The sequence below is a fragment of the Salmo salar genome, chromosome 12 (assembly GCF_965601325.2).
Source record: "Salmo salar chromosome 12, fSalSal1, whole genome shotgun sequence".
Lineage (NCBI taxonomy): Eukaryota > Metazoa > Chordata > Actinopteri > Salmoniformes > Salmonidae > Salmo > Salmo salar.
Genome location: NC_138302.1, coordinates 79326215 through 79441271, shown reverse-complemented (window position 1 = coordinate 79441271; position 115057 = coordinate 79326215). Strand labels below are relative to the sequence as shown.

The 115057-nt window shown below is 42.5% G+C and overlaps 3 protein-coding genes and 1 long non-coding RNA gene across 4 annotated transcripts; all 4 read right to left on the bottom strand.

The window, feature by feature from the left end:
• Positions 1-6940: 6940 nt before the first annotated feature.
• Positions 6941-16703, bottom strand: mx (Interferon-induced GTP-binding protein Mx). Its single transcript, NM_001139918.1, has 12 exons — positions 16470-16703; positions 13939-14076; positions 13581-13735; positions 13303-13441; positions 12979-13177; positions 9632-9710; positions 9255-9377; positions 9032-9170; positions 8559-8717; positions 7819-7895; positions 7377-7670; positions 6941-7290 (listed from the first exon to the last, which is right to left on the bottom strand). Exons 1-12 carry the CDS (start codon positions 16657-16659, stop codon positions 7066-7068), a joined length of 1917 nt encoding a protein of 638 aa, NP_001133390.1. The 5' UTR covers positions 16660-16703; the 3' UTR covers positions 6941-7065.
• A 13963-nt stretch (positions 16704-30666) lies between these two features.
• On the bottom strand, positions 30667-31178 carry LOC123725636 (uncharacterized). The gene is made up of 3 exons (XR_006758179.2): positions 31045-31178; positions 30885-30919; positions 30667-30756 (listed from the first exon to the last, which is right to left on the bottom strand). It is a non-coding gene; the product is annotated as an uncharacterized LOC123725636 (long non-coding RNA).
• A 1766-nt stretch (positions 31179-32944) lies between these two features.
• Positions 32945-80294, bottom strand: synpra (synaptoporin a). The gene is made up of 6 exons (XM_014133436.3): positions 80154-80294; positions 79926-79991; positions 35050-35177; positions 34135-34333; positions 33742-33933; positions 32945-33643 (listed from the first exon to the last, which is right to left on the bottom strand). Exons 1-6 carry the CDS (start codon positions 80169-80171, stop codon positions 33386-33388), a joined length of 861 nt encoding a protein of 286 aa, XP_013988911.1. The 5' UTR covers positions 80172-80294; the 3' UTR covers positions 32945-33385.
• Positions 80295-93693: 13399 nt separating this feature from the next.
• nampt2 (nicotinamide phosphoribosyltransferase 2) lies at positions 93694-114489 on the bottom strand. Its single transcript, XM_045691770.2, has 11 exons — positions 114217-114489; positions 110727-110865; positions 108076-108179; positions 107786-107914; positions 104823-104981; positions 102899-103029; positions 102461-102686; positions 100155-100274; positions 99918-100058; positions 96121-96246; positions 93694-95322 (listed from the first exon to the last, which is right to left on the bottom strand). The coding sequence occupies exons 1-11, from the start codon at positions 114262-114264 to the stop codon at positions 95149-95151; spliced, it is 1497 nt and encodes a 498-aa protein (XP_045547726.1). The 5' UTR covers positions 114265-114489; the 3' UTR covers positions 93694-95148.
• Positions 114490-115057: the final 568 nt, after the last annotated feature.

Here is a 115057-nt window from a genome sequence, read left to right as displayed (position 1 = left end):
AGTCCATAGCATCAATGCCTTCCTCTTGCAGGAACTGCTGACACACTCCAGCCACCTGAGGTCTAGCATTGTCTTGCACTTGAAGCCTGGTGCGTGGTGCTGGTACTGGACGTACCAGACTGGGAACACGCACCTCCAGGCTAGTGCGGGGAGCGGGAACAGGACGAGTCGGACTGGGCTGACGCACTTCCGGGTCCGCACGAGAGACAGGAGCTGGAAACCCAGGGCTATGGAGGCGCACAGGCGGTCTTGATCTTACCTCCTGCACAACCCGTCCTGGCTGGATGGAACTAGTAGCCCTGTACGAGCGGGGTGCTTGTACAGGGCAGACTGGGCTGTGCAGGGGCCTGATGGTAGCCGTGCGTAGAGCGGGAGTTGGGTAGCCTGGTCCTCGGAGGCGTACCGGCGACCAGATGCGCTGCGCAGGCATCCTCCTACCAGGCTGGATGCCCGCTCTAGCACGGCACCTGCGAGGGGCTGGAATAACACGCACCGGACTGTGCGTGCGTATGGGTGAGATGTTTAGCTGAGAGCGCACTATGGCGCTCTCCACCTCATACGCTCCTCCATATAACCACGGGTAGCTGGCTTCCGGCTCTTCCTAGGCCTAGCCAAACTACCCGTGTGCCCCCCCCAAAAAAATTATTGGGGGTGCCTCTCGTGCTTCAACGCCAGTCGTGATCCTCGGAAACGTTCCCAGTCCTTACCAGCCATTCTCCATGGGCCCTCTCCGGCCATAACTTGCTCCCATGCCCATTTCTCCCTTTTGCTCAACTCAAATTCCCTCTGCTCCTTCTGCTGCTTGGTCCTGGTTTGGTGGGAGATTCTGTCAGGGATTTCGTCGTCGTCAGACGATATGGCGAAATCATCGTCGGAAAATGAAGACCAATATGCAGCAGAGTTGAGAGTTCATTTTGAACATTTAATAAACTCAAAATGAATATACAAAATAACAAAACGCACTCACGATATACTGGACAGTCCTGTTAGGCTCACTCACGCTAAACAAGAAACAAACACACCCAACTAATATAGGACTTCCAATCAAAGGCAACACCACACAGCTGCCTTCAATTGGAAGTCCACCCCAATTAACCAAACATAGACATACAACCAACTAGATCAACATAGAAATACGTAGACAAGGAACAGTGCCCAAAAACCCCGGAATACTAAATCAAATGCCCTTTTAGAAAAAACACCACCCCGAGCCACATAAAACAAATACCCTCTGCCACATCCTGACCTAACTACAATGACAATTAACCCTTATACTGGCCAGGACGTGACATACTCACGCATTGACGCGGTCAGCAATCTTCTGCCACGCCGGCTCACATTCTTTTGCTGCTGCTAATGTATTGCTTATTTTCTTAAATATATATACTCATATTCTGCATACGCATTCATTAAGATTTCTAACTCCACTGGCGAGAAGTAGGAGGTTTGAGCCCTTTTTTCTCCTGTTGCCATGATGAATCATGTTCTCTGCATTCCATTGATGATGGCTTTTTATCTCCTCATGCACATGCTTTACTTAGGGTTAACTTAACTCAGAGTTGATTGAACTAATTGTTATCACCTGTTCTGAAACCGAAAACTCTTGAGATTGACAGCTCAGAGTTAGTCAACCCAGAGTTCAGGTTCAAACTCAGAGTTTGTTAAACCTGCTTTCTGAAACAGGGCCCAGGTGAAATATTTAGTCAGATTGGCTAGCTACTTGTCATTAGGCTTTTAAAGGGGATATCAGCAGTTTCTAGAGCCATCTTTGGACTGTTAAATTAATGATATGTACCCATTGATTCTTGAAGATATACCTTATAAATACCTTATGAGCTTAGTTCAACCGTCATACCCCACCAGAACCCCAAATAAAAGCTTGTTTTACTCCAATGTTTGTAAACAAAGTAAATGTAAACAAACACAGTATAGCCTCAAACTATAGCATGGATGGTCAGTCCTTGCATCCATAGCTCTGGCTATGAATTTGAGAGTGGTATCATTTCTCCAGCCCCATCCCATAGCGTTTTACCCAAACTGGAACATGGAAGATGCTTTATTGTTTCTACTGCTGATTTCAGCTTCAAGTGCTTTTCATTTGCTTCATATTGTAACCTGCAATAGGCTCTATGTGAGTGCAGTATAATGAACAGACTGGCTCCTACTACCCTGACCAAGGGCTTTTGGTCTTGCTGGCAAAGGCTAATTACCTTTCAGTTAGACCAAAAGACCTGAAGGCTCTTGTTCATAACGCAACAGTTTGTCATGAGAAATGGAGTTGTCAGAGAATTTGGTCTTTCCTTTGCAGGTAAAGTACTATTGAAAAACAGATTAAAAGTAGACAATACGGTTGCTGTGTTTCTTGTTTTGCTAAGCATATTTACCATAAATACCAATAATAATAATAATAATAATTAGGTGGGTGCTTATACTTGTCGTATATTGTGTCATTCTGCACCATGTTATTTTTATTGTTCATAGAGCCCAGCAGATCTAGTTCAGGAGGTTAAAGACGTCTTCAATTCTGAATGTAATATGTTTAAAGGGATTTCCTTTCTGACAATAGCAAACAGCAGATTAATTTAGTCACATCAATAGATTATAGGTACATTTTGTCACATCAATAGATACCAGATACATTTAGTCACATCAATTATTACAGACTAAATGTAATTGTATTGTTTAGTGTTACCAGTAATGGAGTATGTAACATTTGATGTTTGATATCTACAGTATGTATGTATGTTATCCAGGCCAAGTTCTCTGTGTCTTCCCTGTTAGATGAATGTGGTAGAAAAGGTCGGTTCCCCACCGCTCTTTTGAGGAGGGGACCATCGTCATGTCTGGGGCATGAGTTTGCCATCAAGCGACCGTCATCTTTTGGAAAGAAGCAGCTGGAAGACATACTGGCTAAAGGCAGGGGACTTCAAATTTGAAATGAGTATGTGTAAATGAGTTATAATAAAACCTTTATTATAACACGAAGAGAGTGGTATGAGATCTCTCTCTCTCAACCTCTCTCTCTCCACCTCTCTCAACAATGGACAACAGAGCGCAGCAGGAAATGTCAAGGTAACAGACGTCCAAACCCCTTCACTGTCTGGGTTCCTATCTGGTGTATCTGGAATGGTATGCGTGTGTGCGTACTTTTCCCGTATCTTCCTAACATTCCCTCTTCCCTCACAATTTCCTCTACAAAGTCGACAACATGTAGATAAATGTCTCTGCCAAATGACTCAGAATGGCCTTTAGGGTTTATAGCAGCAGTCATCATTTCGTTGTCACTTAGGTTACAGGCAAGTGGTGGAACTTGCATTACCAATTTCCCACAACTGGTTGGGAGTGCAGTTCTGCTCAGTGCGCAGTGGATGGTAGTTCCATCCCTCTGTGAATGAGTACAGGTCTGTCTGAAGGCGTGACAGGTACACATACTCTTCGTGTTATAATAAAAGTTTTAACCAAGCATGTTATAGTGTATGTTTTTATTGAAATGACACATTGAATAACATTGCAATCAATCAAAGCTGTTGTTGTCAACATATTTTCCACTCCATTGTTACGTTTTGCAATTTAGCAAAGCCTAACAAATAACACATTTATCATAGCCTTTAACATGTTTGTAATTGTTTACAAACAGCAAATTATACAACAAGTATTCACATACAAATGCAACAACAATAATCAAAGCTCATGAACAGTCTCATGGTGACTTCATTGATAACTCACAATGCCAGCTGTCAATTTCCATTGCATGGCATTGACTACCTTTGCGGTGAGCTTTAGCTCTGATTAATAGATCGTACTACAAAACTGACTCCTAGTTTAGTCTCTTAACTTCTTTGAAAAATAATTAACCACACAGGACACCCACTTCCACATTGGACCCTTTCAGCCTTGATGAAAAGTGGCGTTCTGCGATCAAGGAACATTTTCTGAAAATGTAAAAGATATTTGAGGTGGGTTCTGGTGAGAGAAACCAAAACCGCATTGGCCAGCACGCAAGCAGTAAGTGTGTGTCATATATTAACAATTACCTGTTTCCATCACGGACTCTCAGAGCTCTTTGGCTGTGGCAGGAGCTGGTGCCAAGACAGCCTGCTGTTGATAGGGAGGCTGTGAAGGCTGGGCCTGCTGGATGGCAGTCAGCAGAGAGGGAAACCAGATAAGCGTGTCCAATGAATGACCTTAAGTGACTGATTAGATAGAAGACTATTAAGGATGATCTGAAAGGTGCCTCACTAAGGACTTTTGCAACAGGAACAGGGACGTAAGGGTAATAGAATGACAGCTGGGACAGAGGAGTGTTGGCAGCTGTGTAAACAATTAAAACAATTACATTTCAACACTAAACTTGAAACGAAAATCAACACTTTCATGTAATTTCAAAGTGTACAAGTAAGCTAACTCATATGTTAAGGTTAGATGTCTTAGTAAAAAGTGGGCAGGCCCCCCCCCCCCTCCACCTATCAGACAATCCTGCAGGTGAAGAAGCAAAAATGTACATTCAATTCTCTGGTAACAGCTCTGGTGGACATTCCTGCAGTCAGCATGCCTATTGCACAGTTTCTCAAAACGTGAGACATCTGTGGCATTGTGCTGTGTGACAAAACTGCTAATTTTAGAGTGGCCTTTTATTTTCCCCAGCACAAGGTGCACCTATGTAATGATCATGCTATTTAATCAGCTTCTTGATATGCCACACCTGTCTGTTGAATAGATTATCTTGGCAAAAGAGAAATGCTCATTAACAGGGATGTAAACAAATTTGTGCACAACATTTGAGAGAAATAAGCTTTTAGTGTGTATAGAACATTTCTGGGATCTTTTATTTCAGCTCATGAAACATGGAACCAACCCTTTACATGTTGCTTTTATATTTTTGTTCAGTGTATAATCAATGGTATACAAGGATGTACCCTTATTCTCTTGGGACATTCATTGGGACCTCTTCATCTGCAGACAGGGTTTGACGGCTCTGCATCTGAGGATGAAAAATGTTGTAATAGGATTCTGATTTGGGTGACAAAATCCTACAAGACTTATCAAAAACCTATAGGATAAAAAAAATAAAAAATATCCGTCTGTCTGCATATTTCAAGAGATGGCATATGAGGTTTCTGTGAGATACCCGATTGGTTGGACGATGCTTTTCTTGTCAATCATCCTGAAAAAACAATCAATCCTACAATCAAATCAAATGAAATTGTATTTGTCATATGTTTAGCAGATGTGTAGCGAAATACTTGTAATCTAAATGTTGAAAGAGTGTGGGCGACGGAGAGAAACAAAATGGTGCCATTTGAGGTGGGCGCTGGAGATGAGGGTGTGAGCAGGTGAGTGGGGTGATGTGAATGTTTGTGTGCGTCTGTATGTTTTTGTTTGTTTGTGGATGTTTTGTATTGTTCAAAAAACATCAGGAAAAAAAGTAGTCCAATATAGGATTCCAATAGGATTCTGGTAGAGGTGATACAAAATCCTATAGGACTGCAAGAATCGTATAGGGTCTGATAGGATTACTTTTGATTCCCAATAGGAAAAAAGTAGTCCAATATAATTCCAATGTGATTCTAATATAGGTGACACAAAATCCTATAGGACTGTGAGAATCCTATAGAATCCAATATGCTAACTTTTTATTTCCAATAGCAGAAAAGTATTCTAATAGGATTCCAAAAGGATTCTGATAGAGGTGACGAGATCCTATAGGATTGTGTGAATCCTATAGGATTCTATTGAAAAAATCAATAATCCTATAGGATTGTTTCACAAGGCCTGAAATGATGTGGAAACAATGTTGATTCAACCAGTTTTTGCCCAGTGGGTAAGTTGATGTTCTGTGGTCCCCTGTGGTGGTTAATTTCTGTCTTATCAAATGAGGAGAGACAAACTTAATACACAAGTCAGAGTTATACTTAAACTAAATCTTTAATAATAAGAGCTTTGCAATAGCAATGACTTTCAATGATTCACCATTTCTAATGAACCGTTGAGAGTGGCAAAACAAAAGTACAAATTTTATATATTTTATAGCCAAAATACACCCCTTTCAACCTACATGACGAACAACAGATACATAGAATGGTCACAAGGTTAAGATTTCCAACTGGATAGCCATCTCTCCCTGGTACGGTATAGAACAGAAACAGTAACTCATGTTCTCTGGAATGCTTTTTAGGTTTTAGCACCCAAAGACATTGTTAATCTCCTCTGTGTCACGCCCTGGCTATAGAGAGGGTTTTATTCTCTATTTTGGTTAGGCCAGGGTGTGACTAGGGTGAGCATTCTATGTTCCTTTTTCTATGTTCTTTATTTTCTATGTTTTGGCCGGGTATGGTTCTCAATCAGGGACAGCTGTGTATCGTTGTCTCTGATTGGGAACCATACTTAGGTAGCCCTTTTTCCCTCCTTGGGTTGTGGGAAGTTGACTTTTTTTATGGCACATAGCCTTTAGCTTCACGATTTGTTGGGTAGGGTTATTGTTTTGTTCGGCGTCTTTCTAAATAAAGAATATGTACGCTCACCACGCTGCACCTTGGTCCTCACCTTTCAACCAATGTGACACTCTGTCAGTGTTATCTCATAGAGGCCCATCCTCAGTAGAACACACACACAATAGTTAACAGAATACTCTATTCTGTGGAATAAAACAACCATTATAATGCAATACAAGCATTATAACAATCTTGCAATTTCCCTGACACCCCACAGGCCCATCCAAACATGATAAAGAGGAAGCACGTTAAATAACAATACAATATATTTTTTATGAAATATAAACTATAAACCACAAGTGAAAATATCAGAAATAAATTATACATTGACTGTTAATAAAAAGATTCCTTCTCTGTTCCCAAATGCTATCAGGCAGCTTTCCACTCCACCAGGTAGGCTAGCTGCATTTGAGTTTAATATTATAAACAAAAAAACGATAACAAAGAACTTGATTGCATAGTAACTTTATTATAAGTTAGATAACAGAATCTACCCCAAACCCCAATGCCTACTTCCATTGACCAAGCTATCTGAAATTAGACCATCCTAAATGTTAACAAGCAGCTGTCCATACTAGAACTCCACTAGGTAGCTGCGTGCCTTCATCAGACGTTTGAGCTTGCTCTGCAGTGAAGCCCTCTTGCTGCCGATGTCGATGTCCTCCTTCAGCAGCTGCTCGATGTTGTCCTTCTCCTGCAGAGTCTGAAGCATCTCCCTCTGCAGCTGGGAAGCAAACTCCTGCAGAACCAGGTAGCGGATCACCATGGGAATCTGATCAGCCAGACGCTGACTGGCAATCTGGCAAAGAAAAAAAACATCAGCTCTTGGGCATGAGACAATGAACTTCCTTTAACAGTAGCCTACTGTAAATACTCCTGACTTACATTATAATAGGACTTGAGGTGCAGCATCATCTCCCGTAGGGCAGCATGGTTGTCATGGCCGTTGACAGTACTCCTTACAGAGAAAACAGATAACACTTTCTGACTCCCAAAAGAAAGGGAAGGATTTTTAACTAACTCTCCCTCCTCCAACTCTTCCTCCTCCCTCTTCCTCTTCCTCAGGCTAGAGCTGTAGGTGATGTCCTGTGTGTACACTATCAGCTCCATCTTGAACTGAGTCCTCAACATGGACTCAGCCGTAGACTCCTTCTCCTGCTTGATTGTCTCGATCTTAGTCTGAAGGCCAAAAAACGAGTTATTCAATGTGTTATTTCCACATCTTGTTTAGGTTTAACTTGATGGCCAGCTGTGGCAATTTTAGTTTATGCTTAAATCGTAACATGAATATGGAAAAGTATATAGAAACAGTTATGAAAACAGTTACCTTTGCTGTTTTCAGGAGAATAGGGAAACCTGTGAAGCTGTTCTGAGCCAGCAGTATGAACGCCTTCCTAGCAACATCTAGAAGAGGGAAGAAACACTACTGTGATACATACAGATGTAGGATCTTAATTTGATCACTCTTTTGTTGCTAAGAATTTTCCTGCACAGCAGGAAATGCAGATGAGCTTCATGATTTACATAACTTCACTGAAAACACACAATAACACAAGGTTATATTAACGGTATTGCACACACACACATAATTGTTTATTTGTATTGTTTCTATATTGTTGTATTTAACATTTCTGTGACTGTCCTTGTTTATCAGTGTATCACTATTTTGTTACTTGTCATATTATGTGTTTCTTGTGGACCCCAGGAAGAGTAGCTGCTGCTTCTGCAAAAGCTAATGTGGATCCAAATAAACAAATAGGCATTTTGCCTGTAGGCTAATTTTGGCCGGCTAATAGCCTAACCACCAATCAAGCAACATTATGGACTAAACGTTAAAATCCTGTTGCTGCAGGAACATTTTGCTGCAACAATACTGGTCAAACTAAGATCTGACATGGGTAGGACTCAAAACTACTACCAAACTCAAAGATAGACTACATTCTTGGATGGGAAAATGTAAATAATTTTGTTGGCTTCATAGTTGAATCAAACACAATGACTGGGTTTCAGGATAAGTAAAAAAAAAACATTAAAAAAAAAAAAAGATCTATGTACTCAATACTGTACCTGATAACTCTTTCAGCTTCTTGACTGCTGGTTCCTCCAGTTGTTTGATCTGGTCTTTCACCATCACCTCAAAGGTCTTGTAGTTGATGAACCCTGGGAGCTCCCTTCCACGGTACGTCTTCTCATAATCAGCCACTTCTTTTTCAATCTTCTTATTAACTGCAATATGAGGCATCCACATTAACCTGTTGCTTAACCTAAACGTGTGAGTGTAAACATTCAATGTCATTTTAGATTTACAAGAAAGATGCAATGAGGCTACATTATTTTTATACATCTTAGTGCAGTATGTTAACGATCTACAACTTTGATATGATATTTTGTTTGTCTTGAAATATCTGGGCACTACATTTGACATTTTGATGATGGATGATACAGGAAAAGAATACATATTGACATAAATGGCAACTCTCGGTTACCAAACTTCCTGACGCAGTATTTATGGCCAATGTTTATGAGAATTGTGTACTCACAGTTCTTTCCAGAGCGATCCAGTTGTGCCTTCCATTTCCCGAACTCTGTTCTGAGTGTGGAGAAGATGTTGATGTCTCCACTTTTCAGCTCCTCCCCAGTGCTCAGGTTAATGACATCCTGGGTGAACAAAGTCACTTTCTGCCACACGGAAAGAGGAAGCATCACATGTCAGTGTATCCTAAGAATGAGGGACTATGATGGCTTTGAGCTTCAGGGACTCACATCGATCAGAAAATACTGCCGTTCTTTTGGGTCTTCAGGGGGTCCGGTACCACATTTCTCCAGAGTGGTGCGTGTCTCCTCCAGCTTTTCCTCAATCTGCTCTTTTAGACGAGGCATGGATTTCTAAACACAAAGAAAGACATTCAAACAAGGCATATAGCAATACACCCTGAAAATAATCACTGTATATTCACATAAAGCCGAGAGGTACAGGGACATCATAATGTAATTAAAAATCATACACAAAACATGTTTGTGTATCAGTTTTTTGAATTCATCCACAATCCAACTGGGTACTCGAAAACAACAAGAGACCATTAATTAAAAAACAAAGGTATAGTATAATGTGCAGCAAATGTAATGGAAGAGGAATTCACCTCGATATGTTGCACTAGTTCAAGAGTTAATTTCTCTGCCAGTTTAGGGATGGTGGCATGCCCCTCATCATAAAGAGTGCTATATAAAGGACAGAGAAAATGTGAAAACACAATGCAAACCTTTCAGAAAATGTTGATGCATTTGTCAGACAATAACACAACAACAACAACACAGATCTGAAAATGATAGGGGAGACAGCCTAACAACTCAGACACACCGGTAGGATTGTCAGATGTTTTCCGTCCGACAATAGTTAGCAACTCTGAACAGAATGTCGCAGTCAATCTCTTTTGTGCTCACACAGAAAAGACCTTGAAGTCATTAGCCAGTCAGAATTGTTCAAATAACTCAAACCAGAAGGTGGCAGTAGTGTTGCTTGGCGATGCATGTCTGTGTGTGTTGCTTTATGGTCTAGTCCAGGTATTCCCAAACTGGGGTATGCGCAATGCCGTTGGGGGTACGTCAAAGAAAAATGATTGATAAAAAAATGTTAAAAATTATTCTTCACATTTTTAAACAGTCCATTTATATTTTACAACAGGGCTATACTTTGGGGTGAGGTTTTTTTCTCGCCTGAGTAGCCTCATTTCACTGCCAAAAATAAAATTAAACCATCTAGTTTAACTTTGTTAAAGCAAGGCCCCTGAACTCTCGTGTATTTTCTGCACAATGCAATGATATGGGCAGCAACCATGTAACGCTTTTACAACATACAGAAGTGCGCTGGTTATCAAGGGGCAAAGTATTGACACGTTTTTTAGAATTGAGAGACGAGCTTAAAGTTTTCTTTACTGACCGCTTGCATGATGATGATTTTCTCACACGACTGGCCTATCTGGGTGATGTTTTTTCTCGCCTGAATGATCTGAATCTAGGATTACAGGGACTCTCCGCAACTATATTCAATGTGCGGGACAAAATTGAGGCCATGATTAAGAAGTTGGAGCTCTTCTCTGTCTGCATTAACAAGGACATACACAGGTCTTTCCATCATTGTATGATTTTTTTGTGTGCAAATGAACTCAAGCTTACAGACAATGTCAAATGTGATATGGAGAAACACCTGAGTGAGTTGGGTGTGCAATTACGCAGGTACTTTCCCGAAACGGATGACACAAACAACTGGATTCGTTATCCCTTTCATGCCCTGCCTCCAGTCCACTTACCGATACGTGAACAAGAGAGCCTCATTGACATTTCAAAATGCGGTTCTGTGAAAATGTAATTTAATCAGAAGCCACTGCCAAATTTCTGGATTGGGTTGCGCTCAGAGTATCCTGCCTTGGCAAATGCACTGTTAAGACACTGATGCCCTTTGCAACCACATACCTATGTGAGAGTGGATTCTCGGCCCTCACTAGCATGAAAACTAAATACAGGCACAGACTGTGTGTGGAAAATGATTTAAGACTTAGACTCTCTCCAATACAACCCAACATTGCAGAGTTATGTGTATCCTTTCAAGCACACCTGTCACGACCTCCGCCGAAGTTGGTCACTCTCCATGTTCGGGCGTCGTTCGAAGTCACCGACCTTCTAGCCATCGCTGATCCACTTTTCATTTTCCATTGGTTTTGTCTTGTCTTCCATCACACCTGGTTCCAATTCCATCAATTGCATGTTGTGTATTTAACCCTCTGTTCTCCCCCATGACCTTGTCCGTAATTGTTTCTTGTAGTGCTTGTGCACGGTATGCTGGTATTACCGGGTTTTGTTTGATCCATTGATTTGTATTGTTCTGTTGACGGTGGTTTATGGATATTAAACGACACCGTTGTAAATCAGTTTTCGCTCTCCTGCGCCTGACTTCTCTGCTGCCAGTACACACCTCACTACAACACCCTTCTCGTTAACCTGTGGTGAGTTATTCACAATTTTCAATGAACAAATAAGGTTTTATATGTAAGATGGTTAAATAAAGAGCAAAATGATTGATTATTATTATTTGTGCCCTGGTCCTATAAGAGCTCTTTGTCACTTCCCACGAGCCGGGTTGTGACAAAAACTCGCACTCATTCTTATGTTTAATAAATGTATTGTATAGTGTGTGTGTGGCAGGCTTACAATGATGGCAAAAAACAACATTTGAGAGTGCGCTGACCCTGGTGTTAGAGGGGGTACGCAGCTGGAGGTTGAATGTTTGAAGGGGTACAGGACTATAAAAAGTTTGGGACCCACTGGTCTAGTCAATAGCTAGCTGCGCTAATGTTGCTATTGTTGTAGAAACCCCTTGTTGATACTAGCCAGATGGCACCAGCTAGATAACTAGTTAGCAATATTTTAATTCGCTCTCCATAATTGCATACTACCCATAGATACATTTTTAGCTACCTGGCTAACGTTAGCTACATTGTTAGCATGATTCGCTAGCTACCTGTTGTGCTAGCTAGGTAAAGTAATGACACTGCATTGATACTCGGCATCCAGCTACAGGCAGCTGCTTCATGGAAACATATCCATTGTGATTTAATTATAATGTTACTGGCTATAGTGGCCAGATAGCTAGCTTGGTAAAGCATTTAGTGTTGTGCGCATTGTGCTGCACTTATTACCACTCCCTTCATTTCATATGAGGTGTGTGTGTGACTGCCTTGCTCAGTTAGGAAGCTAACTAATAATCTAGGGCACATTATCAAACCTGACAAAAAAAAAACGTATTCAAGCACAAAAAAAAAGAACAATTCTCATGAAAAGGTTGGTTGAGACCGGAAAAAGTGCCCTATTTTTTTTTTCTTTTTTCTTGTCACTCCCCTCACAAAAAATTATAGCAGTTTTGAAACTGCAGTAAAACTGCAGTCGACTGTAGTATTTTGGACGCAGTCGTTACAGAATAACTGCAGTGTACTGCACTGTAACTGCAGCTACACTGCAAAATTACTGCAGTAAAAAAACGGGTTATTTTGAATGCAGTATTTGCAGCATACTGCAGTTATACTGCACTCTGACTGCAATCGTTTTTCGTAAGGGTCCAGTCGCCTCCCCCACGTGGAGGACCGTGCTCTCTGATTGACTCAAAGTCAAGTTGTCGGCCACTGCTGAGCATTGCAATTCTACAAGTAGATACGGCAGTTTCATCGGTACCAGGTCGGTACACAGCAGGTACGTATTTTATTCTAGCAAGAGAAGGAACGGCCTCATACTATGATAAGTACCTATCGGCAGTCTATAGGGTCTCAGATTCTCAGTGTGTTTCATGCTTAAGATGGTCTGGCTCGTTGGCTGGAATCTTTGGTAAATCTTGTTATCTTGTGGGGTAAAGAGCAATAATTGGCCGCAGAATGTTCTTGACTAATTGTTAGCCCTCTGTGTACCAGATTTAAAGCACACTTCAACCCACAGGACCAACCTGAGATGAAGGTGCTCTTTGAAGAAGGCCTTCTCCCTCTCTGTGGCCTCGGTCAGTGAGACTTGCTCCATGATCTCCTTCTGGCCCCTGCACTTGACTATCATGTAGCCCTTAGTCAGGTGGATAACCTCATTATGAACTATGTCCACCACCATCTCTTCTGTGCCTTTGTCTACCAGGTCAGGCTTGGTCAGGATGCCTGTTCAATGGGAAACACACACAAGTCTCACTCATTAAATTCAACACAAGTCCACATGGTTTATAATCACCATTACACAAAAGCTTGCTTCATAATAGTTGAGTAAATAATAAAGTGTGGAATACCTAATGTCCTTCCACCTTGAGGGTCCACCTCTTGTGCCATCTTCAAAGCCTCTGTGGTTGCAATGTCAACGTTGCATGGCACAACCACCAAGTTGATTGTTTCTTGCTTTGTGATGAACTTGCGTATCAGATTCTTAATCTGGAAATGCCAAAGATTATTATACTGTACATAACGTGTGGTGGGGGGATACGTGTCATTTTGGCTTCTGCTCTAAAACTGGGGTGACAAATGAACAGTGGTTCCCCACTAATATTGGGGGTGGGGTGGAGGTATGTACCTGTTCACCAATGTTCTCAGGTTGACCTTTGACAGCTACCCGGGCGATGCCTGGCAGGTCGATGAGTGTGAGGTCTGGGACGTCAGGGGAGCCAATCTCCAGGCTGATGAGGTCATCACTGATACCCACCCCCACACCTGCCATTTCATCCTGGGCTGGAGGGGGGAACAAGAATACAGGTGCCTTAGAAATAGTTAACTGTACCAACAGTTAATGATATTATTCATGGTTTTAGGTATACATGAAAATAGTATGTTAGTGAAGAATAGTGACTCAGTTTAGACACTTGAGGTAATGAGAGTGGGTGTGACCACAATGAGAGTGGGTGTGACCACACAATGACAGTGATCACACCCACCTTTCCGAATTTTCTTCTCCACATCAGAGGGGTCCTCAATCTCCTCCTCACGGTCTTGGTAGCGGATTTTTCCGTGCCATTCCTCTCCTTCTTTCTTCCTCTTCATCTTCAGCTCGAGAGGGCATCGTGTTACAATACCTGTCAGAGTTGACAGAGGAGGAGTTAGACAGTGTAAAAGAGATTAAATGAAACTGCAAGAAACCCAGAGAAAAACAGCCCATATTCATCACCCTGTCAGAGAGTTCATTGGAAGAAGGGGAGTGAGAGAGAGAAGAAAAAAGAGATAAGAATATCAACTTACAGTGCCTTCGGAAAGTATTCAGACCCCTTGAAATTTTCCACATGTTGATATGTTACAGCCTTATACTAAAATGAATTAAATAAAAAAAAATGTCCTCAGAAATCTACACACAATAACCCAAATGACAAAGCGAAAACATGTTTTTTGAAATTTTTGCAAATGCATTAAAAATAAAAAACAGAAATACGTTATTTACATACGTATTCAGACCCTTTGCTATGAGGCTCGAAATTGAGCTCAGGTTCATCCTGTTTCCATTGATCATCCTTGAGATGTTTCTACAACTTGATTGGAGTCCACTTGTGGTAAATGTGATTGATTGGACATGATTTGGAAAGGCACACACCTGTCTATATAAGGTCCCACAGTTGACAGTGCATGTCAGAGCAAAAACCAAACCATCAGGTCGAAGGAATTGTCCGTAGAGCTTCGAGACTGTATTGTGTCGTAGGCACAGATCTGAGGAAGGGTACCAAAATATGTCTGAGCATTGAAGGTACACAGTGGCCTCCATCATTCTTAAATGGAAGAAGTTTGGAACCACCAAGACTCTTCCTAGAGCTGGCCGCCCGGCCAAACTGAGCAATCGGGGGAGAAGGGCCCCCGATCAGGCCTTTATGGTAGAGTGGCCAGACGGAAGCCACTCCTCAGTAAGGCACATGACAGCACTCTTGGAGTTTGCCAAAAGGCACCTACAGACTCTCAGACCATGATAAAAAAGATTCTCTGGTCTGACGAAGATTGAACTCTTTGGCCTGAATGCAAAGCGTCACGTCTGGAGGAAACCTGGCACCATCCCTAAGGTGAAGCATGCTGGTGGCAGCATCATGCTGTGAGGATGTTTTTCAGCAGTAGGGACTGGGAGACTAGTCAGGATCAAGGCAAAGATGAACGGAACAAAATACAGAGAGATCCTTGATGAAAACCTGCTCCAGAGCACTCAGGACCTCAGACTGGGGAGAAGGTTCACCTTCCAACAGGACAATGACCCTAAGCACACAGCCAAGACAATGCAGGAGTAGCTTCGGGACAAGTCCCTGAATGATGTTGAGTGGCCCAGCCAGAGCCCAGACTTGAACCTGATCGAACATTTTTGGAGAGACCTGAAAATAGCTGTGCAGCGACGCTCCCCATCCAACTTGACAGAGCTTGAGAGCATCTGCAGAGAAGAATGGGAGAAACTCCCCAAATACAGGTGTGTCAAACTTGTAGCATTATACCCAAAAAGACTCAAGGATGAAATCACTGCCAAAGGTACTTCAACCAAGTACTGAGTAAAGGGTCTGGATACTTATGTAAATGTGATACTTCAGGTTTTATTTTTAATAAATTAGCAAACATTTATAAAAACCTGTTTTTGCTTTGTCATTATGGGGTAATGTGTGTAGATTGATGAGGGGAAAAAACTACTTAATCAATTTTATAATATGGCTGTAATCTAACAAAATGTGGAAAAAGTCTAGGGGTCTGAATACTTTCCAAAGGCACTGTACATATCAACTATAACATCAGAACCTAAACATAGAAACTAGCAAACACAATTGCATTTTATCGATGGCAAATTTAATGCACAAAAATACCGTGATGAGATCCTGTATCTGTGACCAACAGATGGATATCTTTATTCCTAGTCATGTGAAATCCATAGATTTTGACCTAATTTATTTATTTCAATTGAACTGTAACTCAGTAAAATCAATTAAATTGTTGCATGTTGCGTTTATATTTTTGTTCAGTAAAGTTGATTGCAACATACTGGCCGCGTACTCATATTATATATTGGATTACCTGGCATTTAGGGGCCTACTTTCCCACTGCCCTCATCTCACCTGTTTCATCAGAATCTAAATAACGTTTATTCGCCAAGTACATTCATATGGGGCGGCAGGGTAGCCTAGTGGTTAGAGCATTGGAGGTTGCTAGATCAAATCCCCGAGTTGACAAGGTAAAAAAATCTGTCTTCTGCCCCTGAACAAGGCAGTTAACCTACTGTGCCTAGGCCGTCATTGAAAATAAGATTTTCTTTCTTAACTGACTTGCCTAGTAAATAAAGGTACGAAAAATAAACATGTACCTACCAGGAATTTGACATGATGAAGCCACAATAAACACATAATTTACACTATCAACATGTACACTATGTAGAAAAACAACAACTACAGGCACTGTTAACACTATAAACTACACGATAAATGATGCACATACAGAATGTTCATGAATTATCACTCACCACTCCCCCTTGGCAAAGCCACCCCAGATAGCGCCTCCAGCACGGAGCTCTTCCCTGAACTCTGGTCCCCTATCACCGCGATGGCTGGCAGCGCAAGGTCCTTCTCTACGCCAAGGGAGCGCAGGGAGTCGATGAGGTCAATACAAGGACGCACCTTCTCCTCATAATGTTGGTTCAGCGTATAATTCATGATTTGCGATAAAAAAAAATGGTTAATACACTGCAACTGCAACTGACTACACTGCAACTGACTACTGGCTGTACAGGTTCTGTAGAAAGAGTCATCCCTGGGAAACGATACTTATCCATAATATAGTTTCACTTTCATTTCTCCAACACAAAAGTAACCTGAGTATTTCATCTCACTCGATTTTACATACATTTTTCAAATATCAATAGCTCAACCATCCTGAGGACAGAAAGTAATTAATTGACTTGCAGCCTGTACGTGTTGATGTGAAACATTAAGTATGTCTTAAACTGTAAACCACGGACAAAGTGGCAGAGACTCAACAATATGCAGATTAACATCATGCACACAGATAGACTTATGAGTATAGCATTTCTGAGCAATAGGAAAGGTCACATTTTGTTTGTGTGTGTTGGTTCAACATTTTATAAGCATGTTCCCTAATAGACAGGTCGGAACCAACATGGCTGAATTCCTCCTCCAGGCAGCGAAGAGACCTGACCCCTCTGGAGGTGCAGGTGTAGAGGGACCTCGAACTGATGCTAAAGTATGCACTGGACAGACGCGGGAGTCTAGGGCGGTGTTGTGACTTTACTTTCATTAATCTGATTACTTTTATTTATTTAATCCACTAACTACATTTAATTACTACCCAATTAAATTAATCATGTAACAATTCATTAGGGTTTGGGGCACCACGGAAGAAGTTGGTTTAGAGAGTTACCATCTCCCGGATTAAACTCTATAAGGTCTTTACTTATTTCATCTATAAACAGTCATCTTATTAATCATTACCTCTTATCAAATCATCATTCTGACCAGACCTTCTTGGATCTGAAAAAAACCCCAGCCTAACTCATTATTCAGTACTACACAAATTGGTTTAATTATTTATTTACTAGCTAACTAAATAATAACACAGAATAAACATACACCCTTTACATGAGACAAAGGTTGCTAGTGGACTGACAAAATGATGGCTTATTAAGCAGAGATGGAGAGGAGGGGAAAAAGAGAGAGACAGAGAAAAAGGGACACATTCTATAACTATTCTCCCATTAACCATATACTTTGCACACAAACCGCCGCCCGTTTGGAATAAGAGGTCATGAATGTATTTACTTGTGAAATGCCTTCGTTCGTCGTTTATCTCAGTCGGAACCAAGCCTTCTCAGAAAGTTGTTGGCCTTCTAGCTTTATGGCTCTGATTGTCCGAAAGGGGTCTCCCCTTTCCCGTCTTCTACTGTTGTTCACTCTGGAAGATAACAAGCCATGTTACCGGTTCCCATTGGTGATAGTCTCACTTAGACTCGCTTTTCTCGATATCTGACTTAAGACAGCTAATCAGCTGTACCAGTGATTGTCTGAGGTAAGCTTCTCGCCTCTTCCTGCTTGTGTTGTTATTCACGATTCGAACCACGATGGACAGATCTCTCTGGTCCAAAGGAAGGTGAGTTAATTTCTTCACCTCCTGTTGAGGTTCAAAGCGTCAACCAATCCAAACGTGCAGCTCTCTGCCTCACGTTTCCTGGTCTTAAGGTTGATTCCTCTTCCAAGCCTTTATGCACTCTTGGTCAAAAGGGGCGTTCTGACCTCACCCAGGGCGTGGCTACTTAATGTGTAAAGGATATGATTAGAAGTTCTCATATGACTCCTAAAATCACATTCCTATCTTAACAAAAATACCTCCTTCATTTACCATATCCTATGCCCGACATATTGAATGAAAACTTGACAGATAAAGGGGGTATCCTTTCCAAGTTACAGTATTTGGTCCATACAGTTTTTAATAACATCACAAAATGAAAAACAATATGACATTCGTTTTCTACATCTCCCCACTGACCATTTCCCACATCATTACGTTAGAAATAATATTTTTGCCAACTTTTACTTTAACTACATTCCCAAAGAAAATAATGTACTTTTTACTCCATACATTTTCCCTGACACCCAAAAGTAGTCGTTACATTTTGACAGGAAAATTGTCCAATTCACACAATTATCAGGAGAACATTCCTGGTCATCCCTACTGCATCTGATCTGGCAGACTCACTAAACACAAATGCTTCATTTGTAAATTATGTCTGAGTGTTGGAATGTGCCCCTGGCTATCCGTCAATAAAAAAAAGAAAAGAAAATTGTTGCGTATGGTTTAATATAAGGAATTTGAAATTATTTATAGTTTTACTCAAGTATGATATTTAGTACTTTTTCCACCACTGGATGTGGCTGGGGGTTACAGCATTTCTTTCACATGACCCATCAATTTAGACAAGTGTGTCTGGGTAAGCATCATGTAACATTTATAAAATATCTGGACACTTTCTGTTTACCTGGAATTTTTCCTTGTTGTAGGCTACTACCACTTTTAGTCTTAATCTTTACTACACTACTCACTGTTTAGCACATGTCCTCACATGTGAATCCTTAGAGATGGGTGGGGCTGGCTTAGTCTCTCTAGACAAAGGCATTCCTTTGGTTGAAACTAAAGGGTAGAGAAAGAGTTCTCTCCTGCTCAAATTTACGACCGAGTGTGGAGGTGTCAAAACCATCCAGCAGCTCCCCCTCTCTCCTCTGTGGGAAAGAGAGAGGGAGAATTAGAGCAGAATTAGGCCGATACCCACTAATTATCAAAATCCAGAAAAGAGCCGTTAAATTCTACAACCACCTAAAAGGAAGTGATTCCCAAACCTTCCATAACATAGCCATCACCTACAGAGAGATGAACCTGGTGTAAGGGTCCTGTGTGTAGCTGGTGTAGAGAGTCAGGCGCAGGACAGCAGATATGAGTAATCAATATACTTTACTCAAAAAGACAAATATAAAGAAGTAACATCACGAGCCCACAAAGATGGACCGAATTACAACAAACAATCACTCACAAACACAACATGGGTAACAGAGGGTTAAATAATAAACAAGTAATTGGACAAAGACAGAACAAATGAAAAGTGGATCGGCGGTGGCTAGAAAGCCGGTGACGTCGACCGCCGAACGCCGCCCGAACAAGGAGAGGGACCGACTTCGGCGGAAGTCGTGACACCTGGAGAAGAGTCCCCTAAGCAAGCTGGTCCTGGGGCTCTGTTCACAAACACACCCCACAGAGCCCCAGAACAGCAGCACAATTAGACCCAAAATCATGAGAAAACAAAAAGATAATTACTTGACACATTGGAAAGAATTAACAAACAAACAGAGCAAACTGGAATGCTATTTGGCCCTAAACAGAGAGTACACCGTGGCAGAATACCTGACCACTGTGACTGACCCAAACTTAAGGAAAGCTTTGACTATGTACAGACTCAGTGAGCATAGCCTTGCTATTGAGAAAGGCCGCCGTAGGCAGACATGGCTCTCAAGAGAAGACAGGCTATGTGCACACTGCCCACAAAATGAGGTGGAAACTGAGCTGCACTTCCTAACCTCCTGCCCAATGTATGACCATATTAAGACACATATTTCCCTCAGATTACACAGATCCACAAAGAATTCGAAAACAAACCCAATTTTGATAAACTCCCATATCTACTGGGTGAAATTCCACAGTGTGCCAGCACAGCAGCAAGATTTGTGACCTGTTGCCACAAGAAAAGGGCAACCAGTGAAGAACAAACACCATTGTAAATACAACCCATATTTATGCTTATTTATTTTCCCTTGTGTACTTTAACCATTTGTACATTGTTACAACACCGTATATATACACAATATGACATTTGTAATGTCTTTATTCTTTTGAAACTTCTGTATGTGTAATGTTTACTGTTCATTTTTATTGTTTATTTCACTTTTGTATATTATCTACCTCACTTGCTTTGGCAATGTTAACACATGTTTCCCATGCCAATAAAGCTCCCCCCCCCCCAGTCTGAGCTGACCCATTCTGATCCTCACAGGACTGTCATGACAAACGCCACAAAAATGATTTATTGTTTGGTTGTGTTCATTTTGTAATTATATAGTCCCCCCCAAGTTAATAAATACATGTTATTTGACCTAGAAATTGTATTTCTTTACAGATGTGATAGCCAGACCCAGCCAATCAGGATAAGGTTTTCCCCACAAAAGGGCTTTATTACAGACATAAATACTTCTCAGTTTCATCAGCTGTCTGGGTGGCTGGTCTCAGACAATCCCGCAGAGGAAGAAGCTGGATGTGGAGGTCCTGGGCTGGCATGGTTACACTTGGTCTGCGATTGTGAGGCCGGTTGGACGTATCTCCAAATTCTCTAAAACAATGTTGGAGGCAGCTTATGGTAGAGAAACGTACATTCAATTCTCTGGCAACAGCTCTGGTGGACATTCTTGCAGTCAGCATGCCAATTGCATGCTCCCTCAAAACAGAGACATCTGTGGCATTGTGTTGTGTGACACAATGCCATAGCACAAGGTGCACCTGTGTAATGATCATGCTGTTTAATCAGCTTCTTGATATACCACACCTGTCAGGTAGATAGATTATCTTGGCAAAGGAGAAATGTTCACTAACGGATGTAAACAAATTTGTGCCAAAAAATTGAGAGAAACAATATTTTTGTGCTTTTGAAAAAATTCAGGGATATTTTATTTCAGCTCATGAAACTCAGAGGTGAGTGATCGCTGTCCTGATATCCAGAAGCTCTTTTTTGCCGTAAGATACGTTTGCAGACACATTATGTACAAAATAAGTTACAAATAACGCGAAAACCCCCCCACATAATCGCACAATTGGTTGGGCGCCTGTAAAACTGCTGCCATTTCTTCCGGCGCCATTTTGAGCTTGATCTTGCTTGATCTTAAGTTTCAGTATGAATACAACTGCTCTGCTCCCCTCAATGCTCTGAAGAAGAAGGATGTGTCTTGGGCTTTCGAGGACTTGAAGGAGGCCCTAACCAAAGCACCAATGCTACTCTCCCAAGGCTTCTACCTGCCCAAAGTACAAACAGATGCCAGTGACATCGGACCTGGTGTTGTTTTGACAAGAGATTGATGGCGATGAGCGAGTTATTGCCTATGGATCAAGACTGTTGAATTCTGCCGAGAATAATTACTCTGTCTCTCTGCGAGAGTGCCTAGCAGTCATTTGGGCGGTGGAAAAGTGGTGGTCTTTCCTTGAAGGGAGGAAATTCGAGGTCATTACTGACTACTCAGCCCTGGCCTGGGTGTTCAACCATCCAAAGCCCAATTCAAAACTGGTAGATGGATGATCAGACTACATTTTGACTTCCATGTCACCTACAGAAAAGGACAGTGCAACATTGTTCCGGATACTCTTTCCTGCACCCCGGGTTGGGAGGCAGAAGCAAGCCACGGTCTGCTCCAGCCAAGCATCTGGCAGTCACAAATGTTCCCTCCCCTTGGACTGGTCTGACATAGCTTTAGCTCAGCAGTGTAAACCTGAGGTGCAGACCATAATGGCGAAGTCCAGGGCGGAAGGCCAAGACATGGACGCATTAACTATGCCATTGAAAATTGGTATCTATACCTGGTAATCCCTGTTGGACAGGGAGGTCAGAAGTTTAAACTGTTCATCCTACGTGGGATGAGAGAGCAGTTCTTGAGATACTTCCACAACAGTCCCCTTGGTGGACATTTAGGGAGGCTAAAAACCCTACTCAAAGTGCTGGAAGTTGCCTGCTGGCCCGATGTGAGGAAGGATGTATGGGAATACACTAAGAGGTGCATTACTTGCCAGAAGTACAAGCCTCGACTGACTAAGCTGTCGGGTCATCTACAGTCTACTGCAATCAAGGAGCCAGTATACATGTTGGGACTGGATATCATGGGCCCATGACTATTGTAGCAAATGGGTTGAATTGTTCCCCATGCGAGAGGTGAAGACCCCAAAGATAGCCTCCATTCTCACTGATGAAATATTCACCAGATGGGGATGCCAGCATATCTCATCTCGAACAGAGAAGCACAGTTCACCTCCCTCCTTCTCAAACAGGTTTGCCAGCAATGGGGTGTTGTCCAAAAGCTCACTACACCGTACCATCCACAAACAAATCTGTCAGAACGCATCAATCGCACATTGAAGACCATGATAGCAACCTTTGTGTAGGACAAGCACAACACTTGGGACAGCTGGTTGCTTGAGTTTCGCTTCTCCATCAACTCTGCCTGGCAGGAGTCAACAGGTTTCACACCTGCAGAAATTGCTCTCAGACCAAAGCTGAAGGGTCCGCATGAAAGGCTCATCAGCAAGTCACCTGATCCTGACCAGAATGCCCACTCACTGCTCGGGAGGAAACAGCTCATGCTGAAGTAGGTTAGACACAATGTCTCTAAAGCTCAAGAAAAACAAGGGCGTTACTACAATCCAAAACGCCAACAAGTTGCTTTTGAGTGTGATGATCTGGTGTTGATCATAGCCCACCCACTGCCCAAAGCTGATGCTGGTTTCCAGCCAAGGTTCCAGCCATCTCTGCATGTCTGGCAGACATATCAGTGTGGATGACGGATCACCACCTCAAGCTGAACCTCGGCAAGACGGAGCTGCTCTTCCTCCCGGGGAAGGACTGCCCGTTCCATGATCTCGCCATCACGGTTGACAACTCCCTTGTGTCCTTCTCCCAGAGTGCTAAGAGCCTTGGCGTGACCCTGGACAACACCCTGTCGTTCTCCACCAACATCAAGGCGGTGACCCGATCCTGTAGGTTCATGCTCTACAACATTCGCAGAGTACGACCCTGCCTCACACAGGAAGCGGCGCAGGTCCTAATCCAGGCACTTGTCATCTCCCGTCTGGATTATTGCAAGTCGCTGTTGGCTGGGCTCCCTGCCTGTGCCATTAAACCCCTACAACTCATCCAGAACGCCGCAGCCCGTCTGGTGTTCAACCTTCCCAAGTTCTCTCACGTCACCCCGCTCCTCCGCTCTCTCCACTGGCTTCCTGTTGAAGCTCGCATCCGCTACAAGACCATGGTGATTGCCTACGGAGCTGTGAAGGGAACGGCACCTCCATACCTTCAGGCTCTGATCAGGCCCTACACCCAAACAAGGGCACTCCGTTCATCCACCTCTGGCCTGCTTGCCTCCCTACCTCTGAGGAAGCACAGTTCCCGCTCAGCCCAGTCAAAACTGTTCGCTGCTCTGGCACCCCAATGGTGGAACAAGCTCCCTCACGACGCCAGGACAGCGGAGTCAATCACCACCTTCCGGAGACACCTGAAACCCCACCTCTTCAAGGAATACCTGGGATAGGATAAAGTAATCCTTCTAACCCCCCCCTTAAAAGATTTAGATGCACTATTGTAAAGTGGTTGTTCCACTGGATATTATAAGGTGAATGCACCAATTTGTAAGTCGCTCTGGATAAGAGCGTCTGCTAAATGACTTAAATGTAAATGTAAATGTAAGAGGCTAGACCCGTCAACTACTTTGTAGCCCTCCTTAGCCAGCCTGTGTCGTGAATGAGCCTAGTCAATATGACCTGATGACTCATCCAGTCCTCAGACAGAACTCTGCTAACACTGAAACAGGCCTCAACCACAAGCAGCTGGAGAGCAGCAAAACCCAGTCAAGGGCAGAGAGGAAATGATTGGTGCGGGTAGACTGTAGGCAGATGATCCTCTGCTGGACAGCGGAGGTTCATCATATATGGCGACACCCCCGTCAAACCTCGGGCCCCTGGGGTGAAGCTGGCAGAGTTGCCTGATGGCGCGTGGGCCATGAAGTGTCTGAGATTATGCTGCGCTTATAAAAAATTGTTCTTTACGCTGAACATATCCAGCGTGAACAGCGAGATAACACGCAGTAAGAGCCAGGTCACACCAAAATAGTGCAGAGCGGAATATAAATATATATTAGATTGCTCGTTGGTGTTGTACACAAAAATAGCCCCTGCTGACACGTAGTATACCGTGTCACAAATGACCCGCAAAGTGTTAATAGTAGAAATAAGTGAGCTAACCTCTGTGGCAAGCAGGGATAGACCAAGAGGGGTGACCCGGGTTGAGCTCCACTGCTAACTCAGCTTAGGATAGGAAGACACTGAGGCCCCCTCACTGGGAAAGAGGCTCATACTGCAGGATATTCCAGGCCTACAACGTGCGATGGGAGTTGACCCACCCTGTGTGGTCAAGAGAAGATCCACAGGCAAAGACAACTGGCGCATGAGTGAACCTAGTAGAACCGTCTGGGAGGCGGACTGTACTAGTTGGTTTGATTTTGTATGCCATCTGTTTTATTTGTTAAATGTGCAAAAAAAAAAATCCTTTCTTCTATTAGCTGCGTTGGATTTAGTGCTTACCGACTGTTATCACCATACCAAATGTAACATATTGTCACGTCCTGACCAGCAGAGGGAGGAATTGTGTTCGATTTTGGTCAGGACGTGGCAGTAGGGTTGTGTTGTATGGTTTTTCTAGTATGTCTGTTTCTTTGTTGGTCTGTGTGGCTCCCGATCAGGAACAGCTGGTTATCGTTGTTCCTGATTGGGAGTCATATATTAGGAGTGTGTTTTTCACCTGGGGTTTGTGGGTTGTTGATTTTGCACTGCTAGTATTTGTTATAGCCTGTGAAACTGTCACCTGTCGTTCTTCGTTTTCACTTTATTCTAATTAAATATAAAGATGAGCATTTACAATGACTGCCTACCAAAAGGCAAAAGGCCTCCTGCGGGGAAGGGGGCTGGGATTAATAAAAAAAAATAAAAATAGGACAAAACACACATCACGACAAGAGAGACAACACAGCACTACATAAAGAGACCTAAGACAACAACATAGCATGGCAGCAACACATGACAACACATCATGGTAGCAACACAACATGACAACAATATGGTAGCAACACAACATGGCAGCAGCACAAAACATGGTACAAACATTATTGGGCACAGACAACAGCACAAAGGGGCCTGGATAATTTTACTATGTTACGTCTAGTCTATGAGACCTGGCTGCAATAACCAACAGGTTTTTTAGGTAGGCTGTCCTCTTTTATACCTCTAGATGTCCCTATCTCAATAAATAAGGGATGAGTCTGGTTTTTCTATCAGTAGAATAGCCTGGACTGGAACAGATACAATATATATCTAAATGGGTGATCAAGAAAATGCACAGCCTTTTATACTTTTAGGTCCTGCTGCTGAAAAGTGTAATATCTTGCAATTGGATGTCTAAAGTTGCCTTGTATGTAGACAAATCAGTATGAGGATGCAAAATAGTATTTATACTTGAATGTTGTATTTTCATCAACTGTTAAGTACATGTCCGTTGCTTTTTATGGATTTTGTATCCATGTCTCGTGTGCAAAACAAATTCCCATTAAGGGCATACAGGTTTCATTAACATAAATTTATTTAAAGGGATTACTTTTATGTACAGTCGTGGCCAAAAGTTTTGAGAGTGACACAAATATTAATTTTCACAAAGTCTGTTGCTTCAGTGTCTTTAGATATTTTTGTCAGATGTTAACTATGGAATACTGAAGAATAATTTCAAGCATTTCATAAGTGTCAGTCTTTTATTGACAATTACATGAAGTTGACGCAAAGAGTCAATATTTGCAGTGTTGACCCTTCTTTTTCAAGACCTCTGCAATCCGCCCTGGCATGCTGTCAATTAACTTCTGGGCCACATCCTGATTGATGGCAGCCCATTCTTGCATAATCAATGCTTGGAGTTTGTCCGAATTTGTGGGGTTTTGTTTGTCCACCCGCCTCTTGGGGATTGACCACAAGTTCTCAATGGGATTAAGGTCTGGGGAGTTTCCTGGCCATGGACCCAAAATATCGATGTTTTGTTCCCCAAGCCACTTAGTTATCACTTTTGCCTTATGGCAAGGTGCTCCATCATGCTGGAAAAGGCATTGTTCGTCACCAAACTGTTTCTGGATGGTTGGGAGAAGTTGCTCTCGGAGGATGTGTTGGTACCATTCTTTATTCATGGCTGTGTTCTTAGGCAAAATTGTGAGTGAGCCCACTCCCTTGGCTGAAAAGCAACCCCACACATGAATGGTCTCAGGATGCTTTACTGTTGGCATGACACAGGACTGATGGTAGAGCTCACCTTGTCTTCTCCTTTTCCGGATGCCCCAAACAATCGGAAAGGGGATTCATCAGAGATAATGACTTTATCCCAGTCCTCAGCAGTCCAATCCCTGTACCTTTTGCAGAATATCAGTCTGTCCCTGATGTTTTTCCTGGAGAGAAGTGGCTTCTTTGCTGCCCTTCTTGACACCAGGCCATCCTCCAAAAGTCTTCACCTCACTGTGCGTGCAGATGCACTCACACCTGCCTGCTGCCATTCCTGAGCAAGCTCTGTACTGGTGGTGCCCCGATCCCGCAGCTGAATCAACTTTAGGAGACAGTCCTGGCACTTGCTGGACATTCTTGGCGCCCTGAAGCCTTCTTCACAACAATTGAACCACTCTCCTTGAAGTTCTTGATGATCCGATAAATGGTTGATTTAGGTGCAATCTTACTGGCAGCAATATCCTTGCCTGTGAAACCCTTTTTGTGCATAGCAATGATGACAGCACGTGTTTCCTTGCAGGTAACCATGATTAACAGAGGAAGAACAATGATTCCAAGCACCACCCTCCTTTTGAAGCTTCCAGTCTGTTATTCGAACTCAATCAGCATGACAGAGTGATCTCCAGCCTTGTCCTCGTCAACACTCACACCTGTGTTAAAGAGAGAATCACTGACATGATGTCAGCTGGTCCTTTTGTGGCAGGGCTGAAATGCAGTGGAAATATTTTAGGGGGATTCAGTTCATTTGCATGGCAAAGAGGGACTTTGCAATTAATTGCAATTCATCTGATCACTCTTCATAACATTCTGGAGTATATGCAAATTGCCATCATACAAACTGAGGCAGCAGACTTTGTGAAATGTAATATTTGTGTCATTCTCAAAACTTTTGGCCACGACTGTATACTGAACAAAAATATGAACGCAATTTGTAAAGTGTTGGTCCCATGTTTCATGAGCTGCAATAATAGATCTCAGAAATGTTTTATACACCCAAAAAGCTTGTCTTTCAAATGTTGTGCACAAATATGTTAACATCCCTGTTCGTGAGCATTTCTCATTTGTCAAGATAATCTATCCACCTCAGGTGTGGAATATTAAACAGCATGATCATTACACAGGTGCACCTTGTGCTGGGGACAATAAAAGATCACTAAAATGTGCAGTCTTGTCACACAACGCCACAGATATCTCAAGTTTTGAGGGAGAATGCAATTGGCATGCTGACTGCAGGAATGTCCAACAGAGCTGTTGCCAGAGAACTGAACGTTTGTTTCTCTACCATCGTCGTTTTAGAGAATTTGGCAGTACGTCCAACCGGCCTCACAGCCGCAGACCATGTGTACCCACGCCATCCCAGGACATCCACATCCCGCTTATTCACCTGCAGGATCTGAGGGGGGGGAGGAGGGGTGCTGAGGAGTATTTTTGTCTGTAATAAAGTCCTTTTGTGGGGAAAAACTCATTCTGATTGGCTGGGCCTGGCTCCACAGTGGGTGGACCTGGCTCCCAAGTGGTGGGGTCTATAGATTATGGCCTAATGAATATATGTAAATTGACTGATTTCCTTCTATGAAATGTAACTCAGTAAAATCTTTGAAATTGTTACATGTTGCGTTTATATTTTTGTTCAGTATATATGGCACTGAATATCATTATTCTCCCTGAATAGCGTTAGAATAGCATTTGTTTCTGATGAGTAAGAGAGGGGGAGAGTGTGGCTATTTGTTTCACTTGATATCATTATAAGACAGTTCCATTGAGTCACACTGTATAGCCCAATGGGAGCACCCTGCTGCCTGGAGATTGACTGAGATGCCGTGTCTTCTAAGGAAAGAACATTGCCAAGTTAATGAGCTATAGAGATGGAGCATAATTTACTAGTGCGTGCACCACACTCAGTCAACTGACTGCATATCACTGTCTTGTCTCTGTTGTGTAAAGCAGCATAGTGCTCCATAAAATGCAGTCTTTTGTCATTGTATCTTCATTTATTTTGAGGTTTGCCTGTCTTGGACCTATTGAGCAAATACTGTATGTTGCTTATAGAGTTGGTTGTGTAGTAACCTAGGCTACAGTGTAGCTGTCCGGATCTCTGGCAGCAGATCTGAAGTGACAGACAGGCTGATGATGAGGAGCAGAAAGTCTTTGAGTGCTATCCTCCTTTCCCTATCTTTCTCCAGTTCATCATCAATCTCTTGTACTTTGGCCTCAACTCTTGACTGTGCAAGAGATGACAAAATGCTAACATTATTGAACATGCTGGAACCCCCTCTGTCGTAAATAAATCAAATATGTTCCTTGAGTGAATTTAGGAGATTAGGCCTATATGATTTGCAACGTTTCTGTCCAGTCATTACAGTGTTTACACTGTCGCAGATGTCTCTCTGGATATAATTATTTTACCCTGAAACAGACACACCCTGACATCTGAGAATATACATGTTCTATTCTATACATATTCTATTCATAATCTCGGATGTCAGGGTGTGTTGGGATAAAAGAGTGATATCCAGAGAGAGACATCAGTCTTGTGTGATGGAGAGAAGAGACTGCAGAGAGGAGTTAAGGCCTCTTGGCTGGTGTGCATTGGTCCTGTTCTTAATGGCCACAACCTATTGGAGCAGGGAGACAAGCACAGATACAGCACCACACTGCATTTAGTCAGGAAGGCCATGCTACTAGCTCAGTGTGCCCTTTTCCCTCCCCAAAAAACTCCAGAGATGCAGTGCACCTCCACAACCACAGCAGGGCACTCTGATGCCTTGATGATGATGGTGGTCAGAGGGTAGTCACTCGATGGCCATGCTAGAATGGACCTAAGACTTAGTAAAGTAGTCTGAACTGATGACAAAATACAGGTGCTCAACTGGAGTCACATTCTTTTGAGTCAATATTTTTGTTCAGTATAGATGTACTCACACAGTTTCAGGCTTTTACCAGGGTAAGATAAGTTACTCACAGTTTCAGGCTTTTACCGGGGTAAGATAAGTTACTCACAGTTTCAGGCTTTTACCGGGGTAAGAGAAGTTACTCACAGTTTCAGGCTTTTACCAGGGTAAGAAAACAGAGGGCACATGACTACAGCCCTTCACTCTCACTGCACTAAAGTGCTTTTACCAGTTTCTTGAATTTCTCCAGACACATTCTCTTTGGGAAAGCTTTTCTTCCTTCATTTCATATTCGTACCATTCAATTTCTTAACGCAACATGTAACAATTTCAACGATTTTACTGAGTTACATTTCATATGAGGAAATCAGTCAACTGAAATAAATAAATTAGGCCTTAATCTATGGATTTCTTATGACTGGGAATACAGATATGCCTTTGTTGGTTACAGATACATTAAAAGATATGGGCCTCACAATGGACCTCAGGATCTCGTCACGATATTTCTGTGCATTCAAATTGCCATCAATAAAAATCAATTGTGTTCGTTGTCCGTAGTTTATGCCTGCTCATACCATAACCCAAATTCCACCATGGGGCACTCTGTTCACAACATCAACATCAGCAAACGACACCCACACGACACCATGCACGTGGACTGCAGTTGTGAGGCCGGTTGCACTTACTGCCAAATTCTGTAAAACGACATTGGAGGCGGCTTATGGTGGATAAATTAACATGAAATTCTCTGCCAACAGCTCTGGTGGGCATTCCTGCAGTCAGCATGCCAATTGCACGCTCCCTCAAAACTTGAGACATCTGTGCCATTGTGTTGTGTGACAAAACTGCACATTTTAGAATGTCCTTTTATTGTCCCCAGAACAAGGTGCACCTGTGTAATGATCATGCTGTTTAATCAGCTTCTTGATATGCCACATCTGTCAGGTGGACACATTACCTTGGCAAAAGAGAAATGCTCACTAACAGGGATGCAATCAAATGTGTGCACAACATTTGAGAGACATTTTCCATACGATTTTTGTGCGTATGGAAAATTTCAGGGATTTTCATTTCAACTCATGAAACATGAGACCAACACTTTACATGTTGTGTTTATATTTGTGTTAAGTGTAATTACCCTGGTAAAAGCCTGAAACTGTGAGTAACTTCTCTTGCCCTGGTAAAAGCCTGAAACTTGGTGAGTAACATCTCCATGACCACTCCTCTGTTGACCCGGCAGAGCTGTAAAAAGAGCAGCACAGAGAGAGAGACCCCCAATCAAACAATTGTTTGATTTCAGATGCAGCAATAAAAACACATAAGCTTACAGTAGCTGAGTGACAACGAGGCAGCGACCATACTGTACCTACCTTCAATGGAGGACAGCTGTTTGGACACTTTAACCCTGTTTCAAAGAACCAGGAACAAATAGTAATCATCAAACTGATAGCAATGGCACACTCCCACATAGTCCGACTTGGACACTGGTATAGAAAGGTTAACATGTAATGGTACAATAGGTTCACATACCTGTTTGACACCTTGGAAGCTGTATTGACTAATGTTTGAAATCCTATTTTACTTGTGTTCTTTGGTTTAATGTTGAACCACCCGAATTAACAGGAAGCTTTAGTGTAGAACAGGTCACTTGGCAACAGGTGTTCTTAGGCAAACATTAGCCTTACTGTGACCAAGCCCGCTTAGGTGCTGTTTGTTAGGGGCAAAGTAATAGTCAATCTGAGCTCCAGATTGGATAATCTTAAATACGGAAGTGCTGTTCCCTGAGAATAGCAATAAGGAATCTCTGTTGTCAGGTCAGATGCTCATCGTTAGATTCCCAAGTTAAACTAATACATTCAGCCAGATACCTTTCATTCCAAAGCTTGGGGACAAATGACTGCTGGACTCATTACCCAGGGATTCCTGTCTGCTGATTCAGGTTTACTGGACACTGATCATTTTCTTTATTGAGACACAAAGTCTTGGATTAGGTTGTTTGTTTGCTAGTAGAATTCCTTCACTCTGGTAATGGTAAACAAAGGGCCACAGACTTAACTGCCTGCCTCTCTCTGGGAAATGCTGTTTCTGCTCAACCATCTGACAGACGTTCATTGCCCATCCTCCCATCCCTATGGTAACCAAGCCGAGGTGTGTTTAAAGGTGGTGCTCTACCTGGGGCATTGGGTCGGGGCAGGGTAAGGGGTGAATCAGGTACCTCAAGTACCTCTGTACTGGAGTTAGGCCAGTATCCCTAATGGGCCAGGCTGTCTACCCATGTCCCCTAAGACACTCCTTGTGCAAACATCTGTTAGAGAGAAAGAGAATATACCATGAATATGGATTTGTCCAACATCTTTATTAGCATTATTCAAAATGCTTGTAAAATATCCTCCACCCTCAGTAATCATAAACAGATTACAAATACTGGTAAATGGTTTTCAAATTATAATGTTACACGGACAGAAGAGCAAGTACATACATGAACGTTTTTTTTGTTACCACATGCTTTGACGCTCAAGACACATGGTTAATTCATTATCATCATCAATATCGGACATCGTCTCATTAGACTTATTTTTATTCATTGCACAAACTTTCAAAAAGTTGTACAAACCTGAATTACTTTGTTTATAGAATTCAAGACAGAGAAAACATGACAGATAAAATGGAGGGTGTTCAGGAATGGTTATACAGACAAGCTTGGCTGAGCTCACTGTTTTGCAACTAAGTTCTTCTGGCCCTTTTTCACTGGGGCCTAGCTAGCTGAATCAAGAGCGACCATTTGTAAACAGAGCGGGTACAAACACTTTTCCCATTTAAAATTGTTAACACCAACATCAAAAACTCCCCACAAATCAATACATAAAACCCATTTATGATCAAGGGCATCTTGTGTAATGAAAGGTTATATGGCAGACAGCGAACAATTCTTCCTTAGTGCAGTGAAATGAAACTTGATACAATTTAAATAATCATTCTAAATATAAAAAATAAAAACACATTTATATAGTGTTATGATTTAATAATATTGTTATGATGATTCTGGTTATTTTAAAATGTAGGATTTCATAAAAAAAAAATAAAAAAAAACATTATATAGAGTATTGTCACGTCCTGACCATAGTAAGTTGTTATTTTCTATGGTAGAGTAGGTCAGGGCATGACAGGGGGTGTTTGTCTGTTTTTGTATTTCTATGTTCAGTTTCTATGTTTTGTATTTCTTTGTGTTGGGACGAGTATGGTTCCTAACCAGAGGCAGCTGTCTATCGTTGTCTCTGATTAGGAACCATACTTAGGCAGCCTGTTTTTCCTGTGGGTTTTGTGGGTAGTTGTTTTCCGTTTTGTTCATGTACCTGACGGAACTGTTGGCTGTCATTTTTGTTTAAGTGTTGTCATTAAAAGAAATATGAGTACTTTACACGCATAGAAACACATAGCACAACTTCATGCACTTTGTCAAGACTATATAGGAAACTTCAATAATTATACAATTGTAGACCACATTTCTCTTCCACGACCATACAAACCAGTTTGAAAAAGCCACAGGCAATACAACATTCACGAAAACAACATCTAAAAACGTAACCAAATTCTAGACTTTGTACAATACTTCAAAATACAACGCGTGGAACTGTATCAATCGACAACTTACCTTTTCTGGCACCAGAATATTTTTACCTAAGAACTGCATGTAGGTCATTTGGACACATTTTTTATGTTTTGCACAAACAGGACACCAACAACGTGATGCATCAGAGGATCAAACTGAGCTAGACCCTCATGCCCCCTCCCTCATTTCAACCCCTTCCTTCCTTAACCCCTGATTGAATTTGCCCTTATAGAACACTGATGTGCCAATCAGACCGCAAGGCTACATCTGATTGGAGTAGGAGGTGGGTTCGCCCACAGGACTGTATTCTGATGCCTGCTCCCGGTCTCCCTGGCCGCTGTAGCCTCCTGACTGGTCGAAGCTGCCCTGGTTGTAGGGCTGCTGCTGGCTGAAGGTCGCGGCCTGTTTTTCGGGCGGTGCTCCAGCGTACCGAGCAGGTCCTCCCTTATGCCAGCCAGTCTCCTTGAAAACAAACCAGATGTTTCCTGCCCACAGGACGAAGTTTAGGAAGCCAAACACCTGGAGAGAGACAGAGTATATCACAACAAAACAAACCATACATGTGGTGTGTGTGTTGTGGTGCAGTGTGGTAGTGTGTGGTTCACAGTCTGTCATACCACAGAGGTGTTAAGGCCTGACCAGCGGGGTCCTTGCACTGAGCCACACTTGTTGGTCATGACCTTACAGGCAGACATGAGCTCCTGCACCTCATCTGGATCTGTGGCCACCTTGACGTCTGACAAGGCCTGAGCCCAGGCCGAAGAACTGACCAGCCACATGAAGGCGAACACCACGGTCACTATGAAGTCCTGAGAGGGGAGGGGGACATGTTACTGAATAGTGATCAAGTTACTGTTTGCACAACCAGCAGATGTGAAAGGTGCAGGGACTGGGTACAGTATACTAAATATATTGCAGCATGGAAGCAGTACAAACACATAGCATACTATCTTATTCAAAAGGAAATATAATCAGTGGAGGTTTGAACACGGAAAAGGTGAGCAGCTCACGATGAGAGGGCCTCGATTGTTCTCGTGGTACTTGTTCTGGAAGAAGATGTAGACTATGGTGGCCATGAGGGAGTAGAGGAAGGCGAACACAGCAATGGTGACGAAGAACTCAGCTGAGGAAGAGTAGTCCCCAATGAGGAAGAGACTCTCCCTCCTCCTCCCATCACACAGCGGAGCCTCAAAGGACACCTGGTGCAACCTGCCACAGAGTGGAGAAAAGAGGAGTCTAAAACACCTGTAGCCACTCTTTAAACAATAGAGAGATTAAGTCTGTTAAAAGACATCAACAGACTGCTGATGATCTTATTTTGTGTGTCTCGAGTGAATATTAGCAAAGCTACCACTGAAAGCATTTTAGACATCTTGTCTGGTGCTAATCACTATCACTTTGTTTGGCTGCATAATAGCTTTCAGAGTGCCACACAGATGGATCTTAATTGGCTAGACTAAATCTTGCATATGGTGTTAGAAATTACATCTGAAATTGTCTCAAATATTATCCCGCTAGGCTGGTGTTGAAACGCCCACGCGTGCACGCACACACATACACACAGAAACTACATACAAACTACATACAAATCATGCAACTAAATATTAAAATCATGGTATCAACACACCAAGGCATAGAACTAAGGACACTTGGAATTGGAACTGCAAACACGTCCTAGAATATAGCTTGAAATACAAAGGCATAAAAACAACTAAAGTCTAACTAAAGCGTGGATGTAGACAGCAAAGGAATTTGAATGAGGTGCAACAGAGTTGGAGATGGCTCCTATTCTCTTTGGGTTCATTAAAAATTCAAAGGGCCGCGCTGGAAATTGAGAAAAAATACCTCTAAACCAAATGTGCTCGTATTGGTCCTCGAGTTGCATTACTATTATGTGTCTTAAATGTTACTAGAAAGTGTCTTACCTAAAAGGATAGGCAAAATCGATGCCAATACTGAGGTTGCTGCTGGCCTTGTCAAGCTGACAGTCAACACTAACCCGCAGCTGTCCACTGTAGCCTCCACATGTCGCAAATGCAAAAATGGCAAAAAGCTGTTGAGAGACAAACAAACAAAAACAACAAAATTATTGAATTGGAACTCTGTTCAGGAGTAATTCGCCTGATTATTTAAAGGCCCAATGCATCTGTTTTTTAAAAATCTCAATATCAAATAATTCCTGGTTAACAATTATGTACATGTACCTTACTGTAATAGTTTTCCATTACCGTAAATTCCGGACTATAAGCCGCAACTTTTTTCCCACGCTTTGAACCTCGCGGCTTAAACAATGACGCGGCTAATATATGGATTTTTCCCGCTTTCAATTTTTATTTCTCCAAAAAAACACATTCTGTGACGTGCTCTGTTTTTTGGCGGCATGAAGCTTTCATTAGACCAATGAAATTGCCGAACGGGTTAAGGTCAAACAGTGACGAGAGCGACAATGACGACAACGATCCAATATCGGATGAAGCAATTCTGAGGCTATTCAACTCCGACACCGAAGGAGATGACTTCAGTGGTTTCAGTGCACAGGAGGAGGAAGATAGTGACCAATGACTTTCTTGGTAGGCTACTGTTTACTGCAAATTTTTTATTTTTTTTGTTACAAGCCGTGTTTCGTTAAAGCCTATTTATTTTTGTTACAAGCCGTGCTTCGTTAAAGCGTATTTATTTTTGTTACAAGCCGTGTTTCGTTAAAGCCTATTTATTTTTGTTACAAGCCGTGTTTCGTTAAAGCCTGTGTAAAGTTAATTTGTTTCAATGTACCGGTAGGCACCTGCGGCTTATAGACATGTGCGGCTTATTTATGTTCAAAATAAGATATATTTTTTAAAATTCAGTGGGTGCGGCTTATATTCAGGTGCGCTCAATAGTCCGGAAATTACGGTAAATGGTCAAAAAGAAACAATATTAGCTGTTGTGGAAGGACCACCAGAGGGCAGGCTGGGCTCACGGATAGTAGCCCAAGAAGAGAGAGGAGGGAACCAGCAAGAAGGGGGGAAGATAAACTATCTCTGGAGAATGGCTACGGAGAGAGAGGTGCTATCCAAGAAGACCAATTAAGACAGTGACGAATATGTGATTGTTGTTATAGTTTGAAGATAATCGTAATGTGATCCTGTGTCATCTAAAGAAGATGTATGTTGTTCCTTTGGAGATTCTCATTGACTGTGTTGGAGTGTTTGTATTGTCAGAAATCCCTCAATAGAGAACTGTGTTGAATCAAGAAAACCTACTCTGGACTCGTTTATTCCACCTTTATTCCACTTTAGAGTGACACCAAATGACTTGGTCCGCTCACATTGGTGGAGAATGTGGGCACTAGGTGGACGAGTGACACAAGGATAAGTGAGTAAATCAAGATTCTTCCAGTAGACACAGAGGAACTATTCAAGAATGATGGACAACGCCCTACTACAACAGTTGATCACGGCACAGCAGACAACCATAGAACTCCTGCAACGACAGCTGAGTGGGCGAGAAGAACCTAGAGTGAAGCCTAGAGCGGCTGCTCATGCCATCTTACCTCGTCTCTCCAAGGAGGATGATATCGAGGCCTTCCTCATGACCTTCGAAAGGACGGCCACCTTGGAAGAGTGGCCGCCCACAGAATGGGCGAGCGCATTAGCCCCTCTTTTGATCGGGGTGGCCCAGGAAGCCTATTTTGACCTGGATTCCCGCGAAGCTGCGGACTATGGGCGACTAAAAACTGAGATCCTGTCCCGGTACCAACTGACTGCCAGAGATAGAGCTGTAAAGTTCCATCAGTGGACCTATATGACGGCCAATCCCAAAAAATGCTGCCTGGGTCTGTCCGAAGCGGAATACCTGGGGTACACCGTGGGGAATGGGAAAATACACCCACAGGCAGAGAAGACCAGTGCAATTCGGGACTGGCCTCGACCCCAGACCAAGCTGGACGTTCGGGCCTTCTTAGGGATAACGGGATATTATCGCCGTTTTATCCCTGGATATGCAACCATTGCCAACCCCCACAAACCTCATCAAGAAAAACTTGCCAAACCAGGTAGAGTGGAAAGATGAGGCGGAGGAGGCCTTTCAATTGCTAAAAGAGGGCCTGTGTTCTGATCCCGTCCTACAGGCTCCGGACTTCTCACAAGAGTTAATTGTACAGGTAGACGCCTCGGATACGGGGCTCAGGGCCGTACTAGCTCAGGGTGAAGGCGAAGCAGAGAGGCCGATTTTCTTTATAAGTAGAAAGCTCAGCGATCGGGAACAGAGATATGCTACCGTAGAGAAAGAGGCCCTAGCCATTAAGTGGGCCCTCGATTATCTCCGGTACTACCTACTGGGTCGGAGGTTCGCATTAGTTACGGACCATGCGCCCCTCACGTGGATGGCTGGGCCGGATCGAAGAACGGGAATGCAGACGCGCTGTCCCGACGCGACCAAGACGGTGCGTCTGGCGCACGACCCTCCGGTCCGGTCCTGAGGGGGGAGGTATGTGGAAGGACCACCAGAGGGCAGGCTGGGTTCACGGATAGTAGCCCGACAAGAGAGAGGATGGAACCAGCAAGAAGGGGGAAAGATAAACTATCTCTGGAGAATGGCTACAGAGAGAGAGGTGCTATCCAAGAAGACCAATTAAGACAGTGACGAATATGTGATTGTTGTTATAGTTTGAAGATAATCGTAATGTGATCCTGTGTCATCTAAAGAAGAAGATGTATGTTGTTCCTTTGGAGATTCTCATTGACTGTGTTGGAGTGTTTGTATTGTCAGAAATCCCTCAATAGAGAACTGTGTTGAATCAAGAAAACCTACTCTGGACTCGTTTATTCCACCTTTCCACTTTAGAGTGACACCAAATGACTTGGTCCGCTCACACTGTTTAGCAAAAAACAATTTCACAATCAAGAATTTAGCTAAGAGTGGTCTGAGTGAGAGGCCTACAGTATGTAACCTGAAAACGATCTGTTTTGGCAGAGGCTTGGAACTGTCTTTATTGGTACATTAAAGGCCTAGTGCAGTCAAAAATTAGATTTTCCTGTGTGTTATATATATTTCCACACTGAGGTTGGAATAATACTGTGAAAATGATGGTAATGTTTTTTTTGTGTATGAGCTGTTTGAAAAGACCACCTGAAATTTCAGCCTGTTTTGGTGGGATGGAGTTTTGGCCTGCATGGTGACATCACCAGGCGGGAAATTAGTTAGACCAATAAGACAGAGATCCAAACCTCTCTGCCAATAACAGCTGATTTTCAGTTTTCCCCTAACTAGTGGTAGCGCAATGACTGGAAGTCTATGAATATCTGCATGCTGCTAACACTAGTTAGCATTGGCTCGTGAAACTCCACGAGTTCATCTGACTCTGGGGAAGTAGATAATGGGCCTCATTGCCAAAATCCCGAAATATGCCTTTGACTGAAAATGATTTGATAAGCCGATAAAAATGGCTGCATGGACCTTTAACTTATACCGCCGGTGAGGTCACCAGGCAAGCCAAAACTCCAACCATGCAAAACCTGCTGGTTAGAAGGTCCTGTGTAAATTGTACTTTCAACCAGCAACTATGAGGAAATAACACTGATGAAATCTGTTCACACTTTTACAGTGTTAGTTTCATCAGCTGTTGTAAAATATGATACAGAACACAGGAAAAACAGCATTTTGAATGAAATGGGCTTAAAATGACTCATCTGTTGAAAGTCTGAGAGGGCATTGTGATCACTAAGAACACAAGGGCCTTGTTGTAATTTCCTCCCAATTATTTATGCATCCATCAGTTGTTAAGTCAAAGATAAACAAGAACACCAAGCGTGCAGCTCTAATCCCTCCCAAGGATTTTGTTGGTCTTCCAGCAGGCAAAGCAGTGCTCAATTTCAATTAGGCCCCCTCCCACACATACAGGTAATTCATATCCAGCACCACTCTCTCTGTAGTGGATTCTCACTGCAGTTAGACAAAGAGGCAGTGACATGGCTACGGCTACTGACAGCAATGTCTGGAGTACCCACCCACCAAAGAGTGAGAAAGGTTGAGATAGCGAGACAGGCAGAGAAATAGGGAGAGAGAGAGAAGAGAAACTATTTTCAACGTGAGGGACCTCTGTAAGTTACAGGCCTGATGAAGTACATTAGCCAAGCACTGAGAACAGAATGGGCTCATACTGAGAGGTTAGGCCTCTCACCGCCTGCTTGCAAAACTAATACAAAAGCAAAGTCTCATCATGAGTGGGAATTAGATTTCAGTAGATGACTCAGATGCCAATGTTCCGTTATGAAACAAACAGACACAGGAGTATTATTAACACTTGGACCTGGACCATTCCAGCAAGGATAATAGGGTATCAACATGCGGCATAAAAAACATCTGACAATATCAATCGCTCAAATCAGCTATCTGCTCCTTCAACCTGTTCCCCATTCTCATTGAGAGTAGCTACAGCTATAGTTCCAGACACGTCAGGTGTCTGGACACAACATGCAATAACAAAATACATTAGGTTTCTTTCACAAGACACCCATACAGCAGACGGCAGTCATTAGTACTGTACTGACAGACTGGAGAGAGAGAGAAGTCAGCGTGACAGAGACATCCTCAGTATTCCTCTTGCGCCCAATGATGACCTCATCACCCGCTGACTCAGAGAAATTCCTGGACATCATTAGACTTCCGCTCCACTTAGCATGCCCACAATAGGACCACAACTTCTCCTCTCCCAGAGGTGGCTACAGAGACTGTAGATCCATCTCTGAAAAATGACTAGTGCTATGGAGACATGCATACACTGCCACACATACACATGACATAACATGCATATGCACATACATCAACAAACACACACACACACTTGTCCAGTCTGTTGGCTGAAATATATATCAGGTTTGTTTCTATGGGGATCCTCCAAACAGAGCCTGAGAAATAATTCCCATGCTGCAACTGAGCCAAACACTCGACTACCATGAGAACTAGGAAACTTAGATTCACATGTATAAGCACTACTCATCTATAGTCTCATTTTCAGCCCTGCATCCAGAACTAGTTATCATTAGCAAGCTCATAATATAATATTTCTGTGCAGACTGAATGATCCTCTATGTCTAACATTTTGTTAAAATGAAGCCACCAGTAATAGAGCAGAGGAAAGGGGAGAAGGGAAGGATTGAGAGAGGCTCACTGTAAATATTCTCTTGGTCAAAAATAAGGTCTATATAACAGGGAAACAATTGAAAGGATGAATAAAGGCACCGATGAGGGTTTACAGGCAAGCTGTAAGTAGGCTAGAGCAGGGTTTCCCCCCAATAGGTGCACATTTAGTTTTTTTGCCTTAGCACTACACAGCTGATTGAAATAATCGAAGCTTGATGATGAGTTGGTTATTTGAATCAGCTGTGTAGTGCTAGGGCAAAAAACAAAACGTGCACACAGCCGGGGGCCCCAGGACCGAGTTTGGGAAACCCTGGGCTAGAGAGAGAGCAAGACATGTTGGAAAGGCTCAGCACTGCCTGCACTGAGAGAGGGTTATTAGTAAGCTCTCATATCTAGTCACTTCAAAGGACAACACAGGCATTTCTCCTCAGAAAGACATGTGGTGGGACAGCAAGTCAAACCAGGAAGATAATGTAACGAACGGCAGGTAGGGAAGTGAACCCGGGTGTCTGTCGTGAAAGGCAAACACCCTAAACATCCCGTCAATAGGGTTAACCCACTTGGTGGGAATTGTAACGTGGCTCATATAGCGAGGATCGCTACAATATCTTACAGAACAATCGGAAACTGATGCTGGATTGAAGTGTCGCACTAGGAATTACACATCTCCATTTACATTGCACCAACTTTAGTTGATCATGCAGAACGGTACACAGCCTAATCACTCTGTCAACTTATCTAAATCTCAACATTTTTGCAATTATTTCTTAAGGGAGAGGCATGATATTCTCTTATCATTAGGACCTCAATGCTGAAATACATCTGTTGAATTTCATTAAACATTTTGTAACTGAATATCTGACCACACCTAATCAACTGCAGTATGTAGAGTGTAATGAAAATGGAACTTACCGGTGCAAATATAACCATACACATTTGAAAGGAAAATTACAATCCAACTTTGTTACACAAAATTATTTCTAGTAGCTCTCACTCTCATCCCATGAAACTGAAGAAGATGCTCCCCAAAGACTGAACAGGGTTGTGTGTTTTCTACCTCTCTCTCTTTCTCCCTCCCTCCCTTTTTCATAAAGTAAAACAACGAATACTGTGAGAGAGAAAAGTGATATGAAAAAAGCGAGAAACACGGGATAAAGAGAGAGAGATATGGATATGATGTCACCTATCAGTTTCTTTATTCAGTGTGTTCTCTTCTTACCCCAGCTGAAGATAGGACTCCACACACACACACACACACACACACACACACACACACACACACACACACACACACACACACACACACGCGCACACACACACACACACACGCGCACACACACACACACACACACACACACACACACACACACACACACACACACACACACACACACACACACACACACACACACACACACACACACCAAGCTGTAATACACACAAAACCATACCATGGGAAACCCCATACCATGGAAACCCCAGAACATGCCATAAACAACCTCACAACATCAAGAACCCACAAAACTACAACATTCTGAGCACCACCAGCTAACGTTCTCTTCCAATGACATTGATGTACAGTACCAGTCAAAAGTTTGGACACACCTACTCATTCAAGGTTTTTCTTTATATATTTTGATTTGTTTAACACTTTTTTGGTTACTAAATGATTCCATTTGTTATTTCATAGTTTTGATGTCTTCACTAATAATCTACAATGTAGAAAATAGTAAAAATAAAGAAAAACCCTGGAATGAGTAGGTGTGTTCGAACTTATGACTGGTACTGTAAGTGCACAGAAACACCACTCAAACCAGACCTAAATGAGTCTGAGGAAATGCTGTCATTAGAGAAAACAACAGCCATAATCACAGACCCAACAGGGAGAGTTTCATTAGGCAAGAATTATAATTCTGTAGCAGTTGAGGAAGACCAGCTGGAGTGGGGCTTGAGCCAGCAACCCTGCAGTAACAGGGCAATCACACAACCTACGCCATAAAGATCCAGACCTCTTGCCAGTGGCTGTACTATGCTTACAGAGGTGTTATAAAACTGTGATGTCTAAGATTAAATCATTGAGGGAGATATGAGAGTTAGTAGGGAGTGGGGTAAGACAAGCCATTTTTTTTACAGGGAAATATAGTATTCTTTCTAACAAAGATGTCTCTATATACACTACATGGCCACAATTATGTGGAGACCTGCTCGATGAACTTCTCATTTCAAAATCATTGGCATTAATATGGAGTTGGTTCCCCCTTTGCTGCGGTAACAGCCTCCACTCTTCTGGGAAGGCTTTCCACTAGATGTTGGAACATTGCTGCGGCGACTTGCTTCCATTCAGCCACAAGTGCATTTGGGTGGTTGGGCACTGATGTTGGACGATTAGGCCTGGCTCGCAGTCTGTGTTCCAATTCATCCCAAAGGTGTTTGATGGAGTTGAGGTCAGGGCTCTATGCAGGCCAGTCAAGTTCGTCCACACCGATCTCAACAAACCATTTCTATATGGACCTCGCTTTGTGCATGGGGGCATTGTCATGCTGAAACAGGAAAGGGCCTTCCCGAAACAGTTGCAACAAAGTTGGAAGCACAAAATAATCTAGAATATAATTGTATGCTGCAATTCCCTTCACTGGAACTATGGAGCCTAGTCCGAACCATGAAAAACAGCCCTAGACCATTATTCCACCTCCACCAAACTTTACAGTTGGCACTATGCATTGGGGCAGGTAGTGTTCTCCTAGCATCCTCCAAACTCACATTCCTCCATCGGACTGCCAGATGGTGAAGCGTGATTCATCACTCCAGAGAACGCGTTTCCACTGCTTCAGAGTCCAATGATGGTGAGCTTTACAGCACTCCAGCCGACGCTTGGCATTGCGCACGGTGATCTTAGGCTTTTATGCGGCTGCTCAGCCATGGAAACCCATTTCATGAAGCTCCTGAAAAACAGTTATTGTGCTGACGTTGCTTCCAGAGGCAGTTTGGAACTCGGTAGTGAGTGTTGCAACCGAGGACAGACGATTTTTACTCGCTACGCACTTCAGCACTCGGCGGTCCCGCTCTGTGAGCTTGTCTGTCCTACTACTTCGCGGCTGAGCTGTTGTTGCTCCTGAACGTTTCCACTTCACAATATCAGCACTTACAGTTGACCGGGGCAGCTCTAGCAGGGCAGATATTTGACGAACTAAATTGTTGGAAAGGTGGCATCCTATGACGGTGTCACATTGAAAGTCACTGAGCTCTTCAGTAGGGGCCATTCTACTGCCAATGTTTGTCTATGGAGATTGCATGGCGGTGTGATCAATTTTATACACCTGTCAGTAACGGGTATGACTGGAATAGCCAAATCCACTAATTTGAAGAGGTGTCCACATACCTTTTGTCATATAGTGTATTTCAGGATGTTGTGTATCCCTGGAAATAATCAGAATTAATGTAAACAATACAGTTTTGAAAACATAGCTTGTCCAATAAAAGAGGTCTCTTGGCACAACTTACCCCAGGTTTGGGGTAAGTTAAGCCACAGGACAGGGTAAGTTACACTGCCTACACATTTCTGTAATGAATGAAATTGCAGGGACTGACACCGGAGATGAGAAGCAGGTACGGGGAGTCAAACATTCAATCAGGAACAGACATGAAACAAGACAGGAGCAGCGTCAGCACATGGGTATACAAGGACATATGACAATCAATGCAGAAGCAGGGAACAGGGCGGGGAACCAGACAGATATAGGGAAGGTAATGACAGAGGTGTTTGAGACCAGGTGAGTCCAATAATCGCTGATGCGCGTGACGGTGGGAAGGCGTGCGTAATGATGATTACAGGAGTGAGCAATGCTGGGGAGACTGGCGCTCGAGCGGGAGCAGGCATGACAGAAATATTACCAGTAGCTATTAAAAACCATGTCTATCTTTAGTTCCCAAACACAATTCAACACAATCACAATAGTTTTTTGTCTTAATCATATTAATCATATTTTAACACAGGCTTAACACCTAGCAAACACTTTGTACTTTTTTTTTACACTTGTAACATAGGCCAGGACCTGTTGTTACCTCATATCCTAGCGATAATGCCTAGCATTACGCCTTGGAAGAAAACACTTCAATTTTGTCAACTTGCCATTGGCGCAACATACCCCATGCCATTGGCTCAGTTTACCCCAAGGCAAACATTTTGACTATATTAGCCCACACAGCTACAATGATGCACTTTCATGCTAGGTTTAGGACCTCATATTGAAGCTTATAGAAACCCCAACTGCTAAGTAGAACACTCTTATCTACTTTGGTTTATACACAAGCATCATGAAATCTCTAACACAATACATTAATTTGACTTGGTGAAAATACTTTTTGGGGACCTAACTTGCTTACCACTTTTTCCATGTGGTTTTCTTCCTTCACAGACTCCATTAAATGATGACCTCTTCCTAAATATTTGGTCAAATTATTCATTTTGTGTATGCTTTCCTAGAAACAACTTCCCCCTTTTGCTCAACTTACCTCACTCTCCCCTACTGAAGTACCTTAATAATCATCATCATCATAATAATAATAAAACCGAAGGGAGTTGTTGGTAGAATGAGAAACAATAACATTTAATGTGATTTAGCACACATCCTGTCCTTATAGTAGTAATGCAATAGCTTTGTGTGCTCCCGAACCCTAAGGCCCAAGGGACTGCAGCAGAGGAGGCTGGTGGGATGAGCTATAGGAGGACGGGCTCTTTGTAATGGCTGGAATGGAATTAACGGAATGGAGTCAAACGTGGTTTCCATATGTTTGATGTATTTGATACCGTTCCAATGATACTCCAGCCATTCCAATGAGTCCGTGGCTGAATCTGCTTTAAAAAGAACACTGAAAGCTTCAGGAAACTGAAAATTGTCCTTCATCTGAGGTCAGGACTAATGGGGTGTTACCAACTCTATCTGGGACTATAGGGAGAAATCACAGGCTGTGACAAATGCAGGTCTGCAGTTTAATATCGCATAGGTTATCATTGCCATTGTAAAAATACAAAGGTGAAAAACTGTGGTTCCATGTATTCATTGGTATCGGGTATACTTCGTGACGTAATGACAACTAAATTAAAGACATAAAGAAACAAAAGCCCCCCTCCAACATCACAAGACCATCTCTTTCCTAGAACCAACGAGGGAAACTGAAAAAGAGGCCGTCCACGGAACACATGTTGATGGAAACTTGAATCAGGCATCAACAAATCAGACATAGGATGGAAGAAATAAGCGAGAACTGCCCAGAACAGAGTGTGATGGACAGCAGTGGCCCATGGCCTACGTTCCCTGAGGAGCGATGGGCCTACAATTTGTTGGATTATTACTTTGTTTTTGCCTCCGTGGCTTGAAGAAAGTATGTTGTACTACTTCAGATATGCACTGCCCAAAAAAACTTTCATTTCATGTATTAATTTGTATCTGGTATACTTCATGACGTAATGACAACCAAATTAAAGACAGAAAGCTTGCAAAAGATCAAACATCCCTTTGAAGGAACATCTCCCTTTCTGTAGTTCTCCAGTGAGATGTTTTTTAATACCTATGAAAAGGTATATAGAAGTTATACCTCATGAGACAGATTAGTGTTAAAAAACGTGGACTTGGACTTGGCAGCTTGGACTTGGACTTGGCAGCACACAGAAGCTCTGCTCCAAACTCAGCCTTGAACATCATGTATCATCTCACTATCTGTCTCAAACCAGGTACAGTATATGTATCCAGATCCAATGATAAATTATGTAACACATTTTCTCTGCCATCACATTACAATCTACCTCCCATGAAAGTACTGAAGAGAATGACCCTTAGCTGCTGTGGGCCTGCAGGTCTGGGATTGGAGGTGAGGGCCGAGGGCTGAGGGCAAAGGTCATGGAGATAGCCTGGGGAAAGAAAGTGTGTCAAGCTCTCCTCCTACAAAGATATTGATCTTGAAGAAAGTTTTTCACAATGTATAATGAACAAGGAGGTTTTCTTGGTTTAGAGTAACAGATGAGTGCAATATTTTGTAGACAGAAGGAGAACTAGATACATCCCAAACATCCCTACATCCCCTTTTACTTCACCCGGGCTGCCTCTTCTAAATGAAAAACGTATCTTCGAGGAGGTCAGGAGGAGAACATGTGTCACGGATCAGACATACTCTCCAAAAGCCCCCCTCCAACATCACAAGACCATCTCTTACCTGGAATCCACAAGGGAAACGGAAAAAGAGGCCGCCCACGGAACACGTTGATGGAAGGTTGAATCAGGCATCAACAAAACAGACATAGGATGGAAGAAATCAGAGAGAACTGCCCAGAACAGAGTGTGATGGACAGCAGTGGTCCATGGCCTACGTTCCCTGAGGAGCGATGGGCCTACAACTTGTTGGATTATTACTTTGTTTTTGCCTCCGTGGTTTGAAGAAAGTATGTTGTACTACTTCAGATATGCACTCCAAAGATGCATCTCAATAGTTCTTTCCTTGTATCCTCTCCTTCATACACACTGATCTGAAAACGTATAACTGTAACTACTGCTCCCTGAAGGAGGGAAAAGAGGTACAGTGCCTTCAGTAAGTATTCAGACCCCTTGACTTTTTCCACATTTTGTTACGTTACAGCCTTAACCTTAAAATGTACCAAATAAAAAAAAATGTATCAGCAATCTACACACAATACCCCATAATGTATTGTCCTGAATATTCGTCATAGGAATCACTCGGATTGCCTGCTTCTGGAGACGGGACGATATTTCCTGCGTCAAAATGGGCGCTCAGGCCTTGGGAACAGTCGATGTGATGACACTGCAGAAGCATGGGGGACGCACAACAAATTGCAGCCTGTACCAATGTTCACTCTAATTCCTTTCGGCACCGAGCAAATTTCAGGTCTGCTGAGCACAAACTTGAACGTTGTGAAAATTCTGTGAACACTGTGGCTGTAACCACCTTAAGTTCCAGTTTTAACAGTGGCCAAGTAGGCTACTATGGCTATTTGATCATAATGTAGGTCCTACCAGAGTGGCCAGTAGTGAAAAGAACTGAAGTAAAAATGCTTTAAAGTAGTACCTAAGTAGTTTTTTGGGGTTACTTTACTTTACTATTTATATTTTTGACAACTTTTACTTTTACTTCACTACATAACTAAATACAATTATTTACTTTTTACACCTTACATTTTCCCTGACACCCAAAAGTACTCGTGACATTTTGAATGCTTAGCAGGACAGGAAAATGGTCCAATTCACCCACTTATCAAGAGAACATCCCTGGTCATCCCTACTGCCTCTGATCTGGCAGACTCACTAAACACAAATGCTTTGTAAATGATGTCTGTGTTGGAGTGGGCCCCATGCTATCTGTAAGTAAATAAAAAACAAGAAAATGGTGCTGTCTGGTTTGCTTAATAAACCCCAAAAAATTATGAATAAACGTCCCTTTTTCAGGACCCTGTCTTTCAAAGATAATTCGAAAAAATCCAAATAACTTCACAGATCTTCATTGTAAAGGGTTTAAACACTGTTTCCCATGCTTATTTTAGAATATTTGAGCAGCAGCAGCTGAAAAATGAGCTCCTACAAATATTGAAATTTACATGGTTTTTAGAGTGAAGTACATCGGAAAAAAGCAAAAGAAAACTGCAAGACTGAATAGGAGAAAAAACAAGCAACAAACAAAGAAGATAGGCTTTTGAAAAATAACTATTTTTCATAAAATTGTAGTTATCTTAGCTAGCTGAATTGTTTAACAGTTGCTAAGCAGTTGCTAGGGACTCTTTTGGAAGAAGCTAGCTAGCTAACGAAGAACAACAAAGAATATCTAGTTAACAGAAGAAAAGAAAGAGAAAATCAGGACAGAAGAAAAAGGATATCAAAGTGAAACAGTTCTCTAAAGACACAAGAGACAATAATACAAGAAACAACACTTCTGTAGCTTGTCAACTATGTGTCTGTCTATCCCTGTTCTCTCCTCTCTGCACAGGCCATACAAACGCTTCACACCGCGTGGCCGCTGCCACTCTAACCTGGTGGTCCCAGCGCGCACGACCCACGTGGAGTTCCAGGTCTCCGGCAGCCTCTGGAACTGCCGGTCTGCAGCCAACAAGGCTGAGTTCATCTCAGCCTATGCTACCCTCCAGTCCCTAGACTTCCTGGCGCTGACGGAAACATGGATTACCACAGATAACACTGCTACTCCTACTGCTCTATCTTCGTCTGCCCACGTGTTCTCGCATACCCCTAGAGCATCGAGCCAGCGGGGTGGTGGCACTGGAATCCTCATCTCTCCCAAGTGGACATTCTCTCTTTCTCCCCTGACCCATCTGTCTATCTCCTCATTTGAATTCCATGCTGTCACAGTTACCAGCCCTTTCAAGCTTAACATCCTTATCATTTATCGCCCTCCAGGTTCCCTTGGAGAGTTCATCAATGAGCTTGACGCCTTGATAAGTTCCTTTCTTGAGGATGGCTCACCTCTCACAGTTCTGGGTGACTTTAACCTCCCCACGTCTACCTTTGACTCATTCCTCTCTGCCTCCTTCTTTCCACTCCTCTCCTCTTTTGACCTCACCCTCTCACCTTCCCCCCCCTACTCACAAGGCAGGCAATACGCTTGACCTCATCTTTACTAGATGCTGTTCTTCCACTAATCTCATTGCAACTCCCCTCCAAATCTCCGACCACTACCTTGTATCTTTTTCCCTCTTGCTCTCATCCAACACTTCTCACTCTGCCCCTACTCGGATGATATTGCGCTGTCCCAACCTTCGCTCTCTCTCTCCCGCTACTCTCTCCTCTTCCATCCTATCATCTCTTCCCTCTGCTCAAACCTTCTCCAACCTATCTCCTGATTCTGCCTCCTCAACCCTCCTCTCCTCCCTTTCTGCATCCTTTGATTTTCTCTGTCCCCTATCCTCCAGGCCGGCTCGGTCCTCCCCTCCTGCTCCGTGGCTCGACGACTCACTACGAGCTCACAGAACAGGGCTCCGGGCAGCCGAGCGGAAATGGAGGAAAACTCGCCTCCCTGCGGACCTGGCATCCTTTCACTCCCTCCTCTCTACATTCTCCTCTTCTGTCTCTGCTGCTAAAGCCACTTTCTACCACTCTAAATTCCAAGCATCTGCCTCTAACCCTAGGAAGCTCTTTGCTACCTTCTCCTCCCTCCTGAATCCTCCTCCCCCTCCCCCCCCTCCTCCCTCTCTGCGGATGACTTCGTCAACCATTTTGAAAAGAAGGTTGACGATATCCGATCCTCATCAAACGACACCGCTGGTCCTGCTCACACTGCCCTACCCTATGCTTTGACCTCTTTCTCCCCTCTCTCTCCAGATGAAATCTCGCGTCTTGTGACGGCCGGCCGCCCAACAACCTGCCCACTTGACCCTATCCCCTCCTCTCTTCTCCAGACCATTTCCGGAGACCTTCTCCCCTTCCTCACCTCGCTCATCAACTCATCCTTGACCGCTGGCTACGTCCCTTCCGTCTTCAAGAGAGCGAGAGTTGCACCCCTTCTGAAAAAACCTACACTCGATCCCTCCGATGTCAACAACTACAGACCAGTATCCCTTCTTTCTTTTCTCTCCAAAACTCTTGAACGTGCCGTCCTTGGCCAGCTCTCCTGCTATCTCTCTCAGAATTACCTTCTTGATCCTAATCAGTCAGGTTTCAAGACTGGGCATTCAACTGAGACTGCTGTTCTATGTGTCACGGAGGCTCTCCGCACTGCTAAAGCTAACTCTCTCTCCTCTGCTCTCATCCTTCTAGACCTATCTGCTGCCTTTGATACTGTGAACCATCAGATCCTCCTCTCCACCCTCTCCGAGTTGGGCATCTCCGGCGCGGCCGACGCTTGGATTGCGTCCTACCTGACAGGTCGCTCCTACCAGGTGGCGTGGCGAGAATCTGTCTCCGCACCATGCGCTCTCACCACTGGTGTCCCCCAGGGCTCTGTTCTAGGCCCTCTCCTATTCTCGCTATACACCAAGTCACTTGGCTCTGTCATATCCTCACATGGTCTCTCCTATCATTGCTATGCAGACTACACACAATTAATCTTCTCCTTTCCCCCTTCTGATAACCAGGCGGCGAATCGCATCTCTGCATGTCTGTCAGACATATCAGTGTGGATGACGGATCACCAGCTCAAGCTGAACCTCGGCAAGACGGAGCTGCTCTTCCTCCCGGGAAAGACTGCCCGTTCCATGATCTCGCCATCACGGTTGACAACTCCCTTGTGTCCTCCTCCCAGAGTGCTAAGAACCTTGGCGTGATCCTGGACAACACCCTGTCGTTCTCCACTAACATCAAGGCGGTGACCCGATCCTGTAGGTTCATGCTCTACAACATTCGCAGAGTACGACCCTGCCTCACACAGGAAGCGACGCAGGTCCTAATCCAGGCACTTGTCATCTCCCGTCTGGATTACTGCAACTCGCTGTTGGCTGGGCTCCCTGCCTGTGCCATTAAACCCCTACAACTCATCCAGAACGCCGCAGCCCGTCTGGTGTTCAACCTTCCCAAGTTCTCTCACGTCACCCCGCTCCTCCGCTCTCTCCACTGGCTTCCAGTTGAAGCTCGCATCCGCTACAAGACCATGGTGATTGCCTACGGAGCTGTGAAGGGAACGGCACCTCCATACCTTCAGGCTCTGATCAGGCCCTACACCCAAACAAGGGCACTGCGTTCATCCACCTCTGGCCTGCTGGCCCCCCTACCTCTGAGGAAGCACAGTTCCCGCTCAGCCCAGTCAAAACTGTTCGCTGCTCTGGCACCCCAATGGTGGAACAAGCTCCCTCACGACGCCAGGACAGCGGAGTCAATCACCACCTTCCGGAGACACCTGAAACCCCACCTCTTTAAGGAATACCTAGGATAGGATAAAGTAATCCTTCTAACCCCCCCCCCCCCCCCTTAAAAGATTTAGATGCACTATTGTAAAGTGGTTGTTCCACTGGATATCATAAGGTGAATGCACCAATTTGTAAGTCGCTCTGGATAAGAGCGTCTGCTAAATGACTTAAATGTAAATGTCTTATTCAATGAACCATAAACAATTAATGAACATGCACCTGTGGAACGGTCGTTAAGACACCAACAGCTTACAGAGGGTAGGCAATTAAAGTCACAGTCATGAAAACTTAGGACACTAAAGAGGCCTTTCTACTGACTCTGAAAAACACCAAAAGAAAGATGTCCAGGGTCCCTGCTCATCTGCGTGAATGTGCATTAGGCATGCTGCAAGGAGGCATGAGAACTGCAGATGTGGCCAGGGCAATAAATTGGAATGTCCGTACTGTGAGACGCCTAAGACAGCGCTACAGGGAGACAGGACGGACAGCTGATCGTCCTCACAGTGGCAGACCACGTGTAACAACACCTGCACAGGATTGGTAGATCCGAACATCACACCTGCGGTACAGGTACAGGATGGCAACAACAACTGCCCGAGTTACACCAGGAACGCACAATCCCTCCATCAGTGCTCAGACTGTCCGCAATAGGCTGAGAGAGGCTGGACTGAGGGCTTGTAGGCCTGTTGTAAGGCAGGTCCTCACAAGACATCACCGGCAACAACATCGCCTATGGGCACAAACCCACCGTTGCTGGACAAGACAGGACTGGCAAAAGGTACTCTTTACTGACAAGTCACGGTTTTGTCTCAACAGGGGTGATGGTCAGATTTGCGTTTATCGTCGAAGGAAAGAGAGTTACATCGAGGCCTGTACTCTGGATTGGGATCGATTTGGAGGTGGAGGGTCCGTCATGGTCTGGGGCGGTGTGTCACAGCATCATCGGACTGAGCTTGCTGTCATTGCAGGCAATCTCAACGCAGTGCGTTTCAGGGAAGACATCTTCCTCCCTCATGTGGTACCCTTCCTGCAGGCTCATCCTGACATGATCCTCCAGCATGACAATGCCACCAGCCATACTGCTCGTTCTGTGCATGTTTTCCTACAAGAAAGGAATGTCAGTGTTCTGCCATGGCCAGCGAAAAGCCCGGATCTCAATCCCATTGAGGACGTCTGGGTCCTGTTGGATCGGAGGGTGAGGGCTAGGGCCATTCCCCCCAGAAATGTCCGGGAACTTGCAGGTGCCTTGGTGGAATAGTGGGGTAACATCTCACAGTAAGAACTGGAAAATCTGGTGCAGTCCATTAAGAGGACATGCAAAGCAGTACTTAATGCAGCTGGTGGCCACACCAGATACTGACTGTTACTTTTGATTTTGACCCCCCTTTTGTTCAGGGACACATTATTCCATTTCTGTTAATCACGTGTCTGTGGAACTAGTTCAGTTTATGTCTCAGTTGTTGAATCTTGTTATGTTCATACAAATATTTACACATGTTAAGTTTGCTGGAAATAAACGCAGATGACAGTGAGAGGACGTTTCTTTTTCTGCTGAGTTTAAGGAATTTGAAATTATTTATACTTTTACTTTTGATACTAAAGTATATTGAAAATCAAATACTTTTAGACCTTTACTCAAGTAGTATTTTACTGGGTGATTTTCACTTTTACTTGAGTCATTTTCTTTTAAGGTATATTTACTTTTATCCAAGTATAATAATTGGGTACTTTTTCCACCACAGAGTAGCCTACCATCAACAACAATTTTAAAAAATGCATCCCATAACATTTTTACATGGACATAGATGTTCTATCACCCAGTCTACAGTAGAAGTAAATGTGTGGTGTTCAATGTAGGCCTACATTCCATGAGACTTTAGAAAAAAAACATGAAGTGCCTGACATAAACCTGTTTATCCACTTGTCATCCAGACAAGGAGGTGACTGAAAAGGTTGTGTTGTTTGATGCAAGAAATCATTTTACAAAATAAAATTAATTATTATTCCCATACTGTTATTACAAAGATTCAGACAGATTATGCGACCCTCTGCCTTTTAGCTACTTAGCTTTGTAATGAATACTCAGGAAGAAAAAGGTGTAGATTCACATGCAGAGCGCGGCAGGTGTTTATTTCGCCTTCGCAGAAGGCAGGAATCGTTGTCACAGGCAGGCAATGGTCATACACAGGTAGGCAAACAGGCAGGTGAATCAAAACTAGGACTGAAGGCTATAACTAGTTCTCACAAATGAGTTAGGAAAAGGCTTAGTAGAGTCAAAATGAACAATACCTCACAAAGGCACAAACACAATGAACTGAACTAAATAAGGAGCTGATGAGACCAGGTGAGTAACTAACACAGGTGAAATCAATGAACAAAAATGAAAGACAGGGCTACGTTTAACAACACAAAGAAACAGGGCTACGTTCACGAACACAACGAAACACAAGGTTGACTAAGAAAATAAATACAGAACCCTACAAGCTTATTCAAGACGGTCTCAAAATACAACACTGCCCCTTTAAGACATAAAAAAGCTCTTTACTTGACTCACTTTCGAAGATGGCTAGAAATGCATATATTTTGTGCTCCTGTAGGATGCAACCACTCCCCCATTGTTGACTAGAAATTTGCTATAACTGGGCTAATAACTCACTAACTAGCAAATAATATGAACAAATGTGCAGAGGTGGCTACATGCAGCTCTCGCTTTGATCTCAAAACAAGCACATCTACTCCCAACCGCTCATGCTGTAAACACAGTCCAGTTCAAAGTGAACGGCACAGATCCATATATGGCAATGGCTATTTGCATATAGGCCTACTGCAGTTATGGCAAATGGCCTGTGTAGAGTCGTGCCGGTCAATACAATAGAATACTACAATGTCCTCTGCCTACAACAAAATCTCTTGCACAGTTAGTTTTGCATACTAAGTCTTGCACAGTTTTGTTTCAGTACATTGAAAGTGGCTAATATTGTGTTGATTCAAGCACAATTTCTACAGTAGAGTGAAACTTTGATAGTGTTAAAGTGGCAATATGTAACTTTTTGGGCGAACTGACCAAATTTCCATAGAAATGTGAGTTATAGATTTAGCATCCTACTTCAAAGCAAGTCTAAGAAGCGGTAGATCTGTTCTATGTGGCTATTGCTATGCTTACCTTGCTTAAATTTAGTTTTTGCCTCTTTTACTTTCAGTTTTGTACACAAGCTTCAAACAGCTGAAACAACAATATTTTTGGTTATGGAAAATATATTTCACAATGATTCTCTACACCAGGTATTCCCAAACTGGGGTACACGTATGCTGTCAGGGATACGCCAAATAAAAATGTGATTCACATAAAAATATATACATATATACACTGCTCAAAAAATAAAGGGAACACTTAAACAACACAATGTAACTCCAAGTCAATCACACTTCTGTGAAATCAAGGTTTGCTGTGTCTGTCAGCATAGTGTCCAGAGCATGAAGGCGCTACCAGGAGACAGGCCAGTACATCAGGAGACGTGGAGGAGGCCGTAGGAGGGCAACAACCCAGCAGCAGGACCGCTACCTCCGCCTTTGTGCAAGGAGGAGCAGGAGGAGCACTGCCAGAGCCCTGCAAAATGACCTCCAGCAGGCCACAAATGTGCATGTGTCTGCTCAAACGGTCAGAAACAGACTCCATGAGGGTGGTATGAGGGCCCGACGTCCACAGGTGGGGGTTGTGCTTACAGCCCAACACCGTGCAGGATGTTTGGCATTTGCCAGAGAACACCAAGATTGGCAAATTTGCCACTGGCGCCCTGTGCTCTTCACAGATGAAAGCAGGTTCACACTGAGCACATGTGACAGACGTGACAGTCTGGAGACGCCGTGGAGAACGTTCTGCTGCCTGCAACATCCTCCAGCATGACCGGTTTGGCGGTGGGTCAGTCATGGTGTGGGGTGGCATTTCTTTGGGGGGCCGCACAGCCCTCCATGTACTCGCCAGAGGTAGCCTGACTGACATTAGGTACCGAGATGAGATCCTTAGACCCCTTGTGAGACCATATGCTGGTGCGGTTGGCCCTGGGTTCCTCCTAATGCAAGACAATGCTAGACCTCATGTGGCTGGAGTGTGTCAGCAGTTCCTGCAAGAGGAAGGCATTGATGCTATGGACCGCCAGTTCCCCAGACCTGAATCCAATTGAGCACATCTGGGACATCATGTCTCGCTCCATCCACCAACGCCACGTTGCACCACAGACTGTTCAGGAGTCTGTTGGCGGATGCTTTAGTCCAGGTCTGGGAGGAGATCCCTCAGGAGACCATCAGCCACCTCATCAGGAGTATGCCCAGGCGTTGTAGGGAGGTCATACAGGCACGTGGAGGCCACAAACACTACTGAGCCTCATTTTGACTTGTTTTAAGGACATTACATCAAAGTTGGATCAGCCTGTAGTGTGGTTTTCCACTTTAATTTTGAGTGTGACTCCAAATCCAGACCTCCATGGGTTGATAAATTGGATTTCCATTGATTATTTTTGTGTGATTTTGTTGTCAGCACATTCAACTATGTAAAAAAAAAGTACTTAATAAGATTATTTCATTCATTCAGATCTAGGATGTGTTATTTTAGTGTTCCCTTTATTTTTTTGAGCAGTGTATATATTTTTTATTCACATATTCAAACAGTTCATTTATATTTTCCAATGGGGATATACATTTGGGTGAGTTTTTTTTGTCACCTGAGTAGCCTCGTTTCACTGCCAAAAATAAATTTCAACCATCTAGTGTTCAGCGAAATAACAACACAATGTCAAATACAGGTAGCCTAGTCAAATAATTAACATCCAATCACATTAACCGTTACTCTCTCGCGGGAATTCCACTAATGGTTCGTATGTAGCCAAACGTAGCTGCTGCTCATGTTGGTATCTGTACTGATGGCGCAAAAGCCATGACAGGGAGACATATTGGAGTGGTAACGCACGTGCAAGCAGTTGCTCCCGACGCCACTTGGGTACACTGCAGCATCCACCGAGAGGCTCTTGCTGCCAAGGGAATGCCTGACAGCTTGAAAGACGTTTTAAAGCAAGGCCCCTGAACTCTTGTGTATTTTCTGCACTATACAATGATATGGGCAGCGACCATGTAACGCTTTTACAACAGAAGTGTGCTGGTTATCAAGGCAAAGTATTGACATGTTTTTTTTTAAATTGAGAGATGAGCTTAGGGTTAAAGTTTTCTTTACTGACCATCATTTTCAATTGTCTGACCACTTGCATGATGACGAGTTTCTCATATGACTGGCCTATCTGGGTGATGTTTTGTCTTGCCTGAATGATCTGAATCTAGTCTTACAGGGACTCTCCACATCTATATTCAATGTGCGGGACAAAATTCAGGCTATGTTTTGAGAAGTTGGAGCTCTTCTCTGTCTGCATTAATAAGGACAACACACAGGTCTTGAGTGAGTTTCCATCATTGTATGAGTTTTTGTGTGCAAATGAACTCAAGCTGACAATGTCAAATGTGATATAGCGAAGCACCTGTGTGAGTTGGGTGCACAATTTCGCAGGTACCCAAAACGGATGACACAAACAACTGGATTCATTATCCCTTTCAAGCCCCTGCCTCCTATCCACTTACCGATATCTGAACAAGAGAGCCTCATCGAAATTGCAACAAGCGGTTCTGTGAAAATTTAATTTAATCAGAAGCCACTGCCAGATTTTTGGATTGCGCTGCGCTCAGAGTATCCTGCATTGGCAAATCGCGCTGTTAAGACACTGATGCCCTTTGCAACCACGTACCTATATGAAAGTGGATTTTTGGCCCTCACTAGCATGAAAACTAAATACAGGCACAGACTGTGTGTGGAAAATGATTTAAGACTGAGACTCTCCAATACAACCCAACATTGCAGAGTTATGTGCATCCTTTCAAGCACACCCTTCTCATTAACCTGTGGTGAGTTATTCACAATTTTCGATGAACAAATACGGTTTTATACATAAGATGGTTAAATAAAGAGCAAAATGATTGATTATTATTATATTATTATTTGTGCCCCGTCCTATAGGAGCTCTTTTTCACTTCACACGAGCCGGGTTGTGACAAAAACTCACACTCATTCTTATGGTTAATAGATGTATCATATAGTGTGTGTGTGGCAGGCTTACAATGATGACAAAAAACAACAATGGAGAGTGAGCTGACCCTGGTGCTAGAGGGGGTACGCAGCTGGAGGTTGAATGTTTGAAGGGGTAAAGGACTATAAAAAGTTTGGGAACCACTGCTCTACACTATACTAGTTTGTTTTGTCACATAAACTGAAATTAGGCAAACTATTAGAATTTTAGCAACCAGGAAATGGTGGACTGATTTCTGTATAGTGGCACTTTAACAAAATGGGAAAACTCTAAAAAGTTGAGTGAAGTTCAATCTTGTGCTTCTCTGAGCAGGCTGAGGGAAGAGGAACATTGGCAGTCCGAGGGAAGAGGAACATTTGCCCTGTACCCTGATGTCATTGTTTGCATGATCCAAGGCGACACTGCGCATGCGCACCATTGGTCGGAGCAGACAGCAAGCCTCCCGTGATCTGAAGGGGCGGGACGTTACCTTATGCACTGGGAGAGATTGGTTCTTCTTCCATTCCCCGACTCTTGACAACCGTGTGTCTAAATGTGGAGAAGGGGCACTTTTCATCGAACTCACATGCGGGAGACACAACACTTTTGACACCCGTGAAGACTGCTTAACAAGTCAAATAATAAGTTGCATGGACTTACACTGTGTGCTATAATAGTGTTTAGCATGATTTTTGAATGACTACCTCATCTCAATACCCCACACATACAATTATATGTAAGGTTCCTCAGTCAAACAGTGAATTTCAAACACAGATTCAACCACAAAGACTAGGGACATTTTCCAACACCTCGCAAAGAAAGGCATCTACAGTATTGGTAGATTTCTCAAAAGAATAGCAGACATTGAATATACCTTTGAGCATGGTGAAGTTATTAATTACACTTTGGATGGTGTATCAATACACCTAGTCACTACAAAGATACAGGCCTCCTTCCTAACTCAGTTGCCGGAAAGGAAGGAAACCGCTCAGGGATTTCACCATGAGGCCAATTGTGACTTTAAAACAGATACAGAGTTTAATAGCTGTGATAGGAGAAAACTGAGGATGGATCAACAACATTATAGTTACTCTACAATACTAACCTAATTGACAGAGTGAAAAGAAGGAAGCCTATACAGAATATAAATGTTCTAAAACATGCATCCTGTTCGCAATAAGGCACTAAAGTAATACTGCAAAACATTTGGCAAAGTGCTTAACTTTTTGTCCTGAATACAAAGGGTTATGTTGGTGGCAAATCCAATACAACACATTACTGAGTATCGTTATGGCTATGCTTGTAATCATTAAGGACTGCAGAGTATTTCAGAATAAAAAAGAAACAGAATGGAGCTAAGCAGAGTCAAAATCCTAGAGGAAACCCGGTTCAGTCTTCTTTCCACCAGACCCTTTCAGTAGGATAATAACCTAAAGCACAAGGCCAAATCTACACTGGAATTGCTTACCAAGAAGACAGTGAATGTTCCAGAGTGGCTGAGTTTGACTGAAATCTACTTAAAAATCTATGGCAAGACCTGAAAATGGTTGTCTGCAATGATCAACAACCAATTTGACAGAGATGGAGAATTTTTTAAAGAATAATGGGAAAATGTTGCACAATCCAGGTGTGGAAAGCGCTTAGAGACTTACCCAGAAAGACTCTGTAATCGCAGCCAAAGGTGCTTCTACAAAGTATTGACTCAAGGGTGTGAATACTTATGTAAATTAGATATTTCTGTATTTCAATTTCAATACATTTGCTAAAATTTCTAAAAACATGTTTTGACTTTGTATTTGTAGAGTATTGTGTGTAGTAAAAAAAACGTAAATGTTTTCATCAATTTTGAATTCAGGCTGTAACACAACAAAATGTGGAATAAGTCAAGGTGTATGAATACTTTCTTAAGGCACCGTACAAGACAACCAATGTGAGTATCTTTTAATTCATTGGGGCAACCCATCTTCTTAGCCTTCATCGTTTTGGTCTCATTAACCATCTTACTTATTGCTATAGCCAGGCTAAGCAATTCGAACAATAACTATGTTTGTGATTAGGACATTTCTGAGAACCATTCAAACTTCAGCAAACAACGTCCAGTGGGTGAGCATGCTCTACCACTAAGGGACAGTTAAGTTGGTGCAACGTAAGACAGTCTCATGTTCCAATTCTTTGTTTTAATAGCGTGAATCGTTCCTCTTCATACAAATGTGGTGGAATAATTGAAAAAATAAATCCAAGCCTTACTCTTATCACCTGTGGAAGGCAGGGCTTCCAGCGAGGCACAAATTTTATTGGCCTTGTCAGGCGTGATTGTAGATCCTTCAACCGAAGTTGCAAGAGTGCAACTTCCCCCATGGTATGTTGTACCGAAGTTGACTAACTGGAAGGGAAACATACTTTCTTTCTCCAAGACAGAGGTAGAGTCCCCCCAAGAGGTAAAAAGAGAAGCAGCAGTACTTCCGCTACAAGTCCCTCTCCATGCCTCTCAGCAGCACACACCATTTCCTCTTCTCTATCTTGTTCTCTCCAAGCCCATTTTCCATATAAAGCTCTTTGCCTGCAGGCTCCTCAAAACCATGATCACCATAATCAGAGCTGACACCTACGTAGTATGCAGCTCCAGTCTGCCATTACAGGCAGCTGGATGGCCAGTTTACCAAAAGGAGGCGAGATTACAGTTTGAGAGGCTAATTAAATTTGGTATGCCATTATCAGATTATACAGCTTGACCTCACACATTCACCCGGGTACAAGCATCAACATTGACTTACACGTGCACACCTACAGAATATGAGTCACATATATACATGCACAAGTGCAAACATGCACACACATCTGCACGCATTCATAGACACATGCAGTAACAGTCAAAAGTTTGGACACCTATTAATTCAAGGGTTTTTCTTTATTTTTACGATTTTCTATATTGTAGAATAATAGTGAAGACATCAAAACTATGAATAACACATATGGAATCATGTAGTAACCAAAAATGTTTTAAACAAATCAAAATATATTTTATATTTTATATTTTTCAAAGTATCCACCCTTCGCCTTGATGACAGCATTGCACACTCTTAGAGTGTGCAACGCTGTCATCAAGCCAAAGGATGGCATATTTTTTACATTATTATTTAGGAATGAAGATATATCTAGGACATACATAACCTTGGGAAATCAAATTGGTCAATTAATACCTCCGTGTTACCATTCATTTTCATTTCATGACAATGTCACATACACTTCCCCTGGATTTTTAATATTCACTTTCATTGAAGATACACACATCCATGGAAATACCACTTCTGTCATATATTGCATCTCTTCTGGCTAAAAAACTATTGTAGAGTGGCTTGCGCAAAAGAGATCCGTATCAGATTCATCAAGACATTTCACTTTAATAAGCCTAAATGAGGCATTAAAAACTATTAAAAACGAGAGTAAAAATGCATGCTTGAACTGATGTATAATAACTGAACATCTCATTTACTGTACACTACCACAGCCATTATTATCAGGTGATCTGTGCACCTTGTGGTGGTAAATGGACATTGAGGAAAGGTAGTTGGAGGCGTAGTAGCTACACTGGACAGTTCAGTAGGGTTTCCAGTGTGGGAAGTGTTTAATAGAATTGTAATGTGTTCCTGGTTAGGCCGCTGCCTGAGACAGCCTAATCTCATCTCCTTCTTTAATTAACTGAGCTGCTCATAGCCATCCAGCTACTACTGCTTCATATATCCACAGTGTGTGTGTGCATGTCAAATCAAATCACATTTTATTTGTCTTATCCACCGAATACAACAGGTGTAGACCTTACCATGAAATGCTTACTTACAAGCCCTTAACCAACAATGCGGTTCAAGAAATAGATTTAAGAAAATATTTACTAAATAAAATAAAGTTAAAAAAAATATATAGAATCAAAAAGTAATACAAGAAAATTACATAACAAGAATGAGGCTATATTTATTTATTTATTTTTATTTTATTTCACCTTTATTTACCCAGGTAGGCTAGTTGAGAACAAGTTCTCATTTACAACTGCGACCTGGCCAAGGTAAAGCAAAGCAGTGCGACAAAAACAACACAGAGTTACACATGGAATAAACAAACACAAACATAACACAATAGAAAAATCTATGTACAGTGTGTGCAAATGTAGAAGAGTAGGGAGGTAAGGCAATAAATAGGTGAAATAATCACAATTTAGCATTAACACTGGAGTGATAGATGTAGATGTGCAGATGACGATGTGCAAGTATTGATACTGGGGTGCAAAAGAGCAAGGGGATAAATAACAATAGGGATGAGGTAGTTGGGTGTGCTATTTACAGATTGGCTGTGTACAGGTACAGTGATCGGTAAGCTGCTCTGACAGCTGATGCTTAAATTAGAGAGGGAGATATAAGACTCCAGCTTCAGTGATTTTTGCAATTCGTTCCAGTCATTGGCAGCAGAGAACTGGAAGGAAAGGCAGCCAAAGGAAGTGTTGGCTTTGGGGATGACCAATGAAATATACCTGCTAGAGTGCGTGCTACGGGTGGGTGTTGCTATGGTGACCAGTGAGCTGATATAAGGTGGGGCTTTACCTAGCAAAGACTTATAGATGACCTGGAGCCAGTGGGTTTGGCGGCGAATATGTAGTGAGGGTCAGCCAACGAGAGCATACAGGTCGCAGTGGTGGGTAGTATATGGGGCTTGGTGACAAAACGGATGGCACTGTGATAGACTGCATCCAGTTTGTTGAGTAGAGTGTTGGAGGCTATTTTGTAAATGACATCGCTGAAGTCAAGGATCGGTAGGATAGTCAGTTTTACGAGGGTATGTTTGGCAGTATGAGTGAAGGAGGCTTTGTTGCGAAATAGGAAGCCAATTCTAGATTTAATTTTGGATTGGAGATGCTTAATGTGAGTCTGGAAGGAGTTTACAGTCTAACCAGACACCTAGGTATTTGTAGTTGTCCACATATTCTAAGTCAGAACCGTCCAGAGTAGTGATGCTAGTCAGGCGGGCAGAAATCGGTTGAAGAGCATGCATTTAGTTTTACTAGCATTTAAAAGCAGTTGCAGGCCACGGAAGGAGTGCTGTATGGCATTGAAGCTTGTTTAGAGGTTTGTTAACAGGGGATACCGGAACCGAGTCAATGTGCAGGGGTACATGTTAGTCGAGGTAATTAGGGGGTACTGGTACAGAGTCAGGGGTACAGGTTAGTCGAGGTAATTAGGGGGTACTGGTACAGAGTCAGGGGTACAGGTTAGTCGAGGTAATTAGGGGGTACTGGTACAGAGTCAGGGGTACAGGTTAGTCGAGGTAATTAGGGGGTACTGGTACAGAGTCAGGGGTACAGGTTAGTCGAGGTAATTTGTAAAGTGAATATGCATAGATAATAAACAGCGAGTATCAGCAGTGTAAAAACAAAGGGGGGGGGGGGGGTCAATGTAAATAGTCCGGGTGGCAATTTCATTAATTGTTCAGCAGTCTTATGGCTTGGGGGTAGAAGCTGTTAATAAGCTTTTTGGTCCTAGACTTGGCACTCAGGTACCGTTTGCTGTGCAGTAGCAGAGAGATTAATCTGTGACTTTGGTGACTGGAGTCTTTGACTATTTTTTGGGCCTTCCTCTGACACCGCCTGGATGTCAGGAAGCTTGGCCCCAGTGATGTACTGGGCCGTACGCACTACCCTCTGCAGCGTCTTATGGGGCGGTGATGCAACCGGTCAGGATGCTCTCGATGGTGCAAATGTAGAACTTTTTGAGGATCTGGGGACCCATGCCAGTCTCCTGAGGGGGAAAAGGTGTTGTCACGCCCTCTTCACAACTGTCTTGGTATGTTTGGACCATGATAGTTCGTTGGTGATGTGGACACCAAGGAACTTGAAACTCTCAACCCGCTCCACTCTCAGCCCTGTCGATGTTAATGGGGTCTGTTCAGCCCTCCTTTTCCTATAGTCCACAATCAGCTCCTTTGTCTTGCTCACATTGAGGGAGAGGTTGTTGTCCTGACATCAACCTCTCACACACGTGTGCGTGTATATATGTATGTGTGTGTGCGTGTGTGCGCGGGTGAGAGAACCCCAATCACCCAATCACAATTACTAGGATCATGAAAAAAGACATCCAAATTCCACAAACCTGTCCTTAATGAATCATAGCTGGAAAAAGGTAAAGCTCTAGTCAGGCCATCCCATAGCCCTGCTCCACGGCAGCCCTGCCCTCTGTCCTCTCCACGGCAGCCCTGCTCTCCTGCTCTCTGTCCTGTCCACGGCAGCCCTGCTCTCTGTCCTGTCCACGGCAGCCCTGCTCTCTGTCCTGTCCACGGCAGCCCTGCTCTCTGTCCTGTCCACGGCAGCCCTGCTCTCTGTCCTCTCCACGGCAGCCCTGCTCTCTGTCCTGTCCACGGCAGCCCTGCTCTCTGTCCTGTCCACGGCAGCCCTGCTCTCTGTCCTCTCCACGGCAGCCCTGCCCTCTGTCCTCTCCACGGCAGCCCTGCTCTCTGTCCTCTCCACGGCAGCCCTGCTCTCTGTCCTGTCCACGGCAGCCCTGCTCTCTGTCCTCTCCACGGCAGCCCTGCTCTCTGTCCTCTCCACGGCAGCCCTGCTCTCTGTCCTCTCCACGGCAGCCCTGCTCTCTGTCCTGTCCACGGCAGCCCGGCTCTCTGTCCTCTCCACGGCAGCCCTGCTCTCTGTCCTCTCCACGGCAGCCCTGCTCCCTGTCCTCTCCACGGCAGCCCTGCTCCCTGTCCTGTCCACGGCAGCCCTGCTCCATGTCCTCTCCACGGCAGCCCTGCTCTCTGTCCTGTCCACGGCAGCCCTGCTCTCTGTCCTCTCCACGGCAGCCCTGCCCTCTGTCCTCTCCACGGCAGCCCTGCTCTCTGTCCTCTCCACGGCAGCCCTGCTCTCTGTCCTGTCCACGGCAGCCCTGCTCTCTGTCCTCTCCACGGCAGCCCTGCTCTCTGTCCTGTCCACGGCAGCCCGGCTCTCTGTCCTCTCCACGGCAGCCCTGCTCTCCTGCTCTCCTGCTCTCTGTCCTGTCCACGGCAGCCCTGCTCTCTGTCCTGTCCACGGCAGCCCTGCCCTCTGTCCTCTCCACGGCAGCCCTGCTCTCTGTCCTGTCCACGGCAGCCCTGCTCTCTGTCCTGTCCACGACAGCCCTGCTCTCTGTCCTCTCCACGGCAGCCCTGCTCTCTGTCCTGTCCACGGCAGCCCTGCTCTCTGTCCTCTCCACGGCAGCCCTGCTCTCTGTCCTGTCCACGGCAGCCCTGCTCTCTGTCCTCTCCACGGCAGCCCTGCTCCCTGTCCTCTCCACGGCAGCCCTGCTCTCTGTCCTCTCCATGACAGTACAGTGACCCCATATGTGTGCTAGCTGCTGTGAAGCATTCTGGATTCTCCCTGGGGTGGCATGGCATCAGTGGAGCACAGACTGTGTCCAGCAGAGCCGAGCAGGATGCTAGGCTAGGAGAGGCCATTCCAAAGCACAGCTACACTATACTGGGTCAGGGTCTCTCCCTTTTCTTAACACCCCATTACCCCAAGTATACTGTCAGTCTCTTCTCATTTCCTAATCTCAAGCACAAAGAAACACAGCAGGAGGGCATAAGAAAATATATTCAGTGCTTTTAAGTATGATATTGCATTTAACGCTCACATCACACTGTTTTGGTTGAGAGGGATAAGGGGCTTATGAAAAGCAACATGCACGCACACATGCACACGCGAACACACACTTACACGCATACACATTTCACATTTACACACACAAACACAACTGAGAATGAGAGAGAGAGAGAGAGAGAGAGAGAGAGAGAGAGAGAGAGGAGAGAGAGAGAGAGAGAGAGAGAGAGAGAGAGAGAGAGAGAGAGAGAGAGAGTGCAATTCCAACATCACATTATGGTAAAAACCTTCCAAGCCCACTCCTTTCCCCTCCCTCCCTCCCTCCCTCCCTCCCTCTCTTTCCTGCAGCTGCCTCCATTCCCTATGATTTCAGTTGTTTACCCCTCTCGTTTATGGCAGAGGCCTTTGAACAGGAGAGCGTGGCATTGTGAAGGGGAGTGTGTGCTAAGCCCCGCACCCCTGTGTGTTTATCTGCCTCTCCCAGCTGGGCTCCTGGGGGAGGGATGAGGCCTGGGAGAGAAGCTGGGATGAGGGCTAGGATGGAGACTGGGAGAACACTGGGAAAAAAGCTAGGATGAGGCTAGGACAAGGGCTGGGGAATGATTAGGTTTTTTGTCCTTCTAGAGGAAATTCTATCCTCACAGATCACCACAGTTAGTTACACATACACACAACAAGGTACATCCCTCACTCCCATGAAAACAAACATACGAAAGCAAGAGAGAAAACAAGGAGAAGTGAAAGTGAAATGGTGAGAACTGAGGAGAGAACGAGTGAGCGTAAGAAGGAGTGTGGGGGTTGGCAAACAAGGAAGTGGTAGATGGAGAGGGATCAAGTGCAGAATAAAGATGGAGATCATGCTAAGGACACTGTGTATTCAGTCAGTCTCACTGAGGAGCCTCAGCACAGCATTCATCAGCAACACTTATGTTCCCTCAGGCACCGTAGACGCTGCTATCCACCTGCTCTATTCAAGACGTAGGCGTCGCAGCATGAAGTACCCACTTAGGGAACCAAAAGCCTGAAAAGCCTGATATCTTCTCTCTACAACTGCAGAAATCTGGGACAGTCTTTATCAAGAGGAGAGGGAAAGAGAGGACCATGTCTGCAGCCCTTTTAATGTTTTGAACCACCATTACAATACTCATATAAAGGGTCTACACAACCACCCTGAGAGCCAGGAACCCAGCTATTACAACATTATTACCACTTGGGTTAGAAGAACTAAACAGGGACATGATCCTTGCTACAGCACCTCTCGCCTACTGTTAAAGCGTACACTTCAGTGTAACACACTCAAGCTGTTGTGTTTGGTAAGTGTCTATATGGGTATGTGATGATAAAGCATAGCCTCTGAAGAACGTACAAACAACACTGCCTATCAAGGGCTTTCCCCCCACATGTGTTTCCATGCTGTGCCTGTCTCCAGTGATACTGTGTCTGTGTGTGTGTGTCTGTGTGTGTGATAAAAATATCCCTTTTCTTCCACTCGAGCGGAAGCATTATCCACAATGCACAGTTCCCTCCTACATGGTCCGTCAGTGTGGTAACATGAGCAATTTTACGCTAGCAAGTTACAAAATAAAACGCCAACCGTCTTTCAAAAACAGTCAGAGACAACCGGGAGAATAAACTAAATCGCATTTACGCTTGCGCTTAATCAAAGACAAATGCCCAATGTAGAAAGCTACAAACAGATCTGTTTTGGAAAAACTATTTTTTTCTGCCTTTAAATGGTCTTGACCATGGTGAGCCTCCATTTTCAATGAGGTCCTTTTTGTTCATAGTCCTCTTATTTATACCCATTTAGTCTTAAAAGAGGACAATCTCAGATATGCAATACTGTACTTCAAAGTGATTTAGTGACATAACTAGCCCAACATACACTGTGAAAACAATCTGATCAAGACACTATGGTAGAATCAAGTTTTCATGGAAGTTGATTGTGCTACATGGTGAATGCTTTGTGCCCTGCTTAACCCATCTCTCTCTCTCTCTCTCTCTCTCTCTCTCATATATTTCTGCAAGCTTGACTGACCACAAGCAAGCAGAAAATCTCAATTTATTTTATAACAGTGCTTCTTCATGCTCCTCTTCTCCTCATGGGGTTTCCATGGCTACTTGGTCAGGTGACCTAGCAGGAGCCCATCCCCTGCCCTGCAGTCACTGTCACAGCAGTTAGTCAGCCTCGGCCACCCAACAGGGATATGATACGACTGTGTGTGTGCGTGTTAGTATGCATACACCACCCAGCAGTGGTACAGTGTTAAGTGTGTGTGGATGGTAGGACAGCAGATAGTTATTTTTTTGTAAATATATATATATATATATATATATATTTTTTTTTTTTTTTAATATATTTTCCTTTATTATTTTCCCCTAACCCTACCCCCCTTCCCCAAAATGTAGGCTTCTACTTCCAGCTTATACATAATATATACATTTTAAGGACACAATGTATTTTACAATTTTACAATAGTCATCCTTCAGCTAGCGTCAACCCCTCCCATCTATCTCTGAAGACCATCCAGTTTGATTTATATTTGCCATATATTTCTAACTGTGTTGTTTCACAAGTTCTGAACCCATATACATTTCACGGGCACAATATATTTTGCATTAGTTATCTTATTGTTTTTAGTCCCACCCTTCAGCTCGACTCAACCCCTCACATCTATCTCTTAACACCATCCATTTTTGATTTCTATTTGCCATATATTTTTCAACTGTGCTGTGATGTTTCACAAAAGTTCTGAACCTTTCTATTCTCATAGTTTCTACAGATTGTAAATGAAAGATAACAGCAGTTATTTTTTTGTGTGTATGTGAAAGTGAATATTTGTGCAAAAACCTATGAGTGAGAGTTCCAGTAATTGTATTATATGTAAGAGTGGACACTTTTAGCTGAATGCCACTTTACATTCATATTACTGGGCATGTCAAATTCTCTCTCTTTACTAAAGAGATGAGACACAAAAGTGTGGTGTTCACACCTACAGTATATGCCCACTGGACCCAGATGTCAATTCAACTTCTATTCCACATTGGTTCAGTGAAATTTCATTAAAATGATGTGGAAACAACGTTGATTCAACCAGTGTGTGCCCAGTGGGTGTTCACCTTGATGAGGCTGTTAATACTATTTGCTTTTAACACAATGGTATATGTTACAGAGCTACAAACATTCCACAAATAGAGTGCTTTTTGGGTAGTGTAATTCTGGTTAAAAAATTTGAAAAATATTTATTTCACCTAATTAAAACATTCTGTTATAAAGAGCGTAAAGAGCATAAAAACATGTGTTCACTTACTATAGTTAAGTGCCAATTAAGTGCCAAATAAAGCAACAGGGTTGACCGTAACAGGGTTGACAATTTTATCTTAAATCAGCCATAAATTCCTTTGTGATAGGGGGAATGGAGGCAACAGGGAGGGGCAATTGAATGCAAGCGTGACAAAAACATTAAATTGTTAAAAACAAAATCCTGCCTATCTATCTATGGGTAACAGTGCTGACGTGTTACGCTTGACACACTCAGTTTTCCACCAGAAAAAAAAATGAAAATGGCCAAATATAGTAGAACCAGCTCACCTGCTTTAACACAGTGATTTGACTAATAGATGTCCAATGTGTCTTCTGAAAGTGTTTTTTAAAGAACAGTTTCACTATATTAAAACAAGAGTTCCGTTCACGTAACATGGTTAACCTGAGGATCAAACATAAATTAATCACAAATCACATTAAATAAATAATAATCTTCAGAAATTACTTTGTCAAAGCAACAACATAATTAGGGCTTTACAATGATGGTTAAAACTTGGGAAAATGTTTGGGGTGGTGGGTTAAAATATTCCTAGAAGACGGAAAAGGGCGACATGTCAAATTTGCTGATTTTTGGCATTTTAGCAAGTCTTTATTCATACAAAAAAATCTGATTTATTGAATTTGACCAACCACATCCGAACTTTTCACATCAGATCTTTTTCAGAGCTGATCTGATTGGTCAAAAGACCAATTAGTAAAAACATATATCAGAATTGGGCTGCCTGTGTAAATGCAGCCCATGTGGTTTATATTAAAGGGACTTCATTTAATAAAACAGGCTTTTAAAATGCAATATTGGTGCACAATTTCTACTCCAGACCATTAGACTACACTCTCCAACCTTTCCCCTGTAGGGTTTCACCCGCTGATCGATGTTGAGAAGAGTGGCATTGGGCATGATCTCTGCTCCTCGCTCCGACGAGAGGCCGTGCCAACAAAAAGGAAGGGACAGGCCAACCTTCTCCTGCCTGACTCACAGACCGAGACGAGCCCAGAGACGTGAGCACCCCTCTGACATGATGGGTTAGCATTAGCAGAACTAAGTTACAGCCTAAAGCTCCATCCACATCACATGCGGACTGTGGAGACACATACACACACACGCATACGCCCGCCCGCCCGCCTGCCCACGCACAGACAGACAGACAGACAGACAGACAGACAGACAGGCAGACAGGCAGACAGGCAGACAGGCAGGCAGGCAGGCAGGCAGGCAGGCAGGCAGGCAGGCAGGCAGGCAGGCAGACAGACTAATATTGTAATATTGTAGTATTGTCCATTTTATATTGCAAATTTGAATTAATAGAGTAATAATGTAATAGTATTTTGTATGATGTATTACGTCATTGTTTTAATCCTGTTTGGACCCAAGGAAGAGTAGCTGCCATAACCACGGTAAGTAGTTTGGGGGTGAGGGTGCAGCAATGTGGTACGACAAATACTTCCTCCCCCAAAATATTATTTTATTGATGAAATAACGCAGTGCAGCTGCCTTAGCTTCACAAGTAATCAGGTGTGTAGTGCTGGGGGAGCGCGAGGGAGTGGCGCTCCCTCAATTTTTTCAATTTGAGAATGAAAAGAACATTTATTCTGATCAATTCTAAATAAATTATATTTAATAACCACAAAAATTCCATGAAAAATGATAGAATGACAAACTAAATAAATATGTAGGCTACAGCAGCATAGAGGAAGTTAAATTATGGTTTCTTCCCTGTCTTCTGTCTGGCAAATGATGAGGAACTGTAGGCTACATGTGTGCACTGCAGAGGCCCATTGGAGGCCTGACAACTTTAGAACTTCAGAATATTTTAAAAATTTCACCTATCTTTCTTGATAAAACTCCACCGACCTGCTCTTGTGCGGTGGAACACAGAACGATATGTGACCATTTGCTTACAGCGACACTGTTCTGCCGAGGACGCCCAAACACATGGCCACAGGGGAGGCAGGTAGCCTAGCGGTTAACAGCGTTGGGCCAGTAACCGTTGGGCCAGTCACTGTTTTGAATCCCCGGGCCGACTAGGTGAAAATCTGTCCATTTGCCCTTGAGCAAGGCACTTAACCCTAAATGCTCATGTACAGATGAAGTCGGAAGTTTACATACACCGAGGTTGGAGTCATTAAAACAAATTTTTCAACCACTCCAAAAATGTCTTGTTAACAAAATATAGTTTTGGCAAGTCGGTTAGGACATCTACTTTGTGCATGACACATGACATTTTTCCAACAATTGTTTACAGACAGATTCTTTCACTTATAATTCACTGTATCGCCTACCTTCAAACTCAGTGCCTCTTTGCTTGACATCATGGGAAAATCTAAAGAAATCAGTCAAGACCTCAGAAAGAAAATTGTAGACCTCCACAAGTCTGGTTACAGCCTTGGGAGCAATTTCCAAATGCATGAAGGTACCACGTTCATCTGTACAAACAATAGTACGCAAGTATAAACACCATGGGACCACGCATCCGTCATACCGCTCAGGAAGGAGATGCGTTCTGTCTCCTAGAGATGAACGTACTTTGGTGCGAAAAGTGCAAATCAATCCCAGAACAACAGCAAAGTCCTTGTGAAGATGCTGGAGGAAACAGGTACAAAAGTATCAAAATCCACAGTAAAACGAGTCCTATATCGACATAACCTGAAAGGCCGCTCAGCAAGGAAGAAGCCACTGCTCCAAACCGCCATAAAAAAAGCTACAGTTTGCAACTGCACATGGGGACAAAGATCGTACTTTTTGGAGCAATGTCCTCTGGTCTGATGAAACAAAAATAGAACTGTTTGGCCATAATGACCATCGTTATGTTTGGAGGAAAAAGAGGGAGGCTTGCAAGCCGAAGAACACCATCCCAACCGTGAAGCACAGGGGTGGCCGCATCATGTTGTGGGGGTGCTTTGCTGCAGGAGGGACTGGTGCACTTCACAAAATAGATGGCATCATGAGGGAGGAAAATTATGTGGATATATTGAAGCTACATCTCAAGACATCAGTCAGGAAGTTAAAGCTTGGTCGCAAATGGGTCTTCCAAATGGACAATGACCCCAAGCATACTTCCAAAGTTGTGGCAAAATGGCTTAAGGACAACAAAGTCAAGGTATTGGGAGTGGCCATCGCAAAGCCCTGACCTCAATCCTATAGAACATTTGTTGGCGGAACTGAAAAAGTGTGTGCGAGCAAGGAGGCCTACAAACCTGACTCAGTTACACTAGCTCTGTCAGGAGGAATGGGCCCAAATTCACTCAACTTATTGTGGGAAGCGTGTGGAAGGCTACCCGAAACGTTTGACCCAAGTTAAACAATTTAAAAGCAATGCTACCAAATACTAATTGAGTGTATGTAAACTTCTAACCCACTGGGAATGTGATGAAAGAAATAAAAGCTGAAATAAATCATTCTCTCTACTATTATTCTGACATTTCACATTCTTAAAATAAAGTGGTGATCCTAACTGACCTAGACAGGGAATTTTTACTAGGATTAAATGTCAGGAATAGTGAAAAACTGAGTTTAAATGTATTTGGCTAAGGTGTATGTAAACTTCCGACTTCAACTGTAAGTCGCTCTGGAAAAAAGTGTCTGCTAAATGACTAAAATGTAAATGCCCCTGTAAATCCCAAGAGCCTGACCCTCTCTGAAGTTGCTGTAGCCCTGCTTGGAATCCTTAGCCTATATTAACTATTGGTTGAGACGCAGGGCCCGTCAGGATTGGAAATGGGCCAATTCTATGTAGTAATGATTTATGTTCACTACTTGGTCAATTGATTTGATGATTCAATCTACGCAAATAAAAAATATGAATTGATGGTTCAACCCTTGGTTTTCCTTTATTCTCTAATAGATATATTGTAACCATGTGTTCAAGCTAATCAAATCAAAGTTTATTTAGTGCTGTCCTTTCAAAACCACTAAATCATTTAAAATAACACTTATCAAGATATGTTGCCTACGCTTAATAGTCCTACTTATCACTTATTATTATTACTACAAATAGAAGATTATCACTTCTCACAATGGTGCTCGTTTAGTAAAGTTAGATCAATGCTGAATCAAATGTCTTGCTAGATCACATAACGATGAATTCGTATTAGAGGTCGGCCGATTATGATTTTTCAACACCGATACCGATTATTGGGGGCCCAAAAAAACGATACCGATTAATTTTCGTATTTATTTGTAATAATGACAATTACAACAATACTGAATGAACACTCATTTTAACTTAATACAATACATCAATAAAATCAATTTAGCCTCAAATAAATAATGAAACATGTTCAATTTGGTTTAAATAATGCAAAAACAAAGTGTTGGAGAAGAAAGTAAAAGTGCAATATGTGCCATGTAAGAAAGCTAACGTTTAAGTTCCTTGCTCAGAACATGAGAACATATGAAAGCTGGTGGTTTCTTTTAACATGAGTCTTCAATATTCCCAGGTAAGAAGGTTTAGGTTGTAGTTATTATAGGAATTATAGGACTATTTCTCTCCATACGATTTGTATTTCATATACCTTTGACTATTGGATGTTCTTATAGGCACTTTAGTATTGCCAGTGTAACAGTATAGCTTCCGTCCCTCTCCTCGCTCCTACCTGGGCTCGAACCAGGAACACATCGACAACTGCCACCCTCGAAGCAGCGTTACCGATGTAGAGCAAGGGGAATAACTACTCCAAGTCTCAGAGCGAGTGACGTTTGAAACGCTATTAGCGCGCACCTCGCTAACTAGCTAGCCATTTCACATCGGTTACACCAGCCTAATCTCGGGAGTTGATAGGCTTGAAGTCATAACCAGCGCAATGCTTGAAGCATTGCGAAGAGCTGCTGGCAAAACGCACGAAAGTGCTGTTTGAATGAATGCTTACGATCCTGCTGGTGCCTACCACCGCTCAGTCAGACTGCTCTATCAAATATCAAATCATAGACTTAATTATAATATAATAAACACACAGAAATACGAGCCTTAGGTCATTAATATGGTCGAATCCGGAAACTATCATCTCGAAAACAAAACGTTTATTCTTTCAGTGAAATACGGAACCGTTCCGTATTTTATCTAACGGGTGGCATCCCTAAGTCTAAATATTCCTATTACATTGCACAACCTTCAATGTTATGTCATAATTACGTAAAATTCTGGAAAATTAGTTCGCAACGAGCCAGGCGGCCAAAACTGTTGCATATACCCTGACTCTGTGTGCAACGAACGCAAGACAAGTGACACAATTTCACCTGGTTAATATTGCCTGCTAACCTGGATTTCTTTTAGCTAAATATGCAGGTTTAAAAATATATACTTCTGTGTATTGATTTTAAGAAAGGCATTGATGTTTATGGTTAGGTAGTCGTGCAACGATTGTGCTTTTTTCGCAAATGCGCTTTTGTTATATCATCCCCCGTTTGGCCAAGTTGGCTATCTTTGTTAGGAAGAAATAGTCTCACACAGTTCGCAACGAGCCAGGCGGCCCAAACTGCTGCATATACCTGACTCTGTTGCAAGAGGTGACACATTTTCCCTAGTTAAAATAAATTCATGTTAGCAGGCAATATTAACTAAATATGCAGGTTTAAAAATATATACTTGTGTATTGATTTTAAGAAAGACATTGATGTTTATGGTTACGTACACGTTGGAGCAACGACAGTCCTTTTTCGCGAATGTGCACCGCATTGATTATATGCAACGCAGGACAGGCTAGATAAACTAGTAATACCATCAACCATGTGTAGTTAACTAGTGATTATGATTGATTGATTGATTGTTTTTTATAAGATAAGTTTAATACTAGCTAGCAACTTACCTTGGCTTCTTTCTGCATTCGCGTAACAGGCAGGCTCCTCGTGGAGTGCAATGTAAAGCAGGTGGTTAGAGCGTTGGACTAGTTAACCGTAAGGTTGCAAGATTGATCCCCGAGCTGACAAGGTAAAAATGTGTCGTTCTGCCCCTGAACAAGGCAGTTAACTCACCGTTCCTAGGCCGTCATTGAAAATAAGAATGTGTTCTTAACTGACTTGCCTAGTTAAATAACGTATTTTTTTTTTTTTTTTTATCGGCAAATCGGTGTTCAAAAATACCGATAACCGACTGTTATGAAAACTTGAAATAGGCCCTAATTAATCGGCCATTCCGATTAATCGGTCAACCTCTAATTCATATTTTATATAACAGAACCGAATAGCATAGCAGGCTGTTACATTACTGTTACACCAAAAACACCTTATTTCTAATGAGATTTTAGGATGGTTAGCTGAAGCTGCATAGTCAAAAAAATGTATGAACATGAGCCAAAACTCAGAGCCACTATGCAGGATATACAGTGCATTCAGAAAGTATTCAGACCCCTTCAATTTTTCCACATCTTATTAAGTTACAGCCTTATTATAAAATTGATTAAATTGCTTGTATTTTTCTCATCAATCTATACACAATAGCTCATAATGACTAAGCAAAAATAACAATATATATATATATATATAAAAGAAATTGGAAATATTACATTTACATAATCACAATTACACACATTTACAAATATCCCTTTACAAAGTACTTTGTTGAAGCATCTTTGGCAGCGATTGCAGCCTCGAGTATTCTTGGGTATAACGCTACAAGCTTGGCACACCTATATTTGGTGAGTTTCTCAGATTATTCTATGCTATAGCTCAGCATTCAACACCATAGTACCCTCCAAGCTCATCATTAAGCTTGAGGCCCTGGGTCTCAACAATTGCAATTGGGTCCTGGACTTCCTGACGGGCCGCCCCCAGGCGGTGAAGGTAGGAAAAAAGCATCTCCACCTCGCTGATCCTCAACACTGGGGCCCCACAAAGGTGCGTGCTCAGCCCCCTCCTGTACTCCCTGTTCATTCATGACTGCGAGGTCCTGCACGCCTCCAACTCAATCATCAAGTTTGCAGACGACACAACAGTAGTAGGGTTGATTACCAACAATGATGAAACAGCCTATAGAGAGGAGGTGAGGGCTCTCGGAGTGTGGTGTCAGGAAAATAACCTCTCACTCAACGTCAACAAAACAAAGGAGATAACCGTAGACTTCAGGAAACAGCAGAGGGAGCACCCCCCCATCCACATCGACGGGACCGCAGTGGAGAAGGTGGAAAGTTCAAACAATCTTGTTTCTCATGGTCTGAAAGTCCTTTAAGTGTCTTTTGGCAAACTCCAAGTGGGCTGTCATGTGCCTTTTACTGAGGAGTGGCATCCGTCTGGCCACTCTACCTTAAAGGCCTGATTGGTGGAGTGCTGCAGAGATGGTTGTCCTTCTGGTAGTTTCTCCCATCCCCACAGAGGAGCTCTGTCAGAGTGACCATCGGGTTCTTGGTCACCTCCCTGACCAAGGCCCTTCTCCAGCGATTGCTCAGTTTGGCTGGGCAGCCAGCTCTAGGAAGAGTCTTGGTGGTTCCAGACTTATTCCATTCAAGAATAATGGAGGCCACTGTGTTCTTGGGGACCTTCAATGCTAAAATTTCTAAAAACCTGTTTTCGCTTTGTCATCATTATGAGATATTGTATGTAGATTAATGAGGAAAATGTAATTTTTAATTTTTATTTCTTTCACCTTTATTTAACCAGATAGGCCTGTTGAGAAAAAGTTGTCATTTACAACTGCGACCTGGCCAAGATAAAGCAAAGCAGTCTGTCACAAACAACACAGAGTTACACATGGAATAAACAAACGTACAGTCAATAACACAATAGAAAAGTCTATATACAGTGTGTGCAAATTAAGTAAGATTAGTGAGGTAAGGCAATAAATAAGCCACAGTGGCGAAATAATTACAATATAGCAATTAAACACTGGAGTGATAGATGTGCAGAAGATGAATGTGCAAGTAGAGATACTGGGGTGCAAAGGAGAAAAAAAATTAAATATGGGGATGAGGTAGTTGGGTGGGCTATTTACAGATGGGCTATGTACAGGTGCAATGATCTGTAAGCTGCTCTGACAGCTGATGCTTAAAGTTAGAGAGGGAGATATAAGACTCCAGCTTCAGTGATTTTTGCAATTTTTTCCAGTCATTGGCAGCAGAGAACTGGAAGGAAAGGCGGCCAAAGGAAGTGTTGGCTTTGGGGATGATCAGTGCAATGTACCTGCTGGAACGCGTGCTACGGGTGGGTGTTGCTATGGTGACCAGTGAGCTGAGATAAGGCGGGGCTTTACCTAGCAAAGACTTATAGATGAACTGGAGCCAGTGGGTTTGGTGACAGATATGTAGTGAGGGTCAGCCAACGAGAGCATACAGGTCGCAGTGGTGGGTAGTATATGGGGCTTTGGTGATAAAACGGATGGCACTGTGATAGACTACATCTAGTTTGCTGAGTAGAGTGTTGGGGGTTATTTTGTAAATGACATCGCTGAAGTCAAGGATCGGTAGGATAGTCAGTTTTACGAGGGTATGTTTGGCGAATGGAGTGAAGGAGGCTTTGTTGCGAAATAGGAAGTTGATTCTAGATTCCATTTTGGATTGGAGATGCTTATTGGAGAGTTTGCAGTCTAACCAGACACCTAGGTATTTGTAGTTGTCCACGTATTCTAGGTCAGAACCGTCCAGAGTAGTAATGCTAGTCAGGCGGGAGGGTGCGGGCAGCAATCGGTTGAAGAGCATGCACTTAGTTTTACTAGCATTTAAAAGCAGTTGCAAACCACGGAAGGAGGGTTATATGGCGTTGAAACTCATTTGGAGGTTTGTTAGCACAGTGTCCAAAAAAGGGCCAGATGTATACAGAATGGTGTCGTCTGCATAGAGGTGGATCAGAGAATCACCAGCAGCAAGAGCGACATCATTGATATATACAGAGAAAAGAGTCGGCCCAAGAATTGAACCCTGTGGCACCCCCATAGAGACTGCCAGGGGTCCGGACAACAGGCCCTACGATTTGACACACTGAACTCTATCTGAGAAGTAGTTGGTGAACCAGGTGAGGCAGTCATTTGAGAAGTCAAGGCTATTGAGTCTGCCGGTAAGAATGCAGTGATTGACAGAGTCGAAAGCCTTGGCCAGGTCGATGAATAAGGCTGCACAGTATTGTCTTTTATCGATGGCGGTTATGATATCGTTTAGGACCTTGAGCGTGGCTGAGGTGCACCCATGACCAGCTCGGAAACCAGATTGCATAGCAGAGAAGGTACGGTGGGATTCGAAATGGTCGGTGATCTGTTTGTTAACTTTGCTTTCGAAGACCTTGGAAAGGCAGAGTAGGATAGAGATAGGTCTGTAACAGTTTGGGTCTAGTGTCTCCCCCTTCGAAGAAGGGGATGACCGCGGCAGCTTTCCAATCTTTGGGGATCTCAGATGATACGAAAGAGAGGTTGAACAGGCTAGTAATAGGGGTTGCAACAATTGTGGCGGATAATTTTAGAAAGAGAGGGTCCAGATTGTCTAGCCTAGCTGAATTGTAGGGGTCCAGATTTTGCAGCTCTTTCAGAACATCAGCTATCTGGATTTGGGTGAAGGAGAAATGAGGGAGGCTTAGGCAAGTTGCTGTGGGGGGTGCAGAGTTGTTGACCGGGGTAGGGGTAGCCAGGTGGAAATGCATGGGAGATTATTATTTACCATAAAGTAGTGTGAAAGTATCAGGTTTTGACGACTAGATGCCGCTGTTCCTGCTATACCAACAAACTCTTTTATCCATTTTGCTGGTCTCTTGTGTTTATTAAATAGATCACAACGTTTCTTTTGCAACTTTGGGTAGAACACGAATAGATTTGGCTCATGATTGGTACACTAGGGCTCCTGAGTGGCGCAGCAGTCTACGGCACTGCATCTCAGTACTAGAGGTGTCACTACAGACCCTGGTTAAATTCCAGGCTGTATCACAACCGGCTGTTATTGGGAGTCCTAGGGCTGTGCACAATTGGCCCAGCGTCGTCCGGACTAGGGTTTTGCTGGGGTAGGCTGTCTTTGTAAATAAGAATTTGTTCATAACTGACTTGCCTAGTTAAATAAAAAATTATGAAAATAAATTGTGTGGTCATCCTCACAAGTCCTCCATGAAAGCAAATCCTTTTTGTCCTTCTCTTAGCAACCTAATACTGACTGACTGCTGAGGGCCCTATCCTGGCAAACAAGGATAATCTGGGGCAAAAATACACTCATAGCTTTCAGATGCATAATAATGCACTTCAGTCAAATTCAACTTCTTCCTATTTTGATGATCTTTGAATACATTTGGACATATGACTTGAGTAATAGATTATCACACACTCCTCAGGATTCAATATTGTGCAGAATGACCAAGACACCGGCCATCAGAACTGCTAATAAGAATCAGTAATAGTAAAGGTACTGAAGATTACTTGGTTTTACTTACATCTCGGTCATCTCTTTTTTTTCTGACCCTGGCCACTCCTACAAATTAAGCTGAACCAATTTAACCACTCTGTGCATCCGAGTGTGCCAGTGGGTTGGCTGTCTCTGTGTCACTCTGCTCCTTATGGGAAAGATGCTGTTTCCTCCTCTAGTCCTCTGCATTGTTTCAACACACTCATAGAGTGAAACTGTCGTCTCTATGTCACTGTGACACCACTACATTCTCAGAGCTCTGTCAGCCCTTGCCCCAGAAGCCACCAAGTTCAAGCTGTTTGCGTGTGTGTGTGTGTGTGTGTGTGTGTGTGTGTGTGTGTGTGTGTGTGTGTGTGTGTGTGTGTGTGTGTGTGTGTGTGTGTGTGTGTGTGTTCTGCAAACAGTCACCATATACTGAAACATCAGTCAATTATTGACTGTCTACTGTTATATAAAAAATAATACTTCAATTCAACAGCTGACCCCTGAGCCATGTCACTGTTGTAATTTAGATAAGTAGGCCTAAATAACATTGTAAAAAGTCAATACAATTTTGAGAGCTACTTATGATGGAATTGTAGGCGGCATATGATAATTTTATATCCCTTCATGTTTTTATATTGTTGTTATTTGTAAATTGACAAATTATATAATGCCACAGTCACCCATGATTACAATGGAATTATGGAAACCAAATATATACCAGTGACTTGCAGTGTTTTGACGTGAACCCCTGATAAAGACAGCTTGCTGTTGAAACGTTGGTCAATACATCATTGCATCAAATCTACTAGAGTGCTGCTTTTCCTTTACTGTTTATCCATATGTGACAGGATGCAATTTATTCCACGAGACCTCGCACACGCACGCACATACACACACACACGAGCTCTGACTGACTGAACGTTTTGGATCACCTGCCTGCTATTTTAGACTGACCCACAAATATCACCGTGAATAACCGTTATACCTAAACAACCAATGTGACCAGACCAGCCTCCCAGTGAATACGAACTAGTAGCCACACTAGCCTTACGTAATAGAGCAGCAATTCATTACATAAACTTGAACCATTTGGTCAATGTAAAGCGAATTGTTCACACACTGATTGAACGTGCGCTGGGATGGTTCCTCGTCAGAGAAAGTGGAACATCACTATAGACGACACAGAACGCAATTATGAAAATAAAAAGTTTCACCTGAGAGTAATGGAAATGAATGAAAACAAAACGTACAGGATAGCCTAACGCTACTCTCAAAAACACAACAAGCCCGCTTAGGTAGGCAAAACAAAGACTCAATTATGAAATCGCACAGGGGTTCAGTGAGCAAATGCAAATATGACTGTGCAATGTATACAGCTAGGCTGTATATCGGCAGACACTAATAGATAGGATCAATAAATTGACTGGCTACTGTAAACATGTTATCGTTCAGTTAATTCAAACAAAACAAATAAGTGTTTCTGCAAACACTCAACTTACCCATTCCAAAACGCGGATAAATCCAAGGGGTAATTTAAGCACTTGAAACGTTCCAACAGACACGAGCTAAGGGAATAATGACAACAACAATGACATGAAAACAAAAACGATATTGTTAATCAAATAGCCATAACTATTAGTATATCATTTGACAAATTTGAATAATTGCCTTTTAACGCACATTATTTTGAGACCTGACAAAACCCCATTTACAATCAATAAACATACCTGGTTAGGTGATTCCATTTTCAAAATACTTATCTATTTGTTCAGTAAGGCGTAAACAATTTTACAGTGCTACCCAAACCGACTGATGTCTGTGCCTCGCGCAAAAGACTCTCGGCTTTAATTGCTACTGCACGGAAAAACCCGAGCTTTCTTCGGCTTGTTGAATAATAAAACTCTATAGAGACAGACTGGGATTGGCTTCACGGAAATAAACGATGGCTTCCACATTTGCCGATTGTAACGGCCTCTCCTCCCCACGTCGGAGTTGGTTGAGGGGATGTGATTGCATCTCTCGTGCATTAATGTTGGATCGAGGCACCACACATTGTAAGGTCGTATAAGTAGAAATATACAGTACCAGTCAAAAGTTAGAACACACCTCCTCATTCAAATCAAATCAAATTGTATTTTTCACATATGCCAAATACAACTAGTGTAGACCTTATAGGGAAATGCTTACTTACAAGCCCTTTAAACCAACAATGCCCTTTTAAGAAAATGTGTATTATGTAAAATATACATACACTACCGGTCAAAAGTTTTAGAACACCTCCTCATTCAAGGATTGTTATTTTCTACATTGTAGAATAATAGTGAAGACATCAAAACTATGAGATAACACATATGGAATCATGTAGTAACCAAAAAAGTGTTAAACAAATCAAAATATATGTTATATTTCAGATTCATTAAAAGCCACCCTTTGATGACAGCTTTGCACACTCTTGGCATTCTCTCAACCAGCTTCATGAGGTAGACACCTGGAATGTATTTCAATTAACATGCGTGCCTTCTTAAAAGTTAATTTGTGGAATTTCTTTCCTTCTTAATGAGTTTGAGCCAATCAGTTGTGTTGTGACACGGTAGGGGGGTACACAGAAGATAGCCCTATTTGGTAAAAGACCAAGTCCATTTTATGGCAAGAACAGCTCAAATAAGCTAAAAGAAATGACAGTCCATCATTACTTTTAGACATGAAGGTCAGTCAATACAGAACATTTGAAGAACTTTGAAAGTTTCTTCAAGTGCAGTCGCAAAAACCATCAAGTGCTACGATGAAACTGGCTCTCATGAGGACCGCCACAGGAATGGAAGACCCAGAGTTACCTCTGCTGCAGAGGATAAGTTCATTAGAGTTACCAGTCTCAGGAATTGCAGCCCAAATAAATGCTTCACAGAGTTCAAGTAACAGACACATCTCAACATAAACTGTTCAGAGGAGACTTTGTGAACCAGGCCTTCATGGTTAAATTGCTGCAAAGAAACCAGTTCTAAAGGACACCAGTAAGAAGAAGAGACTTGCTTGGGCCAAGAAACACGAGCAATGGACATTAGACCGGTAGAAATTTGTCCTTTGGTCTGGAGTCCAAATTGAAGATTTTTGGTTCCAACTGTGAGACGTGGTGTGGGTAAACGGATGATCTCAACATGTGTATTTCCCACCATAAAGCATGGAGGAGGAGACGTTATGGTGTGGGGGTGCTTTGCTGGTGACACTGTGTGATTTATTTAAAATTCAATGTACACTTAACCAGCATGGCTACCACAGCATTCTGCAGCAATACGCCATCCCATATGGTTTTGGCTTAGTGGGACTATCATTTGTTTTTCAACAGGACAATGACCCAAATCACACCTCCAGACTGTGTAAGGGCTATTTGACCAAGAAGGAGAGTGATGGAGTGCTGCATCAGATGACCTGGCCTCCACAATTACCGACCTCAACCAAATTGAGATGGTTTGGGATGTTGGACCGCAGAGTGAAGGAAAAGCAGCCAACAAGTGTTCAGCATATGTGGGAACTCCTTCAAGACTGTTGAAAAATCATTCCAGGTGACTACCTCATGAAGCTGGTTGAGAGAATACAAAGCTGCCATCAAGGCCAAGGGTGGCTACTTTGACGTATCTAAAATACATAATATATTTGGATTTGTTCAACACCTTTTTTGGTTACTACTTGATTCCATATGTGTTATTTCATAGTTTTGATGTCTTCACTATTATTCTTCAATGTAGAAAATACTAAAAATAAAGAAAAACCCTACAATGAAAAATCCTGTGAAGTGCCATTAACCCTTGTGACCATCACTCTAGCCCATTCAAGATGAGCCTGTCATCTTCTGCCCATCTCAAATGGCTGTGCTTTGTGCAGAATAATAACACCCAAATCACCATGGCTCTAAAAGCATCAAAAGTGACTATAAATACACTTACTATACAAAACATTAAGAACACCTGCTCTATCCGTGACATACTGACCAGGTGAAAGCTATGATCCCTTATTGATGTCACTTGTTAAATCCACTTCAATCAGTGTAGATGAAAGGGAGGAGACAGGTTAAGGAATGATGTTTAAGCCTTGAAACAATTGAGACATGGATTGTGTGTGTGTGCTATTCAGAGGGTGAATGGGCAAGACACAATATTTACGTGCCTTTGAACGGAGTAGTACGTGCCAGGCGCAACAGTTTGTGTCAAGAACTGTAATTCTGATGGGTTTTCCAAGTTATATTTAGGCAACTTCTATTACTTGAAGGCTACATAAATTATGTGGATTCTTATAGAATTTGACAAATAAACCTAAATTGCCAAGAACAAAACATTCAGAGAGCATTGCAGATAGAAATGGACTAGATGTGATTCTCTATATTCCCATTGTACATGCATGGTTCTGAGTATTCTGTGGTACTGAAGGATCCCCTGTGTGAAGCCCAGGCAAACAGTCAGCATGGCCAAGGGCCAATAGGAACGTGACTCAGACTCGCTGAAGCCATAATGTTATGTAATGTGGAGCAGGGACTGTTTCCAAGACTGAGTTGTACTCCTGTTTAGTCACAGTGTACAGTCATATTTAAATGCATGGGTGAAGTATATTTTGCCTGACATAAAAAAATGTTGATTCTCTGTGTGTGACTATTGTGATGAAACAGAACCCTGTTTTTCCTTGTCTTTTTCTGATGATATGATCATACCTTTCTATGCGATAGCCATTCCTAGCCAGCCCGCTGGAGGTTGAGCAATTTGTCTTCTAATTAGCCAGCCGAGGCAGAGAGAAGAGAGCTGGACTGTAAACTACCTGCAGGCAAGATGATGGTGAGCGAGGATTCCTGAGTCTACCACAGAGATTACAATTCCAATAGAGACGAGTGAAAACCAGGCTGACAGCGTGGCTAATTTTACAACATCTCTTCTCTCACTCCACCCCTCCTTCTCCCCTTGTTTTACTCTCCTGCTCACACACATTCCTCTCTTCTCATCTCCTTTTCTCCCTCTCTCTCACTCTCTCTCACACTCTCTCTACCTCTCTCTCTCACGCTCTCTCACTCTGCCTGCCTGAAGTGCTGTCCTAGCGATTAGGAAACTGTTAGATCTGATTGGCTAATCTTCGCACCACAGACAATCTAAAGGAAGTCAGCAGGAAAAATAGAGGATCTCATGCATACTTTATCCATTTAGTTGGATGTGATTTTTTTCACGAGCCAAGTCACAGGCAGCTGTGTCTGAAAGGGATGCCTGCCATACGTTTTTAGATGTTGAGAAAATGACAAGCTTGCCAGGGTCAAAACAATGGTCAATACAATGATTGACCATATGGAGATATTGACGTTGACTGATATTGATTTAGATAATCACTTATCCACAGAGCACAGGTGCCATCTCAACATATCTAATAAAAAATGTCACGATTCTGTGTTTGTGTGTGTATGTTTCTTTTCATGTTAATAATAGATATCCTTCAGCCAAGTAACTACATTTTGTTTGAATATTAATTAAGTAAACTCAGGCAAACACCTCTATACTCATTTGGGGCGGCAGGCAGCCTAGTGGTTAGAGCATTGGACTAGTAACCGAAAGGTTGCAAGATTGAATCCCTGAGCTGACCAGGTAAAAATCTGTCATTCTGCCCCTGAATAAGGCAGTTAACCCACTGTTCCTAGGCCGTCATTGAAAATAATAATTTGTTCTCAACTGACTTGCCTGGTTAAATAAAATATATATATTTTAGATCATTACCAGACCAGACCACAGCCTCCAGAGTGGTCATGTCACCACCTGAAGATTCAGAGGGGCTTTCTCCCCCCAAATGTGCAAATGGACGTTTTGCCCCTCTCAGGAAGAGCCACTGTTCATTTGAAGGAGGCTGCATGTGACCATTCCAAGGTCAACTCGCATCGCTCTACCAGCACATAGTGCCACCACCCTTCAGAGAATGCTGGGAAAAGGCTGCAAATAGATGCAAAGCAACTGAAGGGATTTTTTGCAGGGATCGCAGCTGTGTCCGCTCACTCACACTCGCTCTCTTCCTGCACTTTAAGATTCTGAGAAGAGGTGAATAGGGGTGATTCTGTGACATGATAACTGTCATGTTAAAGTGATGCCCACCTTCTGTCTACTGTAGCTCTTAAGGGGAGTTGTCTTATCCCTATCAAAATCCTCTGGGGGTTTTAGGGGAGACTCCTTGGTGCTGGAACAGGATCCGTTAGGTTCCCCTGGATGGGAGTATCAAGGAGAATCTGTCACACACACTGGCAGGTATCCAAACTCATCACACATACTTTGACAAACTGCAAATGTGCTGCAGAGGCAGAAACGAGCACACCTGGGTTCAGTACCTGGGGGACCAGAGAGTGACAGAGCAGTGTGTGTGTGTGTGTGTGTGTGTGTGTGTGTGTGTGTGTGTGTGTGTGTGTGTGTGTTTGTGTGTGTGTGTGTGTGTGTGTGTGTGTGTGTGTGTGTGTGTGTGTGTGTGTGTGTGTGTGTGTGTGTGTGTGTGTGTGTGTGTGTGTGTGTGTGTGCGTGCGTGTGTGCGTGCGTGCGTGTGTGTGCGTGTGCGTGTGCATGCGTGTGTGGGTGGGTGGGTGATAAGAGAGACAGAGGGAGAGTAAAATTCGATAATTCAGAAACTGGTGGGATTGTTATAACCATCTTAATATTAATGCTGACTTGAAAACAACCGGCAACTAACTTCTACTACAGTAGTCAAAATGACTGGAAACATTGTTTGTCAACTCCTCGCCATAAGGGCGGGCCAATTAAAACTACACAGTAAGAGCATCAACAAACACATTAAGGTTTAATTAGAAATTAACCAGCCACAAGGATCTAAACTTCTGTGTCTCTAATCAACATTTGCCTACGCAGCCAGTGCATTAAATCTCCAATTAAAGTGTTAATAACATAAAAGCTAAACTAAATGATCATATAAAGCTTTGACCAGTGGCAGTGTGGGGTGTCTTTGTCACCATAGTTACAGTGTCTCAATTAACCCACTGTCAAGAAGACATTACAGTCATAACGCCCCCTGCTGGTCACACAAAAAGAGGTGGAAAATATCAGAGGCTTTAGTTGAATAGCTGGGGATTATACAGACTTCAAATTGTTTTTCTTCAGCCTAAGAAAGAGTCTGTAAACGTACAGTTATAATCCTGGGATGACGATGGCAAAGCAAAAATATCCCTAAAAGGGGGATATGTCAAGGAAATGTATTAAGAGTGAAGGATTATGTTGTGTGTTCCTCTCTGGTTTTGGGCAGGCAGTATTATAAGAAAGTACACAGTATCCATTAGTTCAGTTTTGTCACGTCCTCTTCAGTTTAGTCTCATCTTCCTCTAGGGCAATAGACCAAAAGTGTGTTTTAGCACATGTGCTGACCAGCCACAGCACAGCACTCACACCTGCGTACCCCAACACGTGTAGCCTACTGGAGAAAAGCAAATCAGTCCTGCCTCCATAACCACACCTGATACAGCAACACATGTATCATCAGGGACATGAAACCATTATTTTTCATAGATTTAACCATCATCTAGAGATCTGACAAGAGGTATTATATTCATATTCATTGAGTCTCTACTGTGGAGTACTGTTATGTTCATCATACAGGCAAATAAACACACAAAAAACAACTGTAAGGTGCTAATCTCGGGTAAACCAGAAGTAAAATCTTGTGTAATTTTGTCAACTTTGCAGAATCTGCCCACGAGAGATGAGTACTTTGATTTTGCTCTTCCATCATCATCATAGAATGGAAAGTCCTTATTTTATATATTTTTTACTTCAGACAACTGCATGATATAAATCATATACAGGAAACTGTCAATGATATCTCCCTCGACCCATTGCCTATCTGAATAAGGATCTCTTGCGTTGAGTTTCCTAGACACTAGATGGCAGTTTTACTGTATGGTGTGCTAAGTTCAGGGCTGCTTACCTTTATAGACCCCTGCAGAAGGCCTTACGTTGTACGATCATTTTCCCCATGAAAAGTAACTGTTAACATACGTTTTTCCATCAATAAAACAAAGGTGTGGAAGCACGATCACATACAACACAGCGTCTCACACACTAGGAGTTCGGCATTAACTGTAGCCTACTTTTAAAGGCCCACCGCAATCAAACATTGGATTTTTCTGTGTTTTATATATATTTCCACGCTATGAGGTTAGACTAATACTGTGAAATTGTGAAAATTATGATAATGCCCTTTTAGTGTAAGAGCTGTTTGAAACCTGAAATTTCAGTCTGTTTTGGTGGGATGGAGTTTTGGCCTGCCTGGTGACATCCCCAGGTGGTAAATCAGATAACAGACTAATAAGACAGAGAGTTCCAAACCTCTCTGCTAATAACAGCTAGTTTTCGGTTTTCTCCTCCCCTTCAGACCACTCAGAGACAGTCCTGGCAAAATTTGTGTTTCTTTTTGACCATTTTAATTGAAAACAATCATCGGACGGCACTTTATTGTTACCCAGAAATTGAGATAAAAATGGCTGCATTGGACTTTTAAATGGTAGATCTACCACCACTGATGCCACCGTTTTCTCAGGAATGCAATGCTTCACATTTTTAAAGCAGGTCATCATATCTTACCTAGCTATCATTGTAATTCTTCAAGAGACCAATGACCGAATGACCAATGGAGAAAGTGTTAATTTAAAAGGGAAAGTGTGCCTTTGTCATGACCTTTTTTCAGATCTCTCTCTGTGTGGGTGAGTGATGTAATGAAAGACAGTTCCAAAGCAGGCTGAGTTAAGCTGGTGGAGCAGAGCAGTGTTGCGGTCTCTGGGTGTGGATGGAGCAGACAGCACAGTGACACTGGGAACAGTTACTGTTCTTCTCCTCTGTTTAAGCCTCTTTCATATCGCACCTATTGGAGGAATTATAGCAGAGAGTAGGCCAGTCACCTATCCACCTCCTACTGTAGGAAAACAGAAACCAGTGTAACTCTCAGAGCAACAACTGTACAACTGGCAGGTGTCCCAGAGAACGTCCAATGTTTACAATATTGCATAGTCTGTCTATCGTTTCCAATGGTGAGCTTTGGGGTCAATAGTATATTTTAATGAAGATCAGAGGAGCATGTATTTGATTGTCTCTCTGCTTGTCTATGTCCTTCCTCCCCTCTCTACTGTGTGAAACCACAGTTTTTACCTCTATTCTTTTCATAGGTATTCAGAAAGTTCTGTGCATTGCCTTGAGGCATTCATGGTCTATATAGTAGTGTTTGATGGGCTAGTATCTGAACACCTGTGTGTGCTTTGCTGTTTAACAGTCTCACTACATTTTTCTTCATGGGAAGAATGGGAGATACAGTATTTGACCTCTGCGATTTTGCTTATTTTCTGCAGTGAAATGTCATGGCTCAGTCATTTTGGACACCATCACATTTTTCATAGTTAGTTGTCAAACCTACCATCATGCGCCTGCAAAAACACAAAGAAATTAAACACGATTAGACACTGAAACAAAAGCCGGGCATTTGGAAATATGTCTGGTTAAATGGCATTAACCCTGGTCTCATTCTGCACCAGTAAGACAGCGTACATAATCAGGATTAACATTAGCACGATAGGGAAAACACTGACAGAAAGAGAACGAGAGAGAGGGAGAGGGAGAGGAGGAGGAGCTGTAGCACAGTCTATGATGATGGCCTCAAACTAAGATTGGTGATATGCAGTAACACATGTATGAAATACTCATAAACAAACGTGCATTCAGCCACAAACACATACACACATATTACAGTAGACCCACAGCCATTTCCATATGGCTCTGAGTAGACCTACACACGTCATTTGAGCTCTTGCCACAGATTGAAATACAGTGAAAACAGTCAGGTAAAAAAAATCTGAATCGCTTACCCAGGTGCCTCTGATAGACAGAGCTGTTCCCACATCTGTCATTGGTCAGTAGATTGCTTCTGAGGGCACCAGGAGAAGTCGACTCTATGAAAACAGGTTTAGCCCACATGTTGCTAGGCAACTAATCCAGTGGGGACGGAATGGGTCTATTGTTGTGACAATGATGGACAATTATCGGATGCTTATCTCTTTGAAGACGTTTTCCAGTGCATTGTTTGCAATTAAACAAAATGCATTTATCCTAACACTGTTCTTTACTTGACAATATGCACTTTTTCATGTCACAGAATATTTGAATATGTGCTTTCAGCTTTGGGCCATGACTATGGTCACTTTCAAATTCTAATAATTAGATTAGATTAGTTTATTAGTTACATGCACAGGATTGCAGATGTAATTGCAGGGTACCGTGCAATTCTTAAACTCAGAGCTCCAACAGTGCAGGTAAAAAAAGAGAAGTGAATGAAACAATAATAAAAAAAAATATAAATACATATTTACAACTGTAGCAATGATAAATGTCCATTGGGGGGTTGGGGGTGGGGGAGCATGTAGCTTGTTGGTGGCTATTCAGCAGCCTGATGGTCTGGGGGTAGAATCTAAAGGCCAGTCAGTCCGTTTTTGGCATGATGCGCCTATACTGCTCCCGTCTGAGTGATGAAAGTGGGGAGAACAGGCTGTGGCTCAGGTGACTGAGGTCTTTGATTTACATTTACATTTTAGTCATTTAGCAGACGCTCTTATCCAGAGCGACTTACAGTAGTGAATGCATACATTTCATTAAAAAAAATTCTCCGTACTTGATGATCGATCTTCTTGGCCTTCCTACGACACCAGTGTGCAACCAATGGTGTGTTCGACTGAGCGTAGCACCCGCTGTAGAGCCTTGCGGTCAGCGGTGGTGAAGTTGATGTACCAGGCTGTGATGCAGCCCGACAGTATGCTCTCGATGGTGCTCCTGTATAACACTGTGATGGCCCTCGGGGACAGGGAGAATTTCTTCATCCTCCATCAGGGTCTACATCAGAGTCGGCGAGATGTAAGCTCTATAGTAGGAAATGATCACTGGGTTTTGATGTTCAGTGATTGTTTGCTTTGTTTGTGTGACATCAAATGGAGGAGCAGAATCTTCTGAATCCTTAGTTATAAATTACCATGGAAACTCTCTGCTGCCCTCTTAATTGTTTTGATGTCAAATTTTTATTTTGGAATGTACAAGGCTTATGTCTGGACTGGACTGGTTGTATAGTTGTCATCCAGCCATGGTGCACCAATGGCGTAAAGTACTGTACTTAAGTAAAATACTTTGAAGTACTATATTTTGGGTATCTGTACTTTAATATTTAGATTTTCACAACTTTTACTCCACTACATTCCTTATGTACATTTTACTCCCATACATTTTCCATAACACCCAAAAAGTACCCGTTACATTTCGAATGCTTGGGCAGGACAGCAATATGGTCCAATTCACAGACCTATCAATATAACACATTGTCATCCCTACTGCCTCTGATCTGGCAGAATCCCTAAACATAAATACAGCATTTGTAAATTATGTCTGAGTGTGGGAGTGTGCCTCTGTCTGTCCACACATTTTTTTATTCAATCGTGGAGTATTTTAAGGGTAACTTTCAATTTTACTTGCGTCATTTTCTCTTAAGGTATCTTTACTTTTACTGAAGTATGACAGTTGAGTACTTTTTCCACCACTGTTCTGCACCCTGAAGGACCCATGATGTGGAAATGGCTTTGCACATGACAAGATGCATTTGTAGGCTCAATGCCAAATGGGGTATGAAGCCACCTGGGTGAACCCTACTGCCAGTGTACAACTGCATGTCAACTATCACATCGTTTTATGTATCCCTTAATGCATTGTTCAACCACATCATTGGGTAAAAAACATCACTAAATATTCAGAAATAAATCAACTAGATGTTTTCCAGTGATCAACTGCAGATGCCAGAGAGGCTCGTCCTTCCTAACTCCAATGATTTTTATTATATATTTTTTTATGTGGTTATCTGCTGCTGTCAATCTCCATCGGAAATTAGCGCTGGGAAACATACAACGACCAGAGCCTCTATCTACTCTGCAGGTATCAGGAGATGGGAGGCCAGATAGAGGCTACCCTGTGACTCCAGAGCACTGATAACCTGGAGACAGGCTGCCAAACACATCCAGTCAAATAAAGGGTGATTTTTCTCATCATCTTCTCCTCACATAGCCAGTTCTGTTAGCTGGCTGCACATCAACACACTGCTTATTCAGTCTGGGAACAGAGACTGTGTTAATTAACTGACTGAGGAGAATCACAGACACTAGCGGTTCTGGGTGGGGGTCAGGGGGGGCCAGTGCCCCTGTGACAACAATTTTGGACCCCTTGTGGCCCCCCTAAATGTGGAGTATGAAATAACTTTTACATAACAAATTTTTGCTATCTTTTTTTTTTACATCCATTATTAGACAGTGGCAACGCGGAACATGGTCTTTTGCCTGCAATGCAGTGAAGAAAACGATATGACAACAATAACGTCTAATATAACTGGCCCCTCTAACAGTACAACTGGCCCCAGCTTGGCCCCCCCCAGTTGAAATGCTCTAGAACCACCACTGTTCACAGAGGGAGATTTGGGTGGTATTGCGAGCTATGGTATCATCAATTCAATTCATCCCTCAAACATAAAGATGGTAGCTAGAGAAGTAGTCAAATGTTACTCACTCACTTACTGTACATTTCATTTCACAACGGTGGATAGGTTTACTTGAGTACATTTAATATGAATTATTTAATGACAAAAATGTGCTTATAAATATGACAAATATTGAATAATTAAATGGGTATGTACATTTCTGACAGAATAGAAGGATAAGGAATAGGGAGTGTGATTTTTACTTGGAAATAACAGACCAGTAGGGGCTCCCTCTCATCACCTACCATAGAAGTTGTGTAGTTGCTACTATCCAACAGTAGAAAAGGATTCCATGACAATAATGTCTTTTTCCTTAAAGTCCCTCTTAAGCCAACTGAAATATGTGCCTGTCCTACCCCCACAGATAGGCTTAGTCATAGTATTGCACACCATTCTGCAGAGACAGTGTTTCACCGTGCTGAGCTGGAATCTTACTGTAACCTGAATTGAGCAAGCTGATTGAAGTCTATCATTGGCAATAATTGCTAAGATGGGACAATTTTGTGTGAAAAAAAGGTAGTCTATCCTGGGAACCAACACTTCTGAGAGAGGAGTCTTGAAACACACAGGCCTACATGGTTTTAATAAATGGGAAATTATTATTCTTTAGGGTCGGTCTGTGCTGGTGGAACACACCAGGGGATGGGTTTGATGTGGTTCTCTCGCCTCTACAGAGCACACAAGTCCAGCGCTATGAGTATCTCCCTGTGGATATGATGTAACTCATATTTACTGTAATGACAGTGTGCTGAATACAGGCTCTGGGATTCTCTCTCTAAAAGGATCTGTACAAAACTACCAATGGACCTCCTCCTAACCTGTTCTTCTCCAGCAACGTAAATACACACACACACACACACACACACACACACACACACACACACACACACACACACACACACACACACACACACACACACACACACACACACACACACACACACACACACACACACACACACACACACACACACACACACAGCATGCTGGCGTCTACTGAAAGTGAGGCAGTTATTACCTCAACCATTCCCTTAAAGCAAAGGCTGTTGTGTGGGAATTTGTTTCACAGTACAATTTGTTTATGCATTCACATTTTGATCTATCACTCTACAAATGTGTTTTAATGGGAAAACCAATGCATGAAAGTGCATCAATCATAAGCAAGTATGATGAATGCTTGGTATGTCCAAATAGAATGACTGACAGGGTTCATATCATTACATTGTCTTCAAATCATGTCTATAAATGGATTGATCTCTGCAGGTGGTACAGTTTGTTCTGTGGGTTTAAGAAAGCTTGGTCTCACACTCAGTAAACACGGCTGTTGTCAGCTCAAGTATAAAAAGTAGGACTTTTCTGGACTGAGGTCAAGTTGGCTTTGGCCACATCCGGTGTGTTCCCTATCCCCTGATCACTGTGAGAGAAAGCAGTAAACGAAACTACAAGTCTAGCAAGGGCAAAATGTAAGTTGGCACCAGTTGTCCTAATACATATTCAAGTCAAGTGGCTCTCTTTTGAACACACAGTCATGTTCTATTTCAGTTCAACCTTTAGTAATCTGGCATAAGCATGACAAACACTCCTTAAAAGACCTTTGGCTGAAATTGGAGACATGCTGGTACTCCCAGAGCTACTCTCTAACGATTGATGTTACAATGCTCTGAATGCTGGGAAACCAGAGGCATTTTCCCTAACCATCACATCACATGCATCAACATATTAAACCAATTTACTTTGATCAACAGTCAAATTATATAATCATGATTGGTTGGTTAATATTACAGCTTGTATGCCCTTTAAAAAGCCCTTTTAAAAAGGAGTTCATGTAACAGAAATAGCTTCATCATTTGGGGTGAAATGGGGTGAAAAATGCTCCCTGGTGAGCCTGCACACTCCTTTCCTGAAGAGGATTTTTTTAGGCTCCAGTTCTCTAGAGCCCTGTTATGACAGCTGTGCAGTATCATAGGGCTAACCAAAAGGGCACCCCTCTATTTATATCCAATCAAGAGTTGGTAGCTAAGCAAGTAACACTCATGTTAAACTTTGGACCACTTACCATCTAATACCAGATTTGTTCACGTGTGTTAAATAAAGACCACTTACAGTTATGGACCTTTACTCTTGTTGAAATGATCATATATTGTGGGCTGGGATTATCTAGTGGTTAGGGCTGCAGCCTTCACTGTACAGTCATGCCCAATGTCCACCAGATGCTTATGCGTATTTATTTTGCCAGATGTCTAGCCCACGTTTTCCATTCTTGACCCACGTGCTTCGCTTTCAACTTTTAAAAGCTACCTAGTTGAAGTCTGTGTATACATCCGTTTGTACCACTGCACAGTAAAGCAACGCATGAGTTCAAAATATTGAACGCATGCCGTACACAGAATGCACAGCAGCCTAGTGCGGCACCCCCAACAAGGCATTACGGGCTTCACCACTGTAATTGAATGACTTCCGCTGGAATGCAAACAGTTTAATGCATCTGGTGGACATGAGGCATTACACTGTGTGTTGGCGTAGGTTTGAATCCGGTCCACTACTGCACCATTCCTAATAATAAATACCTACAGCTAGGTAATTAGTGTACATGATTTACCACTATTCACATCTTGGAAATCTTAAGGAACAAATATTTGGTTGGTGTTACTTAAGATCAATATCATAGGGCAGAAGAAAACACTAAATCATTTTCAGTCAAGAACATTTTAGTCAAGAGCATATTTATTTTTTGTCATACAATATACATTTTGTAAAACTCAAAAACAAACTAATGATGTCACATTTAATTAACTATAAGCAGACCACACTTTTCTGAAGGTATTTACACAATAATAATAATAATAATAATAGTATACCATTAGTATCAATCTTCATGTACAGTAACAATATAATTTATATAGAAAAAGAGGTAGGGTCAACTGCTTCTTGCCCAATTAAAATCAGAACACTAAAATTATTTTTGCTTCAAATAATATGGGGCTCAAACGGGCTAAAAGATCAAAACCACAGTATGGTCTTACTTAACCTGGGTCTTAATTAACCTGGGTCTCCACCAGACAGAAGAGCAGTCTGGGACAGCACCAGTCACGCAGACCAGCATTTAATGTACATCACAGACAATTAAAGGCATCCGAAGCAAATCGATTCACAAAAGAAAGTACTTAATTTCACCCTGAATTTGTACAGAGAATGGGGATTCAAATGGAAAGGAAAATAAAAACCCAAATGACTGATTTGAATGGAAATGGTTCCTAAGGCAGGAGAACAAAAGTATGAGGTCAGACAAGTCCGGAGCCCATACATTTCAATAGTCTTTGATGTAGTCTTAGGAAGCTTATGGTCAACATAAATAGCACACAGTTATATCAATCAATTAGAACAAAAACCCCATCACGTTTCTCTTACAGAATCCCAATTTGAGACCCACGTGCATAACTACATTTGCATGTATACAACACATGCACACCAGTCCTAGTGACATCAACACACAAAAGTCGAAGTTAAAAATTAAGATGTCAAGTTAGGATTCTGCAAAGTGCAGCATTGCTATCATGGCTAAAAAAATGTCAAACAGAATCAGTTAATGTACTACAAAAATTCTGCTTAACATGGAAGACTAAAAACAAGGATGAGTCAATTCTAAAACCAACCAACTCTAGTGAAATAGAACAGTAATATCAGCTCTTCAAAGCCTGCTAAAGAGCTTAATCAGATGAATCCTTCCACTCTACAGGTGTTGCCATGAAATACCCGATATCATATGTTGCCCGATAACACAAATAGTGATGCATATTATGTGCTCTTCAGACACATAGAAGTACAACAAAAAGACTCATGGTCTAAACCATGAGACAGCAGGTCAGTCATTGGTCCAATGGGCTGATGTGTTGAACAAGGAATTACATTTAGGTTGATGATCAGTAGTCCATTATGTGACTCTAGTGTGCTGAAGATTACTGCATCCCAAATTTTAAAATAAAGTTTGCTTATGGTGCAGCTCCAATAACACCATTCTTATGTTCCCTGACAATCAGAGCACCCCTCTAATGGTGAACTGTAGTAGGCCTTCTGGCAATGAGTAAACCCAGTTCATTATACGTTATGCCTCCAGTTTACGGACAGTCAGTGCATTGCTTTACAGGTGGGTGTGTTGGTTGCTTAATGCACCCCGTTCATGATGTGTTTCTGGTGCAGCTCCAGGCTCTTGGGCTCGTCCTGGTTGTGTTGGGAAGGGGTGATATCGTCTTCCTGGAGCCGAGCATTCTTCCGGATCTCCTCCAGAGTGTACTCCTGCACGATGGAGCCATTCTCAAACACAATCACCAGCATGTCCTGAGAAAGACACACCAGAGAGTCAGTGAAACATGAGACTACGAAAGAGACAAGTGTGTTAGAAAATGTAGACTTAAACAACTGTTGACACTGTTGACACAGTTGTTTAAGTCTACAGCACGCGCTCCAGCAGGTATATCTCTCTGGTCACCCCTAAAGCCAACTCCTCCTTTGGTCGTCTCTCCTTCCAGTTCTCTGCTGCCAATGACTGGAACGAACTACAAAAATCTCTGAAACTGGAAACACTTATCTCCCTCACTAGCTTTAAGCACCAGCTATCAGAGCAGCTCCCAGATCACTGCACCTGTACATAGCCCATCTATAATTTAGCCCAAATTACTACCTCTTCCCCTACTGTATTTATTTTTTTTTATTATTATTTTGCTCCTTGCACCATATTATTTATATTTTAACTGAACTTTCTTCAAATTATAATTCTACCATTCCAGTGTTTTACTTGCTATACTTTATTTACTTTGCCACCATGGCCTTTTTTTGCCTTTACCTCCCTTATCTCACATCATTTGCTCACATTGTATATAGTCTTATTTTTGTCTACTGTATCATTGATTGTATGTTGTTTTACTCCATGTGTAACTCTGTGTTTTTGTATGTTGTCGAACTGCTTTGCTTTATCTTGGCCAGGTCGCAATTGTAAATGAGAACTTGTTCTCAACTTGCCTACCTGGTTAAATAAAGGTGATATAAAAATAAAATAAAAAACAGTTATCACACAGAGGTGAGCATGTGTGCTCCATTCCTCCCAGGTGAAACATCTTCCCCTATTTAAGGCCTCACCTCCTCTGGCTTGCCCACCCCTCGCTCCACAGTTTCAATGAAGCCATCAGAGTTTCTCCTAAGCGACAGAAGACCTCTCTTTGACCCCTTGGACGGGTCGGTCACAGGCTGCTTGTACACATCCATCTAGACAAAACAAACACACCAGACGGAAACATGTTAACCCATTAAAGATTTTGCCATTTTAGATTCCCAAAAGATGTCTCAATGCCCTCGTTATTAGATCAAATGAAAGGCTTAGTGGGTAAAAATTGCTGCTTTTCATCTTCATTCAAGCACTTAGTGACTTCAGTATTCACACCCCTTGACCTTTTCCACATTTTGTTGTGTTACAGCCCAAAATTAAAATGGATTAAATTGAGATTTTGCATCACTGACCTACACACACACAATACCCCATAATGTCAAAGTAGAGAAATGATTTTAGAAATGTTTACAAATTAATAAAATCCTGAAATGTCTTGAGTCAATAAATAGTTCAACCCTGTTGTGCAATAATAGTGTTAAACATGATTTTTCAAAATGACTACTTCATCTCTGTACCCCACACATACAATTATCTGTAAGGTCTCTCAGTAGACCAGTGAATTTTAAACACAGATTCAACCGCAAAGGTTCAGTGGCGTGTATTCATGGATGCCAAGGGAAGCCAGGCTTATTTGACTGACTTTTTTTTCTCTCATAATTTTCAGTCAATTCGGAAGTAGCTGAATCTCACTGGAGAAATTCAGAGCGAGGGAAACAGCGCCTCTCTGTCTCAGTATGTGTAGCCCATGTATCTTATGCGGTCTGGACCAAAAGAGTATGACATGTTGTGGCCGTAGCATTTGATTGATGCCAACAAGCATTTGGCCTCCCTTGATAAAACAATTAGCCAATTAGCATTGAGCTGAACTGTGGGTTGACCTGGTGCAGCGTTCAACTAGTCTACAAGTAGCATGAGTAAAAAAATATATATGTTTCGCGCCCACACACACGATATTTAGCAACATTGTTTGGACTAAATTGTTTTTGCTATCTTGAAGTTAGTTTTCAGTGTATTAAACTACCGTAACATAAATAAGCCGCACATGTCTATAAGCCGCAGGTGCCTACCGGTACATTGAAACAAATTAACTTTACACAGGCTTTAACGAAACACGGCTTGTAACAAAAATAAAAAAATAGCAGTAAGCTTTAGTTGTCTTTTTGCACTGAGTCAATTCCTCACGCTGCTGTTTCCAACGTCTTATCATCGACTCATTAAGACCAAGCTCCTGTGCAGCAGCTCTATTTCCTTTTCCAACAGCCAGATCAATCGCCTTCAACTTGAAAGCTGCATCATATGCATTTCTCCGTGTCTTTGCCATGATGAGGGTGACAAAATGACTACCGTAATCAGAATGATGGGAAGTTTGAGAGCGCTCGATTTAATCTAAACAGTAAACAAAAAAGTTGTTTGACCTTAACCCGTTCGGCAATTTCATTGGTCTAATGAAAGCTTCATGCCACCAAAAAACAGAGCACGTCACAGAATGTTTTTTTTTTTTAAATTTGAAAGTTGGAAAAATCCATATATTAGCCGCGTCATTGTTTAAGCCGCGAGGTTCAAAGCCTGGGAAAAACGTTGCAGCTTATAGTCCGGAATTTACGGTAAGCATATATAGCCTTGTTAATTTTTAAATGTTTAAGTTGGAATGGTGCCAAAATAGAGGAGGCAGTGCTCCTGTGGTCTTTGTGATGACCTGAGGTAACACCGTGGTTCTAAAAATCAGTAGTTGTTTAGTAAACTGTGGAAAACATTAACTTGCTTGACCATGTTGCAGGTCATATTGGTTACATGCAATATTTGCTTTGTGGAAAGATGTTGCCCTCTGGTTTTGTGATTAAAACACACGTGTGTATAGTTGAATTTATTTTGCCACTGTTTGACTTGTCTTTTTGTTGTCACAGCCTTATTGTATATCACAGTGGAATATGAACAAATAGGTTTAGAGAGCAAACAATGCAATTTTCACAACATAGGTTGTAATATAGATGTTTTACTGGCTTCACTTGCGCATTGATTTTACCCACGCACTGCTACTGGGGAGGTTTTCCAAAGCAGGCTACTTATTGGTAGATGGGTAAAAATAAAAAAAACGCAGACCTTGAATATCCCTTTGAGCATGGTGAAGTTATTAATTACACTTTGGATGGTGTATCTAATAGATGGGTTAGCTGACAATGTCACTAAAACGATGTGCACCCTTCCATGGGGCAGAAGTCAGCGTGTTGTGATTCTGGATGGCCAGATTGCTAGCAAGAATGACAAGAAACCGCCATGTGGGGAATCATAAGTGGCTTGTTTCAGCTTGTTTCACCTTGTTCTTGATACCATCTCTTGTTTTGAGGTGTTTTGACTGATTTCATGCCAGTGCTAATATGGAAAAAACATTGCTAGCTAGCTAACCAACAACTGTAATGATGTATTTGAGAGACAAGTACTCATTGTGCAATTATATTTATGTTTTTGACTAAACATTGGAGATGAAATATAGCTTCCACATCAACAATCTAAGCCAACCCTGTCCGTTTTGCCCTTGTCATTTTTTTGGGGCTAAAAAAACAACCCAGCCAAGTCTAGGACCAAAAGGCTCCTCAACAGCTTCTACCCCCAAGCCATAAGACTGCTGAACAATTCAGAAAATCGCCACTGGTTAATTTACATAGACCCCCTGCCTTTTGTACACTGCTGCAACTACTCACTGTTTATTATCTATGCATAGTCACTTCACCCCCTACCTACATGTACATATTACCTCAACTAACCTGTACCCCCGCACACTGACTCTGTACCGGTGCCCCCTGTATATAGCTCGTTATTGTGTTACTTTTTATTAATACTTTTTATTTTAGTCTACTTGGTAAATATTTTCTTAACTCTTCTTGAACTGCACCGTTGGTTAAGGGCTTGTAAGTAAGCATTTCACGGTAGTCTACACTTGTTGTATTCGGCGCATGTGACAAATAAAGTTTGATTTGATCTATACTCCCAGTCACTACACAGATAAAGACATCCTTCTTAACTCAGTTGTTGGAGAGGAAGGAAACCGTTCATGGATTTAACATTGAGGCCAATGGTGGCTTTAAAACAGTTACAGCGTTTAATGGCTGTGATAGGAGAAAACTGAGGATGGATGAACAACATAGTTACTCCACAATACTAACCTAATTGACAGAATGAAAAGAAGGAAGCCTGCAGAGATTAAAAATATTTCAAAACATGCAATAAGGCACAAAAGTAAAACTACACTAAATAAATGAGCTTTGTCCTGAAGACAAAGCAAATCCAACAACATCACTGAGTATCACTCTTCATATTTTCAGGTTTGGTGGCTGCATCATGTTAAGGGTAAGCTTGTCATCGGCAAAGACTAAGGAGTTTTTTAGGATAAAAATAAAATAGAGCTAAACACAGGCAAAATCCTAGAGGAAAACCTGGTTTAGTCTGCTTTCCAATAGATACTGGGAGACAAATCCACCTTTCAGCAGGACAATAACCTAAAACACAAGGCCAAATATACACTAGAGTTGCTTACCAAGATGACATTCCTGAGTGGCCTAGTTACAGTTTTGACTTAAATTGGCTTTAAATTGTATGGAAAGACTTGAAAATGGCTGTCTCGCAATGATCAACAACAAACTTGACAGAGCTTGAAGATTTTTTTTAAGAATAATGTGCAAATTCAGGCTGTAACAACAAAATGTAGAATAAGTCAAGGGGTATGAATACTTTCTGAAGGCACTATATGAAAGTAAATAAGTGAGTAACGTACCCCCTTCCCATTGGTTTCCACATAGCTGCATTTGAAGGCACAGTTGAGTGTGTCTCTGTTGAGCTTCTGAAGGAGGGCGCTCCCACAGCCAAAGAACACATTCTCAGCACTCCAGCCTTCGTCACTCAACTTCTCCAGGATCTACAGGGAGAGATAGCAGTTAAACAATGTGGTACATGCAATAAGGGTATATCCAGAGGGGTGTTCGTGGGTGGTGTGTGTAAATTATTTTCTTACCTCATCCACTGAGTTGAGATCAATGCCGTCGCCCTGGATGATACGCAGGTAAGATGGCAGCACCTTGAAGCCTTGAGAGTTTAGAGAGCAACCGAAGCACTCCTCCAAAATCTTTATCACCTGGGGAGGGAATAGGTAGTCAAGTACTGCATCCAAACTTGGAAACTTGAATCAAAGAGACAATAATAGGCAACTGAAACCCCCACACAGACGAGTGACATTTCGAAGGGAATCAATAAGAGCTAAGTGTATAGAGCACACCAAGCATGTAGGTCCCAAGGGTGACACTACGGAACCTGAAATCCAATCTGAACAAGAACGCAAGTTTGTCTTAGAAACAATAAAACATAAATGAACAGCCAAGAGCAACTTAAAACGAACTGCCCTTTTCAAAAAACATCCCTTGCAGTAGACCCATTGTCAAGAGAAGTAGACCTTGGATGTACTTGGATGGAAATTGGAAATTAACTACAGTTGAAGTCAGAAGTTTACATACACTTAGGTTGGAGTCATTAAAACTAGTTTTTCAACCATTTCACAAATTTCTTGTTAAAAAACTATAGTTTTGGCAAGTCGGTCAGGACATCTACTTTGTGCATGACACGTCATTTTTCAAACAATTGTTTACAGACACATTATTTCACTGTATCACAATTCTAGTGGGTCAGAAGTTTACATACATTAAGTTGACTGTGCCTTTAAACAGCTTGGAAAATTCCAGAAAATTATGTCATGGCTTTAGAATCTTCTGATAGGCTAATTGACATAATTTAAGTCAATTGGAGGTCTACCTGTGGATGTATTTCAAAGCCTACCTTCAAACTCAGTGCCTCTTTGCTTGACATCATGGGAAAATCAAAAGAAAATCAGCCAAGACCTCAGAAAACAATTGTAGACCTCCACAAGTCTGGTTCATCCTTGGGCGCAATTTCCGAATGCCTGAAGGTACCACGTTCATCTGTACAAACAATAGTACGCAAGTATAAACACCATGGGACACGCAGCCATCATGCCGCCGAGGAAGGAGACGCGTTCTGTCTCCTAGAGATGAACGTACTTTGGTGCGAAAAGTGCAAATCAATCCCAGAACAACAGCAAAGGACCTTGTGAAGATGCTGGAGGAAACGGGTACAAAAGTATCTATATCCACAGTAAAACGAGTCCTATATCAAAATAACCTGAAAGGCAGCTCAGCAAGGAAGCCACTACTCCAAAACCGCCATAAAACAGCCTGACTACAGTTTGCAACTCCACATGGGGACAAAGATGGTACTTTTTGGGGAAATGTCCTCTGGTCTGATTAAACAAAAATAGAACTGTTTGGCCATAATGACCATCGTTATGTTTGGAGGAAAAAGGGAGATGCTTGCAAGCCGAAGAACACCATCCCAACCGTGAAGCACGGGGGTGGCAGCATCATGTTGTGGGGGTGCTTTGCTGCAGGAGGGACTGGTGCACTTCACAAAATAGATGGCCTCATGACGAAGGAACATTATGGGGATATATTGAAGCAACATCAAGACATCAGTCAGGAAGTTAAAGCTTGGAACCCATGTTCCACTTTCTCAGGTAAATCACTTCAAGTGAACAAACATCACATGATTTCTTTCAGGCACTTTGTTGATCAATGCAAAAGATGAATCCTAGTAGATGGGTCTTCCAAATGGACAATGACCCCAAGCATACTTCCAAAGTTGTGGCAAAATGGTTTAAGGACAACAAAGTCAAGGTATTGGAGTAGCCATCACAAAGCCCTGACCTGAATCCCATAGAACATTTGTTGGCAGAACTGAAAAAGCGTGTGCGAGCAAGGCCTCAGTTACACCAGCTCTGTCAGGAGGAATGGGCCAAAATTCACCCAACTTATTGTGGGAAGCGTGTGGAAGGCTACCCGAAACGTTTGACCGAAGTTAAACAATTAAAGGCAATGCTACCAAATACTAATTGAGTGTAGGTAAACTTCTGACCCAGTGGGAATGTGATGAAAGAAATAAAAGCAGAAATAAATCATTCTTTCTACTATTATTTTGACATTTCACATTCTTAAAATAAAGTGGTGATCCTAACTGACCTAAAGACAGGGAATTTTTACTAGAATGAAATGTCAGGAATTGTGAAAAACTGAGTTTAAATGTATTTGGCTAAGGTGTACGTAAACTTCAGACTTCAACTGTATGTACCGTGTGTGTGTGTATGGCCAGCCAGCCAGCCAGACCCACACCACAACCCAGACCTGTGACACTTGAAGCGAGATCATACTTGACTATGAGGGATCCCAAAAAGAAGGTAGGTGTGTGTTCCCCAACCTCGATGAGGGTCTCTGCGGGGTCTCCTGAGTCAGGTCGGATGATCAAGCAGGAGTCTTCGCTCCGCTCTATCACGCGCTCCTTCAGCTTGTCCCCCCAGATGTGTCTACAAGCCTTGAAGATGTCGTAGCTGTCACTGACCACTGACACCGGCCCTGTCGGGAACTGGTCCAGCATGCTCTCGAAGGCCTCCTTCTCCCTGCTCCGCCCCCACGAGATGATTGTACTACAGGGAGAAGATGTAATTGGTTTTAAGAAAGATTTTCAGTAGACTTGCTGGACTGAAAACCTCTTATCCCTACACCTAGGGCTGCATGTTTGCTGTACAAGTCAAAAACCACAAAGCAAAATGTGTGATGCTACATGTGAAAGGGAATATGTGAGTGAGTGTGTTAAAGCGTGAGTGTGTGTGTATGTGTTTGTGAGCATGAGTCTTACCTATGCTCTGCTGCAGGCATAGAGAAGCCTGCCATGGGGCAGCCGTAGTATCGCTGGGCCATCAGTAGCCCTGCTACAGTGTCTGTACTGCAGAAATTCACCAGGTGGGCCGCCCCGCCTAACGCCGCAGACTGAGAGGGAGAAAGGAGGGAAAATCATCAGTTTCAAAAATTGTCACACAGACAGAAGTGTGCAATTGAAAGAAAGTCTGCTCCAAAACCCCAGCCCCTTTCCCATTACCTAAGCATCATCCTTGAGAAGAGCATTTTGACCAGTTTCTGTTAATTCTGGTTAAAGTCACAGTAATGCTCCAGTGAGACCTAAAGGCTCCGTCTCTCCTTTGAATACTAATGAACATAGTCAGCAATAATCTGCTACAAGAAATACCCTCATAGTGGGAGGGACATCTCAAACTATGCTGAACAAAAATATAAACACCTATGCCCACCCATGGCTGCGCCCCTGCCCAGTCATGTGAAATCCATCGATTAGGGCCTAATTCATTTATTTCCATTGACTGATTTCCCTTATGTGAACTGTAATTCAGTAAAATCATTGAAATTGTTGCATTGTGATTATATTTTTGTTCAGCATAGTTTGAGATGTCCCTCCCACTATGAGGGTATTTCTTGTAGCAGATTATTGCTGACTATGTTCATTAGTATTCAAAGGAGAGACAGAGCCTTTAGGTCTCACTGGAGCATTACTGTGACTTTAAGCAGAATTAACAGAAACTGGTCAAAATGCTGTAAATGGTAACAACTACACTGAACAAAAATATAAACGCAACATGTAAAGTGTTAGTCCCATGTTTCATGAGCTGAAAAAAAAAAAAAGATCCCAAAAATTTCCCATATGCATTTCTCATTTGCCAATATAATCCATCCACCTGACAGGTGTGGCATATCAAGAAGCTGATTAAACAGCATGATCATTACACAGGTGCACCTTGTGCAGAGGACAATAAAAGGCCACTAAAATGTACAGTTGTCTCACAACACAATGCCGCAAATGTTTCAAGTTGAGGGCGCATGCAATTGGCATGCTGACTGCAGTGCCAGAGAATAGAATGTTAATTTCTCTACCGTAAGCCATCTCCAACATCGTTTTAGAGAATTTTGCAGTATGTCCAAACGCAGACCACGTGTATGGGCAGGCATAAACTACAAACAACGAACACAATTGCGTTTTAGGGATGGCAATTTGAATGCACAGAGATACCATGACGAGATCCTGAGGCCCATTGTCATGTGAATCATCCCCTGCCATCACCTCATGTTTCAGCATGATAATGGTCGCAAGGATCGGTACACAATTACTGGAAGCTGAAAATGTCCCAGTTCTTCCACTCACCAGACATGTCACCCATTGAGCATGTTTGGGATGCTCTGGATCGACGGGTACAGCTGCGTGTTACAGTTCCCGCCAATATCCAACAACTTAGCACAGCTTATTGAAGAGGAGTGGGACAACATTCCACAGGCCACAATCAACTAAGAAAAGGAGATGTGTCACGCTGCATGAGGCAAATGGTGGTCACCCAAGATACTGACTGATTTTCTGATCCACAGTCCTACCTTATTTTAAAGGTCTGTGACCAACAGATGCATATCTGTATTCCCAGTCATGTGAAACCCATAGATTAGGGCCTAATTAATGATTTCCTTATATGAACCGTAACTCAGTAACATTTTTGAAATTGTTGCATTTATATTTTTGTTCATTGTATATGCATATTTTATGCTAGACTGTTGCTCTTCATCAAATCTATTTTATAAAGCCTTTTTTGTTTTACATCAGAAATTGTCACAAAGTGCTTTACAGATACCCAGCCCAAAACTCCCAAGAAGGCAGGAACCTAGAAAGAAACCAGGCTCAGAGGTGTGACCAGTCCTCTTCTGGCTGGGCTTGCCATGGGTCTTACCTCCTGCGAGGAGACCCCTCTGTAGCCAAAGTCATGCAGTTTGAAGTCTAGGCCCTCCAGACTGCCTGACGTGGCCTTAAGGTGCTTGGCCAGGATCTTCTTAAACTCCCGGGAGATGGTCGCCACACTGATGGGATACCACATCTGGACCAGCATGGTCTGTGAGAGAAAAAGAGAAACAGACAGAGATCGTTAAAACACCATTTGATTTGAGAAGAAGTTGATTTTGTTCAGAGACGACTTCTAAAACCTTTACAATGGGACATGGCTGTGCCATTGGTGCTGGAAGGGAAGTGGAAATGGGTGGGGGCTGGATAGCAAAAGCTGTGGCTGGTGTTGGGCTCAGTGCCGGCAGGCTAAGCTATCCCCTGAACAGAAAAAAAGGCAAGAGCGACTGGGTGGAATCATCCTCATTGACCCGATTAGGGGAATTGCAATGGTTTCTTTGACTCCATGACGGTGTCCCCAACAAAACAGAGAGAAAAAAATTGAAATAGAAAAATAACAAGGAATAAAGTTAAGATTTAATGTTAAAATGCACAAGTACAGTGGAATGCCTTTCTTGCAAACTCAAAACCCAACAATGCAATACTAGAAGAAAATAAAAACACGAGAAATAAGAAATATAAAAAAAACACAAAAAGTAAGTAACGTTAAGCATACTATATAAAGGGGCAGTTTCAATACCATATATGCAGGGATACTGGTGTGATGGAGGTAGAAATGTATAGGGGTAAGGTGACTAGGCATCAAGATATAGGATAAATAGTGTAGCAGCAGCTTATATGTGAGTGGGTGTGTGTGAGTGAGTGTAGTCAGTATAAATGTATGTGCATGTTACAGTATGTGTGAGTGATCAGATGAAGAAGTGAGAATGTGTGTAGGGTCGTATGACTGTGAATAGACCAAAACAATCAATGAGGATACAAGGTTAACTCAGATAGTCCGTGTAGCTATTTCATCAGTCATATTGCTTGGGTGATAGAATCTGTTGAAGAGCCAGTTGGTGCCAGACTTGATGCACCGGTACTGCTTGTCGTACGGAAGCAGAGAGAATAGTCTATGGCTTGGGTGGTTGGAGTCATGAACGATTTTCCAGGCCTTCCTACCACACACCTGATATATAAACTCAGCAAAAAAGAAACGTCCCTTTTTCAGCACCCTGTCTTTCAAAGATAATTCATAAAAATCCAAAAAACTTCTGATCTTCATTGTAAAGGGTTTAAACACCGTTTCCCATGCTTGTTCGTTCAATGAACCATAAACAATTAATGAAAATAGCACCTGTGGAACAGTCGTCAAAACACTAACAGCTTACAGACGGTAGGCAATTAAGGTCACGGTTACGAAAACTTAGGACACGAAAGTGGCCTTTCTACTGACTCTGATAAACACCAAAAGAAAGATGCCCAGGGTCCCTGCTCATCTGCGTGAACGTGCCTTAGGCATGCTGCAAGGAGGCATGCAGATATGGCCAGGGCAATAAATTGCAATGTCCGTACTGTGAGACGCCTAAGACAGCGCTTCAGGGAGACAGGACGGACAGCTGATCGTCCTCGCAGTGGCAGACCACGTGTAACAACACCTGCACAGGATCGGTACATCCGAACATCACATCTGTGGGACAGGATAGCAACAACAACCATCCGAGTTACAACAGGAACGCACAATCCCTCCATCAGTGCTCAGACTGTCCGCTGCCACCACCATGCTCCAACGTAGAGATGGTGTCAGGTTTCCTCCAGATGTGACGTTTGGCATTTAGGCCAAAGAGTTCAATCTTGGTTTCCTCAGAACAGACAATCTTGTTTCTCAAGGTCTAAGAGTCTTTAGGTGCCTTTTGGCAAACTCCAAGCAGGCTGTCATGTGCCTTTTACTGAGGAGAAGCTTCTGTCTGGCCACTCTACCATAAAGGCCTGATTTGTGGAGTGCTGCAGAGATGGCTGTCCTTCTGGAAGGTTCTCCCATCTCCACAGAGGAACTCTGGAGCTCTGTCAGAGTGGCCATTGGGTTCTTGGTCACCTCCCCGACCAAGGCTCTTCTCTCATGATTGCTCAGTATGGCAGGGAGGCCAGCTCTAGGAAGAGTCTTGGGGGTTCCAAACTTCTTCCATTTAAGAATGATGGAGGCCACTGTGTTCTTGTGGACATTCAACGTTTCCCCAGATCCTTGCCTCGACACAATCCTATCTCAGAGCTCTATGGACAATTCCTTTGACCTCATGGCTTGGGTTTTGCTCTGACATGCACTGTCAACTGTGGGACCTTATATAGACAGGTGTGTGCCTTTCCAAATCATGTCCAATCAATTGAATTTATCACAGGTGGACTCCAATAAAAGTTGTAGAAACATCAAGGATGATCAATGGAAACAGGATGCACCTGAGCTCAATTTCGAGACTCATAGATAAGGGTCGGAACACTTACGTAAATAAGGTATTTCTGTTATTTATTTGTAATAAATTTGCAAACATTTCTAAAAACCTGTTTTCACTTTGTCATAATGGGGTATTGTGTTAGATTGAGGGGAGAAAAAATATTTTATACATTTTAGAATAAGGTTGTAATGTAACAAAATGTAAAAAAAAGGGAATGGGTCTGAATACTTTCCGAATGAACTGTACAGGTAGGGATAAATGTAAGCTACAGTAATGTAGCGTAACGTACAGTGCCTTCAGAAAGTATTCACACCCCTTGACTTTAACAATTTGGTTGTGTTACAGATTGAATTTAAAATCGATTAAATTTAGATTTTTTTGGTCACTGGCCTACACAAAATGCCCCATAATGTCAAAGTGGAATTATGCTTTAAGACATTTTTACAGCTTCACTGGCTGTCGTCATATCGATCCCGCTAACGGGATTCAAGCCATAACAGGTTAAGAAACATATGCTGTATTAGAGAAAGGAAGTACAACAAAATGACAATGAAAGGGCTACTAAGGGGGAAATGAAGAGAATTACCTCAATATAGTTGGTGAGCCAGAAGAAATCTGGGTCTGTGTTTTCCACTGTGAAGAGGACGTTCCCTCTTGGAATGATCTTCCCCTCAGGAACCGCTTTGATTCGAATTGGGAGACGGCCATCATACTTCTGATGGAACAGCATCAAAATCTACAATCAACCTCGGTGTGTGTTCACATGAACATCTTACAGCGAGTAGCCTAACAGTTGAGACTGCATGAGTAAAATAGTCTTAATTGAAAAGCTAAAATAAGAGTGTGTCTAGTCTCTGATTGAGACATCCCACTTACCTCCAGCACTTTCCTCCAGCCTTCCTCATCAAACACAGTCTGTCTAAAGTGCATCTGGTAAAAGACTTTGGCTTCCTGAATCTTCTCCTCAGTGATGACTTGTCCTGATTAGGGGAGACAATGGGAAAAAGTAATTAATGAATCTAAATGAACACAGACAGAAACAAACAAACCAAAAACCCACTTGCCCACATTTTGTCAAGCAACATTTGAGCTAACAGTGTAAAAATAGATCTGTCCCACCCCCACTTACTGCAATTCCCTTTCATTCAGTCAAAATTGAGTGTCAGTGGGTGATCAAGTGCCACAGAGAGACAGTCAGTGGTGGAGCATGGTTGACTAGTATGGCTGGAGGAGACTCTCTGATTGGATAGAGGAGTGAAACCCTAGCCTGGAGGAGGAGCTCAGCAGTCAGAAACAAAACCCTCAGTGGTCCTCTCAGGGTGACAGGTCACTGTTCACACATACCACACATGACAGCATATGGGACCAGATACAAACACTGCTGACTGCCATGTCTGGAGACCCTAAAAATAGATGAGTTGAAGTTGGTCCTTTTTATTTATTTTTAAACATACTTTATCTAGGCTGTCATAGTTGCGTGGATGTGGCCATTTGATTGAATTTGCAAATGTTCCATTGAGGTTGTGTGCATGAAATCTTCTGTAATCTGTGGTTTGTTTTGGAAGTTTTTCCATAACCTTCACCAAGTGACTTAGTGGGTCATACATGCACATCATGTGACAAAGGACAACACTGGTGGTAAATAGAACATAGTGTGGGCTGAGGTGACCTCTAAACACTGACTACAATGAGAAAGAAGAAACTCAAGAATGGAACTCTAAAAGAATGGAGATGAAAGAAGCAAGTGGAATTTCCTTACAAGGCTATAGTACAGACTAGAGGTCGACCGATTAAAATCGGAATGGCCGATTAATTAGGGCCGATTTCAAGTTCTCATAACAACCGGTAATCTGCATTTTTGGACACCGATTAACATTGCACTCCATGAGGAGACTGCCTGTTATGCGAGTGCAGCAAAGAGCCAAGGTAAGGAGCTAGCTAGCATTAAACTTATCTTATAAAAAAACAATCTTAACATAATCAATAGTTAACTACACATGGTTGATAATATTACTAGTTTATCTAGCTTGTCCTGCGTTGCATATAATCGATGCGGTGCCTGTTAATTTATCATTGAATCACAGCCTACGTCGCCAAATGGGTGATTTAACAAGCGCATTCGCGGGAAAAAAAAGCACTGTCGTTGCACCAATGTGTACCTAACAATAAACATCAACGCCTTTCTTAAAATCAATACACAAGTATATATTTTTAAACCTGCATATTTAGTTAATATTGCCTGCTAACATGCATTTCTTTAAACTAGGGAAATTGTGTCACTTCTCTTGCGTTCTGTGCAACAGAGTCAGAGTATATGCAGCAGTTTGGGCCGCCTGGCTCGTTGCAAACTGTGTGAAGACCATTTCTACCTAACAAAGACGGCCAACTTCGCCAAACGGGGGATGATTTAACAAAAGCGCATTTGCGGAAAAAGCACAATCGTTGCACGAATGAACCTAACCATAAACATCAATGCCTTTCTTAAAAGCAATACACAGAGGTATATTTTTTTAAACCTGCATATTTAGTTAAGAAATTCATGTTAGCAGGCAATATTAACTAGGGAAATTGTGTCACTTCTCTTGCGTTCATTGCACACAGAGTCAGGGTATATGCAACAGTTTGTGCCGCCTGGCTCGTTGCGAACTAATTAGCCAGAATGTTACATAATTATGACATAACATTGAAGGTTGTGCAATGTAACAGCAATATTTAGACTTAGGGATGCCACTCATTCAATAAAATACGAACGGTTCTGTATTTCACTGAAAGAATAAACGTTTTGTTTTCTAAATGAGTTTCCGGATTTGACCATATTAATGACCTAAGGCTCGTATTTCTGTGTGTTATTATGTTATAATTAAGTCTATGATTTGATATTTGATAGAGCAGTCTGACTGAGCGGTGGTAGGCAGCAGCAGGCTCGTAAGCATTCATTCAAACAGCACTTCCGTGCGTTTGCCAGCAGCTCTTCGCAATGCTTCAAGCATTGCGCTGTTTATGACTTCAAGCCTATCAACTCCCGAGATTAGGCTGGCAATACTAAAAGTACCTATTAGAACATCCAATAGTCAAAGGTATATGAAATACAAATGGTATAGAGAGAAATAGTCCTATAATAACTACAACCTAAAACTTCTTATCTGGGAATATTGAAGACTCATGTTAAAAGGAACCACCAGATTTCACATGTTCTGAGCAAGGAACTTAAACGGTAGCAATTTTTTTTACATGGGACATATTGCACTTTTACTTTCTTTTCCAACACTTTGTTTTTGCATTATTTAAACCAAATTGAACATGTTTCATTATTTATTTGAGACTAAATAGATTTTATTGATGTATTATATTAAGTTAAAATAAAAGTGTTAATTGTTCATTCAGTATTGTTGTAATTGTCATTATTACAAATATATATACAAAATTGTAAAAAAAAAAAAAAACATTTTTTTTGATCTTCCAATCATCTGTATTGGCGTTGAAAAACCATAATCGGTCAACCTCTAATACAGGCAAAATGGACATACCTGAAAGATACTTCTTCAGGAGGTACTGAAGGCCAAAAAACACAATCTCATTGAACTGGGCGCCCCCCTTTTTGCGGCGGCACTCAAAGTAAGAGTAGACCTTGTTGACATTGGGAGGGTACTGCTTGTAGTGTGTGATCTGTGGAAGAGGAGAATTTCAGTTAAAATAGGCTACAACAAAGGAAACATAAGGGAAAAGACAAACTAACTGGAATCTAGATGTCATGTTATTAATGACATAATAAGCCAGGTCAGTGAAGAGATGAGGTGTAGGCCCATGATGAGAAAGGTACATTTCATGTTCCTACGAGAGCTTAGTCCTGCAAAATAAGATCACAAACAGTGACTAATGTCAAAGCTGTTTGTTTCAGAGCTTAAGAATGAACCTTAATACACTGGAAGATATTCTAAGCACTTCTCTTATACATTTAGAGAACAACCTGTTTTATATCGTATACAACATTCCAACTGATTAGTGCTCATTAGTGCACATAAAAACAGCATTATTTCTGAGTTTAGTTTTCAAAGGGTTCACCCCTGAATGTGCCAAGAGGGAAAGTGGAGTGAATGCAAAAAAAAGCCCTTAAATTAGGCTAAGTGAAGAGCTTAGTGTGCAACGTGATGCTTTGTACAGTACCACGTCTCTCACTGCCAAACATGAGCTCCAGTGGGTGGGGGTGCTCTCCTCATTCCAGTTCAAAACACAGGTCGGCCTTTGTGAGCCCAGGGTCACAAATTCAATAATTGAGAGCAACTACCCTTCACTTGGAAATGTACAATTTGCGCAAACAGGCAGGGGTGAGCAATATCAGTGCCATCTTTTTCCAAGCTGCCCTTTCTCACTTTCTCTCCCTCTACTTCTCACTCACCCTACCTCTCAGAATCTCCTTTCCCGTTGATGCTGATCTTGAAGTCATAAGGTTTTGGCTCATGATCTCAGCAATAACAAAATCAGATGTTTTGCAAACATTCCGGCTGATGTTGTAGTGAGTGCCAGCGCATCAGACGTTATTATGTGTCACATGACTGGAATTCTGGGAGTGTCAGGTCTGGAGGAATGGGAGTCATCGCAACCAGGGACAAATAGAGAAAAAAAAATGTAGATGCCCATATCTTCCCATAATGGGTGAGATGGTGTTTTGGAAAGGTTAACAGGTGATGTTAGTTTTCACAGTGAAAACATAAATCAATCTGGGCCCTCAATTGTCACACAAAAGTAGGACCACAAAGTCAACCAAAAGTAAGCCATAGCATAAACATGATTATGCAACAACAGAGAGAGCTATTGATGGGAGAGGACAGAAAGAGGATGGCTAACCAGGATTTTATGGCCATGCTGTTATGGAAGGTTGTTGTATCTGTAACCATTGTTCAGATTTGGGGGATATCCATAAAGGATGTTTAGCGTATCATATTCACCTTGACAGTCTCATGATGCACAGATACAGGATTCTCAGAAGGGATTATACAAGGGCTATGCCTACATACAGTAAGATCATCCCCTTGACCACATCTAATCAATAAATATAAATGTGTGACTACTGACTACCTTTCCAGGTGCTGTACTGAAGGGTGGAACACTGCAATATGCCAGATAGGTATGCATAACAAACCTAATAAGGGTTTCAGAGGAACACATACCATTCATATGCATACCTTGTGACTTTGTCTGCCTGGCATCACCATCCACCCAACTGTGGAACTCCACTTATGTAAGAGGGATAATTTCTATCATGAGCCTACGAATTACATAATGTAGGTATACATGCCATGACTAGGCAATGTGCGAAGCAAACCAGGCCCTTGAGACAACAGGGTTGTAAACTGGAGAAAAAAGGGTGACATGCACAGTGCTTGACTTCGGCACGAGCTCACTTGTAGCAGAGTACCGGAACGTCACATTTTCAACTGCTTGAGCTCTTGTTCCTTTTATTAAATATTAGCTCAAAGTATTATGGAACTCCTGCACCTAAATATAATACAGTACCGGAACCTGCTTCAGGTTCAAACACTGCTCATTCAGTATGCTACAGTTATTATGCCTGTTGGCATTTGGCACTACCAAGGGAACTTGTAGACAGGCATTTCTGTCAATGACACTGCCAACAACACTGAAGTGGGTGATACTTGCCGATTCTGAATTGTCTTCATTCATTTGACAACATATCTACATTTGGTAGGAATTACAACACTGTCTTCTGATCAGTATCAAATCAATAACATAATAGGCTTATCTAGTGGCAAAACTGTGACTGATCCTTAGGCTAGAGATTGAAATCAATGGTCTATAGTAGTGTTTCCCAAATCCAGTCCTTAAGTACCCCCTCAACAGCACACATTTTTGTTGTAGCCCTGGACAGAAACATCTGATTCAACTTCTAATCAAATGTTATTTGTCACATGCCGCAGAATACAACAGGTCAATGGCTTGAGTTGACAAGTATAATCTGGTGTTCTTGTCAGGTGCCACAACAAAAATATGTACTGTTGGGGATACTCGAGGACAGGGAAACACTGGTCTGTAGCAGCATCTCCCAAACTCGGTCCTCGGTATCCCAAGGAGTGCACGTTTTGGTTTTTGCCCTAACACTACTCAGCTGATACTAATCATCAAGCTTTGATTCTTTGAATCAGCTGTGTAGTGCTCAGGCAAAAACTAGAACCACGTTTGGGAAACGTTGGTCCAAAGGATTAAGACGGACACTTTTACTGACTGATTAGTTGGGGGGTCGCTCCAATCTTGAAGTCATCACGCGGACCCTTGCCATTTGGTAGTGACATTTGACATTTATTGAACCGGGCTATTGCCCTCCGCTAAAGTTTGGCCGTGTGCGCTCAGAGGTAGTTACCTAGCTGGGCTTGAGAAAAAGTATGTAAATTTGCCCCCCAAAAATCTATAGACAATTAGTACCAAACTAGCTTTTAGAAAATGGGGCTAGTATTAAGCTAGGGCTAGCAAAACACCATATAACCTAGTTAGCATTTAACCTTTATTAGCTGTCAGCTATTGTTGTTGATTCCACATAGGTAGCTAGCTAGCCAGGCTACGTTTTGACCTCTATTGGTAATGTATTTGTCAGGCGTCAAATTGCTAGGCTACTCAGTATGAGAGTTGTTTAAATTAGAACTAACGATTGAGGGCGGCACACCAGCCATGGTCTGAATAATTTTGCTAGTTACTTTGCATTATTTCGGTTTTGTTTATGTAGCTAGGTTCGTGGCATTTTTTGTATATAATGTAACGTTAGTTTCCTAATACTAGTTCTTGAAATAAGGTCCCCTCGAGTGAATGTCAGCTACATTGTGTCAGAAGCTTAGCCAGGCGCACTTCCACAACATTTCGTCAACCATTTCTGGGAAGGGAGAATATAACTGATGCAAATGCTAAAATGTTGCCAGCTTCAGCTTGCGACACGTATCGTATTGGTAACATGATAATACTACTGCTGAAAGTAAGAAACTACTAGTTAGGGGCGATCATGACACTCACCTTGTATGAATCTGTCGCCAGCAAAATATTAAAATCCTGGGCTGCCATGGTTATGATTGAACGAGATGAATGCGACGGTGCTCTATTTCGTCGCTATTTATCAAAATCGAAAGCTGACTAGGGCGGAAATAGCAGCTACACAACCGTACTTTGTTATTCCTCTGTTGTTCCTGTGTTACGTCTTTCTAGTAGTGAAACTGACCGCCCAGAGAAGGAGAATTCTGGGGTTGGGTTGAGAGGGCGGATTTGAAAACATGCACGTCTGAAAGCACGTAGTCAATGCTCCCACTCTGATATTCTCACGCACGGAAGAGGCGTGGTCACTCTGTTTTACAAGTTTCATTTCAGCACTGTGCTGGTTATCATTGCCTGAAAGTTTCACTTTCCCGGAAAGCATTAATTTAAGGGAATGGTGCTAAGTTTCTGATTATAGGCCTAGTGCAGTGGTTTCCAACCGGGGGAACATGAGAAGACTCATGAGACTATATGCTTACATGGCAAAATACATGAGGGAATACTTTTAAGGGTACTCTGGTCAGAGCAAAATTAAGTTGTAGGTAAGGTAACCGAAAAAGGTTGGGAACGACTGGCCTAGTGAGTGGCTACCTAGTCAAAAGTCCTGATATTGCCACTAGTACAGATGGGATTGCAAATGTTCATAAACGAATGCAAAACAAACCGCTTTCCAAACGTGGAAAAGACTATAAGGACACGCCTGACACCCAAACCTATTTCATTTAAGAATGTATTAAAATTAGGTTAAGATAAGGTTAGGTTTGGGCTAGTCGGTGTAGGCGTTAGCTGTGACCTTATAGTCTGTCCCTCCAAAGGTAAGCTATCT

What these genes read in the sequence shown, in the direction of transcription:
- mx (NM_001139918.1), bottom strand. Translation starts at nt 16,659, where the DNA reads ATGAATTATACGCTGAACCAACATTATGAGGAGAAGGTGCGTCCTTGT. An exon ending in AAAGAGCACCTTCATCTCAG is followed by an intron (nt 9,711 to 12,978) that starts GTTGGTCCTGTG and finishes TCCTTTATATAG; the next exon opens with CACTCTTTATGATGAGGGGC. An exon ending in AACTAGTGCAACATATCGAG is followed by an intron (nt 9,378 to 9,631) that starts GTGAATTCCTCT and finishes CTTTGTGTTTAG; the next exon opens with AAATCCATGCCTCGTCTAAA.
- synpra (XM_014133436.3), bottom strand. An exon ending in TTATCCGCGTTTTGGAATGG is followed by an intron (nt 35,178 to 79,925) that starts GTAAGTTGAGTG and finishes GTCTCTCAACAG; the next exon opens with CTTTTTGCCATTTTTGCATT. An exon ending in ACAATCGAGGCCCTCTCATC is followed by an intron (nt 33,934 to 34,134) that starts GTGAGCTGCTCA and finishes CTCCCCTCTCAG; the next exon opens with GACTTCATAGTGACCGTGGT.
- nampt2 (XM_045691770.2), bottom strand. Translation starts at nt 114,264, where the DNA reads ATGGCAGCCCAGGATTTTAATATTTTGCTGGCGACAGATTCATACAAG. An exon ending in GAGGGGTCTCCTCGCAGGAG is followed by an intron (nt 103,030 to 104,822) that starts GTAAGACCCATG and finishes TCTCCCTCTCAG; the next exon opens with TCTGCGGCGTTAGGCGGGGC. An exon ending in CCGCAGAGACCCTCATCGAG is followed by an intron (nt 100,275 to 102,460) that starts GTTGGGGAACAC and finishes TTCCCTCCCCAG; the next exon opens with GTGATAAAGATTTTGGAGGA.